The sequence below is a fragment of the Oryctolagus cuniculus genome, chromosome 13, assembly GCF_051225735.1.
Source record: "Oryctolagus cuniculus isolate XC-2025 breed Fujian yellow rabbit chromosome 13, ASM5122573v1, whole genome shotgun sequence".
Lineage (NCBI taxonomy): Eukaryota > Metazoa > Chordata > Mammalia > Lagomorpha > Leporidae > Oryctolagus > Oryctolagus cuniculus.
The window spans coordinates 67,087,138-67,209,033 of record NC_142879.1 but is presented as its reverse complement, the minus strand read 5'-3'; the positions used below and the strand labels follow the sequence as shown (position 1 = coordinate 67,209,033).

Genomic DNA, 121,896 nt, shown 5'->3' with positions numbered 1-121,896 from the left:
TTCCCTCTCCCATTCCCACTCCCATGTTCAACAGGGATCACATTTCAGTTAATTTTCAACACTTAAGAATAACTGTGCATCAATTACAGAACTAAACCAGTCATATTAAGTAGAACAGATAAAAAAACTACTAAGAGGGATAATGTATTAAGTTGTTCATTAACAGTCAGGGCTATGCTGATCAAGCCACCGTTTCCCATAGTGTCCACCTCACTCCAACAGGTTTCCCTCTTGGTGTTCAGTCAGTCGTCACCGATCAGGGAGAACATATGGTATTTGTCCCTTTGGGACTGGCTTATTTCACTCAGCATGATGTGTTCCAGATTCCTCCATTTTGTTGCAAATGACTGGATTTCGTTGTTTCTTACTGCGGTATAGTATTCTAAAGAGTACATATCCCATAATTTCTTTATCCAGTCTACCGTTGATGGGCATTTAGGTTGGTTCCAGGTCTTAGCTATTGTGAATTGAGCTGCAATAAACATTAGGGTGCAGACCGCTTTTTTGTTTGCCCATTTAAATTCCTTTGGGTAAATTCCAAGGAGTGGGATGGCTGGGTCGAACGGTAGGGTTATCTTCAGGTTTCTGAGGAATCTCCAGACTGACTTCCATAGTGGCTTGACCAGTTTGCATTCCCACCAACAGTGGGTTAGTGTCCCTTTTTCCCCACATCCTCGCCAGCATCTGTTGTTGGTAGATTTCTGCATGTGAGCCATTCTAACCGGGGTGAGGTGAAACCTCATTGTGGTTTTGATTTGCATTTCCCTGATTGCTAATGACCTTGAACATTTTTTCATATGTCTGTTGGCCATTTGGATTTCCTCTTTTGAAAAATGTCTATTGAGGTCCTTGGCCCATCTCTTAAGTGGGTTGTTGGTTTTGTTTTTGTGGAGTTTCTTGATCTCTTTGTAGATTCTGGTTATTAACCCTTTATCTGTTGCATAGTTTGCAAATATTTTTCCCATTCTGTCGGTTGTCTCTTCACTCTCCTGACTGTTTCTTTTGCAGTACAGAAACTTCTCAATTTGATGCAATCCCAATAGTTGATTTTGGCTTTGACTGCCTGTGCCTCCCGGGTCTTTTCCAGAAATTCTTTGCCTGTGCCAATATCTTGAAGGGTTTCTCCAATGTTCTCTAGTAACTTGATGGTGTCAGGTCGTAGATTTAGGTCTTTAATCCATGTTGAGTGGATTTTTGTGTAAGGTGTAAGGTAGGGGTCTTGCTTCATGATTCTGCACGTGGAAATCCAATTTTCCCAGCACCATTTATTGAATAGACTGTCCTTGCTCCAGGAATTAGTTTTAGATCCTTGATCAAATATAAGTTGGCTGTAGATGTTTGGGTTGATTTCGGGTGTTTCAATTCTGTTCCATTGGTCTATCCATCTGTTTCTGTACCAGTACCATGCTGTTTTGATTACAACTGCCCTGTAGTATGTCCTGAAATCTGGTATTGTGATGCCTCCGGCTTTGTTTTTGTTGTACAAGATTGCTTTAGCTATTCGAGGTCTCTTGTGCCTCCATATAAATTTCAGCACCATTTTTTCCAGATCTGAGAAGAAGGTCTTCGGTATCTTGATTGGTATTGCATTGAATCTGTAAATTGCTTTTGGGAGAATGGACATTTTGATGATATTGATTCTTCCAATCCATGAGCATGGAAGATTTTTCCATTTCTTGGTATCCTCTTCTATTTCTTTCTTTAAGGTTTTGTAATTTTCATCGTAGAGATCTTTAACGTCCTTGGTTAAGTTTATTCCAAGGTATTTGATTGTTTTTGTAGCTATTGTGAATGGGATTGATCTTAGAAGTTCTTCCTCAGCCATGGCATTGTCTGTGTATACAAAGGCTGTTGATTTTTGTGCATTGATTTTATACCCTGCTATTTTGCCAAAATCTTCTATGAGTTCCAATAGTCTCTTAGTAGAGTTCTTTGGGTCCCCTAAATACAGAATCATGTCATCTGCAAAGAGGGATAGTTTGAGTTCTTCCTTCCCAATTTGTATCCCTTTAATTTCTTTTTCTTGCCTAATAGCTCTGGCTAGAACCTCCAGAACTATACTGAATAGCAGTGGTGAGAGTGGGCATCCCTGTCTGGTACCAGATCTCAGTGGAAATGCTTCCAACTTTTCCCCATTCAATAGGATGTTGGCTGTGGGTTTTTCATAGATTGCTTTGATTGTATTGAGGAATGTTCCTTCCAAACCCAGTTTGCTTAGAGTTTTCATCATGAACGGGTGTTGTATTTTATCAAATGCTTTCTCGGCATCTATTGAGATAATCATATGGTTTTTCTTCTGCAGTCTGTTAATGTGGTGTATCACATTGATTGTCTTGCGCACATTAAACCATCCCTGCATACCAGGGATAAATCCCACTTGGTCTGGGTGGATGATCTTTCTGATGTGTTGTTGCATTCTATTGGCGAGAATTTTATTGAGGATTTTTGCATCTATGTTCATCAGGGATAGTGGTCTGTAATTCTCTTTCAATGCTGCATCTTTCTCTGGCTTAGGAATTAAGGTGATGCTGGCTTCATAGAAAGAATTTGGGAGGATTCCCTCTTCTTCGATTGTTCTGAATAGTTTGAGAAGAATTGGAGTTAGTTCTTCTTTAAATGTCTGGTAGAATTCAGCAGTGAATCCATCTGGTCCTGGGCTTTTCTTTGTTGGGAGGGCCTTTATTACTGTTTCAATTTCTGTCTCAGTTATGGGTCTGTTTAGGTTTTTGATGTCTTCCTGGTTCAATTTAGGCAGGTTGCATGTGTCCAGGAATCTATCCATTTCTGATAGGTTTCCCTGTTTGCTGGCATACAAGTCCTTGTAGTAATTTCTGATGATTCTTTTTATTTCTGTGGTGTCTGTTGTTACGTTTCCTTTTTCATCTCTGATTTTATTGATTTGGGTCTTTTCTCTTCTTTTTTTAGTTAGTTGGGCCAATGGGGTGTCAATTTTGTTTATTTTTTCAAAAAACCAGCTCTTCGTTTGGCTGATTTTTTGTAATGTTTTTCTTGATTCAATCCTGTTGATTTCTTCTCTGATTTTAATTATTTCTCTTCTCCTACTAGATTTGGGTCTGGTTTGCTGTAGGTTTTCTAGATCCTTGAGGTGAATTGAAAGCTCATCTATTTGGTGTCTTTCCAATTTCTTGATGTAGGCACCTATTGATATAAACTTTCCTCTTAACACTGCTTTTGCTGTGTCCCATAAGTTTTGGTATGTTGTGCTGTTATCCTCATTTACTTCCAGAAAGTTTTTGATTTCTCTTTTGATTTCTTCTATGACCCATTGTTCATTCAGGAGCATGTTGTTCAATCTCCATGTGTTTGCGTATGCTCTAGGGATTCCTGAGTTGCTAATTTCCAACTTCATTCCTTTATGGTCTGAGAAGCTGCATGGTATGATTCTAATTCTTTTGAATTTGCTGAGACTTGCTTTATGGCCTAGTATGTGGTCAATCCTAGAGAAGGTTCCATGTACTGCTGAGAAGAATGTAAAATCTTTAGCTGTAGGATTGAAAGTTCTGTATATATCTGTTAGATCCATTTGGGCTATAGTGTCGTTTAAATCTACTGTATCCTTGTTGATCTTCTGACCGGATGATCTGTCTATTTCTGAGAGTGGAGTATTGAAGTCCCCCAGTACTACTGTATTGGGGTCTAAGTCTCCCTTTAAGTCCGTTAACAAATCTTTTAGATAAACTGGTGCCCTGTAGTTAGGTGCATATACATTGATAATTGTTATATCTTCCTGTTGAATTGATCCCTTAATCATGATATAGTGTCCCTCTTTGTCTCTCTTAACAGTTTTTGTGGTAAAGTTTATGTTGTCCGATATTAAGATGGCTACGCCCACTCTTTTTTCATTTCTGTTGGCATGGTATATCTTTTTCCAGCCTTTCACTTTCGGTCTGTATGGATCTTTGTTGGAAAGATGTGTTTCTTGTAAGCAGCAAATAGATGGGTTTTGTTCCTTAACCCAATCAGCCAATCGGTGTCTTTTAATTGGACAATTCAGGCCATTCACGTTCAATGTGACTAATGATAAGTGGTAACTTTGCCCTGCCATTTGCCAAAGATAAGTTCTAATATATGCTTTGAATTCCCTGTGATCTTTTGCTGTGAGGTTTCCTTCCTTTACCTTCTTTCATATTGATGACCGTGTTTCTGTGTTTCTGTGTGTAACACATCTTTAAGCATCTTTTGCAGGGCTGGACGAGTGGCAACAAATTCTTTCAATTTCTGTTTGCAATGAAAAGTCTTTATTTCACCTTCATTCACAAATGATAGCTTTGCAGGATATAATATTCTGGGCTGGCAGTTGTTCTCTCTTAGTACCTGGGCTATATCTCGCCATTCCCTCCTAGCTTTTAGAGTTTCTGATGAGAAGTCAGCTGTGAGTCTGATTGGAGATCCTCTGAGAGTAATCTGACGTTTCTCTCTTGCACATTTTAGGATCTTTTCTTTATGTTTTACTGTGGAGAGTTTAATTACAACGTGTCGTGGTGAGGATCTCTTTTGGTCGTGTTTATTAGGGGTTCTGTGAGCTTCCTGTACTAGGATGTCTCTGTCCTTCTCCAAACCTGGGAAATTTTCTGCTAATATCTCACTAAAAAGGCCTTCTAATCCTTTCTCCCTCTCCATGCCTTCAGGAACTCCTAGAACCCGAATGTTGGGTTTTTTAATAGTATCCTGAAGGTTCCCGACAATATGTTTTAGATTTCTAAGTTCCTCTTCTTTTCTTTGGTCTGACTGTATCCTTTCCTGTTCTCTGTCTTCTAAGTCCGATATTCTTTCTTCTGCTTCACCCATTCTGTTTGTAAGGCTCCCTATTGTGTTTTTCATTTGATCTATTGAATTCTTCACTTCAGTCACTATCACAGTTTCCTGTTGTACTAGTTGTTTCGTTTCATTTTGATTCCTCCTTAATATTTCATTTTCACGAGAGAGATTTTCTATCTTGTCCATTAAGGATTTGTGTAGTTCAAGAATTTGTTTTTGAGAACTTCTTAATGTTTTTATCAATTTTTTGAGATCTGCTTCTTGCATTTCTTCTATCTCATCATCTTCATAATCTTGAATTGGGGTGTCTTTTTCATTTGAGGGCGTCATGGTGACTTCCTTGTTTTTATTACCTCGGTTTTTGCGTTTGTTATTTGGCATATTGGAGATATTTGGTTTCTTCACTGTGGTGCTTTTTCTTGTTATACTATGGCTCTAGATTAAGTGGACTATCTGTTTTTGATGGAGCCTTAGGGCTTGAGATGGGTGTGGCCTGAGAGCTCTGTTTGGTGTGCCAAAGCTGACACTCCCAGGTTAGGCGTGGTAAATCTCTCTCTCTCTCTCTCTCTTTTTTTTTTTTTTTTTTTTTTTTTGATTCAAAAGGGAAGTAATTCCGCACAGCTGAACGAAGTTGGAGGTAGTTAGCAGGCAAATGATATACCCACAGGAGCCAGAGATCGGAAGCTCTTTCCCAAGAACCCCACAGGGAATCTGTTCGGCCCTCAGAGTGGGCTCAAATTCTCCTTCAGCCTCCCACTGGGTTGCCAAAGTTACGGAATTGTAGCGTCTCTGGAGAGTGCTCATGTGAATTCCGTGAGTTCTCTCCCCCACCGTCTCTTTTTTCACAGTCTCAGTTCAGTAGCACCACAAATTTACTAGGTCCTAATCTCCTGGTAATTCGCCCTGCCCAGAGTCAGGTTTTTCTGCTAGGCTCAGGGCCGGTGCAGACCTGAGGTCGCTCTGCTTATGACGTATGTCCAAGATGGCGCCTGCTCTCTGTCTTGCTCGCCCTTGAGAGGTGAGCGGAGAGAGAGAAACCCGTGTCTGTACTAGTCACCCCTTTTTTTTTTCTCTCTCTCTCTCTTCCAGTTAGCCTTGTGAACTCCCCCCCCCCCCCCCGGGGGTCGTTCCCTCTAGTCTCCTCTCTCCGCTTGCCTGCCGGTGTCTCGGGCTATTGAGGTTCGGCTCATCTCGCGTTCCAGCGCTGGTGTGTTGAGTCTGCCGCTGGTGTCCCGAACTGTGGGCTCCCACGCTCTCCACGCAGGTCCGCTGTGAGTCACGCATTCCGGAAGAGTTTCTTCTGCTGTTTCCTCCCCTACTCTTCCTTGAACCTGCAGTATCTCCAGTTTTATTAAACTATCTCTCCCCAGACTATCAGTGTGCTTCCTTCCTATTCCCTTCTCTGTAACTCTTTCAAATAAATAAAATAAAACTTTAAAAAAATTGAATTGAGTAGGTTCCAACCTCAAGTGGCTTAACAACTGAGGGGGAAATTAAGTCCTGTATACAAATAACCATGACACAAAATAAAAAGTGGCAAGCATTCCAAAAGGAGAATAATTAAAGCAGGTAGGGACAATTATTTCTGCATGAAGGTGTCAAGAAGGCTCCCAAGTATTATCTGAGCTGGACCTTGAAGAAGGCAGTGGGATGTGGGGGCAAGGTCCTGTGGACCAAGAGTCCAGAGATCATTTGTAGAGTCAATTTATGTCCTGACTAATCCTGATCTTAGGAATGTTGGGCAACAAAGCTCAGTTTCTTTGTCAATTTTCAAAGTGGAGCAAAGGACTTAAATTTCTAGATGGAGAGACCAGTGAAAACCATAGTGCAGGATAGATGGATGTGTATTCAGGAAATCAGATAATCTAATTAATATTAACATGTAGCCATAACAGCTATTTTTTAAAAAGATTTATTTAGTTTAAAGGCAGACTTACAGAGAGTGAGGGAGAGACACAGAAACAGATCTTTTTTTTTTTTTTTTAAGATTTATTTATTTACTTGAAAGTCAGAGTTACACAGAGAGAGAAGAGGCAGAGAGAGAGAGAGAGAGAGAGAGGTCTTCCATCTGCTGGTCACTCCCCAGCTGGCTGCAACGGCCGGAGCTGCGCCCATCCGAAGCCAGGAGCCTCCTCTGGGTCTCCCACGCAGGTGCAGGGGCCCAAGGACTTGGGCCATCTCCCGTTGCTTTCCTGGGCCATTAGCAGAGAGCTGGTTTAGAAGCAAAGCAGCCAAGACTTGAATGGAAGCCCATATGGGATACTGTTGTCACAAGTGTCACCTTAACTGGCTAGACCACAGCACTGGCCCCTGAAACTATCTTATAACTTGTACCTGGGCATGATATATATATATATATATATATACACATATATATATATATATATTTAGTCTTTTTTTGACAGGCAGAGTGGACAGTGAGAGAGAGAGACAGAGACAGAGAGAAAGGTCTTCCTTTGCCATTGGTTCACCCTCCAATGGCCGCCGCAGCCAGCGCGCTGCGGCCGGCGCACTGCGCTGATCCGATGGCAAGAGCCAGGTACTTCTCCTGGTCTCCCATGGGGTGCAGGGCCCAAGCACTTGGGCCATCCTCCACTGCACTCCCTGGCCACAGCAGAGAGCTGGCCTGGAAGAGGGGCAACCGGGACAGAATCTGGTGCCCCAACCGGGACTAGAACCCGGTGTGCTGGCGCCGCAAGGTGGAGTGAGCCGCGGCGCCAGCCATATATTTATTAATATGTCTATATATATTTAGGACAACTCAAAACATGCATGTACAAAAATATAAAAGCACCATAAGCAAACAAAAGCCACATTTTGATAATATCTTGTTAGTTTTAGACCAAATATGAGGAGCAAAGCAAAAGGAGTGGGAACAATTGCATTTAAATATGGTTTTTAGGTGGAGCTGAAGAATAGCTACTCACTTGATCCCCTTTGGGAAAAGGTTGTCATTCGTGGAACACACAAGCAAGAGTCATACTTTAGGAACAATAAATAAAATTATAGGAGATTGCTGAAGGGGAAAGAAAGCAAGTCAGAATTTGAAGCTGAAAAACAACAATTGAACAGACTATTAAAGGATAAAGTTGACATGCAAAGAGTAAAGCCAAGAGCATGGTAGTTAAAATAAAGTCCAGGTCACATGTCGAATGTGGAGACCCTTGTTAAGAAGCAGACAGAAAATAGTGCATAAGTGAAATACCAGCTTAGCAGGTTTGTAGATCTCTATCTCTTGAGTGAATAGGAATATATGTGGAGAAATATTTGTGTTTTGCAGCTGCACCAAAGCATCTGTCAGTAGTTCTATTATCATTTTTTCATATATATATATGTTTATATTTATATCCACACAGAAACATTTGAGTAGGTAAAAAATGCACATGTTCTGCATGTTTAACTATACTAAAATATTTACTTAAGCAAAAGTTCCTTGAAAAAAAATTTTTTTAAAGATTTATTTATTTATTTGAAAGGCAGAGTTACAGAAAGGCAGAGAGAGAGAGAGAGAGAGAGAGAGATCCTCCTCCCGCTGGTTCACAGATCTGAAGCCAAGAGCCTGGAGCTTCCTCCAGGTCTCCCACACGGGTGCAGGGGCCCAAGGACTTCTACTCCTTTCCCAGGCCATAACAGAGAGCTGGATCAAAACTGGAGCAGCTGGGACTCCAACCGGCCCCAATCTGGGATGCTGGCACTATAGGTGGTGGCTTTGCCCGCTGTGCCACAGCACCGGCCCCCTTGAAGTTGTTTTTCTTACTGCACAGCCCCATACTGGCTAAGGACACATTTCTAAGTACCTTCCTCTTCTCTTAAAACCTTGAAAATAAAGTTCCAGTATAAGCCAAAGGAGGAGACATAGCTAATACAGAGATATTACGTGATCACCTACTTAGCCATCCAAGTTTTAAAAAAAGATGGAAGTGTTATTCCTTCCAAGATTTGCAGCTTTTGTTTTAAAAATAAATATGAATTATATACGGAGTATGTGGCTTAACTCCATGCCCATATTTGTGCAGAATCCATTAAATCCTGATTGATGTCAATTTTTTATGCTGACCCATTACTGCCATTGACTATCACGCCTATACGAAATTAACGAGTTAAGGGTAATCATTAGGTACAACAATCAAGTGAGTGGGGCTAGCTTTTGTTTGGCAAAATCCCAAATTAACCGTATGTTCTTTTTTTCTTTTTCTTTCTTTTCTTTTTCTAGTATGTGACCTACAGAGTCAGAGGCTAAATGTCTGGTCAGGGTCAAATCAAACTGAAAGACTACTATAAGAACTCATGTCAAATGGGATCACCAAGTTTTGCATTAAATCATTAATGCATCTTTTAGATCTCTCTCTCTCTCTCTCTATCTCTCTTTTAATTTGAGAAGTAGAGACAAATGAGAGAAAAAGCTCCCATCTGCGGGCTCACTACCCCAAATGCCTGCCATTACCTTGTCTGAGCAAGGACCAAGCCAGGATTCTGGAATTCAATCCATGTCTATCACATGGGTGACAGAACCCAATTACTTGAACAATCACCACTGCCTTGCAGTTGCTACATTATCAGGGAGCTGGAGTCAGGAATGAGAGTGGGGCATTGAACCTAGTTACTCCAATGTGGAATGCAGACTTCTTAACTGGTGTCTTTTTTTTTTTTTTTTTTTGACAGGCAGAGTGGATAGTGAGAGAGAGAGACAGAGAGAAAGGTCTTCCTTTGCCGTTGGTTCACCCTCCAATGGCCGCCGTGGCCGGCGCATTGCGCTGATCCGAAGGCAGGAGCCAGGTACTTCTCCTGGTCTCCCATGGGGTGCAGGGCCCAAGCACTGGGCCATCCTCCACTGCCCTCCCTGGCCACAGCAGAGAGCTGGCCTGGAAGAGGGGCAACCGGGACAGAATCCAGCGCCCCAACCGGGACTAGAACCTGGTGTGCCAGCGCCACAAGGCGGAGGATTAGCCTAGTGAGCTGCAGCGCCGGTCTTAACTGGTGTCTTAACCACCAGGCCAAATACCCACACCACTAACATATTTAACACATGTCATCCAAGATTTCAAATTGGTTGGCCTAAAGGTACCTGTAGTATTTATATAATGCAGTGATTTATGACTCTGTTTAGTATGTGTGGTTGTAGCTTCTTTATGATGCCTAATATTATTTATTTTTACCCTTTTCTTTCTTAGTTAATTGTGTTAAAGACTGTGTATTCATATTAGCTTGTGTGTGTTTCATATTTATATCTTTTCTGAAAAATAAGTTTTGTTTGTATTTATTTATTGTAATATGACTTTGTTTTCCATTTCAGTTATTTCACTCTTGTTTATATTGATGCATAAACTTGGTCCTCAGTGTTGAATAATAATTTTAAAAGGTGTGTACTTTTAGGTTGTCTAATATTTTCCCTTAGCACTAAAAAGATGTTACTTCATTGTCTTCTTTTGCTAATGACAAGTCATCTATCAGTCAAATTTTCATTCCTATGAAGCTGATGTATCTTTTCAAATTGTTTTGTTTTTAATTTTTTTTTTTTTTTACTTATTTGAATGGCAGAGAGAGAGAGAGAGAGAGAGAGATCTTTCATCTGCTCCTTCACTCCCCAAATGTCTACAACAGATGGGGCTGGGTCAGATTGAAGCCAAGAACCTAGAACTCCATCTGAGTCTCCTATGTGGCCAGCAGGGACTCAAATACTTGAGTTTATCGCCAGCTGTGTCCTGCGGTTTCCTTGAGCAGGAAGCTGAATTGGGAGCTGACAGTGGAGTTGAAACCAGGTTCCCTGATAAGGGATTGCAGGCATCCCAGGCAGCTGTTGAGTCAAACGCCCACCCCTTCTAACATCTTTTAAATTGTTATGTAGTTTACTAAGATGTGTGGATTTGTTTATCCTGCTTGGTACTCTATTTGACCTTTTGATCTAATGTCTCAGATCTTTATTTAACTGTGAGAAATTCTTAGCTATTTCCTCTTCAAATATTGCTTCTCCACCATTCCTTTCATGCTTATTTTCAGAAACTCCTAGTAGATATGTGTTGAATCATATAAATCCCCTGTTTCTGTCTTTTTTTTTTTTTAAGATTCAATTATTTATTTGAAAGGTAGAGTTATAGAGAGGGAGAGAGAGAGGCAGAGATAGAGAGAGAAGTCTCTATCTGCTGATTCACTCCCCAGATGGCTGCTAAGGCCACGGCTGGGACAGATGGAAGCCAGGAGCCAAGAGCTTCCTCCAGATCTCCCAGGTGGGTGCAGGGGTCCAAGAACTTGGGCCATCTTCTGCTGCTTTCCCAGGTGCATTAGTAAGGAGCTGGATTGGAATTGGGGCAAGCAGAACAAGAACTGGCGCCTATATGGGGATGCCAGTGCTGCGGGAATTGGCTTTACCCGCTAAGCCACAGGGAGTATGCCTCCATGTCTGCTAATTGCTCTCTCTTCAGTTTTCTCTCTTTATAACTGACTTGTCTTCTGAGTGAAATCCTCAGCATTGCCTTTACTTCACTTTCTCTTTGTTTCCAGTCTGCATCTTATCTCATCTATTGGATTTTCATTTTAATGACTTTATTTTTCAATGCCAAGATTTCTAGTTGCCCTTTTCACTATTTATCCACTCTGAGTTCATTTATGTATGGATTTTTACAATGTCTTGTTGTTTTTTCTCAATGGAAGTTATTCCTCCACTCATTTCCTTATGCATTTTGAAAAATATTTAAATGTTTTCTCAGATTGTTTAATACCTTATTTTCTACAGGAGTAAATTCATGTTCTTATCGTTTAATTGGTTTTCTTGGCACTGGCTTTTGGTTCAGGAGCTCATTTTTGTTCTAGGCTTGCATTCCGTGTCTCTTTTTCTCCCCATTTCCATTGTGCTTTGGAACTCCTTATCTAGTGGTTTTGAGATTGCCTTCATTCTGCACTTGCGTCCCTGGGACCCCAGTTCAGACCCTGATCTGCTATTGGTACTTCCAAGGTCTAGCCCACCACAGAGATCCAGGCATCAAGCCAGGGAGTGGACTGCTTCCTTTTGTGGTCCCAAAGCTATATCTGTGTCCTCCCTCTAAATCCAGTTTGCTAAAAGCTGTAGTCCCAGGCAGGAAAAGCTTCTATTTCAGTATCTCTTTATGAGTAGGAGGAGCCTGCCCTGCCCCTGGCTTCAAGCAGTGAGCCTGGCTTCAGTCTCTCATCTCGGCATGGAACTCTTTTATTTTAATTTACTCTGGAAGAGCCAAACTCTAGCTAATATTGCCTGGTTCCAGACTCAGAGCCCCGTAAGCTTGTGGCTTCCGCTGAGCTCACTTTGTACTTCTGTCCCAACTCTGAGCCACAGAAGTGTTTGTTTAGTTTTTAAGCCCGATAAGCTTTATTTGTCATTGCTACATGTTGGGAGTAAAGATGTGTCATAGAACAAACTTTCAGAGCTTTCTGAACTAGGTTTGCATGCTGACTTCTTCAGTAAACAGAAGACTGTACAATGCATGCATTGTGATCTTTAGTTCACCTTTAGGAGAGCAGGATTTAGAGTAATGTGGCAACTAAACTAACAGTTCTTTAGATGATTTTATCTGAACATCTGATGATTCAATAATTAGTTTGATTATCAAATTATCTAATTCAGTCATCATGATACTGAAAATACCAAATGTTTCCATCTTCCAAACAATTTTCTTATCTATATTTTGATAGAATAGCAAGCATTTTTTTTTTAAATAAAAAAGAAAGATGGGAAATGTCATCTCATATCCCATGAATTCTGGAATTTTCTAATGATTATTTTTACCAAGCAAATAAACCCAGGAGTAAATGAAATGTGGTTTACTGCTTATGCTTCCTGGAATTTCTTGCAGCCAACACAGAATTATAGCATCTCAGAGTTGGAAGAAATTCTTCATAAGACCGCACTGAATTTTTTCCTGTTGGTCTGCATCAATGTTGTGAAACTTAGTGACTAAAAGGCTAAGATTGGAGAGTCCTGTGGCAAAGGTAAAGCCCACTTCAAACAAAGTTCAGACACCCTGCTGGGGCCTTTGAAGTGAATTCATTTCCATGAAAAACGTTTTGAATACTTTCTGATGGGACCAGAGAGATCAGAGAAGGCCATTTCCACTTCCACTTCATTGCAAATGAAGATACCTTGCCAGTAGAAAGCTGGTACAAGTTTAACAAACAACTCCCAAACAAAAACAGAAAACAGGGAAATTTTTGCCAACTTACATCGTGTAAATACTCCCCCGCCATGGCTGACTTGAAGCCACCGATGTATCCTCACTAAGCGCAGAATTGGGAAGAGATACCCACAATAGGTTCTTTGGGCTAATAGGAGTTAGCTTCAGCACACTACTGAGATAATACCAAATCCGGTAGATACATTCCAGACCTCACCCTCTCAGAAGCATTCAGCATAGTTGCCTGGTCTGTTATTGAAACACTCCTGTCCATCTTTGTATCACCATGCTGTCTTCTTTCTCCCATGCTCAGGGAAAGCCGTCTCCCTGACAGCTCCTTCTCTTCTCCTCCCCTTTGGATATATTAGAGACACCCAGTGCTCCTTCTGGGACCTACTTCTTTCTTCTCTCTACACTTCCCTTTGGGTGGATTCCTCCAGTTCTGTAGCTTTAAATATTTCCTTATTGAAATACATGGAACTACCATCTGTTCATTTGTTAAAGTCACAGGCCTAGGAGTCATCTTCACAAAGTCCCTTTCCTTTGCTCATAACAGCCAGCCCATTACCATGTACTACCGACTTCACTTTCAAAATATTTTTGTAATCTGTCCATACCTCTTCATCTCCAAACCCCAGCCTCTCTTGAATGGATCACTGTAGCTGAGCTCCTTAGCACCAGCCTGTGCTCTTTTCCTGCCTCTCCCTCTAAAGCTCCCCATTGTGACCAGAAAGAGCTTTGCAATTCATCTTAAACCCTCATTGATTTCCTACTGTATTTAACAGAAAATAAAATATTCAGGCATTGTAGCACAGCGAGCTAAGTTACTGCTTGGAACACCCACAACCCAATATTGGGGAGCCAGTGCCTCTGCTTCTGATGCAACTTCCTGCTTATGTGCTGGGGAAAGCAGTAGATGATGATCAAAGTACTTGGGTACCTATAATCCACATGGGAGACCCAGATGGAATTCCTGGCTCCTGGCTTCAGCCTGGCCCAGCCTTGGCTGTTACAGACATTTGAAGAATAAACCAGAAGATGGAAGACTCTGTGTGTGTGTGTGTGTGTGTGTGTGACTCTACTTTTCAAATAAGCAATTTTTTTTTCCTAATATTTGTTTATTTTATTTAAAAAGCAAAGTTACGGAGAGGCAGAGGCAAAGAGAGAAATCTTCCATCCACTGGTTCACTACCCAAATGGCTGCAGCAGCCGGAGCTGGGCTGATTTGAAGCCAGGAGCCAGGAGCTTCTTCCAGGTCTTCCACTCAGGTGCAGGGGCCCAAGGACTTGGGCCACCTTCTACTGCTTTCCCAGGCCACAGCAGAGAGCTGGATCTGAAGTGGAGCAGCAGGGACCTGAAGCAGCCCCTATATGGGATGCTGGCACTGAAGACAGTGGCTTTAACTACTCTGCTACACTGTCAACCACAGCAAATCTTAAGAGAGATAGAAAGAGAGAGAGAGAGAAGAAGAAGAAGAAGGAGGAGGAGGAGGAGGAGGAGGAGGAGGAGGAAGAGGAAGAGGAAGAGGAAGAGGAAGAGGGAGGGAGGGAGGGAGGGAGGAGGGGAGGAAGGGAGTAATTCTTACATGACTTACAAGTACCTGCATGATTAGATCTCACTTTAACTCTCCAACCTCTTCTACCACTCTCCCTCTCACTTCCTGCAATCCAGGCACAAGAGTTGTTCTATGTTCTTAACACAAACTCTTTCCAGTCTCACATGTTTCAGATTACCATTTTTCCTTGAAATATTTCTCTCCTTCACCTCCCCACCTTCCACCTAAAATTCGCTTTCATGACCCATTTCTCATCTTTCTGGTCTCAGATTTCTTGGTCTCACAATCAAAATCTAGTCCCTGGGGCTGGCACTGTGGTGTAGTAGGTAAGCATCCGTCTGCAGTGCCAGCATCCTATATGGGCGTTGTTCTATGGGCGTTGTTCAAGTTCCAGTTGCTCCACTTTTTTTTTTTTTTTTTTTTTTTGACAGGCAGAGTGGACAGTGAGAGAGAGAGACAGAGAGAAAGGTCTTCCTTTGCCGTTGGTTCACCCTCTAATGGCCGCCCCGGCCGGCACACCGTGCTGATCCGATGGCAGGAGCCATGTGCTTCTCCTGGTCTCCCATGGGGTGCAGGGCCCAAGCACCTGGGCCATCCTCCACTGCCTTCCCGGGCCTTAGCAGAGAGCTGGCCTGGAAGAGGGGCAACTGGGACAGAATCTGGCGCCCCGACCGGGACTAGAACCCCGTGTGCCGGTGCCGCCAGGTGGAGGATTAGCCTAGTGAGCCACGGCGCCGGCCCAGTTGCTCCACTTCTGATTCAGCTCCCTGCTGATGGCCTGGGAAAGCAGTAGAAGATGGCCCAAGTCCTTGGGCTCCTGCACCTGCATGGAAGACCCGGAAGAAGCTCTTGGTTCCTGGCTTTGGATCATCCCTGTCTGGCCATTGTGGCCATCTGGGAAGTGAACCAGAGGATGGAAGACCTCTTTCTCTGTCTTTCCCCATCTGTAATTCTGCCTTTCAAGTAAATAAAGAAATCTTTTTTTTTTTTTTTGAAATCTAGTTCCTTCTTGTTGTCTCCCATAGTCTTGTATTCATTTTCCTTATAGTGTTTAATATGGATGTAACTCTAAGTATTGATCTGTTTACTTATTTAATGTCTATCTTTCCCCAGCAGAGTGTAAGGACCACAAATTCAAGAACCACATCTGTTATGCTCATTGTATACCCAAAGTCAACCCCTTAGTGGGTGCTCAATGAATACTTACTGAATGGATAAATAAATAAATAAACAAGACATAATACTGTAAGATAAGACTTTCTGGGTTATTCATTTTGGATATGCTGTTGGCACTGAAGCTTTTAGAAGGCCCCCCTGCCCTTTTAAGAGTCAGACTATTTATTACAACTCATACCTATCAGAATGGCTAAAATAAAAGAATGAAAACACCAAATGCTGGCAAGAATGTAGATGAACTTGATTACTCATACATGGCTAGTGGGAATGTATAATCATGGGACTGGTTTAGAAGAGCATTAGCAGCTATTGTGTCTACAGACTAATACACAATTACCATATGATCTGGGAACTTTATTTGTGGGCAGGTATCCTAATTTTCATTTATTTGAAAGGCACAGAGACAAAGGAAGAGAGAGTGAGTCTTCTGTGCACTACTTCACTCCCCAAACACTTGTAATAGCCAGGGCCAGGCCAAGTCAAAGGCAGAAACTCAAGCTAGGTCTTCCACATTGGTGGCAGAAATCCAAGGACTTGAGCTGTTGGCTGCTGTCTTCCAGGGTGTGTTCTAGCTGGAATCATCCAGGTACTCCAATATGGTAGGCAGGCATCTCAAGCAGCCACACACTTGTTCCATGAGCATTCATCTTAAAAAATAGAAAAGATATGTTCACATACAAAACTGTACACAAGTATCTGTAGTAAATTCATTTATAATAACTGACAATGAAAAACAATAGAGAAGTATTTCAGGGGGTGAATGGTTAAACAAACTGTGGTAAAGCCATATTGAAAAAAAAAAAAGAACAAACTACTTATACACAAAACAGTTTGTATGAACCCAGGGTTATGACTGGAAAAAAAAATCCACAATTCCTTCTTACAGCAATACAATATTGGAATAATTTTTCCTGAACAAGAAGCCTAGAAAACAAACCAAGGAGGGGCCAGCATTGTGGTGCACTGGGTAAAACCGCTGCCTGCTTGAGACCCAGGTGTTCCTCTTTTGATCCAGCTTCCACCTCTGATTAGCTCCAAGCTAATGTGCCTGGAAAAGCAGTGGAGGATGGCCCTGTACCCACGTGGGAGATGCAAAAGAAGCTCTGGGATCCTGGCTTCAGCCTGGCCCAGCCCTGGCTGTTGCAGTCATTTGGAGAGTGAATCAGTGGATGCAAGATCTCTCTTAATTTCTCTCTCTCTCTCTCTCTCTCTCTCTCTCTCTCTCTCTCATCTCTATTGCTCCTCCTCTTTCTGTAACTCTAATTTTTTTTTTTTTTTTTTTTTTTTTTTTTTTTTTTTTTTTTTTGACAGGCAGAGTGGACAGTGAGAGAGACAGAGAGAGAAAGGTCTTCCTTTGCCGCTGGTTCACCCTTCAATGGCCGCCGCTGCAGCCGGCGCACCGCGCTGATCCTGGCAGGAGCCAGGAGCCAGGTGCTTTTCCTGGTCTCCCATGGGGTGCAGGGCCCAAGCACCTGGGCCATCCTCCACTGCACTCCCTGGCCATAGCAGAGAGCTGGCCTGGAAGAGGGGCAACCGGGACAGAATCCGGCGCCCCAACCGGGACTAGAACCCGGTGTGCCGGCGCCGCAAGGTGGAGGATTAGCCTATTGAGCCACGGCGCCGGCTCTGTAACTCTAATTTTAAAATAAATTAAGAAAAAAAAAACTGCTTCAAAAAAAAAAGAAAAAGGAAGGAAGGAAGGAAGGAAGGAAGGAAGGAGGGAAGGAAGGAAGGAAGGAAGGAAGGAAGGAAGGAAGGAAGGAAGGAAGGAAGGAAGGAAGGAAGAAAGGAAGAAAGAAAGAAAGAAAGAAAGAAAGAAAGAAAGAAAGAAAGAAAGAAAGAAAGAAAGAAAGAAAGAAAGAAAGAAAGAAAACCAAGAAAATGGACAAACTTCCCTGAGTACGATTAAAACTCAAAATTAGGTGAACATCTGGAGCGGTGGTTAAGATGCTGCTTGAGGGCTGGCGCCGTGGCTCACTAGGCTAATCTTCCACCTGTGGAGGCACCCCAGGTTCTAGTCCCAGTCGGGGCGCTGGATTCTGTCCCGGTTGCTCCTCTTCCAGTCCAGCTCTCTGCTGTGGCCCAGGAGTGCAGTGGAGGATGGCCCAAGTGCTTGGGCCCTGCACCCGCGTGGGAGACCAGGAGAGGCACCTGGCTCCTGGCTTCAGATTGGCATAGTGTGCCAGCCGCAGTGGCCATTGAGGGGTGAACCAACAGCAGCAGAAGACCTTTCTCTCTCTCTCACTGTCCACTCTGCCTGTCAAAAAAAAAAAAAAAAAAAAAAAAAAGATGCTGCTTGAGATACCCACATCCCAGTTGCACTGTCTGGTTTCAGTCCCAGCTCCTCTGCTTCCAACTAATGTACACCCGGGGGAGGCAGCAGATGACAGTTCAAATACTTAGGTCCCTGCTGCATTTTTGAGAAACCCGAACTGAATTCCCAGCTCCTGGCTTTGTCCTGGCCCAGCCTTGACTGTTGCAGGCATTTGAGGAATGAATCAATGGATGGAAGATCTCTCCTCTCTTTTATCTCTGTCTCTCTGCCTTTCAAGCAAAATGAAATAAATAAATAATTTTGTGAAGCCTCAAATGATCAAATAATACTGCCACCAAGTAGACTTAACTTTTTGAAGATAAGTACTAAGGAGATGTCTAGCATAAAGGTTAGACTACATGTTCTGGAGTTAGAGTTGATTCTACCATTTAACCTGAACCTGAACAAGTATCTTTAAAACAAAAAGGATTCTGTGATGCTTTTTTAAAATTAGATTTATTTTATTTATTTGAAAGGCAGAGTTATAGAGAGGCAGAGGCAAAAGCAGAGAGAGGTCTTCGATCCACTGGTTCACTCTTCAAATGGTACACAATGGCTGGAGCTGGGCTGATCCAAAGTCAGGAGCTAGGAGCTTCTTCTGGGTCTTCCACACAGGTGCAGGGGCTCAAGGACCTGGCCATCTCTACTGCCTTCCCAGGCCACAGGAGAGAGTCAGATCAGAAGTGGAGCAGCTGAGACTTGAACTGGTGCCCATGTAGGATGCTGGCACTACAGGCAGTGACTTTACCCACTACACAACAGGGTCAGCCCTAACTCTACCTTTAATTAATTTAATTTCTTTGAGCCATGGTATTTTAGTTTGTAAGGTAAATTCAGTTGTTCTTGGCTTAGTCTTAAGACTTTTCTGTTGCAAGGATTCTATTTTATTACATATAAGCATTCTTTGGAATTCTTGGGTGATTGGTTCCAGGACCTCTGTGGGTATCAACATTTCTGAATGTGGCATGGAAAGCTAAGACACTGTGGCAAAAAATGACCTATCTGAAAGATCTCTGTGAGTGAGACTCTAGTGGAAAGAAGTGGCCATCAATGAAGGATGTATTTTTCTCTGAAGAAGAAGAGATCTTCCACTTTGCTTATGGTCTTGTTTAAATACTGATGGAGTTTGTAGATTCAAAAGGCTTCCATAGCCTAGGCAGCTCATGTCAAGAGCCTCAGATGGTCACTGACATCATACATAAGAGTGTTAATTGTTAAATTAACAACAGGAGTCACTGTGCACTAACTTCCCATGCAGGCCTTCTGTCTTTAATGAGTTGTATTATGAGAGTTAACTGTAAAACTTGCTCTCAGACAGCTTTGTGTGTGTGTGTGTGCGCGCGCGCACGCAAGCGCACACAAATTGTTGAAATCTTAGTACAGAGTTGGTCTTTTGTGTACAAAGTTAATTGAAAATGAATCTTAATGGAGAATGGGACTGGGAAGGGAAGAGGAATGAGGAGGGGAGTGGGAGTGGGGGTGAGTACAGAGGGAAGAATAACTATATTCCTAAGGTTGTATTTATGAAATTTGTATTCATTAAATAAAAGGTTTCTTTGGAAAAAATTTCTGAATGCACATGTCCATTATATAAAATGGTATAGTATTTGCATATGACCAACATACTTCCCGCATACTGTAAATCATTTCTTTCTTTTTTTTTTTTTTTTTTTTTGACAGGCAGAGTGGACAGTGAGAGAGACAGAAAGAAAGGTCTTCCATTTTGCCGTTGGTTCACCCTCCAATGGCTGCTGCAGCTGGCACATCGCGCTGATCCGAAGCCAGGAGCCAGGTGCTTTTCCTGGTCTCCCATGAGGGTGCAGAGCCCAAGCACTTGGGCCATCCTCCACTGCACTCCCTGGCCACAGCAGAGAGCTGGCCTGGAAGAGGGGCAACCGGGACAGAATCTGGTGCCCCGACCGGGACTAGAACCTGGTGTACCGGTGCCGCTAGGCAGAGGATTAGCCTATTGAGCCACGGCGCCGGCCGTAAATCATTTCTAAATTACTCATAATACCCAGTATGATGTGAATTCTATGTAGATAGTTGTTATATTGTTTAGGCAATAATGACAAGGAAAAAAAGTTTGTATGTGTTCAGAACAGATGCAATTTTTTGCCAAATATTTTCCAATTCAAGTTGGTTGAACACACAGATGCAGAACCCATGTACATGGAGAGCTGACTAATTTTCATGCTGTTAGAGCCATCTCAGATGGCAAGGGGCTGAAAGGCACTGCATTATTAGGGCCCTCTGATGCATGGTAGGTGCAGGTTGAATTTGGACAGTTTTGCAAGAAGATCGCCTATCTGGTTTGCCCTCTCAGTACATTGAGTTTTAGAATCAACTTAGAAAAATGTTGAAGTATTTGTGTAGTTTTTTTATTCCCAAGAATAATACATGCTAGTAGGTATATTCCATAGGGAGAGAAGCTGTATCCATCTCCCTTTTCTCTTTTTAATTTTCTAAAGTAGACTTTACTATTTAGAGCAGTTTTTTTTTAAGATTTTTTTTTTTTTTTTTGGACAGGCTGAGTGGACAGTGAGAGAGAGAGAGAGACAGAGAGAAAGGTCTTCCTTTTGCCATTGGTTCATCCTCCAATGGCCGCCGCGGCCAGCACACTGCGCTGATCTGAAGGCAGGGGCCAGGTGCTTCTCCTGGTCTCCCCTGGGGTGCAGGGCCCAAGGACCTGGGCCATCCTCCACTGCACTCCTTGGCCACAGCAGAGAGCTGGCCTGGAAGAGGGGCAACCAGGACAGAATCCGGTGCCCCGACCGGGACTAGAACCCGGTGTGCCGGCGCCGCAAGGTGGAGGATTAGCCTAGTGAGCCGCGGCGCCAGCCAAGAGCAGTTTTAAGTTCACAGCAAGTTGAGAGGGAGGTACAGATATTTCCCATAAATGCATACCCCATGTCCAACCTCTCCTGTTATCAACATCTCCCCCTACAGTGGTATATTTGGTAAAACTGATGAACCTACATTGATATACCATGTTCAACCGAAGTCTAGAGCTTACATTAGGGGTCACTCATGGTGTTGAACATTCTATGGGTTTGGACAAATGTACAATGACGTGGATCCACCATTATAGTAGGCAGAGGAGTTTCATTGCCATAAAAATCCTCTGTGTTCTGCATATTCATCCCTCCCGTCCGCTACCCTCTGGCAACTGCTGATCTTTTTATTGTCTGCAGTTTTATCTTTTCCAGAATATTAAGAGTCAGAATCAGATAGGGTGTACCTTCTCAGATTGACTTCTTTCACTGAGTAAATGCATTTAAGGTTTCTTCATGTCTTTTCATGGTTTGATAGCTCATTTCTTTTTAGAGTGCTAAATATTCTATTGTCTGGATGCACTATAATCGATCATTCATCCACGGAAGGACATCTTGGTTGCTTCCAAGGTTGGGCAACTTTGAAAAAAACTGTTGTCAACATCCATGTGCAAATTTTTGTGTGGATATAAATTTTTTAAAGATTTATTTATTTTATTTGAAAGGCAGAGTTAGACACAAGAGAGAAAAAGATAAGGAGAGACAGAGAGAGATCTTCCTTCCTCTAGTTCACTCCCCAATGGCCAGAACTGGGCAGATCTGAAGCCAGGATCCAGGATCTTCCTCTCCTGGTCCCTCACATTGGTGCATGGCCCCAAGGACTTGGACCGTCTTCTGCTGCTTTCAAACCAGGTGCATTAGCAGGGAGCTGGATTGGAAATGGAGCAGCCAGGACTTGAACTGGTGCCCATATAGGATGCCAGCTCTGCAGGCAGTGACTTTATCCACTATGCCACAGCGCCAGCCCCAATATAAGTTTTCAACCTCCTTGGGTAAATACCAAGAACAGTGATTGCTAGACCACATATTATGAGTATATTTAGTTTTGCAAGAAACCATCAAGCAACTGTACCATTTTGCATTCCAAGCAGCAATGAATGAGAGTTCCTGTTGCTCCACACCTTTGCCAGCATTTGGTGTTGTCAGTGTTCTGCTTTTTGGATATTTGAATAGGTGTGTAGAGGTATCTCATTGGTTTTATTTTCATGCATCTATGATATGCTTTTCTACCGTCTATATATTTCCTTTGGTGATATGTTTGCTAGGGCCTTTGCCCCATTTTTGGATAGGGCTGTGCATTTTCTTATTTTTAAAAGAACAATTCAACGATTTGATTTAATGGTTTTGTTATATTCATAGGGTTTTGCATCCATCACTATAATAAATTTTAGGCCATTTTTATTAACTCCAAAGAGAAGAGAAGCCCACACCCATTAGCAGAAACTTTCCATTCTACTCTCTCCCTAGCCCTAGGCAACCATTAACCAACCTCCTATTGCTATGAAATTGCCTCTTCTGGGAATTTCATATGAATGGAACCACACAATATGTGGTTCTTTGTACCTAGCTTCTCTCACTTAGCATAATGTTTTCAAAGTTCATCCATGTTTTAGCATGACTCAGGACTTCATTTCTTTTATTGCTTCATTCTTTTTATTCTTTTGTATGAATACACAACATTTTACTTCATCCATATAACTGCTTTTTAAACAGACCTTCATACAATCTGCTGACATTAGCTCGCCTTAAACCTGACTTCAAGAAGAACCTCCAGTTACTGACTCTCAAGGCTTTTGGGGATTTTTCAGTGTAAACCAGACTGCTGCTCAGCTTCACAACCACTGCTGTAGAATTTGGCATTCACGGGTCTATTAAGTCTGGTATCATTTGCCCGGTCCTTGCAGCATCCACCATTTTGTTTTTGTTTTTTTTTTTCTTCTCCAATCTCTTTATCACTGTGTTTCACATCAATTTTTCACCCAAATTCCCTTATTTATACTTTAAATCTGTTTGGAAGGGGATAAAAGCTAAAGCATGCATTTAATCAGCTCCATTTAATTAAATTTCTACTACCAGCATTTTTGTTTTGTTTTACATTCTTCTCCCTCCCCCCAGAAACCTTTTATTTAAGGTATACACACTTCATGCATTTATATCATAAACACAAATTTAGGAACACAGTGATTCTTCCCAACCTACCCACACTTCCACCCTTCCTCCCCCTCCCTCTCCTATTCCAAATCTTATTTTTCACTAAGATCTATTTTCAATTAACTACACACATAAGATTAACCCTGTACTTAGTGAAGAGTTCAACAAATAGTATGAAAAAAGAAAAACTGTTCCTTAGCAGTCGAGACAAAAGCTGTTTAAAATCATCACATCTCAAAGTATCAATTTCATTTCTATAGGTTACCATTTTGGTATTTATTAGTTACAACAGATCAGGGAGAATTTTTCTTTTTGGGACTGGTTTATTTCACTAAGTATAATGTTTTCCAATTGCATCCAATTTGTTGCAGATGAGAGGATTCCACTTTTTTTAATCAGCCTTTAATAATACAAGGAGATAGCTAGCTCCGAGGCTCAATAGGCTAATCCTCTGCCTGAGGCGAATAGGCTAATCCTCTGCCTGAGGCGCCGGCACACCAGGTTCTAGTCCCGGTCAGGGCACCGGATTCTGTCCTGGTTGCTCCTCTTCCAGTTCAGCTCTCTGCTGTGGCCCGGGAGTGCAGTGGAGGATGGCCCAAGTGCTTGGGCCTTGCACCCACATGGGAGACCAGGAGAAGCACCTGGCTCTTGGCTTCGGATCAGCGCCATGTGCCGGCTGCAGTGTGCTGGCCGCAGTGGCCATTTGGGGGTGAACCAACGGAAAAGCAACACCTTTCTCTCTGTCTCTCTCTCTCACTGTCCATCCTGCCTGTCAAAAAAAAAATAATAATACAAGGAGAGATAGTTCTATTTTTTTTTTTTTTTTTTTTTTTTTTTTACGGCAGAGTTAGACAGTGAGAGAGAGAGAGAAAGGTCTTCCTTTTCCGTTGGTTCACTCCCCAAATGGCCACTACAGCCAGCACACTGTGTTGATCTGAAGCCAGGAGCCAGGTGCTTCCTCCTGGTCTCCATGTGGGTGCAGGGCCCAAGCACTTGGGCCATCCTCCACTGCCTTCCAGGCCACAGCAGAGAGCTGGACTGGAAGAGGAGCAACCAGGACAGAATCCGGTGCCCTGACTGGGACAAGAACCCGGTGTGCCGGCGCTGCAGGTGGCGGATCAGTCTAGTGAGCTGTGACGCCAGCCTCTAATCTTTGTGAAATCAAAAGAAATAGTATAAAATTACTGCTCCAACTGAAAAAAAAATTTAAACAGTTAACTGTGTCAAATATGTGTGTACAGGAAGCTATAAATAATATACACTGTGGCTCTTATTTTTTTAACAAGTCCGACCAATGGAAATATCTCTGCCCTGGTCCTTCCTGACCTTTGCATTGCAATGGTTTAGTTGTATATGCTGAATTTTCTCTGCTGTCCTATATCCCATAATTTCCTCTACCAATAAGTTCTCTTCTTGTTATCAGGAAAAATTTTATACTAAATACAGAGACCACCACTGCTCCTTGAAGTAAACTCTCTGACGTGTTCTTTGGTTCCAACTATGCCCATTCCGTTTCCTCCTGCACAGTTCCGCCACCATTGAAACATAACAAGATCTGTGTAATTCCAAGATCCCATAAAAATTTCTTAAGCACACTCCCTTTTCCTGTGAACAGCATTTCAGTTGCAGCTACTACTATTAATTTGGTTACACAGACTACCTGGTTTCTGTTCAGCATTCTGCCTTTCATGTTCAGTGAGCGCTTCCTGGAAGTACGGTTCCCAACTATACAGTAACCACTTATTCTATTATTTATGACATATGATTTATATGACAGATGATATATGAGATGAGACACAGTCTCTATGACATAGTTCATATTTGTTGTTTGTTCTGCCCGGATGGAATTAAGTTGAATGTTACTTTTGTTCTATCTGAATTACAATATTCTATAAATTAGAACAATTCATAGCAAAATGATTTTACATTATATCTCTGCCCAAGCAGGTGATAATTATTTGATGAAAGTATTTCATATCTAGTCACTCCACATACTGCTGACTCTCAGTGTGACTTCCCACCTTCTCCTTATGGATCATTGTGTATATCTGCCACAACGTCTTAGAAAAACTTAAGTTTAGTGGACCAGGTTTACAGATCTAGGGAAGACATGGAAAATCAAGTTTCTAATCCAGATCTGCTTTTAACTTGCTGTGTAGTCTTCCACAAGTCGTTTGACACTCAGCCATTTCTTCATTTCAGCATGGAGGTACTGTTACCTTCTCAAGTGCACTGTGAGAAAGGGATGAGTAGCAGTCAAAAAAACTGAAAACACTAAAATCCCTTCAATAGTTCTGACTTGTGGCAACAAACAAGGCAATCTCAAAAAACCCAGTGCATACATTGGCAAAACCAAAGATTGTTGTTGTAAGGAAAAGGGAACAGTGTCTGATTTTAACATTCACACATTCCAAACCACGGTCTTCCAGGCCTTATTCTGCAGCCAAGCCTCGTGGTAGGAGCCAGGTCTGGGAGAAAGTTTCCAGCGAGCAGACTTTGGCAAAGGTTGCCTTCAAACCTGCAAAGAATACAGTTCAGATTTTTTTGTTAAAGAACATTCTCATTCCTTTTTGCCACAGAATTTCATGGATGATGTTTATTTTTCCTTTTCAGGTCAGAATATGTAATTTTTCAGTCAGATTTGAGGAACAGACACATTTCTTGAGGCTTTTTTCTTTCTTTCTTAACAAAATTCTTCCATCTTGTAGGTGAAGCCAAAATCCAAGACTCCAATATTATATGTTAAGACAATTATTTTTCTCATGTAATCATTAAATCACTTCGAGCAAGAATGAGGTACTAAAATCCACCTTGTCATTGCTTGTGGAAGAAGCAGATAACATTGTGCCAAGTGAAAGGAATGATTATTGATTTTAATTACAGTCCCTGGACAAATGGGCTATGTTGCTCAGAGTCCTGGCACGCAGAGACACCAGTGAGCCTTAGGTTTGTTTGGGATAGTTTTGCAAACCAAAAACAACCACTGCAAGTGCATTGGTTTAGAGGAATGTTCAAGAAAATTGCTCTCCTTCCCTTCACAACGTGTCATTACAGAAAAGTAGAAGTCCGTGTGTTCCAATCTGATTTTCATTTTGTTCTGCAAGCCATGAAGTAAGGGGCTGATTCAGAGCTCCAGAATCCTTTCGGTGCCACAGACACTATTTTAAAATGGATATTCCTTTGGGTTTCTCAGTGTTACTCTGCTACAGTCATGGAATAAATGGGGCTCTGTCTAATGAGAACTTCCAGTCCCAGTAAACAAGAACCAGGACATAAGGTGGCTAAAGTCATCATTTCATGTTTTAAAGGTTAGGAGTTCAAATCCTGTGGGTTTGCACTTGGGTTACAGTACGCACGTATCTTAGTTGAAGAAGCAATAACAGTGCACAATGAAATCCAGCCTACCCACAACTGAGTTTTGGCCACAATTAATTAAACAAATATTTCCTGTGGAATTCTTTACCTTAGAGGTCCCAGACAGAGGGTCTGCATTCCAGAAGGCACAGGAAAGCTCTATTTTTCAAGCTTCTTGCCCCCTACAGTGTATATATACTTGAATCCCACTACATAGACACAGGGTTCACACTTGCCACATTTAAAAAATTTTGATATGTGGGGCCAGTGTTGTGGCGGAGTGGGTTAAGCTGCCGCCTGTGAGTCCAGCATCCCACACGGGCGCAGGTTCGAGTCCCAGCTGCTCCACTTCTGCTCCAGCTCCCTGCTAATGCATTTGGGAAAGCAGCAGCAGATGACCCAAGTCCTTGGGCCCTTGACACCCCCATGGGAGATTCAGAAGCAGCTGCTGACTCCTGGCTTCGGATTGGCCCAGCTCCAGCCATTGTGCCATTTGGAGAGTGAACCAGCACGTGAAAAATCTTTCTCTGTCTCTCCCTCTATCTCTGTGTAAACTGTCTTTCAAATAAATAAATAAATATTAAACTTTTAAAAATATTCCTATGGCCTCAGGCCTCTTTTCTCTTCTTCACCTTCTTTTCTCTTGATTTTTCAGAGTGATAATAATTTTCAGATTTAAAGGCATGCTCCTTACACTGGAGGCCCACTAGAAATAGGCCTCACTGAAAAATATATATAACCATATTAAGGCCTGTACTTTTCATGGTTCAACTTTCATAACTTGTTTCTCTATAGCATTTTACTTTGTAGAAAGCATTTTATACATGTGATTTCTTTTTTTTTTTTCCATTTTGAAGACAAGAAAAATGAAACCCAGAGAGAATAAGAGACATGCTCAAAAACACACAGCCAGTCAGTGTTACAGCTGGTATTGGAACTCAGGCCTCTACAACTCTAAATGCCTTCATCACTGTATGACTTAGCTTTGTGTTACCACAACAAAATACTTGAGAGCAGCTACTTAGGAAAAACATTTATTTTAGTTTATAGTTTTGGAGATTCACAGTCCAAGACAGGGCAGCTCCATTACATTCTAAGGATGGTGGGATGTAAGGAAGATCACACGGCAAGCCCGGAAGCAGAGAGAGAGAGAGAGAGAGAGAGAGAGAGAAAGGGAGAGGGAGAGGGGGAGAGAGAGCAAGAAAGAGCTAGGCCTAACTCTGCTTATAGAACCAACCATCTTTTTTTTTTTTCTTTTTTTCTTTTTTTTTAATTGACAGGCAGAGTGGATAGTGAGAGAGAGAGACAGAGAGAAAGGTCTTGCTTTTCCGTTGGTTCACCCCACAATGGTCGCTGTGGCCGGTGCGCTGTGGCCAGCGCACTGCGCTGATCCGAAGGCAGGAGCCAGGTGCTTCTCCTGGTCTCCCATGTGGGTGCAAGGCCCAAGCACTTGGGCCATCCTCCACTGCACTCCCGGGCCACAGCAGAGAGCTGGACTGGAAGAGGAGCAACCAGGACAGAATCCAGTGCCCCAACCGGGATTAGTACCGGTGTGCCAGCGCCTCAGGCAGAGGATTAGCCTATTGAGCCACGGCACCAGCCCCAACCCTCTTTCTAGAGCTATCTTCCAAGGTCATGCTCCTAATGACTGGAGGACCTTCAACCAGGCCTACTTCCCAGATACTATAATGGATCAAGCCTCCATCCTTAATCCATCAAAAATTAACATTACTCCATTAACTACTAACGTAAGACTTTGGGGTCTAAACACCTGCATGAGTTGGGGAGCCAAATCCTATTCAAACCACAGCAATCATGATAGTAAAATTGTCTAATAGCAAAAAATTGCTATAGAATCACATTTATTTTATTTTGCTTTATTATTTTTTAAAGATTTATTTATTTATTTGAGAGGCAGAGTTATAGGCAGAGAGGGAGAAAGAGAGAGAGAGGTCTTCCATCTGCTGGTTCACTCCCCAAACAGTCACAACAGCCAGAGCTGGGCCAATCTGAAGCCAGGAGCCAGGAAATTCTTCCATGTCTCCCATGAGGGTGCAGAGGCCCAAGCACTTGGACCATCCTCCACTGCTTTCCCAGGCCAACAGCATGGAGATGGATCATAAGTAGAGAAACCAGGACTGGAACCGATGCCCATATGGGATGTCGATACCACAGGCAGAGGCTTAACCTACTACACCACAGCACCGACCCCTGAACTCACTTTAATAACAAGTCTGCTCTTGAGATAACTAACCCATTTCCCCAGTAACAACAGTCATAGTCACCTGATCTAATCACCTCTTATTAGGTCTCACCTTCCAACACTTCAGTGCTGATGATTAGGTTTCCAGCACATGAACTTTGGGGGATGCACTCAAACTGTAGCAAATGTCTCAGTTGAGTTTCTCTCACCTTCCCTTCAAAAAGGCAGACTAACTCCTCTGACTTTAGGAGAGAAGAAAAATTCGCAAAAGGATGGAAGATACTTTACCATGCTTCCTGGAATGTGTTAAATGATTTATATGCACTCATCCTAACAAGACTGTGGGTAGCTACTGTCACTGTTTTCACAAATGACAACAGTGAGGCTCAGAGAAGCCAAGAGACTTGTCCAAGGTCGTCCAGCAAGTAAGTAGTAGAGACTAAATGTGGGGATGGATCTGTCTGATTTCAAAGCCCATGTCCTTCCCACTGTACCAACATTTCTAAAATTTCCTCTGTGTTGGTAATGCACCAATACTTCATAAAGAAAAAAAGAGAAAAAACTCTAACAGATCCCAGTGTGAGGAACAACTGACTTAAGGAAATATAGGAAATAAGCCCACCCTAGACCACCTGCCCACCAAATTATGGACTCAGAAATATGAAGGAAGCAAAAAATGAGGCGTTAATACTCAATCTCAAGAGCAGTGACCAGTGGGTGGAAGCAGGTGTTGCTCTCAGAAGTTAAAGTCCTTTTATATTTGTCAAGCAGAGCTCCCCTCCCCCAGTTTAAGCAACTTCCTGAGGCACAATCTAAACACACACAACAATGCAAAGGGAGGAGGAGGCTGGGGAGTAGGGCAGGGGTGTTGGGTATTGCTTTGCAGCTAGCAGAGGGGGGAGGGAGATTACACTGTGGTTACATAGTTGAAACCTCTAGGAAGTTAGAAATCAGCCTACTCTTGAGTTGCCCCTGGAAAACAAGTTTCTTCAAAAAGGAATGTAATAGCTTGGAAGCACACTTTAGAAGCAGCTCAGTATTTTACACTACAAAGTCCTTTCCATATCCCAGTTGCTCTGTAGGTGGTCACAGCCTTCTCCCAAGGCTTGCTTCTGCCTGGCTCCAGGTAGGCTACTCAGCCCCATAACATTGGGTAGTAAAATCTTGGGAGAAATTTCACCTAATTCACACTCAGCAAACCTTTTACCCAGAAGTGGGAGGAGGGGAAGAAGAAATGGCAAGAACTGAATTTCAATTCCCTTAGAAACCTTAGTCTCAATGTAAACCAGGCTCTTTTAGATCTTGTCTGGAGAGGTGCCCACTTGTTCTGATAGATGTGGTACCCCCAATAAACCTTGACACCCTGCCTACAACTCCTCTTATCTCATGTCTGAATTCTTTTTTGCAGGAAGACAAGAATCTATTCCATTCACCTTCACTGAGCGAGCTCACCAATTTTTTACTTAGCCCCCTTTGCAGCTGGACACTAGGCCCTGGAATCATGGTTGTACTTAGGCGAAGCTAAGTTCTTGTGAAAATACAAGGTGATAATAATTTGCAGATTTAAAAGCATGCTCCTTACACTGGAGGCCCATTAGAAACAGGCCTAACAGGAAATAAGTTTTAGTTTTATTCTTAAGAAACACGAATTTTAAAATGCTTAAGCTACCCCCAAATCTTGGTTACTTTGATACTTCAGTCTGAGAAACCGCACGAGACCCCCTACTCCTGAGTCTTCCACTTTCAAGGTTCTTAATATCAAGACCAAGGTGGCTGCATTTCAACCATGTTGCTCTGATGCTTAGGAAAGTCTTCAATGAAACAAAGCGTTTGCCACAAATCCATTTTTAACACCAGCAATCTGTTAATAAGGAGGATATCAATTAATTATTTCCACCACAGAGCTGCTGGATGAACTGCCATCAGATGAAAGGAAAGAGCTATGGTGTTTGCTGAGATTAAGCTGAATCATAGTTCACCTTGATGCCCACACAAGCTTTGAAGTTGGAAAATGTTATCTCATTCTGGCACATGCTACCCCCTGTAGTAACACTGAAGCCCAGGGCTTATAAAGTAATCACTTGGTTATGATTACTATGTGCCAGCCACTCTTCTGAGTACATTACATGAAGTAAAGGATGTAACTAATGAGAATCTAATGAGGCAGGCCATATTTTTATTGCTCTCTCTCTTTTTAAGATTTATTTATTTGAAAGGCAGAATTACAGAGAGAGAGAGAGAGAAAGAAAGAGAGATCTTCCATCCGCTGGTTCACTCCCCAAATGGCCACAACAGTCAAGCCTGGTGGGCCTGGCCAAAGCAAGGAGCCAGGAGCCTCATATGGATCCCTCACGTGGGTGCAGGGGCCCAAGCACTTGGCACATCCTCCATTGCTAAATCAGAAGTGGAGCAGCTGGATCTCTAACCAGCTCCTAAATGGGATGCCAGCATCACAGGCAGCAGCTTTACCCACTATGCCACACCACCAGTCCTTCTTATTGCCCTCTTATAAATGATAAAACCAAGACACAGAAAGGCTAGGTCAGTTTTCCAAAGCCACACAGCTAGTAAAAGGTATAAGAGCTAGGTTTAAAGGCAAATCATCTGGTTAAACACCATTTTTAACACAAGTGCTAGGGTTTGTTGAGTGTGTCCCCTTAAAGTTTATGTGTTGGAAACTTAACCCTCAAATTCCTATGTTAATTGTATTTGGAGGTAGGGTATTTGGGAGGTAATTAGGATTGGATGAGGTCATGAGGGTAGAGGCCCCATTATGCTATTGGTGGCTTTGTAAGAAAAGGCAGAATATGGGGCAGGTGTTTGGTGTAGAGGTTAAGATACCACTTGGGATACCTGCATTCCATATCAGAGTGCCTAGGTTTGAGTCCTGGCAGTGCTCCCAATCTCAGCTTCCTGCCAAGGTACACTTTGGGAGGCAGGAGGTGATGGCTCAAGTACTTGGGTCCCTTCCACCAACATGGGATAGTGGGTTCAATTCTTGGTTCCTAGCGTCATCTGTCTCAGCTCTGGCTTTTGTGGGCATTTGAGGAGTGAACTTGTAGATGGGAGATCTTTATCTGTCTCTCTGCCTTTCAATTTAAATAAGGAAAACTTTAAAAAGAAGGAGAAAGGAGGAAGGAGAAAAAAGGAAGAGGTAGGAATAGGGATGAGGAGGAGGGAGAAGGGGGAGGGGGAGGAGGAGGAAGGGGAGAAGAGCCCTAAGCAGACCTTGCACCTGTGTGGGAGACCCAGAAGAAGCTCCTGGCTCCTGGCTTCAAATCAGCCTAGCTACGGCTGGCCATTCGGGGAGGGAACCAGCGGATGGAAGACCACTCCTCCTCTCCTCTCTCTCTCTCTTTTCCTCTTTGTGCCTCTGTAACTCTGCCTTTCAAATAAATAAATAAATCTTAAAAAAAAAAAATTTGAGCGGCCAGCGCTGTTGTGCAGCAGGTTAATACTCTGGCCTGAAGCACCGGCATTCTCTATGGGTGCTGGTTCAAGAACCAGCTGCTCCACTTCCAATCCAGCTCTCTGCTATGACCTGGGACAGCAGAAAAAATGGCCCAAGTCCTTGGGCCCCTGCACCTGTGTGGGAGACCCAAAAGAAGCTCCTGGCTCCTGGCTTCGGATTGGTGCAACTCTGGCTGTTGCAGCCAATTAGGGAGTGAACCATCGGATGGAAGACCTCTCTCTCTCTCTTTCTCTCTCTCTCTGCCTCTCCCCTCTCTATGTAACTCTGTCTTTCAAATAAATAAATCATTTAAAAAAAAATCGGGCCCCAGACATTTTGTTATAGCAAAAGAAAACAGACCAAGACAATGGCAACAGAGATGTTTAATCTGTGTCCAAACTCTTCTCTTGGTCCTTGGCTTGACACCTTAAGTGTTGCACAGGCATCAGCCCAGGTCATGCCTTTACACTCCTCAGCCTAGAGCAGCTTTGCTACATTGAGCTTTGTCTGCAGATCTTATGCTCCTTGTTCACTGTCCCCCCTGGGACACAGCCAAGGGTGAAATGTACTATCCCTACATTGGATACTAGAAATTCTCTTCTTTACCTAGCACCTGTCCCTCACCAACCCGCACTGTCTCCACCTTAATCATTTAGCCTACCTCTTTGTGATCTTTTTCCTTCAAAGATTTCCATGGAAAATTGCTGAGTTATGGGAGAGGTACCAGGTAGCTTCTCTCAGCCTTCATAGGAATGTATAGATCTCCACCCTCAAGAGATCCCATGAGTCCTTAATCATTTCTTCACTTTTCATGACTCAGACACTCATCATTAAACCTTGTCTCTGTCAGTGAGATTCCATTCTTGTTGAGATTCAGCGCCAGGTGCATGACGGCCTGCACACAGCTATGCTCTAAGGTGGAGTGTCACATTCCTAGAGATCGAGTTTTCTCTTTCTAGCACATGTTCCAAGGAGGAAGAAGGCTTGTCAAACATGAAAGAATGCGTTCCACCCAAAGATATGAACTTGTTTTTTTTTCATATCTTGTTTGCATTTCTGCACAGCAGATTCCTGGTCTGCATCCAACTGAAGAACTGAATTATGAGCTTGGAAACCCCTCCCTATGAATACATTATTAATCCTCAAAAAGTCTCAAAAGGTTGGGCTGGCATTATGGTGTAGCAGATAAAGCTGTAACGTTAGCATCCCTTATGAGTGTTGGTTTGTGTCCTGGCTGCTCCCCTTCTGATCTAGCTTCCTGCTAATGGCCTGGGAAAACCAGAAGATGGCCCAAGTATTTGAGCTCCTGCAACCCATGGGGGAGACGTGGGTGAAGCTCCTGGCTCCTGGCTTCTGCCTGGCCCAGCCCTGTCCTGTGCGATCATCTAAGAAGTGAACCTGTGGATGGAAGATCTCATTTTCCCTTTCTCTGCTGCTCCCTCTCTCTTTCTGGAACTCTGACTTTCAAATCTTTGATTTATTTATTTGTTTGAAAGTCAGAGTTACAGCGGGGGGGGGGGGTGGGCAAGACAGAGAGACAGAGTTCTTCCATATGCTGGTTCATCCCTCAAATGGCTGCAACAGCCAGAGTTGGGCCAGGCCAAAGCAAGAAGCCAGGAGCTTTATCCAGGTCTCCCACATGGGTGCAGGGACTCAAGCACTTGGTTATCTTCTGCTGCTTTCCCAGGCCATAAGCAGGGGGTTGGATCAGAAGTGGAGACACCGGGTTCTAGTCCCGGACAGGGTGCCGGATTCTGTCCCGGTTGCCCCTCTTCCAGGCCAACTCTCTGCTGTGGCCAGGGAGTGCAGTGGAGGATGGCCCAAGTACTTGGGCCCTACACCCCATAGGAGACCAGGATAAGTACCTGGCTCCTGCCATCGGATCAGCGCGGTGTGCCCGCCGCAGCCTGCAGGCTGCGGCGGCCATTGGAGGGTGAACCAATGGCAAAAGGAAGACCTTTCTCTCTGTCTCTCTCTCTCACTGTCCACTCTGCCTGTCAAAAAAAAAAAAAAAAAAAAAGTGGAGCAGCCAGGACTTGAATCAGTGGCCATATGGGATGCCAACGCTGCAGGCGGCAGCTTTATCTGCTGTGCACAGCAGCAGCCCCAATAAATACATGTTAAAAAAAAAAAAGTCCATGATGGGTCTGTCATTGTGGCATAGTGAGCTAAGTTGCTAGTTGCAACACTGGTATCACATACTGGAGCACTAGTTCAAGTCTAGTTCAAGTCCCAGCTACTCTGCTATCAGCTAATGTGCCTGAGAGGCAGTTGAAAATGGCCCAAGTACTAGGGACCCCATTGACCATGTGGGAGGCTTGGATGGAGTTCCTGGCTCCTGGCTTCAGCCTGGACCAGACCTGGCTGTTGCAGGTGAACCAGTGGATGGAAGATGTCACTCTCTCACTGTAATTCTGCCTTTCAAATAAATAAGTAAATAAATAAAAATTTTAAAAGACCCATGATGAAAGCTGTGCAAATATCCTGACAACCAAGAAGCAATTCTTTTTTTTTTTTTTTTTTTGGACAGGCAGAGTGGACAGTGAGAGAGAGAGAGAGACAAAGGTCTTCCTTTTCCATTGGTTCACCCTCCAGTGCCCGCTGTGGCACTGCGCTGATCCAAAGCCAGGAGTCAGGTGCTTCTCCTGGTCTCCCATGCGGGTGCAGGGCCCAAGCACTTGGGCCATCCTCCACTGCACTCCTGGGCCACAGCAGAGAGCTGGACTGGAAGAGGAGCAACTGGGACAGAATCTGGCATCCCAACCAGGACTAGAACCTGGTGTGCCGGTACTGCAGGCAGAGGATTAGTCTTGAGCCATGTCGCCGGCCAGGAAGCAATTTTTATAGAAAGTTATATGAGACAATATAAAGATTACATAGGATCCATGTTCTGAAGGTCTCAGATTATATCTCATTTACTCCAAGGTGACTATATACATATTAGTTGCAAAATAAAAAAGATTTTTCTCACTTCTTAATAATTAGTTTCTACTTCCACTCCTAAAACTCCAAAGATGTAGTCAACCCTACCAATTTTCCCCTCCACCATCCAGTTCTGGATATGTCTCTGGCATCTGAGAATCCAGCAGCAGCCAGGGTAATACTGGCTCTCTCCTAAGACCTCACGTTTGATCCCTGGACTCAACCTCACTATTTGGACATTTACAAGCAGAAAGATATGTTCCCAAATAAGGAAGTCAATAAAAGATCTGTTTACATTTTCCACTCCTTTCCCACTCCCTGCACTTAGAGGGCTCTTTTCTGAGGAAATATCAATGCATTTAATCAAATTCTGTAAAACTGTAAGTTCTTCAGGGGGAAAAAAATCCTTCAAATGCTTTGTTCTTCTTTTGCTTTCCCTGGGCGGTGCTCTACAGAAATCAGTGTGGCTGACAGACAGTGAACAGCGAACTGCAGTGCGAATACCTAGCTGGACACGCTGCATCTGTCTCCTGGGTCCTCCAAAAAAATGTGTGTGTGTGTGTGTGTGTGGTTTTTTGTTTTTTGAGAGAAAGAGAGAGAGTGACACACAGAGAGATCCCATCTACTGGAGCTGGAGCCAGGAGCCAGGAATACAGTCCAGACCTCCTACACAGTGTCAAGAACCCAATCACTTGAGCTATCACTCCTGCCTCCCAAGGTCTGCACTGGCAGGAAGTTGGAATCAGAAGCTTAATTGTCAGGTCAAACACCTGTCCCTGGGACGGGTGATGTGGTGTAGCAGGTAAAGCCATGACCTGCAGTGCCGACATCCCTATAGGTGCCATTTCGAGCCCCAGCAGTTCCACTTCCGATCCAGCTCTTTACCAAGGCCTGGGAAAGCAGCAGAAGATGGTCTAAGTCCTTGGAATCCTGCACCTGCATGGGAGACCCAGAAGAAGCTCCTGGTTCCTGGCTTCGGATTGGTCCAGCTCCAGCAGTTGGGGCCATCTGGGGAGTGAACCAGCGGATGGAAGATCTCTCTCTCTGCCTCTGCTTTTCAAATAAATCAATAAATAAATCTAAAAACAAAAAAACAAAAAAACCACCTGTCCCTGAAAAGTGGTACTTCTTATTTTAGAGTTTAGTGTCGTTTTTATTAAGAGATGTCAGTTCTTCTAGCATGAAGCCTGTGGGATTGAGAAGTCATTTGCAGTGGCTGTGCAGTGCCAAGCGTCCAGCAACACGGCAAAGAGGGTTCAAGGATGCAGAACCAGGCAGCAAGAAAAGGTCCCTGCAAAGACAGGATTAGCAGAATCCTAAGCAGACTGTCCCTGTGGCAAGATCTGGCCAGTGCCTTATCACCCTTGTTATTTATTTACTTAACCTATTATTTATTTGTTTGCTTGAAAAGCAGAGGTGGGGGGAGGGAGAAAGAGAGAGAGGTATTTTCCATCTGTTGGTTCACACTCCAAATGGCAGCAATGGCCAAGGCTGGGCCAGACTGAAGCCAGGCACTATATCTGGGTGTGCCTCATGGGAGACCAGGCACATTAGTAGGGAGCAGGATCACAGCAGAGTAGATGGGACTCAAACAAGCACTCCAATACGGGATGCTGGCATTGCAAGTGGTGGCTTAACCCACTGCACCACGTTGTCCCCTCCCTTATTTTTTTTTTTAAAGATTTATTTATTTATTTTAAAATCAAGAGTTACACATAGAGAAGGAGAGGCAGAGAGAGAGAGAGAGAAAGAGAGAGAGAGAGAGAGAGGTCTTCCATTTGCTGGTTCACTCCCCAAATGGCTGCAACGGCCAGAGCTGCAAAATCCAAAGCCAGGAGCCAGAAGCTTCTTCTGGGTCTCCCACATGCGTGCAGGGGCCTAAGGACTTGGGCCATCTTATACTGCTTTCCCAGGCCATGGCAGAGAGCTGGATCGGAAGTGGAGCAGCTGGGACTCAAATCAGCACCCATATGGGATGCCAGCACAGCAGGCAGCAGCTTTACCCACTACACTACAGCGCCAGCCCCCCCCTTAGTTTTTAATTGATTCACATCCCCTGGTTCTCCACACTTCCTACTGATTCTCTAGACTTTTCCTAATACCCCCCTTTTCTTTTTTAAGATGTATTTATTTATTTGAAAGGCAGAGTTTATGGAGAGAGGGAGAGACACAGAGGGAAAGAGAGAGATCTCCCAAATGGTCACAACGGCCAGAGCTGGACCAGTCTAAAGCCAGATGCCAGGAGCTTCTTCTAGGTCTCCCACAGGGATCCTCTGCTGCTCTCCCAGGCATACCAGCAGGGAGCCGGATTAGAAGTGCAGTAGCGGGGTCTCGAACAGATGCCCATATGGGATGCTGGCATCCCATGCAGCTTAACCTGTTATGCCTCAATGCTGGCCCCTCACAATACCTTTTTTTTTTTTTTTTTTTTTTTGACAGACAGAGTTATAGACAGTGAGAAGTATTTATTTGAGAGGTAGAGTTACAGATGGTGAGAGAGAGAGAAAGGTCTTCCTTCCTTTGGTTCACGCCCCTAATGGCCGCTACGGACGGCGCTGCACCGATCCGAAGCCAGGAGCCGGGTACTTCCTCCTGGTCTCTCATGCAGGTGAAGGGACCCAAGCACTTGGCTCATCCTCTGCTGCCCTCCCGGGACACAGCAGAGAGCTGGTTGGAAGAGGAGCAACTGGGACTAGTACCTGGCACCCCAACTGGGACTAGAACCTGGGGTGCCAGTGCCACAGGCGGAGGATTAGCACAATACCTTTTTTTTTTTTTTTTGGACAGGCAGAGTGAACAGTGAGAGAGAGAGAGACAGAGAGAAAGGTCTTCCTTTTTTGCCTTGGTTCACCCTCCAATGGCCGCTGCGGCCGGTGCGCTGCGGCCGGCGCATCGCGCTGATCCAAAGCCAGGAGCCAGGTGCTTCTCCTGGTCTCCCATGCGGGTGCAGGGCCCAAGCACTTTGGGCCATCCTCCACTGCACTCCTGGGCCATAGCAGAGGGCTGGCCTGGAAGAGGGGCAACCGGGACAGAATGCGGCACCCCGACCGGGACTAGAACCCGGTGTGCTGGCGCCGCAAGGCGGAGGATTAGCCTATTGAGCCGCGGCACCGGCCAGCACAATACCTTTTTAATAAAACCACTTTCTGCTTGAGATTTTCACTGGTTACCACCAAGAATTCCAGCTGATATATCAGCTTTTCTTTCTTGAACACAAGATCCAGGAACAGCATAGCATGGTCAACTTGTTCAGGCCATTTACATTGGTCAAACTGAATCTCCCCATGTTGTCACTGCTTTGCTTTACCTTACATTTGAAGATGTTGTGTGTACTCTGGAAACAGCCATGGAGGACCTTCAAAGATATGTCCTCTAGAGCCCCATCCAAGTGAGGATAATGGGAAGGAGGGACCTGGAGGCTTCCCACAGAGAATTGGCTTTGTTCACTCAAGAACAAGTGAAGATGGGCGTTCCCATCTGGCTTCTTGCTGGTGTGCATCATGGGAGGCAGCAGGTGATGGCTCAAGTGCCTGGGTCCCTGCCACCCATGTGGGAGACCCAGGCTTTGGCTTGCCCAGGTCGCAGATGATGTTGGCACTTAAGGAGTGAAACAGTGAATGGAAGATCTCTTCCTCTTTCTCTCAAATAAATTAGTCAGATAAGTAAACAAACTATAATTTTTGGCTGGCGCCATGGCTCAATAGGTTAATCCTCCACCTGCGGCGCTGGCACACTGGTTCTAGTCCCGGTCAGGGCACTGGATTCTGTCCCGGTTGCTCCTCTTCCAGGCCAGCTCTCTGCTGTGGCCAGGGAGTGCAGTGGAGGATGGCCTAAGTCCTTGGGCCCTGCACCCGCATGGGAGACCAGGAGAAGTACCTGGCTCCTGGCTTCGGATCAGTGTGGTGCGCTGGACACAGCGGCCATTGGAGGGTGAACCAATGGAAAAGGGAGACCTTTGTCTCTCTCTCTCTCTCTCACTCTGCCTGTCAAAAAAAAAAAAAAAAAAAAAAACAACCAAAAAACTATAATTAAAAAAAAATGGCATTAAAAAACAAGTGAAGGGAAAAGAACCCTTTATATCAATTCTTTTGTGTATGCCTTTTTTTTTTTAAGATTTTCTTTATTTATTTGAGAGGTAGAGTTATAGACAGTGAGAGGCAAAGACAGAGAGAGGTCTTCCATCTGCTAATTTACTCCCCAAATGGCCGCAACGGCTGGAGCTGCACTGATCTGAAGCTAGGAGTCAGGTGCTTCTTCCTGGTCTCCCATGCAGGTACAGGGGCCCAAGGACTTGGGCCATCTTTTACTGCTTTCCCAGGCCATAGCAGAGAGCTGGATTGGAAGAGGAGCAGCTGGGACTAGAACTGGTGCCCATATGGAATGCTGGTGCTGCAAGCAGAGGATTCACAGCACCAGTCCCCTATTTATTCTTTTTTTTTTTTAAGATTTTATTTATTTATTTGAGAGGCAAGAGAGATGGAGAGACAGAGACAGAGATCTTCCATCCTATGGTTCACTCCCCAGATGGCTGCAATGGCAGGGGGGCAGGCTGATCTAGTCAAGAGCCAGGAGGTTCTTCCTGGTCTCCCACAAGGCTGCAGGGGCCCAAAGACTTAGGCCATCTTCCACTGCTTTGTCAGGCCATAGCAAAGAGGTGGATTGGAAAAGAAGCAGCTGGGACTCAAACCAGTGTCCATATAGGATTCCCACACCACAGGTACAGTCTTATCCCACTATGTCTTAGCATCAGCCTCATTAGTTATTTTTTTTAAATAAAGTTTATGAGGCTGGTGCTGTGGCATAGCGGGTAAAGCTGTTGCCTGCAGAGCCAGAATCCCATATGGGCACCAGTTCGGGTCCCCGCTGCTCCACTTCTGATCCAGGTCTCTGCTATGGCCTGGGAAAACAGCATAAGATGGCTTAAGTCCTTGGGTCCCTGCACCCACGTGGGAGACCAGGAAGAAACTCCTGGCTCCTGGCTTCAGATCAGCCCAGCTCTGGCTGTTGTGGCCATCTGGGGAGTGAACCATCAGATGGAAAACCTCTATCTCTGTCTCTGCCTTTGTCTCTATAACTCTGCCTTTCAAATAAATAAATCTTTAAAAAATAAATAAATAAAGTTTATCTTTCAACCATAAGTATAGAAACAGTTCAGGCTTATTGTTGAAGATTTAGAGGAAACAAAATCTTCGCAGTGCCTGTCATCTTACCAGCCCTCATAGCAGCATCTAAAATTTTGGTGTGGTGCTTTCTAACATTTTTCTATGAAAACCTTATCATAGCTATGATCATTATAGTCTATTGCCAATTAAAAGTCTGAAAATAGCAGACACACGTCCATTATGTATGTATGTATATATATAAATTTATGTGCACATGCACACACACCACACACAGAGTACAAAATATAGGACAGTGAACTCTCTTTTGGCTGAAAGCAGTAGTTCTCAAAGTACCACAGAACAACTATTCCTCCATCTGTTAACAGCTGCTACAGACACAATATAAAACAGAGATTTTCTTGATCAAATATATTTGGGAAACTCTGAGTTAAAAGTTGAACATGGCTCTTCTTTGCATGACTTTTTTGAGCTTTTAACCCATGAGAATTGCAGAGTGACTCTCAAAGACAGCAATAGAGTATTGACCACAAAATTCCCTCCTAAAGAAACATTTCTTAGGACTGATGTTCTAAGGATTACTAACCCAGAAAGCTTAGGACTTCCTGTCACGTCCCTTCCTCCTTTTCCCATTTCATTCCTGAAGAACCAGTTCTGAGTCAGGAGAAGGAACAGGACAATGTAATTTAGATACCCAAAAGCAAAATATGGAAAAGAAATAGCAGATTGGGTCCTAGGAAGTGATTTTCTTTTACTGATATATTTACCCATAAGAACATGTTTGCAGGCATGAATTCATAAACAAACATCATAGTTCACATCCAAAGAGCAAAGCTGAATGCTATCAAACAATCTTAAGAAATGTTCCTGCATAATGGGTCTACTCCTACTTAAGTAGAAAATCCAATTAATTTACTAGAGGCCGGCGCCTTGTGGTGCCGGCACACCGGGTTCTAGTCCTGGTCGGGGTGCTGGATTCTGTCCTGGTTGCCCCTCTTCCAGGCCAGCTCTCTGCTGTGGCCAGGGAGTGCAGTGGAGGATGACCCAAGTACTTGGGCCCTGCACCCCAGGGGAGACCAGGATAAGTACTTGGCTCCTGCCATCGGATCAGCGCGGTGCGCCAGCTGCAGCGCACCGGCCGCAGCGGCCATTGGAGGGTGAACCAATGGCAAAGGAAGACCTTTCTCTCTGTCTCTCTCTCTCTCTCACTGTCCACTCTGCCTGTCAAAAAAAAAATTTACTAAACACTGCATTGCCAGACTAAAGGCGGGTAGCACTGGGGCCGGCGCTGTGGTATAGTAGGTTAAGACTACACCTGTGGGGCCAGCATCTCATATAGGCACCAGTTCAAGACCCAGCAGCTCCTCTTCCAATCCAGCTCTCTGCTATGGCCTGGGAAAGCAGTGGGATATGGCCCAAGTGCCTGGAGCCTTGAACTCATGTGGGAGACCCAGAAGAAGCTCCTGACTACTGGCTTTGGATCAGTTCAGCTCCCGCCATTGTGGCTAGTTGGGGAGTGAACCAGTGGATGGAAGATCTTTCTCTCTCTGTAACTCTACCTCTCAAATAAATAAATAAAGACAGGTAATGTAATCTTACTCACCCTACCACACACCATCAAAGAAAAGTTCTAGTGGCTCAATAGGCTAATCCTCCACCTTGCGGCGCCGGCACACCGGGTTCTAGTCCCGGTTGGGGCGCCGGATTCTGTCCCGGTTGCCCCTCTTCCAGGCCAGCTCTCTGCTATGGCCAGGGAGTGCAGTGGAGGATGGCCCAGGTGCTTGGGCCCTGCACCCCATGGGAGACCAGGAAAAGCACCTGGCTCCTGGCTCCTGCCAGGATCAGCGCGGTGCGCCGGCTGCAGCGGCGGCCATTGGAGGGTGAACCAGCGGCAAAAGGAAGACCTTTCTCTCTCTGTCTCTCTCACTGTCCACTCTGCCTGTCAAAAAAAAAAAAAAAAAAAAAAAAAAAAAAAAAAAAAAAAAAGAAAAGTTCTATATGACTGTTTATTTTTTACTTTTTATTTTTGCCAGGCAGAGTTAGACAGTGAGAGAGAGAGAGAGAGAGAGAGAGAGAGAGAGAAGAGTTATAGACAGTGAGAGAGAGAGACAGAGAGAAAGGGCTTCCTTCCGTTGGTTCACTCCCCAAATGGCTGCTACAGCTATACTGATCCAAAGCCAGGAGCCTGGTCTCCCATGCAGGCACAGGGACCCAAGCACTTGGGCCATCATCCACTGCCCTCCTGGGCCACAGCAGAGAGCTGGACTGGATGAGGAGCAACGAGGACTAGTACCAGGCACCCTAACCGGGACTAGAACCCAGAGTGCCGGTGAGGCAGGTGGAGGATTAGCCAAGTGAGCCACGGCGCCAGCCAAATGACTGTTTTTTAAATGATGCAAACACAAACGAGATACTGGAAGAACAGGAGCAGTGTCACTGAGGGAGATGTCCTCACTGGCATGAATCCCAGGTGGAGCCCAAGGAACTTCTCTAAGAAGCCCTGTTCCTGCCCCAGCACTTTCCCAGCTGAGCTAACATCTGGTTGGTCTCCAAGTGGAGCCTGCTGTAGAATCTGTGACTTCAGCTACAGAAGAAGCATGAAAACATGGCTTCTTCTATTAAACCAACAAATCTGAATGCTACTCTACAATTTGACAATTGCAGAAATTGAGGGCAACAGAAAGTAAAAGGAGTAACTGGAAATGGGTCCTGTCTCCTAATGAATGTCCTATTCACCACCTGCGGTCGACCCTGCAAACTTGCTTTGTATCAAAACCTAGACACAAGACTCTGTGGGACCCTGACATGCTGCCTGTCATATTTTGAATATGCTAAGTGTTAAGGAAAGTCTGGGAAATACCAGAGTTCAAAAGTACCTTCTTTCTGTGAAGCAGCCTGAAAGATATTCTAGAGCAACGTCCTAATATTCTGGGTGAAACTCTTTTTTGTGATTCTGTTTGGTGAGCTGCTCAGCAACCCCCATCACTGAGCAGCCGGGTGCCAGCTCCCAGGGACCCTCGAGAGGGAGAAACCTGGGAATGTAAAAGCTGGAGAGGATCTGAATGACCATCTCTCCTCCAGCCCCACTCCCTCTGTTTACAGATCTGAGCACAGGGAGCCTGAAACCCACCCAGACTTCTGTGCGTGAATGTGCTTCCCTCCCTTCTTCTATTTCTGCAGTTTTCCCATGGCACCCAGCCAGAGCATCTACACCAGTAATGTCGAGAGGATTTATGAGGCCAAGCAATCCTTTGGGTTTCTACGCAGACCTAAACAGGAAACCCACAGAGGGAAATGCCCTTTCTGTTTGCAGGCCAAATTCCCAGGATGCTTTCACCAGAGTGCCCTGGCTGGAACAAAACAAAGGCCTGGCACTACAAAATGTCCCTCAGATCTGAAGAAAGAGGTGCCCTCCCTAAACCACCACCTCAAGACCGGAAGGCCTTGCTAAGGAGAACAAGACTTCCTTCACTCACACTTTGATTGAACTTTGCTCCATTGGTCTAGGCGCTGGTTGAGGTTCAATCCAGAGACACCCACCCCTGGGATCTTCGTGAAGGTATTAGAGTGCTACTTCTCACCTGTTTAAAGTCACTTAACCTTGGCAAGACTCTGGATTCCTTAGTCAGACACCCCACCCACACATCTCCCCTGCTTTCTCCATGTGGCATCTGGCTCCCAGGGGAGGCCTTGGGGCTCCATTTCCCAGCCAAAGGGGTACCAGGAACCGCAGAGTCCTTCTGAGCTCCCAACCACATTGTGAGAACCACTCAATTCAACAAGGCTCTCCCGCATTTGCAGCAGCCTTGGCACCCAGTGTCCTGCCAAACCTCTCTTCATTTCATCAGGGCATCTGTCCTGGGCATCCAACCCACCTGGGGCAGTTTTCAATATTTTCAGCTCTCTGGGCATTTTGAAACATAAGAGACTTGCTCAGGGCTGGACAGGAAAGAAGCCTGCATTCCTGGGTTCCTGGCTCACAGAACAGAAAGCAATGAGTGACCCTTTGCCCCCTCCTCAAGGGCTCCCCTTGGGCTGACACTGAAAATAGCCTCTGTCTTCTTTGGTTCGCCCCCACCTCCCTGGGGAAAGAAGACACACGGCTCCTCCCCAGCCAACAGCATTATCAGGGCTTGACTGTCTTTCAGGAACTGCCAGATGTTGGGAAGAGGATAATGTGTCATTTCCTTTCACAAATAGTCTGGTATCTGTGCATTTCCTGTCAAGTCAGCCGTCGGGAAGACTGAGATGCAGTGTCTGTGAAGGACCAATCACTCTGGCTTCTACCAGCACAGATACTGGGGACTCCAGCTCCCCGCTGAGAAAGTATTTTTCTCTTCCGTATGCATGGGTAACATCACAAGAATACAGGCTGGGTAATGGTTAAAAACAAGGACTTTGGAGAGAAGATAAATTCTCCAAGGGCAAAGGACAAGTAGCCAAGGAATGATGGGAGAGGGCTCAGAGTGACAATCCTTACGCTGTCCACTTATTCAGAGGTTCTCAGGTCAGAGGTTCTCAGCAGCAAACCAAGGGCAACACTAACCTGGTAACTTGCCCGACCACTTCAATCCCACTGAATCTGCGACTCTGGGGATAAAGCCCAGCAATCGCTTTCAACAAGCCTTCCAGGATTCTGATGTGTGAGAGCAATGGGCCCATAAAGATGCATCAGAAGGCAGAAGAAGCAGAGAGTAGGTTACCTGAGAAAATGCTTTAATCACTTTGGGACCTGGGAATGAAGCTATCTTGGCAAGAATAGAAATGAAATGACAGTAGATAAAAGCATTTAAGATATAGCCATATCTCTGCTCATACTGTACTAATCTGTAGCACTTTAGAGTATGACTTACTGGTGTAAATATATTCACTGCATATTTTTCAGCTTGTGTAAAATGTCCAATGTGGGCTCAATTATTTAAAATGCATACATATCCATCAGAATTTAGAAAAAATACTGGGAGATTATACATAAAAATTTTAACTGTGATCATTCTTGGGTGATAGACTGGATAATTTTTGCTTTTTGCTTTTATGTTCCCCTTCCCAATATTTTTTAATCAGTCCTTTAAAAAAATAGCTAAAAAGCATTTTAACAAAATGACATGCTTGTTGGGTCAAACTAGTCATTTAAACAAATTTGTATAGCCCTCTCCAGAGGCTACCTCTCCAAGAATTTATGTCACACAGATAATTAGCACCACCTGTTACACTTGTGCTAAAATGGGCATGAAGCACACGGCATTCAGAATGTATAAAAAGATTGTTAAACTCATCAGCTCCAGCTGAAACCGGCACAGCAGGGAGAGTTGCAGAAAATGAGAGCCAGGACCCACCGTGGGGCCCCATGGCCCAGCTGGGGTGGTGCCTCCAGCCTTGAATGTGGGTTGCTGGTTGTTCTGAGAGGCCTGCAGGCACCCACTGTCCCTCTGGCCAGCTTTGTTCAGGAGTCCCAGCAGCCTCTTGGTTTTTACACCCTGATTTCCTAATGGCAAAAGGCTCCAGGCAAAAACAAAGCAAAACAAAAACACTGAAAGCCCTCAATAGCCTAGAAAGGAAGAAAGGACAATGGAACGTGATGTAAGGGTCGCTAAACAGCCAGTGACTCAGCGCTTCTGCGCCATCAACACCAGCTGCAGCTTGAAGCAGCTCTGGTCTTGGCAGCACACACATACACACAGTGCAAACACACACACACACACACAGTGCAAACACTGCACTGTCTGGAGAGTGGCAAAAGTCCCAATTCTTGGACTGTGCTGCAGCCAAATCACAGAATCAAAGGATTCTGGAGCTGAAGGAACTTGGACTTTAAACCTGTTTCCCATTAATATATTTTTTATTTTTTAAATTTTTAATTTTTAAAAATTTATTTATTTATTTTTGACAGGCAGAGTTAGACAGTGAGAGAGAGAGAGAGAGAGAGAGAGAGAGAAAGGTCTTTCTTTTCCATTGGTTCACCCCCCAAATGGCCACCACAGCTGGCGCGCTGTGCCGATCCGAAGCCAGGAGCCAGGTGCTTCCTCCTGGTCTCCCATGCGGGTGCAAGGCCCAAGCACTTGGGCCATCCTCCACTGCCTTCCCAGGCCACAGCAGAGAGCTGGACTGGAAGAGGAGCAACTGGGACAGAATCTGGTGCCCCAACCGGGACTAGAACCTGGGGTGCCATTGTCACAGGCGGAGGATTAGCCTAGTGAGCCGTGGCGCTGGCTCCCATTAACATCTTTAATCAAGATCCCCATGGAGCTTGACGCTTGTGGAAGGGGTCTGACTCCATCTCCTTCTAATTCTTCCTGAAGCATCACAGGATGAAATTTGGTCTGTGTGGTAGATTTCAATGTGAGCTTCTTGAGGAGACTTTGGGGAAAAATCACGAGCCTTTGTGAATCATGGAGGGGCAGGTAGAAGATTTTGCAGAGAACCAATGGGAGTGGGAACCTGTCCCATGAAATTACAACACAGGTTATACCTTTCTGAAAATGTAGCATCTCATTAAAGATGCATTTTAGAATTCCACCTTTGCTTCAATCCAGGAGTCTGTTGAAGGAAGCTCTTCCATGGAGTCAGGTTGGGCTGGCTTTGCTCCCTCTGGGCCAAAAAAGCAAGCAACCTGGCAAACCAGGCTGGTCCTGGGGCCTGCCCCTCACTAGTAAACACTGTGCTTTCAAAACATATTCATGAGTGGCTGGTACTGTGGTGTAGTGGGTAAAGTTGCCACCTGCAGGGCCGGCATTCCATATGGGCGCTGGTTCAAGTCCTGGCTGCTCTACTTCTGATCCAGCTCTCTGCTATGGCCTGGGAAAGCAGTAGAAGATGGCCCAAGTCCTTGGGCCCCTGCACCCACGTGGGAGATTCATAGGCAGCTCCTGGCTCCTGGCTTCGGATCGGCACATCTCCGGCTGACCTCTCTGCCTCTGCCTCTGCCTCTCTGTAACTCTGCCTTTCAATTAAATAAATATATCTTTAAAAAAATGTATTCATGAGGAAATCTCCTTCCTGCCATTAGACAAAAACTTTGGAGAGGCAGGAATTTGGTCCAACAACCTCCCATCTCAGTGCTTGGGTTCCATACCCAGCCCCAGATCCTGGCTCCAGCTTCCTGCTAATGTGCACTTCAGGAGGCAGTGGTGGTGGCTCAAGCATACTGGGTCCTGCCATTCATGAGAGACCTGGAATGAGTTCTAAGCTCCCTGCTTTGGCTCCTCAGCACAAATCTGCCTACTGCAGGCATTTGAGGAGTGAATCAAGGGATGGGAACTCTCTGTCTCTCCCCCTCTGTCTCACTGCCTCTCAAATAAATAAATTAAAAAATTAAAATGGGGTCCAGCGCTGTGGTGCTGGCCTGCAGCCCTGACCTGCAGCGCCGGCATCCTATATGGGTGCAGGTTCAAGTACCAACTGCTCCACTTCAAATCCAGCTCCCTGCTAATGTACCTGGGAAATCAGCGGAGGGAGGATGGGCCAAGTGCTTGAGTCCTTGCACCCAAGTGGGAGACCTTGAAGAAGCTCCTGGCTCCTGGCTTCAGATTGGCTCAGCGCTAGCCATTGCAGCCATTCAAAGAGTGAACCAGTGGTTGGAAGACCTCTCTCTCTATCTCCCTCTCCCTCTCTGTCTTTCAAATAAATAGAATAAATCTTTAAAACAATCAATAAAAATGAGGCCAGCATTGTGGCATAGCCAGTAAAGCCGTCACATGAGATACCAGCATCCCATATTTGTCCTAGTTCGAGTCCCAGCTGCTCCACTTCCAATCCAGCTCTCTGCCAATGTGCCTGGGAAAGCAGTGGAGGATGGCCCAAGTGCTTGAACCCCTGCACTCAAGCAGGAGATCTGGAAGAAGCTCTTGGCTCCTGGCTTCCAAACAACTCAGCTCTGGCCATTGCGGACATCTGGAGAGAGAACTAGTGGATGAAAGATCTCTCCCCCCTCCCCCCCATTGTCTCTGTAACTCAGCCTTTTAAATAAATAAATCTTTTTTAAAAATTAAAAAAAAAAAAACCTGAGGACTTGAGAATTTTTCTGCTTACTTTGAGTTATTAGATCATTTAATGGGAGTCTTAAATCACAAAACACAGTCTCATTTCAGAAGTTAGGTGTTTGGGGCAAGGATCCAGAATACTAACATTGTGTTATTCATTCGAAGGTGCCCATGCTGCAGGAGGGAGCAGAGCTGGCTGCCAGGAGGGGGCGTTGGAGGGGTGGGGAGGGAGGCAGCACAGTTCTTACTAGGCTGGGCTGTCTATATTACAGCTCATCTTCCCAGCCCTAGCTCCCTTCTGAAGGTAGAATATCTCACAGGCTGCCCTTCCTGCTGAGCCCTGCGTCTGTCTGCGAAGGTGCACTTTTCTCTTTCTCCACCGTCCTCCTCTGCCAAGGCCATGGTAGTTCTTGCAGGAGCTCCTCAACTGCAGCTCCCAGGCCATGAAGTCCATGGAAGTCAGCAAATGCTGCAAGTCTGGGCTCTCTTCTCCCCCTTGCCTACCCAAGGTGGGCTACCAGCATGCAATGATCAATGGCAAGAAGTCTCACCGCTGGCTGTGTCTGTGTCTGGAGCTTTCCTGGGACTAGGCTGGAAGGCCAGGCTCCAGAGAAGGATAGAGAACAATAGAGGAGAGGGCAGAAGGGTGAACAGTTCACTTAAGAACATCTCGGAGAAACAAAAGAAAGGAAGGAAGGAGGAGAACTGAGGGAGGGGCAAAGGAAGGGAAGGAAATACAATTATCTTCTAGAACTGTAGCTACGAAATACATGAAATCTGTCCTCTTTATATTAATAAAAAATTTTTTAAACTCAAAAGAAAGGAAGGCAGGCAGGAAGGAAGGAAGGAAGGGAGGGAGGAAATCTTGGGGTCTTCCAGGAAAAGTGTGCTGAAGGGAGGTAACACAGGCTTTTCAGGACCTGGGGGACTGCCTTCTTTTCTTGGGAAGTGTGATTTCCTCCAAGACGTGGGAGAGCAGAGGGTCTGAGTTGCTTGGAGCTCGGACGCAGCCTCCATGGCTAGGGAGTAGCCCACAGAGACATGCCTGTCCCACTTCCAGGCCTATGGACTCCTTGGTACTTACAGGTCTTTCTCCGCCCTCAGAAGCAGGGAAAGTGCACTGTGGCTGAGAAGCAAGAGCTGCAGCCCAACTGGCAGTCTGGTTTCTGTGGCCTACTGGTTAAACTGGTTATTGAAGGTAGTAAAAGGTGGCGAAAGCCATTTCAGGAGAAGGAAACAAAGGAGGGGGCTTCAGTGCCCACCCAGGCTGGTAGGAGCCTTTCTCAGAGCTGGCCAGGCCTGCCTGGACTTGCTGCCTGCCCATGGTAGGTGTGCAGTTGAGGGTTTTTCCCATCTGGCCTGGCATCTTTCCCCACAGAAGGACAACTATCCCAAACTAAGAAAATGAGGCCAAGGTTTGTGAGAGCCCCAGGCTCAGGGTGTGGAGGGCCAGTTCCCAACTGTGAAAATTATCCTGGTCCCCGGGGAAGGAATGGGAACTTAGAAAAACCTGTGACTGAACAATGAGACACCCCCTGGCAAGGGGACAATGAATGAGTGATGGGGAGTGTCCATCTCCTCAAGAAGCATTGGCCACACTGAGGAAATGGCCCCACATATGTGCATTGAATTTTTCTTAGCAAGTCTGTCACCCACAAGGTGAGAATTTGTCCATCACCTTGATTCTTAAGGCAGGAAAACTTTTCTAAGTCAAACCCACTGTTTTTTTCTATTTCTCCAGGTTTGTTTTCTTCTTAGATTTGTTATTTTCACTGAAACTAGGTCTACTGGGATTCTTTTCTATTTCTACTGACTAAGGACAGCCCCATTAACTGTCTGATACTGTCAGAGTCTTTCAATTATGTTAGAAATTAAGCCACCCTTCCATTCTTTAAATTTCCACGCGAGTCCCCTTGACCTGGTTTTCTCTTGTCCTCTTGAGGCTTGGCATCTCTAATGATGACACCTTACGCTTCAGTGCAGAAGACAGGAAGACACTAATGTCAAAGGGCAGTGGTCTGGTGACACTGACAAGGCACACAGCCTGCAAAGAGCCATCTCTGTCTTTCCCACCGCATAAATGAGGCAGTAGGGAGAAGTAGCCAAACACTAAGCTTGTCTGTTTTTTTAAACATGAATTGATGAAAGGGTGGGCACGAGGGAGGGAAAAGTAAATAGCAATTTAAATCAATACCTTTATTAAGAGGTAGTAGCAAATTATATATTTTGGAGTGGGTGTTTGGTGCATCAGTTAAAACACCTATATCCCACATCAGAGTCCCTGGGTTCAACTCCTGACTTCTGTTCCAGTTTCAGCTTCCTGCTAATGCACACCCTGGGAGACAGCAAGTGATAGCTCAAGTAGTTGGGTCCCTACTGCCCACTTGGGAGACCTGGATGGGTTTTTCAGGCTCCTGGATTCTTCCTGGACCAGCTTCAGCTGTTGTGGGCATTTGGGAAGTGAACTAACACATGGAAGATCTCTCTGTCTCTGTCTCTCTGCCTTTCAAATAAAACAATATTATATATATATATATATATATATATATATATATACACATGCCCTTTAAAGATCTATTTATTTGTTTGAAAGGCAGGGTTACAGAGACAGAGAGAGAGAGAGAGAGAGAGAGAGAACAAGAGAGAGAGAGAGTCTTCCTGGTTCATTTGCCCAAATGGCCACAATAGCTAGGACTTGTCCAGGCCGAAACCAGGAGCCAGGAGCTTCATCTGGGTCTCCCATGTGGGTGCAGGGGCCCAAGCACTTGGAACATCTTCTGCTGCTTTCCCAGGCCACAGCAGGGGCCTGGAACAGAAATGGGGCAGCCAGGACTTAAACAAACACACATATGGGATGCCAATGTTGCAGGTGGTGGCTTTACCCGCTACACCATCACGCCGGCCTGATAATATACATTTTTTAACATCCAAATATAGAAAAGTAGTGAGGCCAAAAGCTATGCTGAGGAGCCTCAGAGCCATATCCCTGGTTCATCCATGCATTCTTGATCTTAAATGATAACTACACCAGATCTGGAGGTAAGAGGCCATCCTAAAACCCAGAGTAACTTCTGTTGACAGGATTCACGTCCATTCTGACTTGTCATGGAGTTTCAGGACAGAAGTCTACCCTGTTGGGGCTGATGAGGACCTTTCAGTTCTACTGGATCAATGCAAATCTTTTGGAGCTTATTTAAAATGAGTGAAGAGACTGTGCCTCTGCCACAAAAGTGTTATATGTATTACTATACCACCATCTAATGGCAAGGGGCTTTAAAACACAAACGTAACCTTGTCCAGAAACCATTAACTATACTTAAATATTTTTTCATGGGAAATGTTACGATGCCTCTACTTTTCCAGAGATATTAATGAATTTTCCCCTTAGTTCATGAAAAATGGCCTCAGATCTGAGATTCCTAGTGAAGAGAAAGTAATAGAATGTCCAATTTGACTATCTGAAAAACTACCTGACAGGAGGACAGAAAGATTTTTAAAACACTCTTACAGCGTATAATGGAGGAAAAAAAGTTATTTTTAGATAAATATTATTTAAAATTCTCCATATGTGAGAATTTAACAATAGAAAGATTAATACAGTACAGCACATGTATAACATATCATCTTACAGAGGATAAAAAATCAAAACATAACCTAACACATAGACCATATAATACTCTCAACATGAAACGCCATCAACAAGGTCCAGATTTTTTGTTAGATAAGAAAAAAGGAGAGGCTGGCACCTCTGCTCAATAGGCTAATCCTCCGCCTGCAGCGCTGGCACACTGGGTTCTAGTCCCGGTCGGGGTGCTGGATTCTGTCCCGGTTGCTCCTCTTTCATGGCCTGGGAGTGCAGTGGAGGATGGCCCAAGTCCTTGGGCCCTGTACCTGCATGAGAGACCAGGAGAAGCACCTGGCTCCTGTTTCGGATCAGCGCGGTGCCGCAGCAGCCACTGAGGGGTGAACCAACAGAAAAAGGAAGACCTTTGTTGTCTCTCTCTCTCTCATTGTCCACTCTGCCTGTCAAAAAAAAAAAAAAAAAAAAAAAAAAAAAAGAAAAGAAAGAAAAAAGAAAAAAGGAGAGCAAACCATGAATCTCTTGCCCTCTGTTTCTGCAGGTTAAGATTTCAGAGGATTACAATTTATTTGGGGATTTTCCTCCCAGTGCTAAATGTTGGAAGCAGGGATCGTTTTGGGAAATTTACTGAGCAATGAAAACAAAGACTGTTCCTCCCCACCCACCCCAAGCTCTCCCTTTTCTCCAAACACACAGGTCACACATATCAGGGATTTTCCATTGCCTGAGTAGATCCATTTGGATCACCCAACACTCAAACTTAAAGTCACATTAGAAGACAGCCAGGATCCAAGAAATCCTGGGACATATCCAGTTAGTCCACCATGCTTTCATGCTAGCAGGTTTCTATGGGTGGGAGGGTGGCAGGGACCGATGACCACCAGGCAGTTAGCCAGTTGAGGGGTGAAATGCCATGGGAACAGTGAGCAAGATGGGTGGGTAGAATTAGGACACTCTGAAATATGGCTTCTAACACATATTAGAAATTTTAATAACAGTCTATAAATGCACATTTCAAGTTGATTTCCATCTGAGGAGTGGGCATGGGTCACTCCATGACCAGACAATATATCTTTGGGTTGGGTATGCAGAGATGTACTCCTTCCCAAATAGCATCTCTCCCCACCCCCACTACTGGAACACAGAGCAAGGAAAAATCACATACTTTCAAGTTGGAGCAACACAAAAGCACAGAACTGTACAAATCTACCATCTATCTCCCTCTCCTGACCTTTATTTTAACTCCAGCACCACCATGAGATACAGCCACCAGGCACTTCTTCTACATAAGAGGCGCTTAAGGAGCTGTTTCCAACCGGCAGCATCAGAATCACCTGGGAATTTGTTGGAAATGCAATCCCACTGAACCAGAAACCTCAAGCATAGGCTCCTTAAATCTGTGGGGTTGTAAGCTTTTCAAGTTATTTATTTCACTTTATTTATTTATTTATTTATTATTTTAGAGAGATGAAAGAGAGAGAGGCAAAGAAAGAAAGCACCCATCAACTAGTTCATTCCCCAAATGCCCTCAACAACCAGGGCTAACCCAGGCAAAAGCCAGGAGCCAGGAATTCAATCCAGATCTCCCACATGGAACCTAACTACTTGAGCCATCACCTCTGCCTCCTAGAGTGTGTATTAGCAGGAAGTTGAAATCTAAAACAGAGCCAGACCTTGAACCCAGGCTCTCCAGTATGGGATGTGGACATCTCAACCCAGGGCTTACCTGCTGTGCCAAACACCCACCCCAAAGTCTGTGTTTTAACAAATTCCCTGGACGATTCTGGAGAAGTGCTGTTCTGAATGAAGACAAGAAAGGAGCCCCCGGCCATGTGGACTGTTGGCTAACATTCCACAGGACAAATGAGGGTGCATCCAAGCCTGGCTCAGACTTGGACTCTGGAACCAACACTTTCATCCTGTGCTCTCAGCTTCCTCAAGTGCCAAGCAATGTGTCACCTTGGTCCAGACTACCCCCGTGGCTGTGGTCGGGTCTGTCTGCCTCCAGAACCTGGATATTCTCCCTGGGAACTGGAGCAAAGCTAGTAAGTAATCCACGGTAGAGTTCAGTAGAGCAGTCCCCAGGGACCCCATATCTCCTTACTTTGTTTTTAATCTGTAGTATCGGTGGTTCACTTCCCGGTCCTGCAAGAATGGTTGGCAAGCCTCAGTGGTTAGGTGGGAGAAACACAGCCCTGGAACATGGAGATCTCGTTGTGCACAAAGGAAACAGTGTGGTCCTGTGAACAGCCTGGGAACTGAGATAGCAGCAGCACCGCCAACACAGCCCCAGGAAAGAGGGCGAGAAGCAATTTATTTCAGGGTTGTTCTCTTCTGATAGATGTAAAAAGCTACAGAAGAGTCTAAAGAGTACTGTAACTAAAACCCATATTCCCACCACCTAGAGTTCACTGCCAACTGCTGGGTCAAATGCAAAAGCAGCGTTTCAGAGCAGTGACGAGGCTAAGGCAGCATCTGGCACTGGGCTGGGGAGAGGGGAGAACAGAAAGGAGAGCAGTCAGAATAGGGAGAAACCAGCCAAGTATTTCTGAAATATTTTTTCACAAAGAATGTTCTTGGTCTTTTATCAGAAAGCATTTGGAATATGAGGCTTCCACATAGCTACTATTAATAGGCTGTAAATTTGCCTAGCTGGAGGCTGGAGAGTTGGGATTAAAAAATAATGAAGAACAGAAAAGTAGCTGGAGAGGGAGCCAGCTCTTTTCCTTGGGAATAAACACAACATGCTATGGCCACCCCACCACCACCTCCAAAGCGAACAGAACAGAAACAGGCTGGTCCAAGAGAAAGCAGGCCTTACATCATGCATGGGTAGGGCTTTCCCATCACCGTTGATGAAGCTGGAGCCAAACGCTGGAAGACCTAGAAGAGGAAACCATCAGCAAAGGCGTTCCCTCCCTTCCCTCGGACTAGTGCTGGTGTCTCCCATCAAAGCGTAGACACAGTAAGACCATTGGATGAAAAGAGATTCAGGAGCAACTAGTGCTCCTTCCCTGAGTGGGAGAAGGATGGAGGTGTAAAGCTGCAGGGCTGGTCCCCAAAGAGGACAAAACCATGTGGTGCTGAGATGGGCAAGGAGCAAGTGGACTGCTCGTATCAACCAGTTAGGCAGTGGCTATGGGCTACCCTGTGGCGACACCAGAGCTTCTCAAATGACATCAGCTGAGGCATTAAGGATGCATCTTCTGTTCTTTGATAAGCTCACTCCACCATTAAAGGAAAACAGCACATTAAAATGTCCCCCTCCATCTTAACGTCACGCAAGAGCCTCATCTTTGCTGAGACAAATTCATTTCCCCTACAGGTAGGACAGTGAAGTAGGGGGTGCCCAGGGGTTTTATTTGCTGTATAAGACAAGAGGACAAGGAGATGGGAAACCTAGACCAGACACTTGCTGGGAACCCCCCTTTGTGTACACAATGGTAAACCTAATATATCCACTGGAGAATTCAATACAGTTCAGCTGGGTGGCCTCAGCAAGCTTTCTGCACCCTTCTCCCCCGGTGTGTGTCTGATCTCCATCAACCAGTACTTTCTGAGGATAAAGGGCCCTGACCTCCCAGTAGCTGGGCTTCTTCCCGGATCCTTTAAAACCTCAATCGATAGACCAGCAGCTTGCTTGCTGGAGGAAATGGTCAAGAACACCTGCAGAAGCATTCAAGTCCATTAAAAACCAATAACAAGAAATGGATTTTTCACCTGGCTTCCTATGTAAAACAAAAATAAAAAATTTATCAAGGGAAAAAGGGAAGTGTGGAATATGGGTGTGTGGCTCTATGTCCTTGCTCTCATCTCAACTAGGAATTCCTTCTTTCTGCCAAGAAGTGTTTTTGCCACCTACTATGTGCAAAGCTTTGTGCTAGATTCTGTTAACAAACATGATTGAGGCACAGTCCTGGACCTCCAAGAGCTCACAATTTGGAGAAGAAATCACACACAAAAAAATGGAAACAATTGTAATATAAATTCTATAAAAAAGCTCATTCATCTAGTCAACAAAGATTTATTGTGCACAGTGTGCCAGCCTCAAGTATGAACAAATAATTTTGAGAGCACAGAAGCCAAATGTTAACTACCATTCCCCTTTCAAACAGGAAAGATGTGTTAGGAAAGCTCCTGTGTACCTTCTTTGGGGATAGGATCCACACCTTTCTATACACACGTCATACCTGATGTGTGCTTGGGAAGCTTTCAGTAAATACTACTTGCTAAAGAATGGATTTTCTGCCCTATTATTCATTAGCCAACTTCAAGCTCATCTTTGAATTTATTCGCCAATCCTATAAACACTTACAGAACATCTAGAGTATGCTGGGAGCAGGGGCCACAAACACAAGCAGCTCTCTAGGGGATCACAGCCCACTGTGGGAAACCACGGTGAGGCTGAACAGTGTCCAAGGACACCTGGGGAGAAAAGCAAGCCGACTGGGTGTCAGAGGACAGCGTCTCAGGCAGGGAGGCAGGCATCAGAAACATATGGAGGGGACATGCTGCAGGGGCACCTGAGGACCTCCCAGCCATTTGTGGTCCTGAGCTTTGCCCTTCTAAGCAACTGGTCTTGTCAGAGCTCTTTGGAATCTGGCAAGTTTCCCTGAGCTGACCAGATTTTTGAGAGGATGAGCTATCAACTAGGATGCCAGTTCCCTCCACCACTGCTCTGTTTAGTGGGTCAGATGTTTCTGTGGGCATTGGAATGTAGATGCACACAGAGTGATGATGAGTGAGCATGAAATGGCAGTGAGCTGCAGAACTAACGATCGGGTCATAGACTCACTGATGGCTGGTTCTATCTGCCTATTGCCACCTTCTCTCTCCCTCCATCCACAGCCAAACTTCGAGTCTACTGTCCTTTTCCTACTTCCTCAGCCCACATACTCCACCCCCACTGCAAGTGGGAGTCTAGCCCAGCTTCTCCCATCAAGCTCCCTTCACCTGCATCCTAAACACTCTCTGTGGCTAAGTGCAGGATTCCTTTCGGTCCCCCCTTCCTGACCTCTCAGTAACTTCTGACCCTGAGACTAGCTTCCACCCTCTCCTGCTTTCTTTCTGTACTTTTTCCTTTCACTCTGCCCCTTCTGCAACTGATCGCTTCCTCTCCATTCTCTCTATGGGACACTGGGCTTCAGCTGTCATCTACATTGCCTAAGAATTTCCAAATCACTATGTGTGGCTCAAATGGCTCTTTTCAAACGGTAGTAAAATATACAAAAGAATAAATTTAACCATCATAACCTTTTTCTGTGTTTTAGTTACAACCACTTCTAAGCGTATAGTTTGGTGAATTAAGCTGGTCATGAGGTTGGGCCACCAGAACCTCCATTCTTCTCTAGGACTCTTTTCATTTTTTTTTTTTAAGATTTATTTTATTTACTTGAAAGATAGTTACAGAGAGAGGTAGAGATAGAGAGAAAGGTCTTCCATCCGCTGGTTCACTCCCCAGATAGCCGCAACAGTCAGAGTGCGCCAATCCATAGCCAGGAGCCAGGAGCTTCCTCCGGGTCTCCCACACAGGTGCAGGGGCCCAAGAACTTCGGCCATCTTCTACTACTTTCCCAGGCCATAGCAGAGAGCTGGATCAGAAGAGGAGCAGCCGGGACTAGAACTGGCACCCATATGGGATGCCGGTGCTTCAGGCCAGGGCATTAACCTGCTGTGCCACAGCACCGACCCCTAGAACTCTTTTCATCTTACAAAACAGAACTCTACACCCATTAACCAAGTAATTCCTGCTTTCTCCTTCCCCAGCCCCTGGAAACTACAATTATGTGATGAGTTTCACTACTCCAGGAACTTCATATAAATTGAATCATACAGTAATTGTGTTTTGGGGACTGGCTCATTTTACTTAGGATAACATCTCAAGGTTCATTTATGTTGCAGGATGGTTCATAATTTCCTTCCTTCTCACGGATGAATAATACTCCATTGTGTATCTATACCACATTTTGTTTATCCATTCATCCGTTGATGGATACTTGGATTACGTCTACCTTTTGGCTCCTGTGAATAATGCTGCTATGGATACGGGTGCACAAATATCTGCTTGATACTCTGCTTTCAATTCTTTTGGGTGTATACCCATAAGTGAATAGCTGGACCAAATGGTAATTCCATTTTTAATTTTTTGAGGAAGTGCCACACTATTTTCTACAATGGCTGGACCATTTTTCCTTCCCGCCAACAGTGCACAAGGGTTCCAATTTCTCCATATCCTTGCCAATGCCTATTTTCTGTGTTTTCTTTTTTACAGTAGCCAGCCCTAAGGGTATGAGATTTAAATGGCCTTTTGTGAACTCTAGACTTGCAAAGCCAACTACTTACTAGAGATCTCAAGGAACCTTGAATTTAATTTGTCCAAAACTAATCTTTTCCCAAATCTGATCCCCTTGTTGTTCTCGGTTTTGGCGAACAATACCACTACTCTTCCACGTGCCAGAACTGGAGACCTGAATGAGTTTCTGATCAGTAATAGCAACTCTAGCTCTTTGGTACCCCCTGAATCTTCCCACTTCTCCCCCATCTAGTCCCACCATTGTCATCTGAGATCAGGTCAGTCATCTCACATGTGAACTCCCATGAGAGTCCCTGCCTCTTGCCTTGCTCCCTGAGTTTTACTCTTCCCATTGCAGCCAGAGTTCCCTTTATTTTTTTTTTAAGTTCATTTTTTATTTGAATGGCAGAGTTACAAAGAGAGAAAGAGATAGCTTCTATTTGCTGGTTCCAGGGCTGGGCCAGGCCAAAGTAAAGAGCTTCTTCTGTGTCTCCATACATAGGGGCCCAAGCACTTGGGCCATCCTCTGCTGCCTTCCCAAGCTATTAGCTGGGAGCAGGATAAGAAGTGGAGAAACGCGGAATGGACTCGGTGCCCACATGGGATGTCAGCATTACAGGCAGCCTCTCAACCCACTATGTCACAGCGTGGGCCCCCAGAGTTATCTTTAAAATAGCGACCAGGGCTGGCACTGTGGGCTCACTTGGTGAATCCTCCTTCTGTGGCCCCAGCATCCCATATGGGCGCCGGGTTCTAGTGCCAGTTGCTCCTCTTCCAGTTCGGCTCTCTGCTGTGGCCCGGGAAGGCAGTGGAGGATGGTCCAAGTGCTAGGGCCCCTGCACCCACATGGGAGACCAGCAAGAGACACCTGTCTTCTGGCTTCAGATCGGCACAGCGCCAGCCGTGGCGGTCATTTGGGGAGTGGACCAAAGGAGGGAAGACCTTTCTCTCTCTCACTGTCTGTAACTCTACCTCTCAAATAAAAATAAAATAAATAAATAAATAAATAAAAGATGGAGACCTGTGGTGGCTGTGTAGTGCAGGGATTGAGAAGCCTGATTCAAGTCCTAGCTCCTCTGCTTCCTATCTGGCTTCCTACTATTACAAACCCTGGGAGGCCATAGTGACGGCTCAAATATTTGGGTTCCTGGCACCCACACGGGAAATCTGGTCAAGCGCAGAATTCATGGCTTCCGTGTGGCATAGCCCTGGCTATTAGCACCACATAGGGGAGTGAATCAGCAGATGGAAGGTCTCTCTTTGTCTGCTTTCCAAATAAAAAGAAAACAAATAAATAAAATTTTTAAATGCAGATTTGTTCTGTCCTCCTTCATTTAACATCCACTGGGGGCTCCCCAGTGTATTCAGGACAAAGCCCAAATCCTCAGAATGACTAATTTTCGCCTGATCTTTTAGAACACATTCCCAGCTTATGGTTCAAGTCTTACCTCTTCCTGCTTTCTCTTGTAAGCTCATATGGAACAGCAACTTGCAGGGGCCCACACGTGTTCTGATTCCTCTCACCAGGCATTCTCAATCTGGAACAGCCTCCCCGCCCCCCCTCCACGCTCTCTGGCCTGACTCAGCTGAAGTGTCGCTTCCTCTGGCTCCCTTCCCCGGGGTTCCCACAGCACCCTATGCACACCTCCATCATCGCACTCACCACACTGTCCTCCTCCCTAGGCTGGGAGCACTTTTCGGCCCTGGACTGTGACTTTTATCCTCACATCCTCAGCGTGGAGCACACAGCATAGCACGTTCCGAGTGTTGGTGATCAGAGAAGGCTTCCTGGAAGAAATGACCAACTTGAGTCCTAACACATGGCTAGGAATTGCCCAGAGGAAAACAGGTCAGTCAGCTACCCGGAGGCAAGGGGGTCACATCGGACGGTTTCCATCATGGCTAAGGCAGTATTTGCTGCTTACTGGAACATTTTTTTCTAGGGAAAGCCTTACTTTGCTTGGCCTAACGCTTCTGCCAAAACTGTCTGCGGACTTCGCAGCCAAAGTTTGCGATGGCCCCTCTCACCGAAGCAGCTGGAACGGGGAGGGACCAGCCAGGTGGCCAATCCTTGCAGGGCTGGCGCGGGGTTCCCCAGAAGGCGGCTCTGCTCTGAATCAGCTGACCCAACATAGAGCGCGGGTTCTGCATCAGCCGGTGTACTCTCAGGGCCCGGAATCCAGGCATGGAAGTGGGGACAGCATGACTCCCTCTCACCCGCTGGCACCCAGTCAGCACAAAGTTCCCTGTTCCTGCCGCTGGAGGCCCCGCTGAGCTGGAGGGCTTCGTCCAGAGGGTGGGACGCTTCCACCAGGAGAGGCCGCGATGGCATCGAACTGGAAGTGACGCTGGCACGCAGCCGCTTCAGGCCCTCGTGCCTCTGAGTGGGCCAGGAAGGCCCTGAGGCCATCGGCTGCGGCCTCCAAGCCACATCCCTCAGGGCACACTGTAGCGGCGTGCCTCAGAGGAGGACGGAAGGGAGCACAGCCGCCTGACGTGTCCTGCCTTCGGCGCGCCCTGACGCCCAGCTGGCTCCAGCGAGACGGAGGCGCAGCCCGCGGCCCTGCTGGCGGTGTCCTAGCGCTGTGCGAGCCGAGCCGGAGCGCGGGCAACACCGCCTGGCCCCCAGTACCGAGGCCGCTGCCACAGAACCGCCGCGTCGGTTCAGGCCTCGGCCCCGGGAGAATGCCGGCCTCTGAGACTGTTCACGAAGGCCGGGCAAAGCGCTCTTTTCCGGAGATTTGGAATGTGGGAAAACTTCCCAGAGGGAGCCCCGGTGGCCCGCGGCGGAAGCCGACCGGGGCCTAGGCGAGGGAAGCGCGGGTTTTCAGGTGCCGCCCCCTCGCGGGCGCGCGGGAAACTGCGGCTAGGAGCCGTCGCTCTCCACAGTGCCTGGAGACCTGTTGGAGGCTTAGGGCAACCTCGCGATCCTAGAGGCAACTGTCCAGGCTGAAGGTGACAGTAACGGCGTTTGTTATAAATGTGAATCCTCCATCTCCAGTCCAAAATACTCTTAGCTGCATCCTCTTCCTTGATCCTCGTCCAAACTACCTCCGTCCTCCCTGAAAACCCGCTTTCCTTCCCTGAGTGCTGTCAGTGTGCTCAGACCCATGGAGTATATTTCATTATTGCCCTTAGCATGAAGAAGACCAAACTCCATCGCGGGGCAATAATGCACGCGGTGGCAGCCTCTTCTGCCAGGCAGGCTCTTGCCGCTCACATGGGTGCAGCAGCCCCCCAGGAGCCTCCCCAGACCTGCAGATAACAGATCTACCTCCACCTTCTCTAACTTTTCCCCTCAGGCAAGCACTACAGTTTATGGCACGTGTGCACTCAGTTCCTTGGTGTCCCCTTCTCCTGAGGCTGTGAACACAGTATCACAGATGCCTAGCGTGGTATCTGGCATGTAATACTTTGGAAGAAATCAAAATGGATCTGTGGACTTCTTTTTTATTTTAATTTTTTTAAAAACCATTTTATTTGAAAGGCAGAGACAGGTATCTTCCATCCTTTGGTTCACTCTCCAGACGTCCACAAAGCCAGGGTTGGATCAGCCTGAAGCCCAGAGGTCCATCATGTTTTCCCTTGTGGATGACAAGGACCCAACTGCCTCCAGCAGGCATCACCTGCTGCCTCCCAGGTGCTCATTACAGGAAGCTGGATCTGAAGCGGACTAGCCAGGACCAGAACCAGGCACTCCAGTACAGGATGTGGCCATTGCAAGTGGCATCTTAACCACTATGTCTAATGCCTGCCCCCCTTTGGCTTCTTGCCTGCAGCAGGGCACGATCTGGGCTTCTTGCCTGCAGCAGGGCACGATCTGGGTCACTCAGTACAGAAGTGAACGCCGCACTGTAGCAGAAGAGCGGGCCCAGGATTTCCCCGCTGCTCGATGGGATGCTTCACCCACAGTGGCATCTCCCTCTGAACCTTCCTGGACTGTGTCATTGGCCATCCGACATGTTCTCTTCCATGCTGGGTGCCCAGGGTGGGTCTCTGGGAGGGGTGGAGGCTAATGGCTCAGCAGAGAGAGTAGGGGAGAGAGCAGGGAAAGGCAGCATAGAGAGATGCACTCTGAAAGCAGCCAGAATGATGACCTTTAAAATCCTGATGCCCATATAGGCGCTGCTCCATTTCCAATCCAGCTCTCTGCTGTGGCCTCGGAAAGCAGTAGAAGATGGTTCAAGCCCTTGGGCCCCTGCACCTGCATGAGAGACCCAGAAGAAGCTCCTGGCTCCTGGCTTTGGATCGACTCAGCTCCAGCTGTTGCAGCCAATTAGGCAGTGAATCAGCGCATGGAAGACCTCTCCCCGCCCCCCATAACTCTGACTTTCAAATAAATAAATATTTTAAAAAAATCCTGACACACCCATATGTCGCTCCCCCTCTTCGTGGAGGAACGACACAGGACCCTGCGCTGTTCTTTTGTCTGCTTGGCCCTCCCCGGGTTTGCTGCTGGTTCTTCCCGGGTTGGCTACCGTCCCTTCCACCTCCGTGGAAGGGCGGTTCCCCCTGCCACTTTCCCCACTTCCGCGGGGGAGCGGCACACCGCCGGCCGGCTCTCTCGGGGGCTGCTCAGGTGTTCCTTCAGATAGATGTTCCTGGTGCATGCCGTCTCTCTCCTCCTTTATAGTCCTCTTCCGCCAATCCCAACTCAGCTGCCCACACGCCGAGTACGCTGCTCTCCTCCAATCAGGAGCAGGATCAGCTCCTGCAGGTCATCACTCAAGTTGGCAAGAGGCAGCTGCGTAGAAGCTGTTTTCTCCTCTCCCAGCGCCATATTGTGGGAGAGCAGATGCATAGAATAAGTCTTAATTCCAGTAACTCAGTCCAGTCCGGGTTGCTCCCCACACCCATAGGTATTTTCTCCAGGTTGCAGATGGATGATGCTGTTGATATAATGGCAAGGGTCAGATGCCCATGTGAGTGACCACCCTGGGGCTCAGACTGTGTGGCTTCATTCACTCAGTATCTTTACTGTTCCTACCCTCCAAGAGGTTACACCTGCCCTTGGTCCCCAGAGGGCACCTGGAGGCTGTCTGGGCAGCCTGCTGTGTATTCAGGTAGTGAGCAGCTTCCAGGGCCAGGCAGATGGCTGGGGTTGCGACATAACATTGATGGAGCAGGCTGGCTGGGCAGGTGGCCCCGTACGGTCTCTGCAGTGGCACAGGGCTTCGTAGAATGTAGAGCAACATGGTGGCTTAGAGGCTGTGGGACAGCCCCTGCTCGTTTGTCCAGCCTCCTTCTCCATCTGTGGTCTACCAGCTGGTGTATCAACTCTTCTTGTCTCATCCGCTTGACCACACTGAGCTTTCAATGCCTCAGGGCCTTTGTGATCACTTTGCCCTGCTTTGTGTGACCCTACCCCATTCTTTGCCTCGTGATTTAGGTCCCAGTCTCTAGGGAGGATCTCACTGATTGCTGCATTCAAGGAGTGCTGGCCTCTGCCTCCGTACCACCATCTGCATGATCTCCAGTATGCCCAGCACCCAGCCCAACACAAAGGGGATGGGAGCTTCTGTGTTTTCTTTCTTTTTTTTTTTTAACATTTATTTATTTATTTCAAAGTCAGAGTTACAACAGAGAGAGGAGAGGCAGAGAGAGGTCTTCCATCGATGGTTCACTCCACAATTGGCCGCAACGGCCGGAGCTGTGCTGATCTGAAGCCAGGAGCCAGGAGCCTTCCTCCAGGTCTCCCATGCGGGTATAGGGGCCCAAGGACTTGGGCCATCTTCTACTGCCTTCTCAGGCCATAGCAGAGAGCTGTATTGGAAGTGGAGCAGCTGGATCTCGAACTGGTGTCCATATGGGATGCCAGCACTTCAGGCCAGGGCGTTTAATCCCGCTGCACCACAGTGTTGACCCCAAGCTTCTGTGTATTCTAGTTTTCCGTTTGCTTACAGCTGTAGTCAACTATCTGCACTCCTCTTTCACTCAGATGAGCTGTCCTCTGAGCTCTTTTTTTTTTTCTAGAGAAAGGTCTTCCTTCCATTGGTTCACCCCCAAATGGCTGCTACGGCTGGCGCGCTGCGCCGATCCGAAGCCAGGAGCCAGGTGCTTCTCCTGGTCTCCCATGCAGGTGCAGGGCCCAAGCACTTGGGCCATCCTCCACTGCCTTCCTGGGCCACAGCCAAGAGCTGGACTGTAAGAGGAGCAACTGGGGCAGAATCCGGTGCCCCAACTGGGACTAGAACCTGGGGTGCTGGTGCCACAGGCGGAGGATTAGCCTAGTGAGCCATGCGCCGGCCTCTGAGCTCTTTAGTCTCTGAAACACCAGGGGCCTCCGTTGGATCCATCCCTATACACCAGAGGTCTCAAAACAAAATACAGCTGGTGTTGGAGTCTCCATCCCCTTCCTTGTTGATGGTCCATGCCTCTACCTCACAGCAGCTGGAAAGGCAAAGTACTCATATAGGCCTCTTCTGATTCATGCATAGTGCCTGTTATTATTTTAAAAAATTCTTCCCTTTTTTGGTAAGATTTATTTATTTATTTGAAAGGCAGTGTTATAGTGAAAGAGGGAGATACAGAGCATCTTCCATCTGCTGGTTCTCTCCCCAAACAATTGAGGCTGAGCTAGGCTGAATCCAGGAGCCTGGAACTCCATCCAGGTCCCCCACATGGGTGCAGGGGCCCAAGCACTTAGACTATCATCCACTGCTTTCCCAAGTGCACTAGCAGGGAGCTGGATCAGAAGTGGAATAGCTGGAATTTGAACCGGTGCCTATATGGAATGCTGGTGTCACAGGCAGCAGCTTAACCTGCTATCCCACAATGCCGGCACCTCTAAAATGTTTTTCTTTAGTTCTTCAATTTTTAATTCTCTCTCTTACCTGAAGTTATATGTAAGAATTCTATTTGTTCAATAGGCTAATAGGTTGTTCCTCTTCCAGTCCAGCTCTCTGCTGTGGCCCGGGAGTGCACCTGCATGGGAGACCAGGAGAAACACCTGACTCCTGGCTTCGGATCAGCGTGGTGTGCCGGCCGCAGTGCGCCGGCCGCAGTGGCCATTGGGGGGGTGAACCAACAGAAAAGAAAGACCTTTCTCTCTCTCTCTCTCACTGTCCACTCTGTCAAAAAAAAAAAGAATTCTATTTGTATTTATTTTTATTTATTCTAAAGGCAGAGAGATAGAGATAAATCCTCCTTATACTGATTTACTCCCAGAAATGCTTGAATCAGCCAGAACTGGGCCAGACTGGAGCCAGGAGCCTAGAACTCAATCTTGGTCTTCCACATGGGTATCAGGGGTCCAAGCACTTGGGCCATCATCTGTTTTTTCAGATTATTAGCAGGAAGCTGGATCAGAAGTGGAACAGCTAGGACTTGAACCAGCAGCCATAAGGGATGCCAGCCTTACAGGGGGCAGTTTTGGTTGCTATGATGCAACTCCAGACTCTGAAGGTTGAGTTTCTAGCTAAGTTGGTAGCAGTGGTAAGAAAGATCTCAAAGAAAAGATGATGGAAGAATTCTAAAGATTTGGGTTTGGAGGCAAGCAGTAAAGAAAATAGGTTTCTAGATGGAAGAAACTACTCTTGACATTTAGAAAAAGTTAGGTGCTGGCACTGTGGCACAGCCTGTTAAGCCACCTTTTGTGAAATCTGCATTCCTTGTTGGAGTGGCAGTGTGAGTTTCCAGCCACTTGTGACCCAGCTTCCTGCTAATGTGCCTGAGAAAACAGAGGGTGACAGTCCCAGTAATTGGGCTCCTGCTACCCTCATTGGAGAGTAGGTTGGAATTCCTGGCTTCTGGCTTTGGCTTGGGCCAGACATGGCTGTTGTGGGCACTTGAGGAACAAACCGGCAGATAGAAGATCTCTCTCTCTGTCTCTCTGACTTTCAAATAAAATGAAAATAAATAAATACTGTCATTAAACAAATGTGAAGATAGCCTTCTCCTCACTGTGTCCTCACTTGGTAGTAGGGGCCCAGCTGCCTGCAGACCAGCTTGTATGCAGGCACTAAAGCCTGTCTTGAGAGTTCTAGCCTGGGGGCCAATCACCTCCCACAGTCCTATTCAGTACAGTCCCCTTAACATAAAAATGTTGAGGGGACATGAACATTCAGACTATAGCAGTGTTATTTTCACAAAAACAGTAAAGCAGGAGGAAACTTTTAGAGGCCATGGACATGTTTGTGGTGATAGTTCCTTGGGTATATACTTATCTCCACTCATAAAGGTACATACATCAAATCTGAACAGTTTTAGTATGTCAACCATACTTCATAACAGTGGTTTAAAATTTTTTAAAACAAGATCCTTCCTAGTTTTACTTAATTTGAATTTCAGATAAGCAATGAATAATTTTTAGTATGACTGTGTCCTAAATACCACACAGAACCTATTATGCTGAAAACATTTGTAGCTTTTCTCAAATTCAAATTCAGCTGGAAATCCCACATTTTTATTTGCTAAGTATGGCAACCCTAAATGAGATGCTGGTTCACTTGGCAACTTTGGCTCAATGATCTTGATTTCTTAGTTGAACACAAAGAATGAAGGGAGTTTGAAAGCCAGGCTGTCAATTGTTTATGAAATCATCAACTTCAAAAATCTGAGGAGCGTAACAGAACCAAGGTTTACCCCCCCACTTACGAGACCTCTGACATAGATGCCATTTGTGGGCGATTCCCCTGGACAGTTTTCCGCTGAGCAGTGAAATCAAGGACCCAGGCTCCTTCTATTGTGTGTTGCCACCACATCAGCGCTCTTTGCATCTGGTCACACACACTGGGAAGGCAGATTCCTGAGAACCATACGCCCTTCTGTGGGCAGGCCTAAAATAAGCATCAGTCAATTTACCTTACACTCGGGAAAGCCTGGGAATGATTCCTTCTTGGGTGCCCCAGCTTTCTCTGAAGGCAGGTTGGTAGAATATTAGGCCCAGGCTTTGGCATCAGAGAGCTCTGTGTTTAAGTCACAGCACTGCTTTCCCTACCCATGAGACTGCACTAGGTGGGTTTGCTCCTCAAGCCTTTATATGAAGCTCTCAATACCCACCTTCCAGTGTATCCATGAGGGTGCAGTGCCTGGCACACGGAAGACAGTTAATGCTGGGTTGTCACTATAGCAGTATTAGTCTGCTGGTCATCTGTCGTGAACAGTATGGCCATGGCTTGAGGGGTACTGTTGCTTTACCCAATAGCAATGTGCAATTTTTTTCTCTTAGATTTTAAATTTAAAAAACCATCTCCTAGTCTTGAACAAACTGTCATACGTCTGACACCTACACTTAATCTATATGCTTTACACTAGCTTTCTGCATTTAATAGGTTAGAGTGTGAATTTAAAGTGTAGCAAGAATAACAAAATATTTACTGTAAATGACAAAAGAAAAATAAAAATTAAGCCTTGGGGTGTGCCCATTTTTACTGTTAATTATGATTCCATAACTGACTTGTACTAAGCAGTGTTTCTGGCCCCTAAATATTGCTGCCTTGTGCATTTTATTTAGTGTGCAGTACTATAGATGCATACTCTGGTCATTTTTCAAGCCATGTTTTATCATACCTGTTTTCTACTTCATGTGAGCAAGGTTTGCTGTCCAAGGTGTAAATATTCAATGGGAATAAAACTGGCATGGTACTTTTTGGTTTGGCTCTTTCAAAGAAAATGCCCCATCAATGAGCATTTTTAACACACTCCGTAGTCTTTTCCTGCGGTATTAGGTCTTTCTTATTTGTTTTTCCCTGGGACTGGAGGGTGGGTTGTCATGGGGGAACTGCCTTTTAAATTTTAAGTGACACTACATAAAAACACAGAAAGCATGATGGATTGTGTTGTGCTTTGCACTGGATGCTGTCTTAACATTTCTTTCCCCCATCCTCCAGTATGTTCCAATGCTGTGTCTGAGATCTGGAGCTGCCCATCACTGTGCTAGTGGCAGGGCTGATTAATTTGCTTGTACATTTTCATTTACTCTCCTTTCTTCCTTTCTCTGGAGGCATCACACACTGGTGCTGTGTCTTTATGAATGTTTTAACCATTTTCATGGTGGAAAAATTTTATATTTATGCAGTTGTACAATTTTATTTTTTTCTGCAAGAAAAAGTGGAATGTATGAAATAACCCAAACTCACTTGTTTGAAAATAAATCTTTATTTGGAACTTTATAAAAAGCAATGCAGTACCCCATAGATTGGCATTAAATGCTATCTACAGTGCAAAATCCATGTTCTAACATATGTAATAATTGGCAGGAGTACAGTGCTCTTGTTGATCTTGTATTCAGTCAGGTTAAAAAAAATGGACAATAAAAGAATGAACATGAAAGAAAGAAAGGAAGGAAAGAAGGAAGGAAGGAAGAAACAAAGAAGCAAAGAAAGAAAGAAAGAAAGAAAGAAAGAAAGAAAGAAAGAAAGAAAGAAAGAATCTTCCTTATCCAATGAAGGCTCAGCAAAGCTCATTAATTTATCAGAAATCACACAGCTAAAGGGTCTGAAAATGCAGGTGGCTCCCTGCCCTCTTAGTAAACAGCATCAATTTCACCAAACCTCCATGCTGTCACTCATGCATTTCCATGTAAAAAGATCAGGCTGTGTTTGCCAACTCTTCAGGCAACTGGGAAATTTACTTTTTCTCTCACTCTCTTTTAAAATATTTTATTTATTTATTTATTTGAGAGGCATTGATGCAGGGGCCCAGATGCCCTGCTGATGGCCTGGGAAAGCAGATGATGGCCCAAGTGATTGGGCCCCTGCGTCTGAATGGGAGACCCAGGATAAGATCCTGACTACTGGCTCCTCGCTTGGCACAGCTCTGGCCATTGAAGCCATTAGGGAGAGAACCAGTGGATGGAAGATCCCTCTCTCTGTGTCTCCCTTTCTCTGTATATAACTCTGCTTCTCAAGCAAATACATAAATATTTTTTTAAAAAAGTTAAATATCTTGAGACTAATTTAACCAAAGATAAGAAATATCTCTACAATGAAAATTATATAACATTAAGGAACAAAATAAAAGAAGAAACAAAAAGAATGGAAGTATCTTCCATGTTTGTGAATTGGAAGAATTAATATCATCAAAATGTCCACACTACCCAAAGCAATTTATAGATTCAATGCAATCCCAATCTTCTCAGATCTAGAAAAAACAACTCTAAAGCTATTAGACAAATGAGATTACACCAAGTTAACAAGCTTCTGAACAGCAAAGGAAACACTCAACAAAGTGAAGAGGCAACTGACAGGAGGAGAGAAAATATGTGCAAACTAGGCCGGCACTGTGGCATAGCTTATGGAGCTGCCACCTGCAGTGCCGGCATTCCATATGGGCGCCAGTTTGAGACCTGGTTGCTCCACTTTCAGTCCAGCTCTCTGCTGTGGCCTGGGAGAGCCGTGGAGGATAGCCCAGGTCCTTGGGCTCCTGCACTCACATGGGAGACCTGGAAGAGGCTCCTGGCTTTAGATTGGCGCAGCTTCAACCATTGTGGCATCTGGGGAGTGGGCCAGCAGATGGAAGACCTCTCTCTCTCTCTCTCTCCCTCTGCCTCTCCTTCTCTCTCTATGTAACGTGACTTTCAAGTAAAATAGATAAATCTTTAAAAAAAGAAAACATGTGCAACCTATACATCTGATAAAGGATTAATATCCAGAATATATAAAGAGCTCAAAAACTCAACAACAACAAAACAAAAAATCCAGTTAAAAAGTAGGCAAAGGACATGAACAACCATTTTTCAAAGGATGAAATTCAAATGGTGAACAGACATATTAAAAAATGGTCAGGATCACTAGCCATCAGGGAAATGCAAATAAACACCATAATGAGGTTTCACTTCACCCCAGTTAAAATGGTTATCATCCAAAAATCAAAAAGCAAGAAATGCTGGTGAGAATGTGGGAACAAAGGTAGCCTAATACACTGTTGGTTAAAATGTAAACTAGCACAAACACTCTGGAAGACAGTATGGCAATTCCTTAGAGATCTGAAAATAGAGCTACCATATGATCTAGCCGTCCCACTCCTGAGAATCTACCCAAAAGAAATGAAATCAGCTTATGAAAGAGTTATCTGTATAACCATGCTCTTAGCAGCTCAGTTCACAACAGCTAAGATTTGTAGTCAACCCAAATGTCTATAAAGTTGTATATGTGCACCATGGAATGCTACTCAGTCATAAAATTATAAGAATGAAATCCTGTCTTTTGTAGCAAAATGGGTGGAACTGGAAACCATTATGCATAGTGAAATAAGCCAGATTCCCAAAAAACAAATATATTTTCTCTGATTTGTGGCTGCTATACACATATATGTGCATATGTATACTATATAGATATAGTGAATAGAGTACAAAAATGTAATGTATATGAGTGAAATTAACATCTTGAGATTTGACTATTGTTGATAGTCTTTGTCTACACTCCTGTAGAAAAGTGGTCTCTCTACTTTCTGCTTATTGAATTATTCATTTAGTGGAGGATTAAGCCTGTGACCATAAAGTAAATTGAGAGTATGTTATTGCAGACATGAAAAGGAAAAAAGAAAGAAAAGAGAAGGAAAGGAGGAATGTTAGGTTATTTCATTATGTACTTGAAATTGTATGTATGAAATAAATGAAATATGTTCTCTTTATATAAATAAATAAAATAAAGATAATAAAGACAATAAAAATACAAAATAGATAAATCCAGCAATGTGAATTAACTATTTTTTTTTAAGATTTGTTATATTTAATTGAAAGACAGAGTTAGAGAGAGAGGTAGAAACAAAGAGAGAGGTCTTTTATCTGCTGGTTCACTCCTCAAATGGCTGTAAAGACTGGAGCTGGGCCGATCCAAAGTCAGGAGGTGGGATCTTCTTCTGGGTCTTCCTCATGGGTGGAGGGCCCAAGCACTTGGGCCATCCTCTGCTGCTTTCTCAGGCACATTAGCCAGGTTGCTGGATTGGAAGTGAAGCAGCTGGGACAAGAACCAGGCATGCGTGCACGTGTGCACATATACACACACAACTAAAATTCCCTAGGAAACAAATATACTTCTAAGTGAAATTTTCCCCACGTTTGAAATCTTGTAAGATCTTAACAGCAAACTGTCACAAAAATTATGGAGCTTTATATTGTAAAATCTTTAGTTCTTTATCAAAAGTTAAGTTCTTCCACCCACATGTGCTGTCACCAGCTGTCAGCATCTTCATTAAAGGTTGATATTTTGCTTCATAGCAACACCTGTATATGGCTTATTGGAGGTCCAGGTGTGCTTTACATTCCAAAAATCTTAACACTGTTATAACTCCACAGCTGTTTCACATTCCAGAACATTCTGAGTGAGGGCTAGTGTTACCTGCACATCTTGGCAGGCCTTGAAGAGGCAATACTGAAATTCCTCGTGACAGTCATTCTTGATTTTGTCCTCCAGCATCCTGACACCTGTCATATATGGGTTACAATGCTCTGTCAACAGGAGATGGGAGGCACCAGTGCTAAGAACACCACAGAGGAGAGGGGCATATCCAGCCAGTGAGGAGGGTTTATAAGCTCAATGTGGGAAAGGCACTTGTGCTGGCAGAGTCCATCATGCCTCCCAGATGTCCAAGGCAGTACAAGGGCCCTTGTATATCTGCTGCATGCCATTCACATGGTCTTTATGACATTGTGACATTTTTTAAATTATTTATTTATTTGAAACTCAGAGTGAGAGAGAGAGAGAGAGAGAGAGAGAGAGAGAGTTGTCTGGGCTTGCTCCTGGTACCTGAAAGTAGAGGCCAGGGAGAGAAGCAGGATGGTGAGTGTGGGCAATGGAGGAAGGCCAACTGTGCAAGGCCAGACCCACAGCATGAGTAGTTATTATCAGGCAATGACTCCTGGCCACCAGATACTCCGACTAGAGGGCCATTTATTTATTTATTTATTTGAAAGAGCTACACAGAGAAAGAGAGGCAGAGGAGAGAGAGAGAGAGAGAGAGAGAGAGAGAGAGAGTCTTATATCCACTGGTTCACTCCCCAGATGGCTGCAACATTCAGAGCTGCGCCAATCCGAAGCCTGGAGCTAGGAGCTTCCTCTGGGTCTCCCATGTGGGTGCAGGGGCCCAAGGACTTGGGCCATCTTCTGCTGCTTTCCTAGGACATAGTAGACAGCTGGATCAGAAGTGGAACAGCTGGACTCAAACCAGCACCCATATGGGATGCTGGCACTGCAGGCAGTGGCTTTACCCACTAAGCCACAGCACCGGATCCATAGAGGGCCATTTTCACACAGCACCTGCCACGCTGAACTAACCACCATGGTGGTTGTTTTTTTAATTTATAGAATTTTTCTTTTATAAATATGCTAAAATAATACAGTAGACCCACTGTATGAACGAATTCTTCAGCTCTGGATTGAACCAACTGCAGATGAAAAATATGACAGTGTAGTTTGACCCCTGATGGTTGTCTATATGCAGAAATGGTTTCTCTGTGTGTTTTTTTTTTTTTTTTTTTTTTTTTTTTTTTGACTGGCAGAGTGGATAGTGAGAGAGACAGAGAGAAAGGTCTTCCTTTTTCCATTGGTTCACCACCCAGTGGCTGCTGCGGCCGGCGCACTGCAACCGGCGCACCGCGCTGATCCAAAGCCAGGAGTCAGGTGCTTCTCCTGGTCTCCCATGCGGGTGCAGGGCCCAAGCACTTGGGCCATCCTCCACTGCCTTCCTGGGCCACAGCAGAGAGCTGGACTGGAAGAGGAGTGACTGGGACAGAATCTGGCGCCCCATCTAGGACTAGAACCTGGTGTGCTGGTGCCACAGGTGGAGAATTAGCCTATTGAGCCGCGGTGCTGGCCTCTCTCTCTTTTTTTTTTTTAATTATTTATTTATTTGAAACTCAGAGTTAGAGAGAGAGAGAGAGAGAGAGAAAGAGACACACAGAGATCTTCCACCTGCTGGTTTACTGCCCAGTCATCACAATGGCTAAGACAGAGCCAGGTTGAAGCCAAGGGCCAGGAGCTTCACCTGGGTCTCCCACATGGATGACAGGGGCCCAAGTTCCCAAGTGTGTGCTTGAAAGAGCTCACAATCCCTGTAGAGAAGGCCAGGGTGTTGGTGAGGATGGTGATTGAGCTGGCCACAGCTACCATGAAAAAGACTTCAGACATTAATTCTCATGCTATCCATGAAGCTTATCTCTGTCAAGCAGACAGCCTGATGAACATGTTATTGACCCTAATGACAGTAAAATAGAAAAAGAGACCCCATACATATATTAACAGCTGTTACAATTAAGGTTGATTCTATGCATCTTCTTTTCCTAACTCTTACGGCATTATTTATTTTGCTCAACCTTTGCTTTGTTAATTTCTTCTCTGTTTTTCCCTCCTCTGGGTGCCTCTGAGCTCATAACAGAATTTATCACTTGTTCCTCTTTAATAAGTCTTTGCACATAGCTTGGTACACTCTGCTTCTCGTCTTCCTTTAGATTGTTACAATGATGACACCAAGAAACCTGGATGAATGTTAATTGAGGCAGTATTAGCAATGTATCCTTAATTTCTTTTTTTAAAATATTTTTTATTTATTTGACAGGTAAGAGTTACATACAGTGAGAGGGAGAGACAGAGAGAAAGGTCTTCCTTCCGTTGGTTCATCCCCCAAATGGCTGCTATGGTCGGAGCTATGCCGATCCGAAGCAAGGAGCCAGGTGCTTCTTCCCGGTCTCCCATGCGGGTGCAGGGCCCAAGCACTTGGGCCATCCTCCACTGCCTTCCCGGGCCACAGCAGAGAGCTGGACTGGAAGAGGAGCAACCAGGACTAGAACCCAGTGCCCATATGGGACTCCGGCGCTGAAGGCAGAGGATTAGCCAAGTGAGCCACGGCGCCGGCCCCATCCTTAATTTCTTTAGAGTACTTGAAAGAGTGTATTTTCTCAGAAGCCACTTAATATGAATGAACAAATACACCCAGCCAACATTCTGTTTCTTACAATACAGTCCAGACTTTGGCACTTCACCTTTAGCATCTGGCTATCTATGTGGTGTAATATAAGAGGTACCACAAAGTATTTGGGGAGTGAACCAGCATACAGGAATACTCTCTCACTCTCTCCCTCTCCCATTTCCTCTCCCCCTTGCTCTAAAACAAATGAAGAAAAAATTAAAAATAAGAATTAACAGCATTTAGATAGACTGATTCAATGGGTTCTCAGTTGAACTGATTTTCTTTACCCTGTTACAATCAAAGTTTCACTAAAAACTCTTCTTAATGTAGCACGCTGATTGCAAATTCATTTCCAGTAATGTACATGTAAACACTGCCAAGAGCACACTGAGGGGGAAAAAACACAGTAAGAAGGGAGAAAAGGACTTTGGAACTGTAATGGGTATCACAATACTGTGTATGTTATATGTAAAGAAGTCAGAGTAATGGAGTACTGGTGAACGAGGCAGAAAATGCAATGAGACACAATGAAACACAGACCAGAACAAAACTGAGAATAAGGTTAAATGAAGTGTCATTTTAACCTAGTGCTAAATAATGAAATGTTTAGGACAAGTGAACAGCTAGAAAGTTCTTAAATGTTATACCATACTACGAAATAAACCAAGCACTGATTAAACATTCAAATGGGGGAAATAAGTGTTGTTGTTGTTTTTTTTTTTTAAGTAAAGCAAAAGTCAATGTAAACTAAACCGAAGGACGGGGGTAGGAGTCCTGCAGAAGTGAGTTTTCATTTCTTCTGGAAAATGGGCATTGATTTCGCTAAGTGTGCAGTTTATAGCACCGATGGCCATGATCTCTGCAGTCATGGAAACAGCATTGTGTGTCTGCATCTGCTAAATTCCCATGGAGAGCAACCGGGACCCAGAGGGCGGAGAAATAAGATTAGATTTTCAGAGGAGTTTGAGGCCTTCAGAATACTCTCACAGCAAAGTCCGCTTTCCTCCAGATAGGCGTCTGTCTCGCCAAACGTCCTCTAAGCTCAGCCAAGACACACTGAATCGTCAGCCGCCAGGATTTGGGAGGCGCGGGTCTTGCGCATGCGCGCTGGCCGTGATGGGCCTCAGTGCGCGTGCTCAGGGGCGCGCCCCGCCCGCTGCGTTCCCGGGTCTCCCGGGCGGTGGTTGCCCGCTGCGGCGCTGGTAACCGCGGGGCTGCGCTGTGGAGCCGTGGTGTGGCCAGATCGATTTGTTTTGATATTTTGGACTAAGGGAGGCGGCGAAAGGCCGCCCTCTGCCTGGAGCGTGGAAACAATTTGTTCTTGGACAACCAAGAAGAAACAAGGACTGAAGTCCCGGTTCGAGTCCCGCACTTGGGACAAGAACCTCGGGGAGATCCACAAACTGACCGTCGAAGGGGGACACATTGACAATTATGTACCTCCTGGCGATGCAGCCAAGCCGACTGCACGACAGAGATGGGAACAACAGGTACCGGCGCCGCAGGCCAGCGGAGAGGGCGGGCGGACGAGGCGGGGCCCGGGTGCGAGAAGCGGTCCGGTCCCGGGCGCTCCAGTGGCCACGGTCGCCCGCCTAGCATCCGCCGCGGGCTCCTCAGCGCCTGGGACAGGGGCCCCTGAGCGCCCCGCCGGCTCAGTGAGCAGAGGACTCGAACCAACTTCAGCTGGTGTCGGAGCTACTGGTCCCTCGGAGACCCCTAATTCACCACTGAAAGTGACATACACGACAGAAAGCGGTTTGTGCAGCCGTTTGTGTTCCATGTACACGTGTTCCAAACCGTGCTGTTGTGCACAGCAAAGAATTTCCGTAACCTGTCACTCCTGGCTAAAATTTTTGGAGTAAAATCCAATGTCCCTACACGCCTATGTAAAGAGGTTCTTGATGGAGAGATCTTGGATGAAAAAGCTGAAAGGAGGAAGATGGCTGTGTGTTCTTACATAGAAGAATCATTTTTGTCACAGTGTGAGCTCTTTAAGTATCAGTTTTATGGGCACCAAAGATGTGTTATCAAGGTTTTAAAATTTTTGAGTTAGACATTTCTGCCTGTCATTTACGATTATGATGTTACAAGTTTGTAACATAGTGAATAAAGGTTCTAGATATAAAAGTGTAGAATTAATTTCCAGAAATTAGAGGCCGGCGTTTTAGTGTAGTAAGTTAAGCCTGCGCTTGCAGTGGGGAATCCTATTTGGGCGCTGGCTGGAGTCCTGGCTGCTCCGCTTCCAATCCAGCTCTCTGCTAATGGCCCGGGAAGGCATCAGAAGATGGCTCAAGTGATTGGTATCCTGCACCCACGTGGGAGACCTAGAAGAACCCCCTGTCTGCAGATCTGCCCAGCTCCAGCCATTGCAGCCATTTGGGGAGTGAACCAGCCAAAGGAAGCTCGCTCTCTCTCTCTCTCTCTCTCTCTCTGTAACTCTGCCTTTCAAATAAAATAAATAAATCTTTAAAACAAACAAAAAAACCACAGGAAAGCACATTTTGTTGGAAATATGTATTTTAGTTTAAAACAAGATAAAAGAGTGTTACAATAAATAGAAACCTTGCCATTGTTGTCAATTTCCAAAAGAAATTAATTCATACCACATGGTTATCTCTCAGTGGCAAGGTTTTAAGAAACTTGGAAAAGAAGAGAGCAATCAGAAATTTGGAAATGAAGTAATTGAGGGAGAGCACTAAGATGGCATTTTGGTCTGTGTTTGTTTTATTTTTTAAAGATTTATTTATTTTATTTGAAAGGCAGAAGTACAGAGAGGCAGAGGCAGAGGTAGAGAGAGAGAGAGAGAGGGAGAGAGAGAGAGAGAGAGAGAGAGAGAGAGAGAGAATCTTCCTTCTGCTGGTTCACTCCCCAATTGGCCGCAATAGCCAGAGCTATGCCAATCTGAAGCCAGGAGCCAGGAGCTTCTTCCAGGTCTCCCATGTGGGTGCAGGGGTCCAAGGACTTGGGCCATCTTCTACTGCTTTCCCAGGCCATAGCAGAGAACTGGGTTGGAAGTGGAGCAGCCGAGACTTGAACTGGCACCCATATGGGATGCCGGCACTGCACACAGTAGCTTTACCCACTATGCCATAGTGCTGGCCCCCAGGAGTTCTTTTAATAATTTAGATTTCACAGTCTTATGAACTGAATACCCATTTGATGAATATCTGTCAAACTTAAATACAAATGAATTGTTAGAAAGTTATTATTTATTCAGTGCTTTTTAAAAAAAGATTTATTTATTAGAAAATCAGAGTTACACAGAGATAGAAAGAGAAAGAGAGATATCCCAACCACTGGTTCAATCCCCAGCTGACCACAACAGCCAGGACTGGGCCAGGCTAAAGCTAGGAGTCAGGAGCTTCTTCTGAATCTCTCATGTAGGTACAGGTCCCAAGCACTGGGGTCATCTGCTGCTGCTTTCCCAGGCACATTTGCAGGGAACTGGATCATAAATGGAGCAGCTGGGTCTTTTTTTTTGACAGGCGGAGTGGACAGTGAGAGAGAGAGACAGAGGGAAAGGTCTTCCTTTCACCCTCCAATGGCCGCCGTGGCTGGCGCATTGCGCTGATCTGAAGCCAGGAGCCAGGTGCTTTTCCTGGTCTCCCATGGGGTGCAGGGCCCAAGCACTTGGGCCATCCTCCACTGCACTCCCGGGCCACAGCAGAGAGCTGGCCTGGAAGAGGGGCAACCAGGACAGAATCCGGCGCCCCGACTGGGACTAGAACCTGGTGTGCCGGCACTGCAAGGCGGAGGATTAGCCTAGTGAGCCGCGGCGCCGGCCAGCAGCTGGGTCTTGAACTGATGCCCACATGGGAAGCTGATGTCCCAGGGGGTGGCTTTACCCACCTTGCCACAGCTCCAGCCCCTATTGGTGCTTTTTATAACATGTTGGGCCCAATTTTCTGGTAAGACATGATAAAAAATTAAAGATTTTACATGCCAATGCTTGTTTTATACAAAATCATTTGGAAACACACTCCCAGTTGATACAGAAATACAAGGGAATAGACTGAATGTGGCCCTGAGATGTCTGCAGTTTGACTTAATGAATTGTGTCAATGTGTAAAATTTAGGAGACCCAGATGGACATTGGAATTTCAGAGTTCTATTAAAGAATCAAATCAGGTATCCCTTGAGCTCATGTTACTGTGTGGTATGCTGCCCCCTCATACAAGGCCTGAGTCCTCCAGGTTGCTCTGTCTGCATCTGGGAAACATGTGGTGCATAGTTTTGTAATCTTTCTGAAACACAGGCTATCATTGAATCCTTCTTTTGTGGCACAGTATAATTTGTGTACAGATAATATTTTTGAGAATATATATTGGGAAACATTGCTGGAGATAATAATTTAGGTTATCAGTTCAAAAACGATACTTAAAGCCTTTACTACTATGTCTTAGGGTTTGGGGCAATATTTATTTTCTATATTGTATTCTAAGTTTATAGAGTCATTTGAGATGTTTTATTTTTTTATTTATTTGAGAGACAGAGTTACAGACAGAGAGGGAGAGGGAGAGACAGAGAGAAAGGTCTTCCATCTGCTGGTTCACTCCTCATAAGGCCGCAATGGCCAGAGCTGGGCCAATCCAAAGTCAGGAGCCAGGAGCTTCTTCCGGGTCTCCTACATGGGTGCAGGGGCCCAAGGACTTGGGCCATCTTGTACTGCTTTCCCAGGCCATAGCAGAGAGCGGGATTGAAAGTGGAGCAGGCAGGTCTCGAACTGGCCCCCACCATATGGGATGCCGCTGCTTCAGGCCAAGGTGTTAACCTGCTGTGCCACAGCACCAGCCCCATGTAAGTACCTGGCATATGCTTATCAGCATTATTTATTGAAACTATCATGATCATTATTACTATTGTAAATAATAGTTGAGAGGCACCAAGATGGCAGAATAGGGAGGGAGCTTACTGCTCTAGTCTAACGGAAGATAGTTTTAAAAATATGGATAGAGTGTAATCTCAGGGAAGAGTTAGGGAGAAAACAGCCGAGGATACTCCATGCAAATTAGAGGAACATTGGATCTATGTGGAATATGTGGATGTGCACAGCTCAGGACCCCAGCAGCCGAGAGCCTTAATACCAAGTTTGGAGAGTGAGGTGAGACCAGAATGCAGCAGCCCAAGCCACTGACAATAAAGCTGTGGGAATATCTTGGTATGAGTCTGGCTTGCAGCTATGTAGTGAACAGTATACCTGCCAGCCTAGAAGAAAAAAAATGGGGGACACATTTCTCTCTCCCCAACCACCTGGCACCAGTGCCTTGTAGCTAGCTGAGAGTGGGCAGGCGCCATTTTGGATACATATAAGAGCTGCATCAGCTTGTCTGTGTGCCTAGCAACCAGTGGAGAGGAGATGCCTAAGTCTGGCTCTAAGAATTGATGGGGGCTGGGTGCTCCTGACTGTGAGAGCCTTGTGTGCTGGGAATGTGAAAATACTGTGGCTGTGTCAGAGGATGCAGGGTGTGGCTGGGTCTTTGGTCAGTCACTGTAGGCAGCAGCTCCACGTGCTCCGGGCTCCCTGATTTCCTGGTGAGGGTCATTGCTGCAGGATTTATGCTCACACTGAGGACTGCATGAATCCTTTGTGTGGTTCTTGTAGCAGCACAGATGAATATTGTACCCACAGGGGCTAGTGCCGAGGCATTGATCTCCTTTGAAAAGAGGAGGTGAGCATGAGACTAGGCCAACAGAGCTGAACAAACCTCCCCTCTGATTAAGGAGAAAAAAAAAAGCTTCAACACACCCAATTCGGGAGTCACTTTGGACACTGTCTTCACCCTGGAGCATGGATGGAGTAGAGTTCCTTGACCATATGCAGTACATGCCTCGGGGTATTCACTGGAAGAGCAGACACTCAGCTAACCCACAGAGGCATACTCCAAAGATAAAACCCAAGACTGGAGAAAAAACAACCAACAGGTATGTCCACCAAAGCCTAATAATAAAACACAGCAATTCAGGGCTTTCTGTGATGTAGCAGGTAAAGCCACCACCCGCAGTGCCAGCATCCCATATGGGTGCTGGTTTGAGTCCCAGCTGCTCCACTTCCAATCCAACTCTCTTCTATGACCTGGGACAGCAGTGAAGATGGCTCAAGTCCTCGGGCTCCTGCACTCATGTGGGAGACCCAAAAGAAGCTCCTGGCTCCCGGCTTTGGATTGGTCAAGGTCCAGCCAGTGCAGCCAACTGGGAAGTGAAACAGTGGATGGAAGCCCTGTCTCTGTCTCTCCCTCTCTGTTACTCTACCTTTCAAATAAACAAATAAATCTTAAGAAAAATAGATAAATAAAACACAGCAATTCAAGAAACAGCAGTAAGGAAGACAACATAACTCCTCCAAAGGAACACAATAATTCAATACTAGAATGTGAAAATGAAGAGATTGAAGAAATGCCAGAAACAAAATTCAAAAAATTGATCATAGGATTACTTAGAAGTAATCAGAAGCAAATTCATAAACTAAAGAAATCTCTACATAACATGAAATTTTGTCTCATGAAATTGAGATTCTTTTTTTTTTTTTTTTGACAGGCAGAGTGGACAGTGAGAGAGAGAGAGAGAGAGAGAGAGAAAGGTCTTCCTTTGTCGTTGGTTCACCCTCCAATGGCCGCCGCAGCCCGCGTTCTGCTGCCAGCGCACCGCGCTGATCTGATGGCAGGAGCCAGGTACTTCTCCTGGTCTCCCATGGGGTGCAGGGCCCAAGCACTTGGGCCATCCTCTACTGCACTCCCTGGCCACAGCAGAGAGCTGGCCTGGAAGAGAGGCAACCGGGACAGAATCTGGCGCCCCGACTGGGACTAGAACCCAGTGAGCTGGTGCCGCAAGGCGGAGGATTAGCCTAGAAATTGAGATTCCTAAAGAGAAATCAAAACAAAATACTGAAAATGAAGAATTCAATAGAACAAATAAAAAATGTGGTGGAAAGCCTTAACAGAATGGGTGAAGCAGAAGAAAAAATATCTGAGAAGACAAATCTCTGGAAATTTTACAGTCAGACTAAAAGAAGAAATTAGAAAACTAAAGAACAGTGTTGAAGATCTATAGATACTATCAAATGATCCAACATACAAATCTTAGGAGTTCCTGAAGAGAGAATGGATTAGAAGGCCTTTTCAGTGAAGTAATTACAGAAAACTTGCCTAATTTGGAGAAAGAAAAGGACATCCAAGTACAGGAAGCACATAGAACTCCTAATAGACAAGACCAGAAAAGATTTTCACCATGATACATTGTAGTCAAACTCTGTGCAGTAAAAAATAAATAAAATATTCTAAAATGTGCATGAGAGAAATACCAGATTCCTTCCCAAGGATTTCCAGACTCACAACTGACTTCTCATCAGAAACTCTACAAGCTGGGAGATAATGGCAAGATATAGTCCAAGTCTTAAGAGAAAAAATGTCAACCTTGAATACTGTGCCCTCTCATTTGTGAATGAAGATGAAATAAAGACCTTCTGTAACAAAGAGAAATTGAAAGAATTTGCCACCGGTCATCTAGCCTTATGAAAGATGCTTAAGGAGGTGCTACACACAAATACAGAAACATGGTCATTACTATGAAAGAAGGCGAAGGCAGTAAATCTCCCAGTAGGGTCATCAAAGAAGGAGACACTCTTCTCTGAAGGAAAAGGAGAACATCCTCTTTGTTTATGGCTGTGTCCAAATAACGATGGAGTCTATGGTCACAAAAGGCCTCCACAGCCCTGGCAGCTCACGACAAGAGCCTCAGCTGATCACTGACATAATTAAAACAGAGTGTTAATTGTTAAAGGAACAACAATAGTCAATGTGCACTTGCTCCCCAGGTAGGACCTCTGTCCCCATTGAATTGCAACATGAGAATCGACTGCAAATTCTCTCCCCAAACTGTACTCTATAGATTGTGTGTGGGAATAGGGGCAAATTGTTGAACTCTATGATTAGCATAGAGATGGTCCTCTATATATAAAGTTATACTAAAAATGATCCACAATGAAGAAGGAGATGGGAGAGGAAATGGGAGGTGGGAAGGGAGAGGGATGGGGGACATGAGGGAAAGAACCACTGTATTCCTAAAGTTGTATCTATGTAAAAATGCATTAATAAATAAATAAATAAAAGAAATAAAAATCTCCCAGTAAAAGTACAAAGAAAATCTGAAGTAAAAAATAGGAATATTTATGGAAAAATGGAGGGCCAAGTTGCTTATCAATACCTTGAATGTAAATGGCCTCAACTCTCCAGTTAAAAGATACAGACTGGCTGAATGGAAAAAAAAAAAAAGAAAAAGAAAAACCATCTATTTGCTGCCTATAAGAATACAAGAAATACATCTCACCACCAAAGTTACATGCAGACTGACACTGAAAGGATGAAAAGAAGATATTCCATGCTATCAGAAGCCATAACAGAGCTTGTGTAGCCATCCTAATATCAGAAAAAATAGACTTTAACACAAAAATTGTTAAAAGAGACAAAGATGGCACTATACAATAATTAAGGGATCCATTCAACAGGAAGATATGACTATAATAAATGTATATGCACCTGACTGTAGGGCACCTGGATATTTAAAAGAAATGTTAATGGATCTCAAGGGAGACATAGACTCCTATACAATAGTAATGGGGGTCTTCAATACCCCACTTTCAGCAATGGACAGAGCAACCAGAAAGAAAATCAGCAAGGAAACAACAAAGTTATTGGACCTAACAGATACCTACAGAATCTTTCATCCTATAGTTTCAGAATATACATTCTTCTTACCAGTACATGGAAATTTCTGGGAAAGCAGTAGAAGATGGCCCAAGTGCATGGGCCCCTGCACCCATGTGGAAGACTGGGAAGAAGCACCTGGCTCCTGGTTTCTGATTGGCACAGCTCCAGCTGTTGCGGCCATCTGGGGAGTGACCAACGGAAGGAAGACCTTTCTCTCTGTCTCTCCCTCTCACTGTCAACTCCACTTCTAAAATAAATAAATAAAATCTTTTAAAAAATCATTATTTGTATATTAAAATGCTATTGCTGTTTGTATGTTGATTTTGAATCTTTTACTTTGCTGAATTGATTTATCACTTCTACCACCTTTTTGGTGGAGTATTCAGATTGTTTATGAGAGTTTGATAAAGGTAAATGATAGGAATGAAGGACACATGCCATGTTTATGAGAGTTTGATAAAGGTAAATGATAGGAATGAAGGACACATGACATAGGGAGCAATATGTAAGGATATATTAGGAAGTTTCAAGAGTTTTGAAGAGGCTGCTTTTTTGTTTGTTTAACTGAAGGAACTGTTACACCTCAAGGTTTCAAATTGAAATTTGTCAAAAACATTTTAGAGGCACTGGAAAGAATCTCTATAGCAGATACTTCTATAATATAGTATTGTTTACTTAATCCCAATTTACAGAGAGTAGTCTAACACCCCTTGAACACTAGGGGCTGCAAGTTGCTGAACTACATAGAATGGTGGCCCAATGTGTTTCTCTTCACCTGTACCTCTTTTCTCAACTTTCTGATGTCCTTTCTATGTTCATGTAGTATCATACAGTGGTAGGGTTGGAGGACAAATCAATTCTAGAGCTACAGTAGATTGCTGGTCATAGATCTTTGCTGGAAACAAATGACTGGGACTCCATTTAGCTTATTTTTTAGAGGGAAATAGAGCCTGTTCTTGTATATTTGAGCCCATCCTTGTATCAGGGTTCTGTGCTTTGTAGTATTAATATGTAGAGATTTGAAACTGCCTGTGTTCGTTAGCTTCTTGTTACTTTAACTAAAATACCCATGTGGGACTAACATATAATAGAAGAGAGTTTATTTTGGCTGTACTTTCGAGGTTCTGTCCAAGACCAGGTGCTCCATTAGTCCTGTACCTGATGAGGGCAGTGTATAGTGGAATAGGAGTAGAGGGAGGATGGCACGGTGGTGCAAGAACACTTGCACTGTTCAACCCTCTCAGGAGAATCAGATCAGGAGAGAACTGCCTTCAAAGGACAACCCTTCAGGTGACCACTATGCTCACTACCTAGGTGCTATAATTGTATTGTTTCCACACTTAATTTCTTAGCCATTAACTTAATTTTTAATAGATTTATTTTATTTATTTGAAAGAGTTACAGAGAGACCTAGAACCAGAAAGAGAGAGGGGTTCACTCCCATCACTGGTTCACTCCCAAATGACCACAGTGGCCAGAGCTGAGCTGATCCACCTGCCCCTTAACCATTAACTTTAACCCATTAACTACTAAATAAAATTGGCGGGGGGGAAGCTGGCGCTGTGGCATAGTGGGTAAAAGCCGCCACCTGCAGTGCTGGCATCCCATTTGGGAGATGGTTTTAGTTCTGGCTGCTCCACATCAGATCCAGCTCTATGCTATGGCCTGGGAAAGCAGTAGAAGATGGCCCAAATTCTTGGGCCCCTGTATCTGGGTGGGAGACCTGGAAGAAGCCCCTGGCTCTTGGCTTCGGATGGGTTTGCTTTTGTTGCCTGTACTTGTCGGGGAACGGGACAGCCTGGCCAGCTGTGCCCCTCCCGACAAGAAGTTTAGTGCTGGGCTTTTTCCACCCTGCCCGTTGCTAATTGCAAGATCCTGTTTTGACTTTAAGCATCCTGTTATTGCATGTTTCCCACACTTAGTTGGTAACATGTTTTCCGTGAATGATGTATATATAAATAGGTGGACGGTGGGCGGGGGGAGTGAATGAACGCTGGTAAAAGACGGAGGAGTGAATGAACGCTGGTAAAAGACGGAGGAATGAATGAACGCTGGTAAAAGACGGAGTAATGAATGAACGCCGGTAACAGGCGGAGTTGTGAATGAACGCCGGAAACAGGCGGGAGTTATGAATGAACGCCAGTAGTAAGCGGGAGTGGTGAATGAAGGAGTTGTGAATGAATGCTGGTAACAGGGCGGGCGTTCGCGACATGTAACGCGAGTCTGCTGAAAAATAAAGTGGAAGCTGAAAAGCCGATAAACGCGTCTGGTGTCTCTGAGGTCTCGCCGGCGTTAACCTATCCGGAAGGTGTACGCCTGCAACTGGTGCCGTGACTCGGATCGCTGCGACGCAGAAAGAAGGTAAGAAAAAAAACGTCTTTAGACGGGAGTCTAGGGGAAAAAGCCTAGGAATACCGCGGTACAATGGGGAACACACAGTCCACCACGAAAATGCACCTATTGATTAGCCGCCTTTTAAAGGCAACGGGGACGCCCGTAAAGAGTGTAGCTGTGTGCAATTTTACGAGGATACTATATAAAACTTGTCCTTGGTTTGTTGAAGAAGGAGATTTATCACAGGTTCGGTGGAGACGGGTGGGACGTGAATTGCGAAACGCTGGAGTCGAGGAGGGAGTGATCCGCTTGTGGTATCTGATAGATACTGCTTTACGGTCGGAGGATGACCAGATCTGGGAACTCTTAGATGAAGGCTCCGAACTACTGGAGGGGCTCAGCGAAGACTCCCATGATAGTAGCGAAAAAGGAGATAGTATAGAGAAACAAAGGATGGAAGCAAGCGGAGGAGCCCGACCAAAAGCGAAACATTCGCAGACGCTGGGATCGCTTCCACTATACCCGGAGTTGCCCTTAATGCCCTCCGCTCCTCCTTACCAACCACCCCGTCATCCTATGCGCTGTTGCTGTTTTGCCGGCAATGCTTCCAGCGAGATGAGGCCCATAGTTTTAGAGTCTGGGCCGGAGAAACAGACTAGAAGGCAAATGCTTGAAAACGAAAGTGCTCGTAATGACGATGAAGCCGCTTTTTTTTATAAATACTGGGGATTCAACTCCCCACCCACCGCGGCACCTGAAACCAAATTGGGCAGAGTTCTTTAACCCCCATCATCTCCACTCATCATGTTAAAACCTTAAATGACTTACAAAAATTGTGTGGAAATTTAAACTGGATTCGGCCTTATTGTAAAATGACTACTGAAGAAATGCACCCTTTGTTCCAACTTCTGGAAGGCGATGCATGCCTAAATTCACCCAGACAACTTACAAAGGAGGCAAAAGCAGTATTAAAAAATTTTGAACAGCGCCTTAAGAGCACCGCTATGCAGCGGTGTGACCCCACTATGCCCTTAAGTATTTTGGTGTTCATACAAAGTCATTATCCCTATGCTTTACTCTGGCAAGAAGGACCATTGTTGTTTATATACCCACATAACCATATGCCCAGATCTATTACCTCCTATGCGGAGGCTATGGGAAATTTAGTTTTACAAGCCATCCACCGAGTCGTAGAAATTGCAGGGAGAAGACCACAGTCCTGCATTCTTCCGTTAGAGTCTGTAGTCATTCAGGAGTGGGCTAAGGAAACTTGGCAATGGTCCCACATCACCATCACCCTTGACATAAATGTAGATAACCATTATCCCAATCATCCCTTTATTAGATTTTGCAACACGGTACCCTTACACTATTTTAAAAGAGTTTATTCTAATCCCATTCCCAAAGCACCCATAGCTTTTACTGATGGAGCAAAAGGAGGTACCGGGGTGGCTATTTTACAAGGTCAGGTGCATCATGCAGTTACTGCATCTCCCTCACCTCAACATGCAGAGCTAGCTGTAGTGGCTAAGTTATTAAATATGGTTGAGGGTCCTCTTAATATCATTTCTGATAGCTTATATGTTGTTAATGCTGTTAAGAGGCTAGGCTCCCCTTCGTTAATATCCAAAAGTTCTACAGTGTTTCCTTATTTTGAGCTTGTTCAGCACGCTTTATTTAGGAGATCAGATCCCATTTTTATCACCCATATTAGAGCACATACCTCCCTGCCAGGTCCTCTCACCGTGGGAAATGCCCTTGCTGATCAACATTCCTGCTTCCTTTTAGCTTGCACTGCCATGGAACAGGCAACAGAATATCACAAACTTTGGCATGTTAATAGTAAGACCTTAAGTATGAGGTTTAATATCCCTATTCGTAAAGCTAAATCTATTGTCCAAAATTGCGAAAAATGTGTTATTCATCAGCCTGTTACCATGCCCACTGGAGCTAATCCCCGGGGCCTTTATCCATGTCACATTTGGCAAATGGATGTAACGCATATCCCTGCCTTTGGCAAGCTATCCTGTGTCCATGTTACGGTGGATACTTACTCAGGAGTAGTTATGGCTACCGCCGCCGCCAAAGAGTCCACCTCCCATGTAATGCAACATATGGTACAATGTTTTGCTTCTTGGGGAATTCCTAATATAATAAAAACTGATAATGGACCTGCTTATACTTCTAAGGCTTTTGCTGAGTTTTTAGCAACTTTTCATATCTCTCATTTAACCGGCATCCCATATAACCCTACTGGACAAGCCGTTGTGGAACGCACTAATCTGTATCTGAAAAACTTTGTATTAAAACAAAAAGGGGGAATAGGGGCACTATCCCGTTCCCCTAAAGACATTCTCAACCTCGCCTTACTTACCATAAATTTTTTAAATAAAAAAGCTGATGGTCTCACCCCGGCAGAACGTCATGTAATCTTGGAACAGACCCCCAATAGTAATAAACCCCATGAACCGACAGAAACTCAGCCACACGTTAGAAAAATGATTATGTGGAAAGACCCACAAGATAACAAATGGAAAGGCCCATATCCTTTAATAAGAAGGGTACGAGGCGCTGTTTGTTTTCTCCCACAGGAAGAAAAAAATCCAATCTGGACTCCAGAAAGACGGACAAGAACAATAGAGTGGCAAGATGATCGTGATCCTACTCCTACTAATAATGATGCCACTGTCACCGACGATGGCCAAGCTGGATGAGTATTGGGGTCTCTTGAGAGCCCTACCTCTCCCTCTCCAGTTGTGTATTTGCCTGAGAAGGACTTCTCTATGGCTCTTCAACACAGGAGAGACTTTGGAGTCACCGTGGTCGTCGTTGCAGTAATTGCGGCGTTATCAGCTTGTTAGGCCGCTATTGGCATGGCCGTGAGCCAAACCTCCACACTGTCCATACTTGATAGCATCACAAGATCTACCGCCCAGGCACTTGATGATATACTGCTATTCAGCTGTTAATGAACGGATTTATTGCAAGATTAGGCCTGGTTGGCATACCCTGTGTTATTCGACCTACCACTTTTCATTTGCCGCTAATCAGTCCCGTCTTTTGGGTAGCATGTTAATAACAGGATCAATTATTGTTCGGATCTTGCAAGGGCTGTTAATACGCAAATGGTGGTTAAACAAGCCAGCTAACATTCAATAACCAGTACCCCATGCAAAATGGACAGATTCAGGTGTGACTGAATCTGCTGGAATGGTAGTCAAAGACGGGTAAGTTCTGAGAGGTCTTCAAGGCAACCTAAGACAGGGCATGAACGCTCCCTCCACACCTCATGTTCATGTGCCAATGACGGGTAAGCCCGATAGATGCTCTTGGTCACCTAAGACAGGCACAGTGCCACTCCATTTTGCAAAGAAATAAGGGGGAGATGTCGGGGAACGGGACAGCCTGGCCAGCTGTGCCCCTCCCGACAAGAAGTTTAGTGCTGGGCTTTTTCCACCCTGCCCGTTGCTAATTGCAAGATCCTGTTTTGACTTTAAGCATCCTGTTATTGCATGTTTCCCACACTTAGTTGGTAACATGTTTTCCGTGAATGATATATATATAAATAGGTGGACGGTGGGCGGGGGGAGTGAATGAACGCTGGTAAAAGACGGAGGAGTGAATGAACGCTGGTAAAAGACGGAGGAGTGAATGAACGCTGGTAAAAGACGGAGGAGTGAATGAACGCCGGTAACAGGCGGAGTTGTGAATGAACGCCGGTAACAGGCGGGAGTTATGAATGAACACCAGTAGTAAGCGGGAGTGGTGAATGAACACCAGTAGTAAGCGGGAGTGGTGAATGAAGGAGTTGTGAATGAATGCCGGTAACAGGGCGGACGTTCGCGACATGTAACGCGAGTCTGCTGAAAGATAAAGTGGAAGCTGAAAAGCCGATAAACGCGTCTGGTGTCTCCGAGGTCTCGCTGGCGTTAACCTATCCGGAAGGTGTACGCCTGCATGTACTTGTGGGAGTCTTGTCCAAGAAGATGTCCCCTACACCAATGTCATTGGAGTGTTTCTCCTATGTTTTTTTCAGGAAACTTTGCAGTCTCAGGTCTCAAATTGAGGTCTTGGTCCATCTTGAGTTGATTTTTGTATATGGTGAGAGGTATTGATCTAATTTCATTCTTCTACATATATACAACCAGGTTGCTGGCACTATTTGTTGAAGAGATTATCCTTATCCTTCTGTATAGTCTGAGCACTTTTGTCAAAAATCAGTTGGCTGCCAAACAACACTCTGGCCTCAGAATCAACCCTTAAGGCATTCAGATCTGGCTAAAAAGCCCACGAGACATTTCAGGCATGGAAAGCCAAGACACTCTGGCAAAAAATGACCAACTGAAAGATCTTTGTGAATGAGATCCCAGTGAAAATAAGGGGCCATCAAAGAAGGAGGTACCTTTCTCTGAAGGGAGGAGAGAACTTCCACTTTGATTATGGCCTTGTCTAAATAACGTTGGAGACATGGGAAGTGAGATACTCAGCAGACTCATAGAATGGCAGATGTCCTAAATAGCACTCTGGCCTCAGAATCAGCCCTAAAGGCATTCAGATCTGGCTGAAAAGCCCATGAGAGTATTTCAGGCTGGAAAGCCAAGACACTCTGGCAAAAAGATCTCTGTGAGTGAGATCCCAGTGGAAAGAACAGGTCTTCAAAGAAGGAGGTACCTTTCTCTGAAGGGAGGAGAGAACCTCCACTTTGACTATGACCTTGTCTAAACAAGATAAGAGTCAGAGAACTCAAGGGGCTTCCATAGCCTTGGAAACTCATGACTGGTGCATAGGGAGATTACTGATGCCATAGGCAGGAGTGTCAATTTGTAAAGTCAACAACAGGAGTCACTGTGCACTTACTCCTCATGTAGGATCTCTGTCCTTAATGTGCTGTGCATTGAGATTTAATGCTATAATGAGTACTCAAACAATATATTTCACTTTGTGTTTCTATGGGGGTGCAAACTGTTGAAATCTTTACTTAATGCATACTAAACTGATCTTCTGTAAAAAAAAAAAAAAGAAATTATCAATTCCCAACTTGACTCTCACTGGGATTAAACATGACAATAGGTCTGATCTGATTTCATCATCATTTAAAAAATCATCTATTATTTTTCACTTTATGTTTCTGTGTGGGAGCAAACTGTTGAAATCCTTACTTAATGTATACTAAGCTGATCTTCTGTATATTAAGATAATCGAAAATGAATCTTGATGTGAATGGAAGGGGAGAGGGATTGGGAAAGGGGAGGGTTGTGGGTGGGAGGGACGGTATGGGGGGGAAGCCATTGTAATCCATAAGCCGTACTTTGGAAATTCATATTCATTAAATAAAAGTTAAAAAAAAATAAATAACGTTGGAGTTTGTGAACTCAAGAAGCTTCCATAGCCTTGGCAGCTCATGACAAGAGCCTCGGGTGATTACTGATGTCATAAATAAGAGTGTCAACTGTTAAATCAACAACAGGAGTCACTGTGCATTTACACCACAAGTAGGATCTCTGTCCTTAATGTGCTGTACTATATTTTGGCTAATATCAAATGTGAAGGGCAGGAGGTAGATCTGTACCTGATGAATGCTCCATACCACAGAACACAGGGAAAGATCTCTCCCTCCCTGAAGAGTAGAGTAGATAAGAAATCAGACTTCAGGATTAATGAACAGAAATTTAATATCAGTTTTTCTTCATATTAGTTGAGCCACTGGGCCAGTTATTAACCTTAAACTTTTTCCCCTCATCTATAAAATGGACATATTAATTGAAGCAACTCATACAGTAAAGCTAAACACTGTGCCTGACACGTAATAAACACTTGGTAAATCTTAGTAACCAATAACAACTCCTTTTTCCAGATGGAAACACTGCCATTTAGTCTCTCCCTCCTTTTACTGTTTATTAACTTGCTTTCATCTACTTGAAAGGCAGATTGACAGGCATGCGCACACACAGAATCTTTCATCTGCTGATTCGCTCCCCAAATACCCAGAAAAACATGGCTGACCCAGGTTGAAGTCAAGAGCTTGGAACTTGAGGAGCCTGGAACCTAAGTCATCTGATCTGCTGCCTCCCAGCATGTATTAGCCAGAACTAGATCAGAAGCGGAGTAGCTAAGACTCAAATCAACATTCATAGAACATGGTGTTCCAGGGCCGTTGCTATTGCATAGCAGGTAAAACTGCGGCTAGCAGTGCTGGCATCAAATGTGGGCATTGGTTCAAGTCATAGCTGCTCTGTTTCTGATCCAGCTGTCTGCTATGGCCTTGGGAATGCAGTAGAATATGGCCCAACTCCCTGGATCCTTGAAGCCATGTGGGAGATACCTAGAAGAAACTCCTGGCTCCTGGCTTCAAATCAGCCCACCTTCAGCCATTGCAGCCATTTGGGGAGTGAACCAGCGGATGGAAGACTCTCTTCCTCTGCCTCTCTGTAACTCTGCCTTTCAAATAAATAAATATTTAAAAAATAATATAGAATATTGTTGTCCCAAGTGGCAGCTTAACCTCCTGCATCACAACACACAACCCAACTTATCCTTGATTAATGGCACACTGTACATCTTGGTAAGAGGTGTAATTCACCTCTCTCCAATAAGCATGCTCAGCAAAGGTTGGTGTGAGAATTTCTAGCCAATTGAACTCCTACAGTTTTCACAGGGAGAGAGAGAGTGCCCACGGGCATGTTTCAAAATGAAGAGGGGGCCTTCGGAACGGGGGAGTGCTGGCATACAGCAAGTTTCATGGGCAGGGTAGGAAATAACTTGCAATGCTCAGGACTGCCCATATGGTTAAGGCTTTACTCTTCAAAACACTGATAGTGAGAAATACTGACTACCTCAAAATGACAGATGAGGGACAGCAGACAAAATTATTTCAATAAACAGTTCAAAGAGGTAAGTGATCCAAAAATCAGTTATGGGTACAGGTTTTGTGCAGCAGATGAAACTTTCACTCAGGATACCCATATCCCATGTCTGATTGCCTGGGATCAAGTGTCAATGCTTGCACTCTAGCTTCCTGCTGATATACCTAAGAGACAGCAAATCATGGCCCCAATGCTGGGTTCCTGTCACCCACATGGGAGTCCCAGATGGAGTTCTTGGCTTCTGCCTTCAATCTGTCCATTCGCAGTTGTTCCAGACATTTGGGGAGTGAACCAATGGGAGGAAACTCTCTCTTCCCTGCCTCTATTTCTGTGTCACTGCCTTTCTAATCAATCAATAAACAAGTAAACAAACAAATATATAATTAATCAAAACCAGTTAGGAAATAACAAATACAACTGTGTGGCTTCAGGTGGCTCTGCACTGGAAAGAATCTGGCTGAGGCCAGGGTGTCTGGCAGGGCCTTGATGATGACCTGCAGCTGGCAGGGGACAGCTGGCACAGCAGAGCAGTCAGATCACAACCCCACCACAGGAGTTGCTATCGCACCACCATTTCCTGTCACAGCTGTTGATATTTGGCTTCCAGAACAGACATCCTTGCTTGGAGGGCTTCAGTTTCTTTCTGTAGAGATTGTAGAGACCAGATTTTATAAATTAACACTGCTCGTAGTAAAATGCTCTGCAGACAGTGCCTCACTTAAATGAGAGTCAGCCATATGCACCAGAACCACCAAGTTTGGAGATTTACTGAACTGGAAAAATGATGGCAGCTTTATATTTCTGAGTTGGTGTATGGAAAGACATTTTCTCCCAAGCATTAAAGGACTGTTGGGATGAGCCAACAATTTGACTTGCAAGCCCCCAGCACATAACTGTCTGTCTTCATCATGGCTGGGAGAGCTAGAACACAGGGCAACAAGCACCAACACTTTTTTAAAAAAATATTTTATTCATTTATTTTAGAGTTAGAGTTACAGAGAGAGGGAGAGACAGAGAGAAAGGTCTTCCATCTGCTGGTTCACTCCCCAAATGGCTGGAATGGCTGGAGCTGGGCTGATCCAAAGCTAGGAGCCTGGAGCTTCCTCCAATTCTCCCACATGGATTCAGGGGCCCAAATACTTGGATCATAAGTGTGGCAGCCAGAACTTGAACCGGCACTCATATGGGATACCAACATTGCAGGTGGAGACTAAACCTTCTAGGCCACAGCAATGGCCCTATCTGAACTCTTTTAATCAGCACACTCCCGTGTTCCATGTGTTGGTTTCTGGCTGATAAGAGCAATTCTATAATCCTGGGAGTTTCCCCAATAACATAGCATAGAATTTAGCATCTTAGCTTTTTAAAATGTCCAGTTCTTTGGTATTATAGACATTCACACTACTGTGCTATCATTACCACCATATACCTTAAGAACTCTTGTTACCTTGCAAAACTGAAATGCTGTCCCTATTCCCTTTCCTGCCTGCTCCTCAATATCCTTCCATCTACTTTGTCTCTATAAATTTGCCTATTCTAAATACCTCTTATAAGTGGAATCATACAGTATTTGTCCTTTCATGACAACCTAATTTCACTTGGCATAATGTCCTCAAGATTCATCCAAGTTGTAGCATGTGCCAGAATTCTCTTCAAGACTGTATAGCTATACCACAGTTTACTCACTCATCCACTGATGGTTGTTTAGATTGGCTCTGTATTTGGCTGCTGTGAATAATGCTGCTCTGAACACGAGTAGACATATACCTCTTCTATTCCACACTTTCAATTTTGGGGTGTATACCTAGAAGTGGAATTGTTGGATCATATGGTGATTCCACTTTTAATTATTTGAAAGATCAATATATTGTTTCCCAAAGTGATCCTATACACTATTTAAAAATATTTGTTTATTTATTTATTTGAAAGGCAGAGTTGAGTCCAGCAAGATGGCGGAATATGAAGGGAGCACACTGATAGTCCAGGAAGAGACAGATTAATAAAAGTGGAGATACTGCAGGTTCAAGGAAGAGTTGGGGAACAAACAGCAGAGGAAACTCATCCGGAACTAGTGATTCATGGTGGACCTCATGGAGGGCACGGGCGCCCATGGCTCGGGACTCCAGCTGCAGAATCTATGAACCAGTGTTGGAATGGGAGGTGAGCCAAAACCTCAGTAGCCTGAGACACGAACGAGAAAGTGGAAGGAGGAGCCTAGAGGGAATGAGGCTTGAAGCCCCATGGGGGAAAGTTCACCAGGCTAACTAGAGGAGCTCACCTCTTAAAGGCGAGCAAGACAAAGAGCAGGCGCCATTTTGGACATATGTAAAGCAGCGCCCACCATCAGCCAAGCAGAAAAACCTGACTCTGGTGTGTGGGGGGGAGTGAAATAACAGGAGGTTAGGACCTAGTGAATGTGTGGAGCTAATGAACTGAGACTGTGAAAAAAGAGATGGTGGGTGAGAACTCACGGAGTTCACGTGAGTACTCTCCAGAGACACTACAATTTGGTAACCTTGGCAACGCTGTGGGAGACTGCAGGGGAATTTAAGCCCACACTAAGGGCAGAACAGATTCTTTGTGTGGTCCTTGGGAAAGAGCAGATGAATATTATACCCACAGGCCAGAGATCGGAAGCTGACTACCTTCAATTCTGCTCAGTTGTGCAGAATTACTTCCCTTCTAAAACAAGAGAGAGAGAGAGAGAGAGATTTACCACACCTAATCTGGGATTGTCACTTTTGGCATACCCTTAACCCTGAAGAACCAGAGCTCTCTGGCCACACCCATCTCAATCCTCTAAGGCTACATCAAAATCAGACAGTCCACTTAATACAGTCATAGTATAACAAGAAAACACACCGCAGCGAGAGAAGAAGAATCCAAATAATATCTCCACAAGGCCAAGCAACAAACGCACAAACTGAGGAAACAAGAACAAGGAAGACAGTATGACACCCCCAAAAGAACAAGACACCCCAAGCCAAGATTATGAAGATGATGAGATAGAAGAAATGCAAGATAACAGATTTCAAAAAATTTATGATAAAAACATTTAGAAGTTTTCCAAAACAAATTCTTGAACTACACAAATCCTTACTGGACAGGATAGAAAATCTCTCTCATGAAAATGAAATCTTAAGGAGGAATCATAATGAAACACAGAAACTAGTAGAACAGGAAAGTGTGATAGTGAAGAGAAATAAAAATGAAATGAAGAACTCAATAGATCAAATGACAAACACATTAGAGAGCCTTAAAAACAGAGTCAGTGAAGCAGAAGAGAGAATATCAGACTTAGAAGACAGAGCACAGGAAAGTATACAGTCAAACCAAAGAAAAGAAGAGGAAATTAGAAATCTAAAAACTATTGTTGGGAATCTACAGGATACTATTAAAAACCCAACATTCGGGTTCTAGGAGTTACTGAAGGCATGGAGAGAGAGAGAAAGGATTAGAAGGCCTTTTTAGTGAGATACTAGCAGAGAACTTCCCAGGTTTGGAGAAGGACAGAGACATCCTAGTACAGGAAGCTCACAGAACCCCTAGTAAACATGACCAAAAGAGATCCCCATCACGACACGTTGTAATCAAACTCACTACAGTGAAACATAAAGATTCTAAAATGTGCAAGAGAGAAATGTCAGATTACTCTCAGAGGATCTCCAATTAGACTCAGCAGACTTCTCATCAGAAACCCTACAGGCTAGGAGGGAATGGTGAGACATAGCCCAGGTGCGAAGAGAGAAAAACTGCCAGCCCAGAGTATTATATCCTGCAAAGCTCTCATTTGTGAATGAAGGTGAAATAAATACCTTTCACAGCAAACAGAAATTGAAAGAATTTGTCGCCACTCATCCAGTCCTGCAAAAGATACTTAAAGATGTGTTACACACAGAAACACAGAAACACGGTCATCAATACGAAAGAAGGTAAAGGAAGGAAACCTCACAGCAAAAGATCACAGAAGTTCAAAGCAAATATTAGAAAATATCTTTGGGAAAATGGCAGGGCAAAGTTACTACTTATCAATAGTCACAATGAACGTTAATGGCCTCAACTCTCCAGTTAAAAGACACAGACTGGCTGAATGGGATGAGGAACAAAACCCATCTATTTGCTGCTTACAAGAAACACATCTTTCCAACAAAGATGCATGCAGACTGAAAGCAAAAGGCTGGAAAAAGATATTCCATGCCAAAATAAATGAAAAAAGAGCAGGTGTAGCCATCTTAATATCAGACAAAGTAAACTTTAACACAAAAACTGCTATGAGAGACAAAGAGGGACACTATATCATGATTAAGGGATCAATTCAACAGGAAGATATAACAATTATCAATGTATATGCACCTAATTACAGGGCACCGGTTTATTTAAACGATATGCTAAGGGACTTAAAGGGAGACTTAGACTCCAATACAATAGTACTGGGGGACTTCAATACTCCACTCTCAGAAATAGACAGATCAACAGGACAGAAGATCAACAAGGATACAGTAGATTTAAACGACACTATAGCCCAAATGGATCTAACAGATATCTACAGAACTTTTCATCCTACACTTAAAGAATTTACATTCTTCTCCACAGTACATGGAACCTTCTCTAGGATTGACCACATACTAGGCCATAAAGCAAGTCTCAGCAAATTCAAAAGAATTAGAATCATACCATGCAGCTTCTCAGACCATAGTGGAATGAAGTTGGAAATTAGCAACTCAGGAATCCCTAGAGCATATATAAACACATAGAGACTAAACAACATGCTCCTGAACGAACAATGGGTCATAGAAGAAATTAAAAGAGAAATCAAAAACTTTCTGGAAGTTAATGAGGATAACAGCACAACATATCAAAACTTATGGGATACAGCAAAAGCAGTGTTGAGAGGAAACTTTATAGCAATAAGTGCCTACATCAGGAAATTGGAAAGGCACCAAATAGGTGAGCTTTCAATGCATCTCAAGGATCTAGAAAAACTGCAGCAAACATGACCCAAATCTAGCAGGAGAAGAGAAATAATTAAAATCAGAGAAGAAATCAATAGGATTGCATCCAAAAAACGTTATAAAAAATCAGCCAAACGAGGAGCTGTTTTTTTTTAAATAAACAAAATTGACACCTCATTGGCCCAAATAACTAAAAAAGAAAAGACCCAAATCAATAAAATCAGAGATGAAAAAGGAAATGTAACAACAGACACCACAGAAATAAAAAGAATCATCAGAAATTACTACAAGGACCTGTATGCCAGCAAACAGGGAAATCTATCAGAAATGGATAGGTTCCTGGACACATGCAACCTACCTAAATTGAACCAGGAAGACATAGAAAACCTAAACAGACCCATAACTGAGACAGAAATTGAAACAGTAATAAAGGCCCTCCCAACAAAGAAAAGCCCAGAACCAGATGATTCACTGCTGAATTCTACCAGACATTTAAAGAACTAACTCCAATTCTCCTCAAACTACTCAGAACAACCAAAAAAGAGGGAATCCTTCCAAATTCTTTCTATGAAGCCAGATCACCTTAATTCCTAAGCCAGAAAAAGATGCAGCATTGAAAGAGAATTATAGACCAATATCCCTGATGAACATAGATGCAAAAATCCTCAATAAAATTCTCACCAATAGAATGCAACAACACATCAGAAAGATCATCCACCCAGATCAAGTGGGATTTATCCCTGGTATGCAGGGATGGTTCAATGTTTGCAAATCAATCAATGTGATACACCACATTAACAGACTGCAGAAGAAAAACCATGGATTCTTAGAATGCAGATGTCTTGCTGCCTTTCAAAGAAAGCTTTGTAAAGGTCAAAATGATCAGAGGAGACAAACTGGCCTGGGAGACATATGAAAGCATATTCAGCAGGTAATGAAGAATATCAGAAACAGGCACAAACGCTCCTGCTCTTTCAACCCCTCATTTGTAATGAGACTGCTCCAAGCTGTCTAGCTGTCATTCCCTAACCTCTCCTTTCTGTACTTACCATGTGGATGGCCAAGGCTCTATTGCTACACTCAAGAAAAACTAAGACCCTGCCCTTTTGCATCCGGCTTACCTAGGTGAGAAAAATCCTGTCCTCTTTCTTAAAGAGTCCTCTCCTGCTTACCTGCAGCTGCTGCTTTTCCTGCAGAAGGCCGTGTCACCTGTGACAGACAATGCGCAGCTTTTCCCAAGAGGCAGATTCCAACAGCCCTGTCTCTATTCTTAATGTGGCCTGGGTTCCGTCACTGCTGACCCTTAAAATAACAGACACCTATTTGTACAGGTGTAGAGAAGCTAAAATATCCAGATCAACAGTTTTAACAGTAAGGAATTTGGGGCTGGCATTGTGGCATAGTGTAAAGCTGCCGCCTGTGATGCTGGCATCACATATGGTTACTGGTTCATGTCCTGGCTGCTCCACTTCAGATACAGCTCCCTGCTGCTTGCCTGGAAAAGCAGTGTAAGATGGCCCAAGAACTCCTTGGGCCCCTGCCACCCACATGGGAGGCCTGGATGAAGCTCCTGGCTTCTGTCTGGCCCAGTGCTGATTATAACAGCCATCTAGGGAGTGAACCAGTGGATGTAAGATGTTTCTGTCTTTCCCCCTCTCTGTAACTCTTTCAAAAAAAATCTTAAAAAAAGTGAGAAATTGACAAAGTGCTCACTAGCTGTTCTTATCTTGAGAGAGTCACAAGGAGCAGGTCTGTAATATAAATTTCTGTTTTAATTACAATCTGTGGGGGCTTTTGCTTTTTCCTATAGCCACGTTTCTACTATTGGAATTGTACTGTCCAGTATAGTAGTCCCTGGCCACGTGTGGCTATTGAGTACTTGACACATTGCTAACTCAAAATGTGTTAAAAGTCTAGAATATACACATGATTAAAATATTTCAAATGAAAACACCACATAAAACAGTCCACAATAATATTTTTGTGTTCTTTACTGCTGAAATAATATTTTAGATATAATTGGTTTGATTAAATATAGTGTTAATATGAAGCTTCTTTGCTTCTTCCTCATTTTAAAAAATGTGGATACTCAGAGCTGGCGCTGTGGATTTTTGTGTAAAGTGTACGATAGGCCACCCATGTCATACTGTTCATTCAATGCTGGTGTGGCCAGCATTGTGATACAGTCAGTGAAGCCTCCACTTGTGATGCTGGTATGTATATCACACTCATTCCAAAACAAATTCTGAGGAGTCCTCTGTGGCTCACCTCAACTTAGTTTCCTCTCCCTTTGCTTTCTGCCTGCTCTTCTTGAGGGGTCAGGATTGGGTCCCCAGAGAGTAGGACATGTAGCATGGTAGTGCTCCTCTGGTAGTTCCACCTCCAGTTAAGATCCAGGGTTCAGGAACATATCCTGGTACATTGGTAATAATGAGAACTTTTATATCCTTTGTAAAATGTGGCTATAACAGATACTGTGGTCCGGTACAGTGCATTTCATTCTAATCTCTGACTGTAAAGCTGATTGTCACTAAATTCTGTTATAATGTACTGTCCCTACTTGATGACCAATGGAAAATAAAGAATTACATAATTTAAAGGGAGCAGAGGAAGAGGTGGTCAAAGGGTGAATGGCTCCGTTCAACAGCACAATGATGCTGCACATCATTTACCTTTTCTGTTCCATCTTGAAGGACATGAGCAGGGAATACCGGACAGGCAAACCAGAGCTCTGCCTTATAAGTGCCACTGGAAAACCACTGCTTACCTTCATTTTAAATCTTTGTTGTATTTTGTTTGAGTGTGTTAAATTATCCACTGAAAGGGGTCTTTGATAAAGAATATTTTACATGCATGTGTGCACATACACACACAATTAGGTTACAAATCTGAATTGTGGTAGTACACAGACTGGAAATCCAATGGGAATATACATGAGTTCATAGAGAAAATAAAGGACTCATGAAAAAATTGTCAGTGTTATGTGTAAATAGGCCAACCCCTCTCATGGGAGAAATGAAAAATTAGCCTTCCTTTGAGTGGAAGATACAGTAAGAACAGGAAAATACCTCTATGTTCTCTTCTGATGCTTGCTGTGACAGGTTACTGAGTGGAATTTTCTTGTTGTTCCAGAGTTAGAAACTGAAGCTGAATGATACTGACCCGAGTGCCCTCCATTCTAAGTCACTAACAATCAGCTCCAGGGGCTGCAAAACACTTGCTGCAACAAACACCACTCTCAACAGCTACACACACCTTGGAGGAAATAGAATCTTCAGGAAAAATGGGTTTCCTTGCTTCTCCCCAGATGAATCAGGAGGCATTATACTGCTCCACTCAAACCAAGTTTGAAACATTTCAGTGGGGGCTGGTGCTGTGGTGCAGTGGGTTAAAGCTCTGGCCTGCTGTACTGGTATCCTATATGTGCACCGGTTTGAGTCCCAGCTGTTCCACTTCCGATCCAGCTCCCTGCTAATGTGCCTGGGAAAGCAGCAGAGGATGCCCAAAGTCCTTGGACTCTTGCACCCATGTGTGAGACCTGGAAGAAGCTCCTGGCTTTGGATCACCTCAGCTCTGGCCATTGTGGCCATTTAGGGAGTGAACCAGAGGAGGGAAGACTCTCTCTCTCTTTCTGTAACTCTTTCAAATAAAAAAAAATCCCAGTGGACTGATAAAATTGAGGGTGCCAGACTGACATCTGACTCTGTAATATAGACATATGTCTAAGTTGGGGTTACCCTAGTAGCAGAGTCTGTGACAAAGATGAGTTCAGTTTTTGTTTTTAGAGAAATGATTGCCAAGAAACTCGAATAAGGATTGGAGAGGGAGGAAAAGCTAACAAAAGGTGCATTTTTTGTTTTTAGAGAAATGATTGCCAAGGAACTCGAATAAGGAATGCAGAGGGAGGAAAGCCAACAAAAGGTGCACAACTGAGCTGATCACCAGACTATATGGATAACTGTGGTCCAGTCCTACCACAACCCTTCCAGAAAAAACAATTGTTTGGATCATGTCCCAGGACCGTCCTTCTATAAGTTGGTAGTCTTGGGTATTGTTTGAGAGCTGCCCTCAGGAGTATCATCTACTTGTGCCCTTCTTCACATAGCTTCAGAGAATGCCTGTTGCAGACAAACCTGAGAACCCTGTTAGGTAAACTTTGAACTGTCCCCAGCTATAGAGGAAATCAGCAGCCATCAGTTGGGTCTGCTGCAACCTCTGCTCAAGCAACTGACTTCTGATTTATCACTGTGCCTTCAAGTAATGATAAAGGAACTGAAGAAACAAGGCAGGGCAGGAGGGTCTATCATGGGATGGCCTGAACACACACACTTTGTGGCACTCTACACACGTTCAACCATATGTGAACTTCACACAAATCAAGTGGACATGATAAAAAAAATCATTCCCTCAACATTTGCACCTGTTGGGAAATAGGTGTCCACCTGCCTCCCACAAGAAGAGGCAGGATGTGCTGAAGGCAGTGGTTGCTGAGGTCGGAGGATGAGATTGTGTTCGCATCATGACCTGGGCAGGGAGGAGGCCCTGAAGACTTCCCTGGGGAACCAAGGTTTGTGTCCTGTGAGACAGTGAGGATGTTAGTGCCTACATACTTAGGGCACCAGGCTAGGGAAGCAGCGATGATAACAGGGAGACAATGGCAAATACCAGGCAGGAGAAGTTTGAATTGGATCTATATTTGGAGCCTGAAACTGGACTGAACTGGATGAATATCAGTAACTAAAAATGATCCAGACATCTGTGTTACCTCCTGAGATATCATAAAGAAATGAGAAAAATGGATTCATCAGAGACCAGATAATAATACAATTGTTTTGTTTGTACCCCTATTTAGATGAGACACTGGTGAACCAGTTGTGTCATTGAGAAGTGTGGAACCACCAGTAGAGAAAGACACAGCCAAGCAATTTGACTACCGATGTCTACCACTAGAGGAACCTGCTGACCCCCAGAAAGTTGTTAAAATTCTTTGGGCTGGTGGCAAGATCTGAACAAATCAAAAGTGATTCAAGGTGTCATTCTATACAAGTTCAAAGAATTAAACAGAGCTTATTAAAAAGCTGAATGTAACACAATGATTTGTTTCAGCTTTTTTTTAATTTAATAAATGTGAATTTACAAAGTGCAACTTTTGCATTGCTGTGGCTTCCCCCCTCAACCTCCCTCCCACCCGCAGCCATCCCATCTACCACTCCCTCTCCCATCCCACCCTTCATCAAGCTTCACCTTCAATTATCTTTATATACAGAAGATCAACTTAGTATATACTAAGCAAAGATTTCAACAGACTGCACCCACACAACCGCACGAGATATAGAGTACTGTTTGATTAGTAGTGTTATTGTTAACTCTCATAGTAAAACACATTAAGGGGCCAGCGCCGCAGCTCACTAGGCTAATCCTCTGCCTTGTGGCGCCGGCACACTGGGTTCTAGTCCCGGTCAGGGCGCCGGATTCTGTCCCGGTTGCCCCTCTTCCAGGCCATCTCTCTGCTGTGGCCAGGGAGTGCAGTGGAGGATGGCCCAAGTGCTTGGGCCCTGCACCCCATGGGAGACCAGGAGAAGCACCTGGCTCCTGCCATCGGATCAACGCGGTGCGCCAGCTGCGGTGGCCATTGGAGGGTGAACCAACGGTAAAAGGAAGACCTTTCTGTCTCTCTCTCTCACTGTCCACTCTGCCTGTCAAAAAAAAAAAAAAAAAACCACATTAAGGACAGAGATCCTACGTGGGGAGCATGTGCACAGTGACTCTTGTTGTTGATTTAACAATTGACACTCTTATTTATGACGTCAGCAATCACCTGAGGCTCTTGCCAAGAGCTGTCGAGGCTATGGGAGCCCCTTGAGTTCACCGACTCTGAACTTGTTTAGTCAAGGCCATATCACAGTGGAGGTTCCTTCCTCCCTTCAGAGAAAGGTGCCTCCTTCTCTGATGGCCCGCTCTTTCTGCTGGGATCTTGTTCACCGAGATCTTTCATTCAGGTTGTTTTTGCCTCAGTGTCCTGGCTTTCCATGCCTGTGAGACTCTCATGGGCCTTTTAGCCAGATCCGAATGCCCCAAGGGTTGATTCTGAGACTGCAGTGCTGTTTAGGACATCTGCCATTCTATGAGTCTGCTGTGTGTCCCGCTTCCCCCACAGGATCATTCTCTCCCTTTTAATTTTATCCTTCATTTTTTGCAGACACTGGTCTTATTTAACACAATGATTTTTAAGATCCATATAATGAACTTCACAAATGTCACAGACTACATGGGCAGTTGGCACATAGAGACTTTTTTTTTTTATTTTAGGGGCAGGTGCTGTGGCAAAGCAGGTAAAGCTGCTGCTGCAGTGCCAGCATTCCATATAGACACCGATTCGAGTCCCAGTTGCTCCACTTCTAATCCAGCTATCAGCCATGGCCTGGGAAAACAGTGGAAGATGGCCCAACTCCTTGGGCCCCCGGACCCATGTGGGAGACTGGCAAGAAGCTCCTGGTTCCTGGCTTCAGATCGGCCCAGTTCCGGCCATTGCAACCATTTGGGGAGTGAACTAGTGGATGGAAGACATTTCTGTCTCTGTCTCTCTGTAACTCTGCCTTTCAAATAAATAAATCTTTTTAAATAAAGGTTTATTTATTTGAAAGCCAGAGATATGGGATTGGGGGTAGACTGAGAGGGGGTAGACTGAGAGAGAATGAGAGAGGTATCTTCTATTGGCTGGTTCACTCCCCAAATGGTCACAACAGCCAGGAGTGGACCAGGAGGAAGCCAGGAACCTGAAATTCCATCCAGGTCTCCCACATGGGTGGCAGGAACCCAAGCACTTCGGCCATCCTCTGCTGGCTTCCGAGGCCCATAAGCAGGGATGCTGGCACTTCAGGCTGCAGCTTAATCTGCCATACAACAACACTGGCACCATGAGAGACAATTTTTTATAAAACATTACTGTGTATTTAAGTTAATATTCATTAGAAAATGTAAGAAAGAGTTGATTGAATTGGATCTATGATTTTCATGATTCTCTAGTTATGTCTGATAGGACAGGTAGCTATGGCAAAAGAGAAACCAAGATAATTACATAAATAATGCCACAAAGACTTAAAGAGGCACTGAGTGTGCACCTAACCAGAGCATCAAGGAGAAAAGACATCACAATGAAATCAGATTTTGTGCTACAAATGATGCAGTGGATGTCACCTTATGACTGAGAGCTAACAAAGGGAACATGAGCAAAATGAGATGTGCTGCTCCCAGGCTGGTCCTCCCTTCTCTCTATCTTTCCTGTCAACTAGGCAGCTGACTTCCCAGGTTGGCCATCTTTAGAAGCCACCTGTTTAAAAGAGAAGAGCCTCTAGCAGCTGAGCCCTTCCATGAGAAACACAGCACGACCCTCTACCCCAAAACACACTCACAAACTCCAATAACAATCATCACCTGGGGCCTCCTTCCATCACAGTCACTACTGCTTGAATCTGTTACTGCGGCAAAGTTGACCCTAACTATACTAGGATCATTAGAAACGGACACCAAATAATCTATACTATACCTATACTCATCAGAATTCATACCAAAAACTCCTCCAAAACTTAAATGTTACAAACCTAAATGGACAAAATGAAGACAATTAAGTGGCTAGAATTCTTGGAGGGAATGATTATTATGAAAATAAGTGCTAAAGATCAATTAATTCTCTAGTACAAGATACTTGACAAACTGCTCGTAACACCACACCTAACTCTGCTCATTAAGATAATGTACCCGGGCTAGTTCTGTGGCACAGTGGGTTAAAGCCCTAACCTGCAGCACAGGCATTCACTTCCAATCCAGCTGCCTGCTAATGTGCCTGGGAAAGCAGCAGAGGATGGCCCAAGTCCTTGGGCCCCTGCACCCATGTGTGGGAGACCTGGAAGAAGCTCCTGGCCCCTGCCTTTGGATCAGCTCAGCTCTGGCCATTGTGGCCATTCAGGAAATGAACCAGCAGATGGAAGATCTCTCTCTGCCTCTGCCTCTCTGTAACTCTGACTTTCAATAAATAATTTTTTTAAAAAAAGCATAAAGTAAACTGAAAATAAATCTTTGTAAAAATTAAAAGTGGGAATAGAAGAGAGAAGGAATAAGGGTGGGAGCATGAACAGGAAGGAGGGTAGGGTGGGAAGAATCACTATGTTCCTAAGTTTGTATTTATGAAATGCATGAAATTTGTAAACCTTAAATACAATTTTAAAATTAAATAAATAAACAGGTGTGAAGGGAAGTGTTTGGCCTAGCAACAGCAACACTGATTAAGATCCCCAAGGCCTGCATGGGTGTATGTGGGTTCAATACCTGTCTCTGGCTCCTGACTCATTTTCTATTTATGCAGAGCCCTGGGAGGCTGATGTAATGGCACAAGTAACTGAGGTCCTGCTATGCATTTGGGAGACCTCTATGAGTTCTTGGCGCCCAGCCTAGCCTCGTCTGCTGCAGGCATTTAGAAGAGTGAACCAATATATGGGAACTCTTTCCCTCTGTCTCTCTGCTTCTCAAATAAACAAACATTAAGGGGGAAAAAAGCGCCATGGGCTGAGAGAAGACTCACTCAAAGCCACAACACAATTCCTAAGTGATGGTGCCAGAACAAGAACTTAGGTCTTTTGCCTCCCCAAGTCCAGGTGCTTCCTTCTGCAACATTATCCCAGCTATATCCAAGAAGCTTTAATTCAACTTCTAAAGACCTCAGTGTAATTTCTATATACATTTTAAAAACACTGTGAAATAGCAGAACTAAAGAAATTTAGTAACCAACAAGTATTTATAAGATGTAACTATAAGGAAAATACCACTAAGTACTGTAGACTCAAAATGACGAAAATTTCGAAATATTTTGTTCCCATTAGCTCTAAAAATGTAGAAAGAAAACAAACTGCCACTGTAGCTCTTTCCCTGGTTTTCACTGTTGACCTAAAGCCAGGTCCCTGCAGCCACCACATCCTGCTTATCTCTAAACCCAAAAGGTCCAAATCAACAGACTCCACGTTCTGCAGATCATTTCTCACCCTGAAATACACAGCATTCCCTTGGAGGTGGCACCGTCTATTATAAGAAGCAAGAGTCTCACTCTACACGTTTCTCAGAAGAATAGAAAAAATTGATTAAAAAACATTGAAAATATCACTATTTACTTTCCAGAACATATTTTACATATTTCAAAGGCTTTTTCTACTGCCAATTGATTCCATAACCACTTTTAAGTGTCTACTGAGTCTCAGATTCATTATAAACTCCACGAGGGCTTTCTCTTACAGTATCCTTGGTGTTAAAAATTATTTTAAGCCTGACCAGAAGGCAGCTATCAAACAAACACAAGGCAATCTAAGTGTCAGGTAAATGCATCCATGAAGTGGCATGGTAAAGGAAGTAAATAAAGAACTTGAGAAAGGCTTTATGAAGAGCTGAGCCTTGAAAGATGAATGGGATTCAGTTAGGCAGAAAGAAAGAGTGAAAGAAAGAAAGAGGAAAGGGAGGGAGGGAGGGAGAGAGAGGAAGAAAGAAGGAAAGAGAGAAAGAAAGAAAAAGAAAGTAGAAATAACAAAGCTTTGGTGTGGCCAAAAAGGTGGGTTTCGTCAGAACAACAGGTTTACAGGTAAGGAATGAATGGAGACAGGTCTGAAGCTACAGACTACACAGGTGCTTTTTTTTTTTAAGATTTATTTATTTACCTGGAAATGAGAGTTACACAGAGAGAGGAGGAGAGGCAGAGAGAGAGGTCTTCCATCTGCTCGTTTACTCCCCAATTGGCCACAACAGCTGGAGCTGTGCTGATTAGAAGCCAGGAGAAAGGAGCTTCCTCCAGGTCTCTCATATGGGTGCAGGAGCCCAAGGAATTGGGCTGTCTTCCAATGTTTTCTCAGGCCATAACAGAGAGTTGGATTGGAAGTGGAGCAGCTGGGACTTGAACCAGCGCCCATATAGAATACCGGCACTACAGGTGGTGGCTTTACCCACTATACCACAGCACTGGCCCCTACACAGGTCCTTAAACATACTGCTAAAGAAATTGGACTTTATCATGTTGGTCATTTAGTGTATCAGCCAGTTTCCAAGCAGAGTCATTAATTAATCAAATTCACACTTTAGAACAGTAACTGCCAGGCATGGAGATTGTCAGGAAAACATGTCCGAAAGTACCAACTTAGGCAACAGTAGGTGAAGACCTGAGAGTAACAGAAATTGGGCAGAAGGGACACAAACTATCAACAACTTTTTGTCAAGACAGTAAGAGAAAGCAGAAAGAGAACAGGGTAACTTATATTTCTAGTAGAACATTAAGAGAGACCATAATGTCAAAAATCATGTTGGGGTCAGCACTAAGGCATAGTGGGCTATATGGGTGATGATTCCATTCCCAGCTGCTCCTCTTCTAATCCATTTCTCTGCTAGGGCCTGGGAAAGCATTAGGATACGGCCCAAGTGTATGGGCTCCTGCACCCATGTGGGAGACCAGGAAGACGCTCCTGAGCTCCTGTCTTCAGAATGGCTCAGCTCCAGCCCTTGCAGCCACTGGGGAGTGAACCAGCAGATGAAATACCTATCTTTCTTTCCCTCTCTCTTTCTGTAACTCTACCTCTCAAGTAAATAAATAAAATCTTTTTTTTTCTATCCTCCACTGCCTTCCGGGCCACAGCAGAGAGCTGGACTGGAAGAGGAGCAACCAGGACAGAATCCGGTGCCCCAATTGGGACTAGAACCCGGGGTGCTGGCGCCACAAGTGGAGGATTAGCCAAGTGAGCTGTGGCACCGGACAATAAATAAAATATTTAAAAAAAAAGTCATGTTGAATAAGGAGAAAATTGTTTTTAAAAAATGGTTTATTTTAATATTTGAAAGGCAGAATAAAACAGAGAAAGGGAGAGAGAGAGAGAGAGAGGGAGAGGGAGAGAATATCTTCCATCTATTGGTTCACAACAGCTAGGGCTGGGCCAGGCCAAAGCCAGGAGCCTGGAGCCTCTTCCAGGTCTCCCATGTGGGTGCAGGGGCCCAAGCACTTGGCCCATCCTCTTCCGCTTTCTCAGGTGCATTAGCAGGGAGCTGGATCGGAAATGGAGCAGATGGGACTTGAACCAGTGCCCATTGCAGGCAGCAGCTTTACCCACTATGCCACAGGCCAACCCCAAGAGTGTTTTGATGACTTTTCTGCAGTGAAGAGGATGCTACTTTTTGTTCTGTTTTAAAGGAATGTGTGTGGAATACTAGGTTAAGCTCCAGGAGGTATTTTGATATATGAGACTGGTCCTCAACAGGCTTGTGAATGACAGTTAAAGACAGAAGGTTTGAATATTTTGGTGATAGACAAATTTCTAGGAGTAATTTCACAGCCAGAGAAGCAAAACTGAATCCAATTTCAGTTTCCAAATAAAAATCAGCCTATAAGTGACAGAGAAAATACAATAAGCAGAGAAACAATGCTGGCAACAGATCTGAAATTAGAATTCTAAGTCAGGGGCCAGCTCTGTGGCATAGTAGTTAAAGTGGCTGCCTGCAGTGCCAGCATCCCATAAGGGCATCAGTTCTAGTCCAGGCTGCTCCACTTCCGATCCAGCTCTCTGCTATCGCCTGGGAAGGCAGCAGAAGATGGCCCAAGTCTTTGGGCTCCTGCACCCACATGGGAGACCCAGAAGAAGCTCCTGGCTCTCGGCTTCAGATCGGCCCAGCTCTGGCCATGCGGCCATTTGGGAAGTGAACCAGTGGATGGAAGACCTCTTTCACTCCTCATATTACCTCTCTGAAACTCTGATTTCAAATAAATAAATAAATCTTCAAAAAAATTCTAGTAAGAGTAGTTTACAGTCTATAAACACTCACCAATAATGAAACATGTCAACCAATCAGTATTCCATTGACCATGGTTAAATGCTCATGAAATACAACATGACAAAAAAGGAAAAATATCGAGGTAGCAAATCACAATGCCAATAACAACTACATGTGAAATGAGACAGTAAGGTCACACCACAGACTCCTTAAGGCTGCCCCAGAGGACAGCCCAACAGCCCCAAAAGACACCAGGAATAGCTCCATCTGTCTATTAGCTTCCTGTGCTGATCCCTTCTCTAGACCAAGTCTGTGCTCCAGAAGAACCACAGGGACTGTGTGACCATGACCTACTTAATCCTCCTGTTATCCAAGAGGGGATAGAGAGCCAGTGTTGTGGGCACAGCGGGTTAAAGACACAGCCTACAGTGTTGGCACCGGTTCAAGTCCCGGCTGTTCCACTTCCGATCCAGCTCCCCATTAATGCACCTGGGAAAGCCGTAGATGACAGCTCAAGTCCTTGGGCCCCTGCACCCACGTGGGAGACCCAGAAGCTCCTGGCTCCTGGCTTCAGATCAGCCCAGTTTTGGCTGTTGTGGACATTTGGAGAACCAGCAGATGGAAGATCTCTCCTTTTTCCTTTTCTCTTTCCTCCTCTAACTCAGCCTTTCAAATAAACAATCTTTAAAAAAATACAGGAAAAGCAGATTTGGATTAAGTAGCCAACTGCCCTAGATTTCCAATAGTCATCCTACTGTGAACTCCTGTGTCTCAATATTGCTTACAAAACAAGGAAACTGGAGACATAAAGCAAGCTCTTTCTGTAACTCTTTGAAATAAATACATCTTTTAAAAAACTATTACTCCCAAGTTTTTTAAGTAAAGAAATGAACAAAGAATAAGGACACATCCTTTCAATGCAAATTGTCTATTCAGCATATCAAAACTAGAAATGCTGGCATTCAAAACAAGCCAAAAATTAAAATGCATTTATGGCAAACTCTAAAATATGAGTTGACAGATTACTGAAAAAAAAATCTGGGGCCGGCGCTGTGGTATAGTGGGTAAAGCCACCCCTTGCAGTGCCGGCAGTCCCATGTGGGTGTCGGTTCAAGTCCCGGCTGCTCCACTTCTGATCCAGCTCTCTGCTATGGCCTGGGAAAGCAACAGAAGATGGCCCAAGTCCTTGGGCCCCTGCACCCACATGGGAGACCCAGAAGAAGCTCCTGGCTCCTGGCTTCGGATCAGCGCAGCACCAGTAGTATGCGGCCATTTGGGGTCAATTGGGGAGTGAACCAGCGGATGGAAGACCTCTCTCTCTGCCTCTCCTCTCTCTCTGTGTAACTCTTTCCAGTAAAATAAATAAATAATTTTTAAAAAATAGGAAAAGATGGATGTACTTAAAAAAAAAAAGATTTATTTCTTTATTTGAAAGTCAGAGCCACACAGAGAAAGAAGGAGCGGTGTTGCTGTGGATTCGTTCTGAAAAGAGGAGCACGGAGGGAGCAAGAGGCCCGGAGTCACCACACAGACCCCGGGAGTCAGGTGAAAGCGGGCCAGAGGCCAGCAGCCTGCAGACTAATTTTGTTTCAGTTGGTATAGCAGCTTATATAGCCGAGGCAGCCACTCTGGTCAAGGGGCAGTTTATGCCCTAACCAATCACAGCCTGTTGCCAGGCAGGCTCCATTGTCAGGTGGTTTCCAAAGTCATTCCTGAGTAACTGACACTCATTTGCCAGTGGCCATCTTGGCACGGCCTTCTCATTCCACCACATTTCCCCCTTTTCGTTTATTTCTGAGCAATGGGAGGCATGATTCTTGGCCATACCATTGTTGACCCCGTTTTCCATGTGGTCTCCCTATGCAGCTGTGCCTGTCTTAGGTTGTCCCCCAGGGGATCTTACCCATCATTGACTAACCAGCGCTCAAAACGGTGGACCACAGGAGTGCTTGCTCAGATAGGGGTAGGAATGAGGAACAATGGTAATCAGGAATGGTGTGACCACACACAGGCTTTGGGTGGTTTGAGTGGCTTACCAGAGCTAGTGGGGTATAAAACAGTAACAGACGTGGCTATGGGCAGTTTCTCAGGGTAGGAAGATAGGGCAGGTGCGTCCACTGTTCTGGTTGGCTGTCAGTTGCAGGCTTGATGTTTCTGGCTGGTAACCAAAAGGGCTATCCCACATTCTCTGGAAAGACACAAGCATATCCTTGGCCCTTGGTTAGCAGGAGCCTTTTTACGGGCGTTGGAATGCAGGGCCTGAATTTTGTGTGCACTGACATTAACGGCAAACATGCAGGTGAGATGGGGTCTAGCGGCTGCCCTTGAGAGCCTGGGGTGCCTGGGGACTGCCACAAATGTGGGGATTCTCACTGGGTGCAGATGGGATGACCTCGCATGGGTTATTGCCTCAGGGTCGTCTAAGTTCATTCTACAGATATTTGGGGGCTGGCTGACTAGGCATTGTTGCATTGTCTGCTGTCATGTCATTTTTCACTGTCAGAACTCTCTCCCTAACTGAACAACTGTTGCCTGTGAGGCAGTGGCCTGCAGTGACAGGCTCTTATCACTCACAGATTCATTATGTTTGGTAAATCTGTGTGGGTTTCTGAGAGGGGGGTATCTTTCCTATGTTTGAGCGCTTAAGAACAGCACACCACGCCAACTCTAGCCAAAGGAAAGACACGCACAGCACTGCTGCTATAACAAAACAAATTCCTAGCACCTCAGTGGCTGATGGCACTATGCAGGGGTTCCCTACATTAGACTAACAGACAGTGGTGTATCAGATTGTACGTATGTCCTGCGCTTAGTGGGGGACTTCCTTGATTCCTTAGGTGAAGGCCATATGCCCACACGGTGTCTCCGGAGTGCCACCTCTCTCTAGTGAGGGAAGATGACTTGGTTCTGAATTCTGGGATGATCAGTTCCTTATGTGAATTCACCAAGTGAACCCAAAGTAAAAGGAGGAGCCAAGAAGTGGTGTTAGGCTTCTGGGCGGCGTGTGCCTAACCTGGGGTGACTTAGACCAAGGACAAGGACAAGGACAAGGAAAGGGGCATAGGAAGGGGTTCGGTGCTCACCCTCATAGAACCAAACAGCACACAAAACACCGAGGAGGCTTCTTGCCAAAATCAAGGGGGGACCTTGCTGAGTCCAACACGCTGTCTCTCTCTGCCACGTTGGGCGCCAGATGTTGCTATGCATTCATTCTCAGAGGAGGAGTGTGGAGGGGCAAGAGGTGTGGAGTCGCTATACAGACTCGGGGAGTCAGGTGAAAGCGGGCCAGAGGCAAGCGGCCCGCAGACTCGTTTTGTTTTTTTTTGTTTGTTTTTTGTTTTTTGTTTTTTTTAGTTGGTACAGCAGCTTATATAGCCGAGGCAGCCACTCTGGTCAAGGGGCAGTTTATGCCCTAACCTATCACAGCCTGTTGCCAGGCAGGCTCTGTTGCCATGTGGTTTCCAAAGCCATTCCTGAGTAACTGATGCTTGCTTGCCAGCGGCCATCTTGGTATGACTTTCTCATTCCACCACAGAGAGGCAGAGAGAGAGGTTTTCCATCCGCTGGTTCACTCCCCTATTGGCAGCAAGGACTAGTACTGTGCTGATCAGATGCCAGGAGCCAGGAACCTCTTCTGGGTCTCCCATGCAGGTGCAGGAGCCCAAGGACTCAGGCTAGCCTCCACTGCCTTCCCAGGCCACAGCAGAGAGCTGGATCAGAAGTGGGGCAGCCAGTACTCGAACCAGCACCCATATGGGATGCCGGCACTGCAGGTGGCAGCTTAACCCGCCACACCATAGTGCTGGCCCAAAGATGGATGTACTTTAATATTTGTTTACATTGTATTTCTATTATTCAAGTGATATATTAAATTGTAAAATAATGATTAATATTATTTTGCATATTTCTGTATTAACTCTGTATATACTACTTACTTCGGCCTTTTTTTCTTAGTAAATTATTTCAAAAGGTATGTCTGTCTTGGGGCAGATACTGTAGCATTCACATTGCATAACAGAAAGCAAGTGTTTGAGTCCTGGCTACTCCTCTTCTGATGCATCTCTTTGCTAATGCACCTGTGACAGCAGATGATAATGGCTCAAATATTTGAGTCCCTATCCTGCACGTGGGAGACCTGGATGGAATTCCAGGCTTCTAGCTTCAGCTTGGCTCAATCTCAACTGTTGCAGACATTTCTGGAGTGACCTAGTGAATGAAAGATCAATCTCTCTCTCTGCATTTCAAATAAGTGAATAAAATGTGAAAGAGCGAAGGGAGGGAGGGAGGGAAGAAGGAAGGGAGGGAGGAAGAAAAAGAAAAAAGAAAGAAAAAAGTAGAGAAAAGAAAAGGTCTATTCTATCACAGAAATCTCAGAAAGAAAAATGTCCTCTACCTCTGCTGTGTCTCTCACCCAAGAAACAAGCTAGAACACTGGGGAAAAAATACAGACTAAATAATACCTTCATGATGAATGAATAAATTTATAAAATTAAAAATGAGCCGCGGCTCACTAGGCTAATCCTCCGCCTTGCGGCACTGGCACACTGGGTTCTAGTCCCGGTTGGGGCGCCGGATTCTGTCCTGGTTGTCCCTCTTCCAGGCCAGCTCTCTGCTGTGGCCAGGGAGTGCAGTGGAGGATGGCCCAGGTGCTTGGGCCCTGCACCCCATGGGAGACCAGGAAAAGCACCTGGCTCCTGGCTCCTGCCATCGGATCAGCACGGTGCGCCAGCCACAGCGCGCTGGCCGCGGCGGCCATTGGAGGGTGAACCAACGGCAAAGGAAGACCTTTCTCTCTGTCTCTCTCTCTCACTGTCCACTCTGCCTGTCAAAAAAAAATTAAAAATGAGATGAAAATTTGTCCAAGTTGGGGCAACTTAATTCCATTTCATTACTTTTGTACCCTTGTCAAAATCAGTAGGGAGTATTTGTATTAGTCTACAGTTGAGCTCTCTATTCGCTTCCAGTGATCTATGTGTTATTACTCCACAACTACCACACTGTCTTGCTTAAGGCAGCAATGTAGTAAGGCTTAATATCAAGGAAAGTGATTCTTTCAATTCTATTATTTTTCAAAATCCTTCTAATTAGTCTAGTTCTATTGCCTTACCATATAAATTTTAGAAAAAAGTTACTTCTATTTAAAAAAATGCTGGATTGTGCTATAGACTGTATTAAACCTATGTCAATGTGGAGAACCAACATCTTTAACATTTAAATATTGTCAAATCTGCTGGGTACTACCTATTTCTCATTCCTGCAAACAACACTTAGCAGTATTAGCAACTTTATTAATATCACATTTATTCGTTCCCCAACTTTCCTGCCTCCTCCCAAAGAAAGAAGATGAATGGGGTAATATGCAGTAGAAAATTATAATAACCCCTTATAAGTATTTATCTTTGTAATACCATAGCATCCTGGGCCAGCGCTGTGACACAGGTTAATCCTCCACCTATGGCACCTGCATCCCATATGGGAGCCTGTTCTAGTCCCGCCTGCTCCACTTCCGATCCAGCTCTCTGCTGAAGTCTGGGAAAGCAATAGAAGATAACCCAAATGCTTGGGCCCCTACATCTGCATGAGACCAGGAAGAAGCTCCCGACTTTGGATCGGCTCAGCTCCGGCCATTGCGGCCAACTGGGGAGTGAACCAGCGGATGGAAGACCTTTGTCCCTCTCTCTTCCTCTCACTGTCTGTAACTCCACCTCTCAAATACATAAAATCTTCTTAAAAAATACCATAGCATTAGTGACATCTCAATAAAAGCACACCTGTGCTTCAACAATCAATTAACACTTTAATAAATACCTTTAGGAATCCTTTCATCTTTACAAGATTTTTAATTGAAAAGTTGTAAGTTGTAATCTCAAAGATAAAACAGGTGGTTTGAAATCTAAATGTAAAGATTATGGAGGAAATTCAAGTTTTCAGTCTAGCACATAAGGAGCTCAAAAGTCACTACTGTGTCCTAACAATAAGTAAAAACTTAAGAAAAATGAAAAATCAATTCTTCTCAGATATCTAAGAGAAGTGAGGTTAAATAAAGGCCAAAGTGGTGCCCTCAAAACTGGGAGACAGACAGGTGGACACAGAGAATCACAATTTAACAGAACAGAAATTCACAAGACAACATTTGGCAAGTAACCAGCACAAACTACAATTGATGAAGTTCTGGAAACTCATTGTAGACACCTCTAAAAGATTAAAAACTGGTGGGGCCAGCACTGTGACACAGCCGGTTAATGCCCTGCCCTGAAGCACTGGCATCCCATATGGCCACCGGTTCTAGTCCTGGCTGCTCCTCTTCCGATCCAGCTCTCTGCTATGGCTTGGGATAGTAGTGGAAGATGGCCCAAGTCCTTGGACCCCTGCACCCGAGTGGATGTCCGGAGGAAGCTCCTGGCTCGTGGCTTTAGATCGGCACAGCTCTGACCATTGCAGCCATCTGGGGAGTGAACCAGCAGATAGAAGACCTCTGACTCGCTTTTTCTACCTCCAAGTGGTGTTCAGCGGTTGGGGGTAGGGACAAATAGGCAGAACAAATTAGATTTGAAGATAGTAAATTATAACATGATACTATAGTGGCAGACACATGTCATTCTACATTTGACAAAACCTATAAAATAAACAATGCTAAGAGTAAATTCTAGGCTTCCTTAGCCTAGGCAGCTCATGTGAAGGGCCGTGGGTACTCACGGATGTCATACATAAGAGTGTTAACTGTTAAATTAACAACAAGATGGGGCTGGCCTGCAGCATCGGCATCCCATATGGGTGCCGGGTTCTAGTCCTGGCTGCTCCTCTTCCAGTCCAGCTCTCTGCTGCGGCCCAGGAAGGCAGTGGAGGACGGCCCAAGTGCTTGGGCCCCTGCACCCGCATGGCAGACCAGGAAGAAGCACCTGCCTCCTGGCTTCGGATCGGCGCAGCACCAGTAGTATGCGGCCATTTGGAGAGTGAACCAACAGAAGGAAGACCTTTCTCTCTGTCTCTCTTTCTCACTGTGTATAACTCTACCTGTCAAATAATAAGAAAAAACAAAAACAGGAGTCACTGTGCACTAACTCCGCATGCAGGACCTCTGTCCTCAATGAGTGGTATTATGAGGGTTAACTGTAAAACTAGTTCTCTTTTATGTGGTGCAGCATCCCATATGGGCGCTGGTTCAAGACCTGGCTGCTCTACTTCCGATCCAGCTCTCTGCTATGGCCTGGGAAAGCAACAGAAGATGGTCCAAGTCCTTGGGCCCCTGTATCCACATGGGAGACCCGGAAGAGGCTTCTGGATCCTGGCTTCGGATAAGCGCAGCTCCAGCCACTGCAGCAAACTGGGGAATGAACCATCGGATGGAGGACCTCTCTCTCTCTCTCTGCCTCTACTCTCTGTGTAACTCTTTCAAATAAATAAATAAATAAATGATAAAAAAACTAGTTCTCAAACAGTTATATGTGTGTGTGCGCGTGCAAATTGTTGAAATCTTTACTTAGTGTAGAGTTGGTCTTCTGTGAATCTTAATGGAGAATGGGACTTGCAAGGGGAGAGGGAAGAGGAGGAAGGGTGAGAGTGTGGGTGGGAGGGCAGGTACGGTGGGAAAGAATAACTATATTGCTAAAGTTGTCCTTATAAAATATGTATTCCTTAAAAAAATAAATAAAAATAGGAGTCTTTTGGATATTTGAAAAAAAAAGAGTAAATCCTAACATAAATTTTGGACTTTAGGTGAAAATCGCATTGTCAATACAGGCTCATCAACTGTAACAGATACATATTCTAGTGAAGGATGCTGACAGTGGAAGATGATGTAATTGTGGCAGAGAATGGAGAGGGTGAAGGTGGGAGTACACAGAATCTCTGTAGTTTCTACTCAATTTTGATATGAACCTAAAACTGCTCTAAAAGTAAAGTTTATTCATTTAAAAAGTATATATAAAAAGGTATTCACTTAGAAATCATGTTCTCAATCCCTGACCTTGTCCACCTCATTGTTCTTCCACCTTAGTCTCTACAGGCAAAGATTTTTATTAGGTCCTGTACATCCTTGAAATTTTCCTCATGAAATACAAGCACATCTAGAAATACATATTTCTATTCCTGCATTTCATAAAGAGAAGTAAAGAACAATATCAAAAAACAAAAAAAAGCTTACAAGAAATCCTGCCCAAAGAAAAAACGGAAGGGAAAATGAGAAATGATAGCCAGGGGCAGGAATTAAGTGCAATAGTTAAGACACTGCCACATTCCATATAACAGAGCCTGGTTCAAGTCTCAGCTCTGTTCCCAATCCTGCTTCCTGGTATTTGTACACTGTGGGAAACAGCAGGTGACTGCTCAAGTACGTGGATCTCTGCCACCCATCCTGGAAATCTGGATTGAGTTCCCAGCTCCACAATGGCTGTTGTGGGAATCTGAGGAGTGAACCAGCATAGGACAGGGATATGTGTATGTGTATGTGTCTGTTTGTCTGACCCCCTGTTTACTACTTCCCATTACTCAGTATCTCTTGATAAATCTTGGAGCAAAATACTTCACTTGAAGACTGCTATGTGTTAACAGATCAGAAATGTTCTTTCATAACTCTGGAAATAGAAAAGAACAAGGGAAAAAAAGTAGTATTTCCCTCCTGCATCCATTAAGGCCCATGTTTTTGATTCTATGAATATTTTAATGACATATTTATTTCAAAGACACCATAAGGAGTATATTTATTGCTGAATTTAATTAAGTCTCTATAGATGTCTGTATGGTGGGATGTAATGGATTAAACACATACAGTCTCCTCTGTTTCCTTTTGTATTCTCTAATTCCCTATAATTGAAGTTTGTGATTTATAAGACACTTTGAAATTTGGCAAACTTCATAAAACCATATGCATAGAGTTCACAAACTACTTGAAATACTTCATCGTCAAAAATTAATGTTAGTTTATTAGCTACTAGGTTGTAGTATAAAGTCAATAGCACAATTCTCAAGAATTCCACTCTAGGATCAAAATCTGTCTTTACAAATGTCTCCTGATAAAGTCAATTTCAACAGTCTATCAGGTATTCCTTAAAGCTGCCATTTAGTTGCCTAGGTGCTTTTCTTCTACCATGCACCTGTCTTGAGAATGCCTGTCTCTCCGCCCCCATAAACGCTTCTCATCTTTCAATGCCTCACCACTGAAGTCTTCTTTTATGGAAAATATGATGTTACCCAAAGCACATAAACTCTGAAATCAGCCTGACTTAATTTTCATCCATGCTCCTGTCTCAGAAGCTATTTCTGCATTTATAAAATGAAGCAACATCTACTTTAGAAGCTGTCTAAATTATAGAATTATTTTTAGAATCAGAATATAGTTGAAGTCCATGTCTCTGATCCAGCTATAGTTGGCTTTCATATCTCAATTAGGAATTCACAACTTCAATCACTCCATCTCTTTTGCACGAAATGAATATTTAACTTGTGTTTTTTTTTTTTAAATTTCTCCCTTAGGTTTTGTGTCCCTGAACAGACTAAATGCTTCTTAAAAGTCAGTACTATGGACTCAGCGCTGGGGTGCAGAGGATAAAGCCGCCACCTGTAGTGCCGGCATCCCAAATGGGCGCCAGTTGAGTTCCAGCTGCTCCGATTCTGATCCCACTCTCTGCTATGGCCTGGGAAAACAGTAGAAGATGGCCCATGTCCTTGGGCCCCTGCACCCACATTGGAGACCTGGAAGAAGCTCCTGGCAACTGGCTTCAGACTCGTTCAGCTCCAGCTGTTGCAGCCATCTGGGGAGTGAACCAGCAGATGGAAGACTGCTCTCTCTCTCTCTCTCTCTCTGCCTCTGCACAACTCATTAGAACAAAATAAATCTTTTTTAAAAAGTCAGTATTTATTTAGAATTCCAGACAACTGTGCTATTTATAAGAATAAATCATGTCTAAAAATGGTCTATCCAGAAATGGGAGTCACATTTTATAAAGGCACTGGAATATCAACTGAAGTATAAAAAGAAAGGCAAGGAGGGTGAGAGAAGAGGTATGAAGTGAACATATGGGGGCATATGTGTATGTGACAAAAGACAAACATATATGTGCAAGTACATCCTGGAAACGGTGAAACTACCAACATTTAGATGCATACCCTAAAGAAGAAATGCCTTCAGGAAGTATAATAACTAGAAGATGAATAACTAAGTAAAATTACATAAAATAAAGAGCCAATTGACATAAGCAGGATTCACTTAAGAGAATGCACTTTTAGAATTCCATATACTGAAGCAAAGCTCAGGGTTGAAATGGTTTTCAAGTCACATGACAATATCATAGTTGTTACCTACAATGCTGTGTTGAAAACAATCAAAGACTGCAGATACTGTCATTAGGAAAGGGTGATTGGTTAAGAATAGGCCATGCGACAAGCATTTAGCCCACCAGTTAAGACACTCATGTCCCACTTCAGAGTGCCTGAGTTTGAGACTCAGATCTGTCTCCTGATTCCAGCTTTACACCAACACAGAGCCCAGGACCAGTGACGATAGTTCAAGTAATTATAGGTCCATGACACCTTCATGGGAGACTGGGATTCATTCATCCTGACTCCAACCCTGGCCATTTTGGGCGTCTGGAACATGAACTTGCAGAAGGGAGTGCTCGCTTTCTCTGCCTCTCCAAGACATTTTTTAATATTATATTTTAGAAAGAATATCTGTCACAAGCCCAGCAGAATGAAAGGTACAATAACTACCTCATATTTTGTATCCATAAACTGGAGGAGTAACTACGACATTTATAATTATATATATGTTACATAATATGCAATATATTATATAATACATATTATATGTAATATATTTAATGTATGATGTATCAATAATATCAATATTAACCCATAACATTATATATTGATTATTGAGATGCACTGATGTATATAATAATGTTTTAAATAATATTTTACTATATTACTAAACTATATATTTCTATATTATACATAATTATAATTAGTGCTGGTGCCAGTGCTGTGGCATAGTGGGCTAAGCCTCTGTCTGTGGTACAGGCATCCCATATGGGTGCCGGTTCTTGTCCCAGCTGCTCCTCTTCCAATCCAGCTCTCTGCTGGAAGCCTGGAAAAGCAGTGGAAGATGGTCCAAGTGATCGGGCCACTACACCTGCGTGGGAAACCGGGGGGAAGCTCCTGGCTCCTGGCCTCAGATCAGCCCAGCTCTGGCCATTGCAGCCACTTGGGGAGTGAACCAGTGGATGGAAGACCTTTCTTTATATATCTCCCTCTCTCTGTCTATAACTCTACCTCTCAAATAAATAAGTAAAATCTTGTTAAAAAATTATTCCTATCAAGAACTTAGAAAATAGGTAAATCCTCTCCAAATTCCATGACACAATGTTAAATAGCTAACATCTTCAAATGGTCAATAAAACGATATTACTATAAATATCTTTAAATGGTAGTCCTCAACTAGGATCTTGGATTACTGTCTGAGCAACCAAAAAGCACTTTGATTTCTCATCCTATAATTCATTCTTGAGATCATTTATGATATCATCTTCAAACCTGCTTTCTACTTTGTAGTTTTCTAAGCATTCTTTGTCTTTATTTTGAATAAAACTTGCAACTATTTGATACAAACCGAGAAAAACATGAGTTGGCAAGAGCAGAAATGAAATCTGATAAAATATAATTTTTAATGTTTATTTATTTATTTCCATGTACTTGAAAGGCACAATAAGAGAGAGAGAGACAGAGATAGACATCTTCCATCCACTGATTCACTCCCCAAATGCCTACAACAGTCAGGGCTGGGTCACTCTGAGATCCAGAGTGTACAATTCAATCCAGGTCTCCCAAATGGGTGGTAGGGGCCCAAAAACTCAAGCTATAATCTACTGCTTCCCAGGATGCACCAGCAGGAAGTTACATGGAACAGGCCACAAACAAACCAGCAGCCCAACATAGGATGTGAGCATCCCAAGCAGCAGCTGCACTTGCTGTGCAAGGGGCCGGCATTGTGGCAGAGCAGGTTAGACTGCCACCTGCACAGCTGGTATCCCACATGGGTGTCAGTTCAAGTACTTTGCTTCCAATACAGCTCCCTGCTAATGTGCTTGGGAAAGCAACAGAAGATGGTCCAAGTCTTTGGACCCCTACAACTTTGTGGAAGACTGGGATGGGGTTCAGCCTGACCCAGTCCTGGCCATTGCAGCTATTTGGGGAGCAAACTAGCAAAAGGAGGATCTCTCTCTTTCTCTCTCTCACTTCCTCTGTCTCTAACTCTGCCTTTCAAGTTAAAAACAAAACAAAACAAAACAGAACAGAAACAAACTTGCTGTACCACAAGACCTATTCCAAATTACAAATTCTTAATTTTAAGATTTTTTCCTTTCATGATACCATAAAATTTTATTAATAATTACATCAATCACTACAAGAAACATCTTACAAACACAAAAACAGAAAACTTTCTCTTCTTGCCACATTCACTCTTTTTTTTTTTTTTTTTTCGACAGGCAGAGTGGACAGTGAGAGAGAGAGACAGAGAGAAAGGTCTTCCTTTGCAGTTGGTTCACCCTCCAATGGCCGCCGTGGCCGGCGCACCACGCTGATCCAATGGCAGGAGCCAGGTACTTATCCTGGTCTCCCATGGGGTGTAGGGCCCAAGCACTTGGGCCATCCTCCACTGCACTCCCTGGCCACAGCAGAGAGCTGGCCTGGAAGAGGAGCAACTGGGACAGAATCCAGCGCCCCGACCAGGACTAGAACCCGGTGTGCCGGCGCCGCAAGGCGGAGGATTAGCCTAGTGAGCTGCGGCGCCAGCCCACATTCACTCTTATCACTAAGAACTTAATAGTAATACTCACTGCTGTCTTAGATTAGTAGTTCCCAAAGTGTGGCCCCTGCACCAGCATCACGAACCCAAGAACACTGAGAGCCTGTCAGAAACGCTGACTTCCCCTTCCCCATGCAACCTAATGGATCAGCAATTCTGGAGCACCACAAACAATCTAGGCTTTAACAAGCCCTCCCTATCAATCTGATGCATGATGAAGTCTGAAAACTAGTCTTAGAAAGTGCTTTGGTTTCTTCTACACTCCAGTCTCCATTTACCTACTTTTCAACATCTTTCTCCTTCTCGTATGTTGCACAACCCAAATACTTTCTCACTTGAATGATTAATTTACCAATGACTTTATAATGATGTCTGCTCTCTTCTGAAACTATCCAAGATGTTTTACAGCTTTCCATTACACATAAATTATCATCCATTTATATAAAAATGAATTTTAACTCATGTCAACATGCATATGAACAGTTCTACATAAAAATCATTCGTGGGGGCAGGCATTTGGCCTGTTAGGATAGGAGTTAGGACACCAAAGTGCTTGTGTTCAATACTCATCTCCTATTCCTGACTCCAGTTTCCTGCTAACATGGATTCGAGGAGCTAGCAATGCCAACAGCTCAAGTAGTTAGTTCCCCGACACACAAACTGGAGAACTGAACTGAGTATGCAGCCCTGACTGGCCCAGCTCAGCCCAGTCCAAGTTAGTGTGAGCATACAAGGGTTGAGCCAGCAGAAGGAGTG

The 121,896-nt window shown here is 44.6% G+C and overlaps 2 long non-coding RNA genes across 10 annotated transcripts; one reads left to right on the top strand and one right to left on the bottom strand.

Moving 5' to 3' along the window:
* Positions 1-6,747: 6,747 nt before the first annotated feature.
* Positions 6,748-60,693, bottom strand: LOC138844994 (uncharacterized). Of its 9 annotated transcripts, XR_011381551.2 has the most exons (6): positions 59,807-60,693; positions 59,515-59,639; positions 54,381-54,442; positions 53,664-53,817; positions 25,293-25,468; positions 24,284-25,182 (listed from the first exon to the last, which is right to left on the bottom strand). It is a non-coding gene; the product is annotated as an uncharacterized LOC138844994 (long non-coding RNA). The 9 variants fall into 9 exon arrangements; XR_016219081.1 differs by lacking the exon at positions 24,284-25,182 and having other exon boundaries at positions 25,337-25,468; positions 53,664-53,754; XR_016219080.1 differs by lacking the exons at positions 24,284-25,182; positions 25,293-25,468 and adding an exon at positions 51,726-52,002 and having other exon boundaries at positions 53,664-53,754.
* Positions 59,562-62,221, top strand: LOC149122640 (uncharacterized). Its single transcript, XR_016219084.1, has 2 exons — positions 59,562-59,700; positions 61,974-62,221. It is a non-coding gene; the product is annotated as an uncharacterized LOC149122640 (long non-coding RNA).
* Positions 62,222-121,896: the final 59,675 nt, after the last annotated feature.